Genomic DNA, 144,179 nt, shown 5'->3' on the forward strand with positions numbered 1-144,179 from the left:
TTAGGCATACAACATAATGATTCAGTTATTGTTGTAGATTGTATTCCATTTAAACTTAGAGCATTTTGGCTATTTTCCCTATGCTGTACAATATATCCTCGTATCTGATTTATTTTATACATAAACGTACATATTTTGTATCTCTTACTCCTCTTTCCCTGTCTTGCCTTTCCTCTCTTCCCTCTCCCTACTGCTAACCACTAGTCTCTTCTCTGTAGAATTTTTGTCGACTTTTTGATGATAGCCATTCTGACAGTTGTAAGGTGCTATCTCATTGTAGGTTTTCATTTGCATTTCCCTGATAATTGGTGATGTTGAATGATTATTATGGTTTAATGCCTGCAGCACAATTATAATAACTTTCACATTTTTCCTGATTTCACAATTACTTTTTTTCAGACTTTGGATTTAAAAATAAATACTTTTTGGGGGGGGGGGCATGAGGAGAAACGCCGGGAAGGATTTCCCACACAGAAACACCACTCTTGCTGCTATAACTAACCCTTTTTCTCATCCACCAGTATAACTGCATGAAAAGAGTTGGAGGAACCCGTTGTATCAACACACTAGTGATGTTTTTGTCGTGTGTTCTGGCCACAGTGTGCTTATTGATTCACAGTGGAGTCACATGGTTACTCGATTATATTCTGTGGTAAACTGCATTTTAATAAAGTTCTAATGAGACAGGCATAGTTAGAGAATGCCAGCAGAAGGGGAGTGTACCTCCTGGGCAAGTGCTTCTCTGTAAGTCATTTGATACCAAGAACAGACTCACAAACCCAAAAGGATGAACATGAAAAGGGTGAGCAGGGCTTTGAAAGAAGTAGAAATTTGAAAGGAGCCGTGAAGATGCAGGAGATGCAAAGTGGAGGAAACCTAAAATAATTTTGTAAGTTCTGACTTCCACTTATGCTACCATGAGTCTACCTTGTTACCAGGGGCTGGGGGATGGGGGCGGGGTGTGTGGGGGAGGGGCACCATCATTTTCTCAAAGAAACATCATTGATTGACAAGTCAGTCCCATGATATGACTGACGATGCACTGATATTCCACTCAGTGTTCTAATTCCAGAATCTGGTATCTTCATGCAAAGACTCTTATTTTAAGGAAATAATTTATTAATAAGAAGAAGGAGCTCATGACATTCAGCTAAAATATACTCAGGAGGGCAACCGGGGGAACTCCATAATTCAGTGGAAAGGACTGATCAGCACTTCAGAGCCTTCTTCCCAACAGGGTAACGCTTCAACACTCTTCCCTTTGCGCAGCGCTCAGTCGTGTCTGACTCTTTCACAACCCCATGGACTGCAGCCCACCAGGCTCCTCTGTTCATGGGATTCTCCAGGCAAGGATACTGGAGTGGGTTGCCATTTCCTCCTCCAGGGGATCTTCCTGGCTCAGGGATCAAACCCTCGTCTCTTGTGTCCTCTGCATTGACATGTGGATTCTTTACCACTGAGCCACCAGGGTAGCCCCTTCCTTGGGAATTCCAGTTTAGTCTTCTCTATAATTTGTGACAGTGAGTACAAATGAAAGGAGGCAAGAAAATGCAGCTGCAAACTTTTGTTCGCATTCTCAGCAATGCCAAGTTCAGTATATACATTTAATTGATTCATTATATTCTGATGTGACTTGACCTGGGTTTGTTCATAAGCAACCTGCCCACCAGAGAGCTTTCTTTGTCTTCTTCAATGTTTAGTTGAAAGCAAAGGCATTTTTAATATTGTTAAATCTATAGCTGTTCCTGGAATAAGTAACACGTGTTTAGTTCTCCTTATCACCATGTGAAATTACATAAAACATTTTAAAGTATTAACTCTAGTTTTGAAGAGAGGATGTAACCAAAGCAAAAAGTGTTAATCTAGGAAAAACATTAAAAATTTAGGAAAAACACGAAAACATCATCACTGTGATGATGGAAAGTTTACTTGTCAAATAAATTTATAAGAGCCTCAGATTCCTCTTATAAATGACTATTTTCCCAATTATAAAAGTAACAGAATCTTATATTAAAAATCATGAAAAATGCGTAAATGGGTATAGAAGAAAAACATTATCCATAATTCTACAAATCACATATAACAACTGTTAACTGTTTGGTGTATTTCTATTCATCATTATGCATATGCATTTTTAAAAAATTGGGTTCCTATTGTAAATAAAGATTTGTACCTTGCTTTTTATCACTTATATGTGCCTTTATTATGAAATATTAAGTGTAATTCAAAGTACACTCTATTTTTGTATCCAATATTTGAAATTACATTTTAATAGCTTTTTAAAAATAAATTAAGAAACAGTTTTGTATTTTCATTTTTGTTTGACTCAGTTATCTGAGGTTGTACTTTGAGAATAAGAATTATTGAATCAAAGAATAGAAAGTTTTCTAGGCCTTTGGTGTACTTGGTCACACAGCATTCAGAAGGTATAGCTGACGACAGAGTTAAAAATCTAATAACTAACCTTCTCTTTTAACTCATGTGTTAAATCTGATAATGTACACATGCTGCTTTTTCCTGCTAACTATGCTGAAAGCTTCTTTCCTGTTTCGCTAGTTGTTCTTATCTTGAGTCACAGGTGCTTAGGACAAAGTGGTTGGCGGAAAAACTGTTGGAACATCTTGATCAAAGGCAGACAACCACAATGGCCATGAATCGTGGGAAAGTCAAAAATAGTGGCACCTGCTCAGTGGAGCCTTGGTCACATAGTCCTACCATCCCGACTGACCCTCATAATTCTCTTTAAATTGACCTACCCTCTTTCAGAGAGCAGGAGGGCAATTTTCAAGATGCTAGTCTGCTACCCTCTTCGTTTGCCAGCAAATTACTAAATTTCTCTTTCTTTGTCCTCACAACCTTGACCTCATTACTATTTCTTTGTTTTTTTTTTTTTTTAAATTACGAAAGTATTGATAGTACATTTACAGGAGACTTGGAAAATACAGAACAAATTTACATTTAGTTCCACTATATATTACAATTATCTTTTAAAGAAGATAAATTAAGATTTTTAGTTGGAGTTTCAATATCAAACAATCAAAAATTAATAAAATGGATACACAGAAAAGTAGAAGGGTATTGTTGATGTTTAGTTGGTCAGTTGCGTCTGACTCTTTGTGACCCCTTGGACTGTAGCCTGCCAGCCCTCTCTGTCCAAGGAATTCTCCAGGGAAGTATCCTGGAGTGGGTTGCCATTTCAGTAAAAGGATATAGTAGACATGAAAAGCACTGTGAACCAATTCAACATAATAAAGATTTATAAGACGTTCACACACAGTAGGATACAAATTCTATTTAAGTTCCCATAGACCACAAACTAGGAGACACTGGAACATAGCCAGGTTGCCCTCATTACTCACTCAGCACTGGGGGCAGGGACCTAATTTTCAGTTACAAAAGGTTATACCAATTTATTTTTTAAAATTAATTTTTAATTGGAGGGTGATGCCACATGTGCAATCTCATTATCAGACCAGCCCCCCACTGCCACTTTTGAAGAGCCACGAGCAAGCAGTGCACTGCAAGCAAGGGCCCCATTCCTCATTATCAGGCAGAAAGAGGAAGCCTTTCGTCTTGGACTCTGCTATTATGAGTACAGGTTGTGGACCTGGGCCAAATAGGGCAAAACGTCAAATCAATGGCACAGGGTGGGAAAGCATGAAAGTGCTCTCTTTGTCATGATGGCAATTGACAAACTCCCACCCCAGCCCCCTAAGCCTTCAAGTGTTGTCTGAGGCTGCTTTACTGACGAAGGCATTCTTCAGAGCGCCTTTGACATCCTTGTTGCGCAGAGTGTAAATCAGGGGGTTGAGTAAGGGGGTGACGAAAGTGTAGATCAGGGCGATTTGGCGGTCCTTGTCCTCCGAGGTGCTGGACCGCGGGCGCAGGTAGACCAGGCTGCAGCAGCCGTACTGCAGCAGGACCACGGCGAGGTGGGAGGAGCAGGTGGAGAAGGCCCGGCGGCGGCCCGCCGCAGAGCGGATGCGCAGGATGGCCGAGCGGATGAGCGCGTAGGAGACGGAGATGAGGAGGAAGGGCACAGTCAGCACGAGGCTGCCCACGGCATAGAGCACGGCCTGGTGCACGAGGATGTCCTCGCAGGCCAGCCGCAGGACCGGGGGCACGTCACACAGGAAGTGGTTGATTTCACGTCGGTGCCCGCAGAAGGGCAGGGTGAAGATTAGGATGGTGAGCTGCAGGGAGAGGAGGGAGGCCAGGCCCACGGCACAGCCCACCATCTGGACGCAGAGCTTCCGGGTCATGATGAGCGTGTAATGCAGCGGGTGGCGGATGGCCACGTAGCGGTCATAGGCCATGACCGCCAAGAGGAAGCAGTCAGTGCTGCTCAGGGTGACGAAGAAGAACATTTGGGCCCCACAGCCAGCCAGTGGGATGGGCTTCTGGGCCCCCAAAATGTTGGAAAGCATCAAGGGTACCACCACGGTGGTGTAGCAGATTTCCAAGAAGGACAGATTGCTCAGGAAGAAGTACATGGGGGTGTGGAGTGAGCTGTGTGTGCACACCACCCAGATGATGGCCGTGTTGCCGCAAAGGATCACCAAGTAGAGGACGAGGAAGAGGACGAAGAGGAGGACCTGGAGTTCTGGGACGGTGGTGAAGACCTGAAACACAAACTCCGTGGGGCCAGACTGGTTGAGGACAGGGCTCCTCGCACACATGTCTCCTGCGGAAGAGGACCAAAGATGCTGAGACTGCCTTTCCTGAATTATTCAATTGTGTGAGTAGAATCAAGGACTCTAAATTTTGCTTTTGATTTGGAATTGCCTATTTAGTATCCAGTTTCCAATCTCAGTGTTTGCAAATGAATTCACAATAGAGGGTATGGCACATTCTCCCTTGGCAGTCTTCATGAATGGGATAGAGTCTAATCTGCAGAAGTTTCTGATGACAGAGATGTCTTCTTTTTTTTTTCAACTCTGTTACTTAAAATCCAGTTGACAAGGGCTAATTCTTTGCTTGCATTTAGTTCGAGTTGCGTACAGTTGTACTTTGTTATCTGTGGGAGATTGATGCCAAAGTCCAGGAAGGCTTAAGTTCCTTTCATAAAACAGGATAGTGTTTGCCTATAAGCTACACACATCCTCCCATATACTTTATATCCTCTCTGCTGCTGCTAAGTCACTTCAGTCATGTCTGACTCTGTGCGACCCCAGAGACAGCAGCCTACCAGTCTCCTCTGTCCCTGGGATTCTCCAGGCAAGAACACTGGAGTGGGTTGCCATTTCCTTCTGATTACTTATAATACCTAATACAATGCAAATGCTTTGTAACTAGTTGCTGGTGCCCTGCAAATTCAGGTTTTGCTTTGGGTAATTTTCTGGAAATCAAAAAAATTCTCTATTGTTGATTGGTCAAACCCATGGGTGCAGATCCAGCATCTGCTGGATCATTGTAAAAGCCAGGGGGTGCCACAAAGACGCCTACTTCTGCTTCTCTGAGTGCGCCAGAGCCTTCAACTGTGTGCATGGCAGCAAACTGTGGAAAATCCTTAACGAAATGGGACTACCGGACCACCTGACCTGCCTCCCGAGAAATTTGTGTGCAGGTCAAGAAGCAGCGGTTAGAACTGGACATGAAACAACAGACTGATTGCAAATCAGGAAAGAAGTACATCGCAGCTGTATATTGTCATCCTGCTTATTTAACTTATATGCAGAGTTTAGTTCAGTTCAGTCACTCAGTCGTGTTCGACTCTTTGCGACCCCATGAATCGCAGCACGCCTGGCCTCCCTGTCCATCACTAACTCCTGGAGTTCATTCAGACTCACGTCCATCGAGTCAGTGATGCCATCCAGCCATCTCATCCTCTGTCATCCCCTTCTCCTCCTGCTCCCAATCCCTCCCAGCATCAAAGTCTTTTCCAATAAGTCAACTCTTCGCATGAAGTGGCCAAAGTACCGGAGTTTCAGCTTTAGCATCATTCCTTCCAAAGAACACCCAGGGCTGATCTCCTTCAGATCATCAAGGATGGCCTGGTTGGATCTCCTTGCAGTCCAAGGGACTCTCAAGAGTCTTCTCCAACACCACAGTTCAAAAGCATCAATTCTTCACCATGAGAAACGCTGGGCTGGATGAAGCACAAACTGGAATCAAGATTGCTGGGAGAAATAGCAATAACCTCAGATATGGAGATGACACCATCTTTATGGCAGAAAGTGAAGAAGAACTAAAGAGGCTCCTGATGAAAGTGAAAAAGGAGAATGAAAAAGTTGGCTTAAAACTCAGCATTCAGAAAACTAAGATCATGGCATCTGGTCCCATCACTTCATGGCAAATAGAAGGGGAAACAGTGGAAACTGTGACAGACTTTATTATTTTGGGCTCCAAAATCACTGGAGATAGTGATTGCAGCCATGAAATTAAAAGACGCTTGCTCCCTGGAAGAAAAGTTATGACCAACCTAGATAGCATATTTAAAAGCAGAGACATCACTTTGCCGGCAAATATCTGTCTGGTCAAGGCTATGGTTTTTCCGGTAGTCATGTATGGATGTGAGAGCTAGATTATAAAGAAAGCTGAGTGCCGAAGAATTGATGCTTTTAAACTGTGGTGTTGGAGAAGACTCTTGAGAGTCCCTTGGACTGCAAGGAGATCCAACCAGTCCATTCTAAAGGAGATCAGTCCTGAATATTCATTGGAAGGACTGATGCTGAAGCTGAAACTCCAAAACTTTGTCCACCTGATGCAAAGAACTGACTCATTTGAAAAGACCCTGTTGCTGGGAAAGATTGAAAACAGGAGGAGAAGGGAATGACAGAGGATGAGATAGTTGGATGGCATCACCGACTCGATGGACATTGAGTCGGCTCTGAGAGTGAGTTGGTGATGAACAGGGAAGCCTGGTGAGCTGCAGTCCATGGGATCACAAAGAGTCGGACATGACTGAGTGACTGAACTGAACTGAACTGATGGGTACAGACCATGTGGATAGGGAGGACTGACTCTATTAATAATTGTAGGTATTTTCAAAATCAGGTAAATCAATGTATTGTTTACATTTTTGGTAAACATTCTTTTTGAATTATAGCATACACAGAAAGAACTTCACACATTCTAAATGTACAGTTTGATCTGTTTTTTACACAGTAAATGTACCAGCATAAACTCTATCCAGATTAAGAAATAGAAAAATTCTAGTAACCTACAAACATTCTTTATATTGTCTCTCAGTCTTTATGCTTCACAAATATAACCACTCTTTAGGCCTTATCATTGAAGATTAGTGAAACTGTGCTTCAGTTTACATATGTAATAATAAAGTGTGTGCTTTATTGTACCTGGCTTCAACATTATGTCTGCAAAGTTAGTCTTGCTGTTTTGTGTAGCAAGACTTTGTTATTTCCACTGTGTTATAGTATCCCATTTTTTTATGGCTACACTATAATTTATTCATGAGTTTTTTGCTTTTCATCCAATTTTGACTCTATGTGAAACTAGGCAAACATCTTTTATTACAACCCTTTCTGATATATACTCGTTGTGTATTTCCTTTCATTTGAATATTAAAAAAAATTTTTCGACCATGAACCTAAACTTTTAAAATTGGACAAATTCAGATGAAAGGAACATGTAAAGGGAATCAGGTAATAAGGAAGTGGAGCTGCCTGAGGTAAGAAGAGAAAATAAGAAAACTAAAGATGCAATAGCAGAATTCAAATAGGCATTAAAACCATCAGGTGAGTAAGTTTTATGAGGGGAGGGGAAAATACCTGTCAACTAAGCACTTTTATATTAGAGTGGGCTACACTTTTATTTTCAATATAAAACCCCAAGAGACAATAGAGCAATGTCTACAGAGTTTAAAGAAAAACAATTTTTGTGAAAGAATGCTATACCCAGGCTTTACAGCTTTATGTTCAAAAGCAACAGAAAGACTTTCTCAAATTTACCAGGGCTTAGGAAACATGGGCATACCTTGGAGGTACTGTGAGTTCAGTTCAAGACCATAGAAATAAAGCAATTATCACGATACAGCAAGTCACAATTATTTTTTGGTTTCCCAGTGCATTTAAAAGTTATGTTTACACCATACTATAGTCTATTAAATGTGCAGTAATAGCATTATGTCTAAAAATATGAAAGTGAAAGTGAACGTCTTAGTCACTCAGTTGTGTCCGACTCTTAGTGACCCCATTGACTATAAAAATATAGAGACCTTAATTAAAAAGTGGTTTATTGCTAAAAAGTGCTAACGATCATTTGAGCTTCTGCCAGTCATAATCTTTTTGCAAGAATAATACAAAGATCACAGAAAACAAATCACCATAAAAAGTAGAACAATAATGACAATGTTTGAAATATTGCAAGAAATTACCAAAATGTGACAGAGAAAGAACAAATGAGCCGATCTATTGGAAAATGGCATCAATAGACTGGCTCGATGCAGGGCAAACCTTCAACTTGTCAAACAATGAAATATCTGTGAAGCACAGTAAAGTGAAGCGCGATAAAATGAGGCATGCTTGTGAGAAATGGAATATTTCCTGTGTTATCAGTAAATAAGGATGTCACCATCATCAGCGTTTCTAGCCCTCCAGTGTGAGCTGGTGAGCCCTGAAGGTCACAGGAAGGAGACTATCTGCCTTCTAGCAGCCAGCAGACCTATGGTCACTCCCTAAGGTGAGCCCCGAGGAAAGGAAGCTCAGGATGTGGAAACACAGGAAACTGGTCCCAGATAGCTGAGGTGCATGTCAAAGGAATGATTTCAGTGAACCCAGACTCTTGCATTTCCCCCTACATAGACAGGAGCTAAATTCCTTAGCTTGGATTACCTGGTTTTCTTTAATTAATAACAACCTTTAATTTTTGACATTCAGGCTACCTGCCCTTTGCTGTAAAACTTCTATATGACCTGGCTCCTCCCCTCACCTCCTTGGAGTAGTTCTCAGGGTCACTTGAGATGCTGTCTTGAAGTCCTAAAAATTCCCACCAAATAAAACATAACTCTCAACTGTTATGTTGTGAATATTTTTTAAGTTGACCCTTGCATGCCATTCAATTTAAATACAATTGAAATAATTCCTCAACAAACAATCTGGGTTGCTGCGTGATTGATATTACTCCAAGACAGCGGAATAGAAGGACGTGTGCTCATCGTCTCCTGCCAGAACTCCAAGATTAGAACTCACTGCTGAACAGCCATCAGCAGGAGAGTGTTGGGTCCTGCCAAAAATCGATACTCCACAGCCAAAGGAGAAGCTCCAGCAGGACGGTAGGAGGGGTGAAATTGCATTTAAAACCAAACCCCATACTGGCCAGAGATAAACATTGTGTGCACCAGGACCCAGAGATGCCACAGAGACGGAGCCAGACCTGTGTTTCCGTGTCTCCTGCGGAGGGCCGGGTCAGCAGTGGGCTGCCGCAGGGGCAGGGCTCTGGGTGCAGCAGATCTGGGTGTAGCACAGGCCCTCTTGGAGGAGGTCACCAGTAACCCCACCGTAGAGCTGCCAGAACTTACAGACTGCCAGAAACAGACTCTGGGAGGGCACACACAGAACCTCGTGTGCACAAGTACCCAGGAGAAAGGAGCAGTGACCCCACAAGAGACTGACCCAGACCGGCCTGTGAGTGTCCAGGAGTCTCTGGCGGAGGCAGCGGTGGGTCGGCGGTGGCCTGCTGCAGGGTTGGGGGCATTGAGTGTAGCAGTGCGTACATGGGTCCTTTTGAAGGAGGTGCCATTATCTTCATTACCTCCACCGAAGTTTGGCCTCAGGTCAAGTAATAGGGAGGGAACACAGCCCCGCCCATCAACAGGAAATGGATTAAAGATTTACTGAACATGGCCCCACCCATCGGACCAAGACCCAGTTTCCCCCTCAATCAGTCTCTCCCGTCATGAAGCTTCCATCAGCCTCTTATCCTTCTTTATCAGAGGGAAGACAGAATGGAAACCACAATCACAGAAAACTAACCAAACTGATCACATGGACCACAGCCTTGTCTAACTTAATGAAACTATGAGCCATGCCGTGTAGGGCCACCCAAGACAGATGGGTCATGGTGGAGAGTTCTGACAAAATGTGGTCCACTGGAGAAGGGAATGGCAAACCATTTAAGTATTCTTGCCTTGAGAACCCCATGAACTGTATGAAAAGGCAAAAAGATAGGACACTGAAAGATAAACTCCTCAGGTTGGTAGGTGCCCAATATGCTACTGGAGATCAGTGGAGAAATACCTCCAGAAAGAATGAAGAGATGGAGTCAAAGCAAAAACAACACCCAGTTGTGGACGTGAGTGGTGATGGAAGTAAAACTTGATGCTGTAAAAAGCAATATTGCATAGGAACCTGGAATGTTAGGTCCATTAATCAAGGCAAATTGGAAGTGATCCAGGCAGAGGAACCAGAGATCAAATTGCTAACATCCATTGGATCATTGAAAAAGCAAGAGAGTTCCATAAAAATATCTATTTCTGTTTTATTGACTATACCAAAGCCTTTGAGTGTATGGATCACAATAAACTGTGGAAAAGTCTGAAAGAGATGGGAATAACCAGACCACCTGACTGCCTCCTGAGAAACCTGTATGCAGGTCAGGAAGCAACAGTTAGAACTGGACATGGAACAACAGACTGGTTCCAAATAGGAAAAAGAGTACATCAAGGCTATATATCGTCACCCTCCTTATTTAACTTATATGAAGAGTACATCATGAGAAACGCTGGGCTGGAAGAAGCACAAGCTGAAATCAAGATTGCCGGGAGGAATATCAATAACCTCAGATATGCAGATCACACTACCCTTATGGGAGAAAGTGAAGAAGAACTAAAAAGCTTCTTGATGAAAGTGAAAGAAGAGAGTGAAAAAGTTGGTTTAAAGCTTAACATTCAGAAATCTAAGATTATGGCATCTGGTCCCATCACTTCATGGCAAAATAAGTGGGGAAACATTGGAAACAGTGATAGCCTTTATTTTGGGGGGCTCCAAAATCACTGCAGATGGTGACTGCAGTGATGAAATTAAAAGACGCTTGCTCCTTGGAAGGAAAGTTATGACCAACCTAGACAGTATATCGAAAAGTAGAGACATTACTTTGTTAACAAAGGTCCGTCTAGTCAAGGCTATGGTTTTTCCAGTGGTCATGTATGGATGTGAGAGTTGGACTATAAAGAAAGCTGAGTGCCGAAGAATTGATGCTTTTGAACTGTGGTGTTGGAGAAAACTCTTGAGAGTCCCTTGGACTTCAAGGAGATCCAACCAGTCCATCCTAAAGGAGATCAGTCCTGGGTGTTCATTGGAAGGACTGATGTTGAGGCTGAAACTCCAATACTTTGGCCACTGGATGTGAAGAGATGGCTCATTGGAAAGGACCCTGTTGCTGGGAAAGATTGAAGGTAGGAGGAGAAGGGGATGACAGAGGATGAGGTTGTTGGATGGCATTGCCAACTCAATGGACATGAGTTTGGGTAAACTCCAGGAGTTGGTGATGGACAGGAGTGTTGGTGATGGATGGTGTTCTGTGGTTCATGGGGTTGCAAAGAGTCAGACATGACTGAGCGACTGAACTGAACTGAAACAGGAGATGGCAAGAGTGAACGTCGACATTTTAGGAATCAGTCAACTGAAATGGACTGGAATGGGTGAATTTAACTCAGATGAACATTCTACTACTGTGGGCAGGAATCCCTTAAAAGAAAGGAAGTACCCATCATAGTCAGCAAGAGTCCAAAATGCAGTACTTGGATGCAATCTCAAAAACGACAGAATGATCTCTGTTCGTTTCCAAGGCAAACCACTCAATATCACAGTAATCCAAGTCTATGCCCCAACCAGTAATGCTGAAGAAGCTGAGGTTGAACGGTTCTATGAAGACCTACAAGACCTTCTAGAACTAATACCCCAAAAGATATCCTTTTCATTGTAGGGGACAGGAATGCAAAAGTAGGAGGTCAAGAGATCCCTGGAGTAACAGGCAGATTGGCCTTGGAGTACAGAACGAAGCAGGTCAAAGGCTAACAGAGTTTTGCCAAGAGAATGCACTGGTCATCACAAACACCCTCTTCCAACAACACAAGAGAAGACTACACATGAACATCACCAGATGGTCAACAATGAAACCAGGTTGATTATATTCTTTGAAGCTATAGATGGATAAACTCTATACAGTCAGCAAAAACAAGACAGGAGGCTGACTGTGGCTCAGATCATGAACTCCTTGTTGCCAAATTCAGAGTTAAATTGGAGAAACTAGTCCATGCAAGTCCATGGGGTTGCAAAGAGTCGGACATGAATGAGCGACTGAACTGACTGAACTGGGTAATTAACCAAATTCAAGATTGAGGGAGTTGCAATGTAAAAACTTGGTTTGAAAAATCAAAGAATAAGATATGTAGTTAACACTAAATGGTTAATGCAAATACTGTTAAGAGCAAAAAAATCTAAAGATAATTATTGAAAAAATGCATAATATAAAATACAAAAAGTTAGAATAGCTCTGCATATTTAAAACCACAAAGTGCACAATTGGGAAACTGGTAGTGAAGGATGGGAGAAATGTAAGTATACTAATTTTTTCAATCAATGGAAGCAAGAATTCAAGAGCTATTTCATGTAGATATGACTAATTAGAGGAATACCTATTCAAACATAACTTTTTGAATAATAATCTTCAGTAGAATAAACACACAGCATATCCACTCCAAACAATCTGATTTTAAAAGTAAATATAGTGCAGAGAGGCAAAGGAAACAAAGGAAAATGTGAGCAAGCATGTAAGATAAAAATAGCTTAATGTAAGCTGAGAAAAGTATTTTGCTTCTGGAAATAAGTTTAAGAGAGGTTTATGTCTTATTAAAGAGTATCTCACACTTACATGAGGAAAAAATTCAACCAAGTTTACATATAGTGACATTAAAAGGCTAGCATCACTTTTATTTAGCATTGTGTTTTAGGATGTAGCCTGTGAAAGAAGATAGAAAAAGGATGTAGAATATTTGATTGTTTAATTTAAGACACAACAGAACAAACTGAAAAACTGAGATGAATAAGACATTCATCACGGTGGCTGGTTCCAAATGTAATATAATAAGGAATCTCCTAACTAAGCTTAACTGACATGTCAGATTAACCAATGCGCCTCCTTCCCTCTGTACAGGTACTATATGAAGCCCGTGATACACTGAACACAAGAGACCTGCGGCTTATTCTCTGACATGTTTGAGCATTCCTACAACCACACGGAACTGTATGTTTAAAACTCAGCTGGGTTTCACCCAAACCTACTTTGGCCATTTGGATTCATTTTTGTAATGATGTAATTTTATTAAATTAAGATTCAAATTTTTAAACAGTGGAAGAAAGCTAGAAGATAGTGTAGATAAATATTTTTCAGATCTCAGAGCACAACCAAGTGACTCACAACCAAATAAGCAGAGTACATAAAAATATTGACACTTGGACAGAATAAACATTTAAAAGTTGTGTGTCAAAAATACAGTCAGCAAACTGAATAGAAAATCAAAATTTACCTCCCAGAAAAAAGTTCATCAGAAGAACAAGCAATTCAAAAAAGAAAACTTCAAAGACATATAAACATTCAATTTCACTATCATTCAAACAAATATAAACGTAAATAAAATTGGATATTATTTTCTGCTTAGAAACTGATTGTTTTGGAAAAATGATAATATCTAGTGTTGTGAAAGTTGCAAAGAGGGATATAGTCCCAAACATTGCTGAAAGTGAAAGTCCCTTAATTATGTCCGACTCTTTGTGACTCCATGGACTGTATAGTCCATGGAATTCTCCAGGCCGGAATACTGGAGTGGGTAGCCCTTCTCTTCTCCAGGGGCTCTTCCTGACCCAAGGACTGAACCTGGGTCTCCTGCATTGCAGGCAGATTCTTTACCATCCGAGCTATTTGGGAAGCTCTAGTTACTGGAAGTATAACAGTGCTATAAAGCTGTGTGGAGTGCAATCTGGTAATATGTCATAAAAGACTTGAAGAAATGCATTCACTTTGATTCAGCAATAATGTGTTAAGGAATTTATTTTTATAAATTAACCATGTGTATGTGCACAAAATTGTTGACAGGAATATTCATCACGGTTTCTGACATAATAGTGAAAATTGTACCAACCTAAATATCATTAATGAGAAAATGCTTAAATTTATTGGGGTCTAGCCATGCTATGGAAAAATGCAATCATAAAAATGCTTTATGCGATCAGGAGACCCATGAAAAAACAGATCATAAAAAAGTGTTAAATCAGGATTCCACTTAAGAGATAGTGATTTATATTCATAAAAAAGAATATATCTTAAAATATTAACAATGAGTATTACCAGGTTGGTGGGATTTTAGTTTATGCTTTCTATATTTACAGATTTGACAGTAAATGTACCCAGTTTTGCAATCATTTAATAAATTTTAAAAATTTCCTTTATCTTTTGGTATTTTAACATAATGTTGAGAAGGAAGAATGTTAGAGTGTTGATTGTATGAATTTTTGTAGTCAGATCTGAGTACAGGGACTTGTCTGATGGTCCAGTAGCTAAGACTCCAAGCAAGGGGCTTGAGTTCAATCCCTGCTCAAAGAACTAGATCCCATATGCTGCAACTAAGACCCAGCACAGCCAAACAAATAAATATTTAAAAAATTAGATCTGACTGTGAAAACTGCCCTGATTGACTAATTTAATTTTCACGTTGATCACATTACTTGATGAGCCTTGACTCTCTAATGCGTGATTGGAGATGTGAACGTGTGAAATTCATGAAGACTGAATGTTTCAGATATACAGTGTGGCTGGGACATGATGAGTGTCGAGCGAACGTCACTGATGCCTTTCTCTTTTCTCACGATGGTGAGTTTCCCTTGGCTAGTTACCCTTCAGTTCTTATCTTTTCCCCAGTGGACAGTGAGGTTCCTCTAGAGCTGTGTTTTCCCAGGTCTTGAGTTCCTCTACTAAACATTGAAAATAAAAAGAAGAGTAAAAGAGAAAAGGAAGAAGAATAAAATGGAAGAGAGATTTCAGTAAAATAATGTGATTACATATCTCCAAAAGCAAATAAGATAGATCTTAACTCAGGAAAACATTTAAAAACGAATCTATCTTAATGAGACTTGTGTGTGTGTGTGTGTGTGTGTGTGTGTGTGTTTTCAGTTGCTCAGTCGTATTCAACTCTTTGCGACCCCATGGACTGTAGTTCAACAGGCTCCTCTGTCCAGGGAATTTTCCATGGAAAGAATAGTGACGTGGGCTGCCATTTCCTACTCCAGGGGATCTTCCCAAACCAGGGATCAAACCCATGTCTCTCGTGCCTCTGGCATTGGCAGGTGGGTTCTTTACCACCAGCACCTCCTGAAAGTAATGTTGCTCAGTCCTGTCTGACTCTTTGTGACCCCATGGACTGTATATTCTCCAGCCCAGAATACTGGAGTGGGTAGCCTTTCCCTTCTGCAGATCTTCCCAACCCAGGGATCAAATCCAGGTCTCCCGCACTGGAGGCAGATTCTTTACCAGCTAAGCCACCAGGGAAGCCCAAGAATACTGGAGTGGGTAGCCTATCCCTTCTCCAGCAGATCTTCCCAACCCAGGAGATCAAACCCAGGTCTCCCACATTGCAGGTGGATTCTTTACCAGCTGAAGCACCAGGGAAGCCCCTATTAAGACATGAAAATCAAATAAGCAGCTTTTAACTTGGATGGGAACTGTCAAGATTTGGTGCAAAACATACTTAATGTATGGATAAAGCAAGACATATAGTGTTGGAGCTTGATGTCTGCTAGGACAAGTTATGTCAGGGCAATTTCATGGAAAAAACTGCCACATATATTCACAGTGAGTCTATACAATATAAAAAAAATATCAAACTTTGTACTTATGAATCAAGCATTTTCCCTTTCAATGGCCACTTTCAAAGGATTTGCGCTTGCTTTAATGGCGTTTCTTTCCAACTGTTTTTGGAATGCCACTGAGGGTTATTTTAAAAGAATGCACATTTTCTCTTACCTCATCAGTTGTGACATATGTTCACACTTGGAGCATACATTTGCTCATTTTCTTAATAGCAAATTATTTGAGGTACAGCAAAATAAAATAGAGTAAGTTAGGTGACCCCAATTTGCTATATAGAGTTTGAGCAAAACAGGAGTTGGTGAAGCTGATATTGTTGTATAGTAGAAACATACATTTTTCTTCAATTGTTTAAGAAATATAAGAATAAATATTATAATTGCTATTAAGTGTACCATTTGAGATGTGTGGCACAATCTTTGTGAACATTTTCCTCACGTTTTCAACTCAAGTTTTCAACTCTGAGTAATGGATTTTGTCATTCAAATTCATCTCTTTTGGCCACTGACCATGAAGTCATCTCTCCACTGACACAAATGAAAAATCTGACCACGTCATCGTTTTCATCTGGCTAATGTATGAGAGCTGGTGCCGACGGCAAAGAACCTGCCTGCCAGTGCAGGAGATCTAAGAGACACGGGTTCAGTCCTGCAGTCAAGAAGATCCCCTGGAGGAGGGCACTGCAGTCCACTCCAGTATTCTTGCCTGGAGAATCCCACAGACAGAGGAGCCTGGCAGATTAGAGTCCAAATTAGCATCACAAAGAGTTGGACACGACTGGAGCGATTTAGCATGCACGCACACAGTGTATGAGAGGCTGACTGCATCTAAAAAAGTTCTTAACAGACATTGTCCTTGTGCTAGCTCTCTATTTTTTCATGTCCAAAAGAGTGCTGTGCAAATAGCAACTCAGTTCTGTGTTCTAAGTCGTTATCATCTTATTGTATTTCATGAGGCGTTTCAGGAGGCGTTCAAAACTTCATCTCTTGATTACATGACAGTCCATGCCAATCCATAAGGTGGCATTTATTATTCTGTCTTCTACTATGCTTTCAAAAATCATTCAGAGTGTCTCCCAGGCCTGTACCATTGCTGCTTGCAGAATTCACTCTCTTTCCGGACGCCCACATTCCTTCCTGGGGAACACGCCACTCCTGGCAATGCCATTTTGGTAAACATTTCAATCAGGGCTATATTTAAGCTCCACAAAGACAAGAGTGTCTGTCTTGTTCATCAGAGTGTCTCATCACAATAAATTTGATTTGAACTAGATTGAATTATTTTGTATTGTAAAATAGTTTATAGTTAAATTATAGTTAAATCTCATGTCCTTTAAACTTCTTTCAAAGCCCATATCCAGTGGCACCTCTATAGCCCACTTACGTCGAAACTTCTTTAGCCCCACGTAGACGGGCCTTTCCTAGTCCAAAGGTTATTTTGTGTATATTTGTCTGCTGCTTGCAAAAAGGAAGGTTTGGGTGGGATGGATTCACTTGATTAGTGGCTAGTGGGAAGCACAGCAATTAAGCCATTGATGTGCTTATTGAATAAGTTTGATAATATTTGAAGCTCATCTAGTTAGCAGTTATTCCTAATGACTGATGAAGCAGTATTTCAAGGTGTAATATATGCTTCCTGCTAATCTGTAAACACTGTGCGTATAAAACCTAAACACTTGTGGAAACATCAGTGAGCCAGGAAACCATAGCAAAGCCCGCAGGTCAGATGTGTGCTCATTTATAAAGCGTATTTAAAGTTGGATCTCTGTGTCTGATAACTATAAGGGAACTTAAGAGGTACCTGGTCCCACGTATATCCTTCATGCAAAACTCACGGTCTGCTGAGATTAAGCCTTGTTCAGAGGCATAACGCTAGTGTTAAGCATATGTGGGGGCTGAATCTATTTTCTAGGTGATTAGTTACCAGAGTGTAAAGTGTATATATAGGCCTTGAGTGTATTTCACGTTTTATGTACAACAAAGGTGATATGAAAGCTAAGAGAGTGCAAATACCCAGCAGAAAGGACCCAGGATGGGTCTGGCAGAGCTGCTGGGAGACAGGCCCACACTCTGCTGCTATGCACACAGCTAAGCAGAGCAGCATCTTTCGTAGAACACTCTGAAAGCTCTTTAAAACTTCTTCTGTTCCAAACAATTTCCCCTAATGATGACCACGAAGCCATTCTCAAGTTGATTGTACCTTTTTTCAGTCCCTCCCACCACCAGTTTTATTGAGGAAACACTGACAAATGTAATTGAATATATGATGATTTGATATATGTATAAATGATTACCAAGACCACGATAATTAAGAGACATTTGATCTCTCAACAAGAGTGTGGGTTCTGGATCTGCCGTTTCATAGTTTCAGAATTGGACAAAGTTACCGAATCTCCACGAATCTCAGATTTTTAGCTACACAGGGTATATATGGTTACCCTATAGAGTGGTTGTGAGAATTAGCTCTCACAGTAAGTTAACAGACTTAGCAGTAAGGTGAACCAGCAGTAAGGTGAGTCAGCAGTAAGGTGAGTCAGCGGTAAGGTGAGTCAGCAGTAAGGTGAGTTAGCAGTAAGGTGAATCATGCGCTCTGCCTGACTTTGTTGCTGTTCTTTATTCGCTCCATCTTGTCTGACTCTGACCCCATGAACTGTGGCCGCCAGGCTCCTCTGTCCATGGGATCCCAGGCAGGAATACTGGAGTGGGTTGCCATTTCCTTCTCTGGGGGAGATCCTGGCCCGGGGATTGAACCCGGGTCTCTGGCTTGGCAGGCGGATTGTTTCCCACTGCGCCACCTGGAAAGACCTGCCTGACTTCCAGGAGGTGTGTTTCCCACCCTCCACCTTGTGCTTTGCGCCCCAGCTCTACTGGACCACCTTCAGTTCCTTCCCACGGCCCCTCTTGCTCTGGGGGTTTGGCATTATCTGCTCCTTTCACCTTGGACACTCCTCTTCCGCTCCCTAGCTGCACCTTCTCCTTCAGAGCTGTGTTCAGGTGCCATTTCTCCTGTAAAGCTTTCCTTCACTCTCTTCTTTCCCCAACTCTAATGACAGGTACTTCTCTGGGCTTCCCCCAAAGCCTCGTCACCTCAGCTCTGAGGCCACTGTGACTGATCAGTATAGAAATCAAGCAGACCAGCATGTATGGGGCATGTAAAGAGCTCAAGTCCTGGGCTCTAGCTATGTGGAGATGCATAAGAAAATTATAAGACATAATCGCTAGCTTCAGCCATATAACAGAACATGACATGGGAAAGAATGCAAACATCCTCCGAGGAACTAGTTCCTAAACTGTGTTTCTTAGAATAGACTTCTTCTTGACACCTCAGAAATGAAAATGTTCATGGTCAACTTGGGAAGCATTTTTCTCAAGAGTTACAGTGAAGTTATGGGAGGCCCTGTTGTAAAGCAAACAGTTTCATTTTACCTCAAGCATTTTCCAAATCTGTTTTACCACAGAATATATATATATATGTATATTCACATAGCACCAATAAGCATTTGTGATTTAATTCTACTTAAAGAAAAGTGAGGTCCATGCCATACCATTGAAAAAAGTCCTATGGACAGTATATTAAAAGGAGAGAGGAAAGATCCAAGTTTTACCCTAGCATCACAGTTCTTAGGGATAGGATGTGAGGTAATTCAACCCTTTTTGTATCTGTAAAAGTGCATAGTAGAACCTACTCTGGTAACTTATTCGTTTTGCACAATTTTATGTATATGGATATTCTTCCCCAATTGCAAAGCACTATAGATACTTGTGTTTTATTACTATTTTTAGAAATAGAGTCAAAATCAAATAAAAGAAATTGTCTCTTGAGATGCTCCCTTACCACTTTGAAATTTGCTTCAATCCATCAGGTTGACTTTTCTTGCCGAGATGTTAAAAGTTCTTGGCATGGAGGATAGAGGAGCTCTTCCAGGGAAGTCATCGACCCTATTTGTCCTCTTCTTAAAGCATGACTTGGAATGAGGATCCATGAACCTCATGCTGCGCAGCGTCTCTTAGGGAGGACAGGTGGACATTGTGTGATCCCTCCATAATGTCTAGGTGAGAATGGAGAAGAGTATCCTTTGCATGCTGATATTCATAAGAGACACCTCTCAGAGATTTGCGGCAAGGACAAAGCAAGATAAGAGGAACATCCCTTGGAAGGATGATCCTATGGAATCATCCCAAGTCCTGAGTGGGAAGACCTGCAGCTCCTCCTTAATGCAGGGTCCAGTCTAGCCTGATTCAGTCAGGTTACTTGATGTCCTCTGTGACACCTGCTTAAAGTTAATGAGTCCCCACGGAAGAGGAATGTCCCCTGTGGTTCCCCTTAACTGAAGCCAGCCAGAGAAAATATTTGAGAAAAAATTCCTGAGTTGGTCAACTAAGCAAGACTCATGGGCAGCTCCTCTGCGCGGTCGCCATCGACAGCCATTATCCGGGAATTCCAGACGGTGTTGTCATTCTTTTTCTATACCCAGCAGGGAACTTACTCACGTTGTATTCCAGACAATATCCCGGTGAGCCTTGCTGAAGACATTCCTTTCAGCTTGAGCTCACGGAACATGTATAATGCACTAATTCAGCCCTCGCCGAGGCATCTGGAGACCTGGAATCTAATTATGGACCTGCCATAAAGCCGTTGACCTCAGGCAAACAGTGGAGCTCTTATGTGGGCAGGTTTCCATACCTGTGATCTGAGGTGTCAGGTTAAACAGACTCCAAGGAATTCTCCAGCTCTAAAATTCTATGAACTGTGTTTTTTTTCTTGATAAGCAAAATTATGAAACATTTTCCCATAATGATTCCTTTTGATTGCTGGCTTCATTTTTTCTTATCTTACTTATTTCTATTTCTTGATCAAGTTTTCCCTATGATGATACTTTTCTAATCTTTCAAGATGTTTGTATATCTGTATCTATTTTTTTTGGTAATTATAGCCATATTTCCGCCTCTTTTTCAATTGGAGTATAGTTGCTTTATAATGTTGTGTCAGTTTCTGCTGTACAGCAAAGTGGATCAGCCACATGGACATACATACCCCCTCTTCCTCGAATTTTCTTCCGGTTTACGTTACTCCAGAGCGTGGAGTAGAGTTCCCTGTATATTCCCACCACTTAACCTACTCATTTACAAATTTGTTTCTCCTTTCCCACCTCCGTCCAACCTCATGGAATTAAAAACATATACTTTATCCTCACTGTTGCCTTTAATTTTCAATCAAGTTCCACATCCCTGTCTGATGTGAAAAGCAGTTGCTCAGTTGTGTCCGACTCTTTGCTACCCCACGGACTGCAGCCTGCCAGGCTCCTCTGTCCATGAAATTCTCCAGGCAAGAATCCTGGAGTGGGTAGCTATTCACTTCTCCAGAAGATCTTCCTGAGGGATCGAACCTGGGTCTCCTGCATTGCAAGTGGATTCTTTACTGTCTGAGCCACCAGGGAACTTGAACCTCCAGGGAAGCCCTCCCTGTCTTATACCCATTATTAATAATGTATCTTTATTTACTATGAAACAAATATTTATTGAATTCTTACTATGAGCCAGGTTCTATTTCCAACGTTTGGGATATATCAGTGTGCAAAATAGATGAGAATTTTGCCCTCATAGAGGCTGTGTTCTTGGAGGGGGGAGGAAAGGCAATGAGCAGAAAGTAAGGATAAGAGCATGTGAGGGAATCTAAACAGACGGTATTGATGATCCTCTATGCAGGACCGCAGTGGAGACGCAGACATGGAGAACAGACCAGTGGGCACAGTGGGGAAGGAGAGGGCGGGACGAGCTGAGAAGGGGCCCTGAGACACACACATTACCGTGAGTGAAGCAGCTAACCAGCGGGAATTCAGAGTATGCGGCAGGGACGTACAGACACCATACAGCACACGCCGGTGCTTTGGGACGAACCAGAGGGCTGAGATGCGGTGGGAGATGGGAGGGAGGCTCAGGCGGGAAGGGACACATGTATACCCAGAGCTGATTCATGCTGATGCATGGCAGAAGCCAGCCCAACATTGTAAAAGAAATTATCCTCTAATTAAAAATAAATAAATTTAAAAAAAGAACATGAAATAATGTGTCAGAAGGGGTGAGTGCTACAGACAAAAAGCAAACCAGGGCGAGGATGCTGGGGATTGAGCCTGAGAGTGATGTGGCGTGTGAGAGGTGCAGAGGCTACCTGAGCTCTGGGAAGGGCTCTCTTAGGCTCTAGGTACGTGGTGATCTGAGCAGACAGGCCCGCCGGGAAAAGAGAAGGGAAAGAGTCTTAGGGCAGAAGCCACAGTAGGCGGCGTGGCCTTTTCTGAAGCCCAGATAAGCACATCAAACTTGTCCATAAAGTCCCAAACACCCACAAATCCATGCGAGGAAAGACAGCTTGCTTTTATATTCATGGCAGTCATGAATTGAATAGCTCTGTGCTGGTTCTTAAAACTGGAGGATAGTTACATGCATACAGAGACTGTACTCAGATGATTTTCCTTTTTTTCTCACCCAGACATGTTTATTTGTTCAGATGAACTCATTCCTGCAAACATATTTTACACTCTTGCAATGACAGCATGTAGTACTTCCATCAAAAAGCAGGTTGTATTTTCAAATACAGTGTTCACAGTCACGTTTTTTGTGACAACTTAATATGACTAGTATTGATGTCCCACAATTTATTAAATGAATCCCTAATATTGAACAGTTAGGATTTTTTTTAATTTTCTTATGAGTTTAGATGAACATACAGTAATATAGAGGATTTGATTCAGTTAGTCATCCAAAATCGTGTTTTTGAAAATGTGCACTTTCTTATTGTTCTTTGTTAATTTACTTGGATATTTATGCATGATTTAGAAGGTAATTAGTATGTATTGTTTACTTAAAATTTGTTGAGAGGATAGATCTTATGTTAACTGTTCTTACCACAATAAAGTTTTAAAAAGTGCAACAAGAGTATTTTTAAAACATAAAGAAAAATTCTAAAGAAATCAACTTTAAAAAGTTTAGATTATATACTTGCCAACTATAGTATCTAATTAAGTCAGCTAATATACAGTATAAATGATCTTTACAAATTTATTTTTTATGGGGCCTCCTTGATGAGATATCCATAATCCCATGTTTGTTACAAGGTTATTCACAACAGCCTAGATATGGAAATGACCTAAGTGTCCATTGGGGAATGAGTGGATACAAAAAACGTGCTATATACATATAACGGAATATCAATCAATCTTTAAGGGTGAATCTTTAAGTGAAATCTTATTATATGTGACAACATTGATGAACTTTGAGGATACTATGCTAAGTAAAAAAAGCAAGTTACAGAAGAGTAAATACTGCATTTCACTTATCTGAAGTATCTAAAATAGTCAGATCCATAGCAACAGAGAGTGGAATCATGGCTTCTGGGGGGCTGGGTACAGGGAGAAATGGGAATTGCCATTCAATCGGTATAGATTTCAGTTACACGGGAAGAATGAGTTCTAAAGAACTGATTTACATTATGGCTGTAGTTAACAAAACTGTATTATGTACTTTAAGATTTGTTAAAAGGGTATACCTTATGTGGTCTTACCACAATTAAAAAAGAGGAAAATGAGAGGAGCAAAGCAATATGCAAGTCATCAACATGGCTGGTATGGATCATAGTTTAGGGGCAAGATTTTATAGCCAGCATCTTCTGGGTTTTGCGGATTTCTGATTCTGGCAGCAGCAGTGAAATGCTGGGACCAGAAATTGTCCCCAGGAGCTTCACATACGTACCTTTCTATCCATACCAGCAATTTTGGAAATCACAGAACATATAACAATAGTTAATACTTTTTGCTTAAACCAAAAAAACTAACCAGCCAGTCAAATAGAATCATTAAATGTAGCTTAAAATGAAAGAAAAGAAAGAAAAGGAGATTATATGCCCTAAGTTCTGCAAGTAGGGAACAGTCTGAGAAAACTGTCCAACTGCAGACACGTGCTGTGTGTGACGCTCAGTCACGTCTGCCTTGTGACCTCAGGGACTGCAGCCCACCAGGCTCCTCTGTCCACGGGATTTTCCAGGCAAGAGTACTGGAGTGGGCTGTCATCTCCTCCTCCAGGGGTTCTTCCCCACCCAGGGATGGAACCCGTGTCTCCTCCATTTTAAGTCATATTCTTTGCCGCTGAGCCACCTGGGAAACATGTGCTACCCTTCATGAGAAAGGAAGGGTGACTCTGGAGACAGCAGTGAGACCTTGGGCCACAGGGAGGGATTCCGCAGGCCCAGAGCTTGGAGTTGTGAGCCACAGAGGATTATTCCTGGGCCATGAAAACTAGTGGAATCTGCCTTGTTTGATTTCAGAATTGGTTGGAACCAAGAAATCCATTTTTTCCTTCCAGTCTCTCTCATTTTGAATGGAAATGTTTGTAACTGTTATGTTATGCCTGCCCCACTGTGTGTGTTGGGAACAGATACCTTGTTTTCTAGTTCTAGGTCTGGAGAAGGGGAAGAATTTTATCCTAGCATGTTTGTACTCTAAGTCTCATCTAGACCTTTATTTAGATAGTTTGGATGATGAGATTTGAGACTTTTGAACTAATGATATTTAGATAAGATTTTTGGACCTGAGTTAATGCTATAATCAGATGAGGGTTTGGGGGATTTGGAAGAGGGTGAACTTATTTTACATTTTAGGTGTGTTTTAAATACAGTTGTCAAAAGAAAATTTAGAGAACTTTACTTGATATGAATATTTTATCGAGCAAGAAATTCTAAGCAGAAAGGAAGACTTCAGACTGAAAGTGATTTGAAGCTCAGAGGCATGTTGTTACTAATACAAGATGGCTTATAAAGTGAGAATGGAGAAGTTGTTTAACTTATACAATGATTGGTTATTACAATGGGAATTTCCAGATGAAAGAGGACTTAGATAAAAGGTGTTATACCACTTTAGGAAGATGACTTCAATTTTGTTTATGATTATCAGAGACAGAAGGAATATCTAAGTAGAGTTTCACTTATATTCATGAAATAAGCTAGATTACGTTTTGCTTACGTGGCCTAACTGATTTTGTCTGCTCAGGGGATTTTCAAGTGTAGTCTCCATTTCATCTTATTTTAACATGATGAATTCCTTACTTTCCCCCCATCCCCCAGTCCTACCTGAACTTTAGATTCATTGTATTTTTATGCGGCTGGGAATCAAAGATAAAGAGGAAAAAAATGTACCTTTAGGTGGTAACCCCTGCCCTTCTCCACGAAACCACAAATGATTTTTCATCAGAGAAATGGGAGCCAAAGGGCAATGGGATGGCATCTTTAAAGAGATGGAAGAAAAATGGTCATTTCTAGAATTCTATATTCAGTGAAAATATTCTTAAAATTAAAATAAAAATGTAGAAAACTACTGTTAGAATACCTTTAAAAATGTTGACTATTTAAAACAAAATGAAAATGTATGATGGAATTTATAAGTAAGATGCTACAATAAGAGCACAAATATGGGGGCATAAAATGGGATTAAACTGTTCAAAGTTTCTTACACATTTACTTCAAAAGCATTATAACAATTCTTGGCAGGCCATGGTAAGAATGCAACTACAAAATATGAAACAAAAGACATATCTAAAAAGCTGTTGGAAAAAAATGTTTACAAATCCAAAAAGAGGCTGATAAGGAGAAACTAAAATTCAGAGAACAGATGAATAAAATACACATGGAAATATGGGACTCCATATTGTCCAGTCAGGATTAAGAAGAAAAAGTATAAACTATATGCTCTTGATAAGAGCCATACCTTATATATGAGGAAGTACAGGTAGAAGTCAAAAGGAAGAACAATATGTACCATGAAAATGTTAATCATAAAAAAGATAGTGTGGACAAATTAAGATTAGATGTAGATTTCTGGACCAGGGATATTACCAGCAATAGAAATGAACATTGCTTAATGATAAGACGGTTAAGCCATCAACAAGATATAATCATGCTGAATATATATACATTGAATAACAGAGCTTCAGAAAAAAAGGGAAATAAAAGAACTAGAACAAGACAAAAATTGCCAGAACTAAAGGGAGAGACTGACAATTGACAATCAACCTACCTCTGATAGGAATGGATAGCACAAGTAGACGAAGATATATAACTATAGAGATTAGAACCACACTATTAACTAACTTTATTCAATTGCCTGCACTCAGCAGCTACAGGATACACATTCTTTTCAAAGGCACCTGAGACATAATAAAACATGTGTCATAAGACAGTCAGAACAACAAAAATTATAACCCAGACTCAAAACCCTGAATCTCATAACTAGCATCCATTCCCAGTTGGATTTAAGGGTCTAGATATGATAGATAGAGTGCCTGATGAACTATGGAATGAGGTTCATGACATTGTACAGGAGACAGGGATCAAGAACATCCCCATGGAAAAGACATGCAAAAAAGCAAAATGGCTGTCTGGGGAGGCCTTACAAATACCTGTGAAAAGAAGAGAGGCGAAAAACAAAGGAGGAAAGGAAAGATATAAGCATCTGAATGCAGAGTTCCAAAGAACAGCAAGAAGAAATAAGAAAGCCTTCTTCAGCGATCAATGCAAAGAAATAGAGGAAAAGAACAGAATGGGAAAGACTAGAGATCTCTTCAAGAAAACTAGAGATACCAAGGGAATATTTCATGCAAAGATGGGCTTGCCAAAGGACAGAAATTGTCTGGACCTAACAGAAGCAGAAGATATTAAGAAGAGGTGGCAAGAATACACAGAAGAACTGTACGAAAAAGGTCTTTATCACCCATATAATCATGATGATGTGATCACTAATCTAGAGCCAGACATCTTGGAATGTGAAGTCAAGTGGGCCTTAGAAAGCATCACTACGAACAAAGCTAGTGGAGGTGATGGAATTCCAGTTGAGCTGTTTCAAATCCTGAAAGATGATGCTGTGAAAGTGCTGCACTCAAGATGCCATCAAATTTGGAAAACTCAGCAGTGGTCACAGGACTGGAAAAGATCAGTTTTCATTCCAATTCCAAAGAAAGGCAATGCCAAAGAATGCTCAAACTACCGCACAGTTGCACTCATCTCACATGCTAGTAAAGTAATGCTCAAAATTCTCCAAGCTAGGCCTCAGCAATACATGAACCGTGAACTTCCTGATGTTCCAGCTGGTTTTAGAAAAGGCAGAGGAACCAGAGATCAAATTGGCAACATCTGCTGGATCATGGAAAAAGCAAGAGAGTTCCAGAAAAACATCTATTTCTGCTTTATCGACTATGCCAAAGCCTTTGACTGTGTGGATCACAATAAACTGTGGAAAATTCTGAAAGACATGGGAATACCAGACCACCTGACCTGCCTCTTGAGAAATCTGTGTGCAGGTCAGGAAGAAACAGTTAGAACTGGACATGGAACAACAGACTGGTTCCAAATAGGAAAAGGAGTACGTCAAGGCTGTATATTGTCACCCTGCTTATTGAACTTCTATGCAGAGTACATCTTGAGAAACGCTGGAGTGGAAGAAACACAAGCTGGAATCAAGATTTCTGGGAGAAATATCAATAACGTCAGATATGCAGATGACACCACCCTTATGGCAGAAAGCGAAGAGGAACTAAAAAGCCTCTTGATGAAAGTGAAAGAGAAGAGTGAAAAAATTGGCTTAAAGCTCAACATTCAGAAAACGAAGATCTTGGCATCTGGTCCCATCACTTCATGGGAAATAGATGGGGAAACAGTAGAGACAGTGTCAGACTTTATTTTTTGGGGCTCCAAAATCACTGCAGATGGTGAATGCAGCCATGAAATTACAAGACGCTTACTCCTTGGAAGAAAAGTTATGACCAACCTAGATAGCATATTCAAAAGCAGAGACATTACTCTGCCGCCTAAGGTCCGTCTTGTCAAGGCTATGGTTTATCCTGTGGTCATGTATGGATGTGAGAGTTGGACTGTGAAGAAAGCTAAGTGCTGAAGAATTGATGCATTTGAACTGTGGTGTTGGAGAAGACTCTTGAGAGTCCCTTGGACTGCAAGGAGATCCAACCAGTCCATTCTGAAGGAGATCAACCCTGGGATTTCTTTGGAAAGAATGATGCTAAAGCTGAAGCTCCAGTACTTTGAACACCTCATGTGAAGAGTTGACTCATTGGAAAAGTCTCTGATGCTGGGAGAGATTAGGGGCAGGAGAAGAAGGGGATGACCCAGGATGAGATGGCTGGATGGCATTACAGACTCAATGGATGTGAGTCTGAGTGAACTGCGAGAGTTGGTGATGGACAGGGAGGCCTGGCGTGCTGCGATTCATGGGGTCGCAAAGAGTCAGACACGTCTGAGAGACTGAACTGAATTGAACTGAGACACTTTTCATTCAAAAGGCATGGAAGAGGCACAGAGTAGCCATGTGGTCGATCGAGTCTGACCCTTTGCAGCCCCGTGGACGGCCAGGCTCCTTGTCTATTCAATTTTCCAGGCAAGAATACTGGAGTGGGTTGCCATTCCCTACTTCAGGGGATCTTCCCAACTGAGGGATGAAACTCTTCTCTCTTGTGTCCCCTCCATTGGCTGGCAGATTCTTTCTAATGCCACCTGGCGGCAATCATAGACATGGAAGCCAAGAGGAAGCAGGCGGCTCTGCCCAGTCCCACGAAGAAGCCCGTCTGAGTGGCACAGCCCAGCAGGGTGGTGGTCTTCTCTGACCGTAGGATGTTGGCCAGGAGGTGGGCACCACCACAGCAGTGTAGCCGATTTCCACTCCCAGGCTGCCCAGGAGATAGTATATGGGCATGTGGAGGCGGGCTTCGGTCTGGATGGCCACCATGATGAGGACATTCCTGGTGATGACCCGTGTATAAACCAGACTGATCCCATGGAAGGACAAGACGTCCAGCTCTGACTGGGAGGGATAGGCCAGGAACACGAATTCCATCCACATTGAGCTGTTTCCCCAGGACACTGAGTTAACAGATTTTCTCTGTTGAGAGTTATCACTGCAAAGAAAGATGAGTCAGACTAACAATACATCTGAGCCATGAGGCAATCTAATTAAGACTGGAGTTAGAAACTTGAAGAATTAAGACTTATTCTCTATTTCCTCCCTTTTCAACAAGTTTCTTCACATAAATAGCCACAACTTCACTTCTAACTTCACTTCTAACGATGTCACTTCCCTGGTGGCTCAGACAGTAAAGCATCTGCCTACAATGAAGGAGCCCTGGGCTCAATCCCTGGGTTGGGAAGATTCCCCTGGAGACGAAATGGCAACCCACTCCAGCATTCTTGCCTGGAAAATCCCGTGGACAGAGGAGTCTAGTAGGCTACAGTCCATAGCGTCGCAGAGTCAGACACGACTGAACGATTTCACTTTCTCACTTCTAACTGCCAAAAGTTGGGCTAAATTGTGTAAGAATTTTTTGAGGAAATGTGGCAGAGAATTTTATGGAATTCAAAGCTATCTTCAGTAGATGTGGAATGAAAATTCAATTGTTTTAGTAAATTCACAAGAAAGTGTCAAGAAATTCTTGAGAGCCAGGGCTGTTGAGAACAGGAAGTATTTATTTATTCACAGATTTACACACAACGCCTCCTGAGGCATTGGCTTGGAGATACAAGAATATAACACTGAAAAACTAGTGATATGATAGAAAATGAAGGAAGAAAACCCAGTGTCCATGGGCAAAGGGCTGACATAGGCCTAATGTTGACAGTGTCAGGCATAACCCTCTGAAGCCAAAGTCCTCCTAACTCCTGGGTGTTCTAGCCATGTCCATCAGGGAGTTTTATCACAGGGCTCCTCCTGGCTTGTGGTTCTATGGGAAAACATGTGATCATAAGCTGTCAGAGAACTGAGCACCGTTCCTGTGAGTTTAGGGATGAATGGGCAAGACCAAGCCGTTTCCATTTGCATTTCCTCTCTTCTAAGAAGCTAAAGAAAAATCTAAGACAAGCCATCTAGCTTCCTTGAAAACTTTCTAATGTAGAGTCCTAACTCTCAAAGGGCATCCGTTCCATTACTTTTCCAAGATCAACTCATTCAAGAAGGTGGAAAAGGACTTCTTCGGTGGTCCAGTGGTGAAGAGTCCACTTGCCAGTGCAGGGCACGCAGGTTGGTCCCGACTCTGGGGATGTCCCACATACTGCTCTGGGGGTGTCCCACGTGCTGCTCTGGGGATGTCCCACGTGCTGCTCTGGGGATGTCCCACGTGCTGCTCTGGGGATGTCCCACGTGCTGCTCTGGGGGTGTCCCACGTGCTGCTCTGGGGATGTCCCACGTGCTGCTCTGGGGATGTCCCACATGCTGCGGGCCAGCTAAGTCTGGGCACCACAGCTACTGAATCCACACACTGCAGCCCTAGAAGCCCGTGCACCCTGGAGTCTGTGCTCTGCAACAGGAGAAGCCATCAGAGTGAACAGCCTGTGCCCCAGCTAGAGAGGAGCCCTCAGTCACCACAACTAGAGAAAGCCCACACCCAGCGACGACCCAGAGCAACCAAAATAAATAAATAAACAAATCTTAAAGAAAGACGGAAAGAGGCAGCATTCAACCTTAATTCAGATCTCCCTAGTTTAATATGTATTATTTACCATGAACTTTAAAGAGAACTCGTATCCAGAAGCACCACTCTGAAAAGTGCTATTCACATAAACCAGCTTGGGTGATTAGAGATTGTCAGGGATAAATGAAACGAACCCCTAGGGCATGAATGCCTCTGCTTTTCCAACAGTTAGCAAGCAGTGGCCATTTCATTCATTGTCTTTCTCTCTTCTGTACTTCATTAATGCTTTGAATGATTGCTAATGTTACATAGCATACCCAACATCATATATAACATGAGGAGGTGGAGGAGCAGTGTGTGAGTGTGAAATTAGTTTTGATTTTAAACGATGTGATTTGAGTGATTCCATCTCTGTAATATTAGGCTATGTATAATGTCTTTGAGTCTCAGTTTTTTTATTTGAAAAATGGGGATAATAATTATGCTTAGTTCTTGAGATCTTAATGTAAAGTGTCTACCACCAAGATCAGTCAGTAATAATAACAATCTCATAATGGATAACCATGATTATTATTTGTAAGTTCCAGGGCAGCCATTCTCCCTTATTTATAGTTTTATCTCCCACATAAGCCAAGCCTAATGTTGCACAAAGATTAGGCATTCAATAAATCTATGTTGTACGGATGACCATACTATGAAAACATGTCATTTACCCTTTTTCCCATTTTATCTTTTACTTTTAAGATTATTTCATGATCAGAACCTTTGTATAAGAAAACAACTTGGTATCCAACATTTGAGTTGCATTCTGGAGAAGATTATGTCACTCAGAAACATGTAAAAGACTTCAGCAAACATGTCTAAGGCTTGTCTACCATCTGTATTATGATACAGGGCTTTGGGATAATGATTTTACTATAGTCAGTTACACTCATGTCATCTTAATGGTGCTCTCCAGGATCTGTTACAAAATATTTATATGATAGAGTTCTCTACAGGTCATGAATTCTTAGTGCTGGAAAAGACCTCAGGATGTGTCTAGTTCAGTCATTTGTTAGACATTTCAATCTCCTATCTGTATCTGAACATCAGGTCACCTTCAAAGTTTAGAAAATCTCATTACCTCCTGGCTTGTCTGTTCCACTGTTGGATGACATCGTTCTCAAGCAAAAAGTTTGGTCTTGTAATGGCTGAAATCAGTGCTTAGCTGCTCGGTTGTGTCCAATTCTCTGCGACCCACTGGACTGTAGCCCGCCGGGCTCCTCCGTCCGCGGGATTCTCCAGGCAAGAATACTGGAGTGGGGTGCCATTTCCTTCTCCAGGGGATCTTCCTGACACACGGATCGAATCCGCATCTCCTCCGTCTCCTGCACGGCGGGCCGATTCTTCACCTGCTGAGTCATCAGCGAAGCCCAGCTGCAGCCCCTCTGCCTCTGTGCAGCTTCTACATATCCCTGCTCTTCTAGACAATGGGGCCATGTCCGCATGAAACTCTGGAGCCAGAGCTCCTATCGTGAAGTCCAGTAAGTTTTCTTCCTACTTTCCTTTTTTCTCTTCCTCACATGGGCATGGTTTTGGTGTGTCTCACAATTTTAGCTCTAGAATGCTCTCACTTTAAATACCTTGCTTAAAAGTGTACTGCGGGTGACAGATCACAGAAGTGGTCAACTATCGAAAGGTCTGGGTGCCACCGATCTAAGTGTACTGCGGGTGACAGATCTCAGACGTGGTCAACTATCAAAAGGTCTGGGTGCCACCGATCTGTTCACTGGCAGTCTATTTCTTTACTTTAATCAAAATTAGATTAATTCCTGTGTTTGATGGTTTTCATGGTATCATCAGACTTGGACTGATGTGTAGCTCTCTGGACACTAAAACTCTAAACATCCCCGCCCCCCCCCCCGCCCCGCCCCCGCTCTGGGAAGCAGAGCATCCTCCATTGTTCCTTAGCATTGGTCCATAGCTTTAATCTGTTGAGATCGAGATAAAAAAAAAACAAACAAAAACAACTTTGATCTGTGACTCCACATCTTAACTATCCTTCCTGCAGTCAGTCTCTCACATTTTAAAAAATAAATAAATTGGCAAGCCCACATACAAGAATGATCAAAATGGCACAGTGGTGTCCAAATGGTTATATATCTTAATGAGAGAGATAGGCACTGTAAAGAATCTGGCATATACTTGTATAAACATAGTATATGTTTATATATATTATGACATACAGGCTTCCCAGGTGGCTCAGTGGTAAATGAATGTGCCTGCCAGTGCAGGAGACACAAGAGACTTGGGTTTGAACCTTGGCTTGGGAAGATCCCCTGGAGAAGGAAATGGCAACCCACTCCAGTACTCTTGCCTGGAGAATCCCATGGAGAGAGGAGTCTGGTAGGCTACAGTCCATGGGGTTGCAAAGAGTCGGACATGACTAAGCAACTTCACTTTCACTTTGGGAAGATCCCCTGGAGAAAGGAATGGCAATCCATCCCAGTATTCTTACCTGGAAAATTCCATAGACAGAGGAGCCTAGTGGACTCTAGTCCATGAGGCTGGAAAGAGTCAGACAGGGCTGAGCAGACGTGCACTGCGTGACGTATGTGTGTATAGGAACTAAAACTGTGATTAGGTGTTGGAAAAAAAACAGTGTGTTAATAAGACTGTGAAACATGAGCCTCTGGCATAGTTGTGATTAAGAGTTTCTTCCAAGTCTTCCTAGAGGATGTAACATTTAATCTTAGATCCAAAAATATAGACATTAAGAGAGGCAGGTAAAGCAGTGAGGTTCATACTGTAGACTGATGAGATAGTGAATTTAATGGTTCAAAGAGAGTGAAATGTGTTATGTCAACATATCGTCAACTTGCTATTCCAGGTTGATACTAAATATATTGCATAAGACAGAGGCAAGATAAGAGCACCTGGCATCATCCCCAGAGATCTACCCCTGAGTGGCCTCTGTTCATTTAATCCACACCCATCTCAGTGCCTCCAAGGCACAACCCACGTTACACTCTTGTTTCCTTCTTACTCCTCCAGCAAGACCAGCCCTTGTCGGCAAAAGTGTCATGAAAAACCTTGTCCCTGTGCAGTCAGTAAATACAGGAACTGTATGCTGGAGTGGCTTTCCAATTCTCTAGTTAGCATCATGCGAAAGAAGTTGGTAGATTTAGCACAATTGCACTCATCTCACACGCTACTAAAGTAATGCTCAAAATTCTTCAAGCCAGGCCTCAGCAATATGAGAACCGTGAAATTCCAGATGTTCAAGCTGGTTTTAGAAAAGGCAGAGGAACCAGAGATCAAATTGCCAACATCAGCTGGATCATCGAAAATGCAAGAGTTCCAGAAAAACATCTATTTCTGCTTTATTGACTATGCCAAAGCCTTTGACTGTGTGGATCACAATAAACTGTGGAAAATTCTGAGAGAGATGGGAATACCAGACCACCTGACCTGCCTCTTGAGAAACCTATATGCAGGTCAGAAAACAACAGTTAGAACTGGACATGGAACAATAAACTGGTTCCAAATAGGAAAAGGAGTACGTCAAGGCTGTATATTGTCACCCTGCTTATTTAACTTATATGCAGAGTATATCATGAGAAATGCTGGGCTGGAAGAAGCACAAGCTGGATCAAGATTGCTGGGAGTAATATCAATAACCTCAGATATGCAGATGACACCACCCTTATGGCAGAAAGGGAAGAGGAACTCAAAAGCCTCTTGATGAACGTGAAAGAAGAGAGTGAAAAAATTGGCTTAAAGCTCAACATTCAGAAAACGAAGATCATGGCATCTGGTTCCATTACTTCATAAGAAATAGATAGGGAAACAGTGGAACAGTGTCAGACTTAATTTCTTTGGGCTCCAAAATCACTGCAGATGGTGATTGCAGTCATGAAATTAAAAGATGCTTACTCCTTGGAAGGAAAGTTATGACCAACCTAGATAGCATATTCAAAAGCAGAGACATTACTTTGCCAACAAAGGTCCATGTAGTCAAGGCTATGGTTTTTCCTGTGGTCATGTATGGATGTGAGAGTTGGACTGTGAAGAAAGCTGAGTACTGAAGAATTGATGCTTTTGAACTGTGGTGTTGGAGAAGACTCTTGAGAGTCCCTTGGACTGCAAGGAGATCCAAGCAGTCCATCCTGAAGGAGATCAGCCCTGGGTGTTCCTTGGAAGGACTGATGCTAAAGCTGAAACTCTAATACTTTGGCCACCTCATGCGAAGAGTTAACTCATTGGAAAAGACTGATGCTGGGAGGGATTGGGGTCAGGAGGAGAAGGGGACGACAGAGGATGAGATGGCTGGATGGCATTACCGACACAATGGACATGAGTTTGGGTGAACTCCATGAGTTGGTGATGGACAGGGAGGCCTGGCGTGCTGCGATTCATGGGGTCGCAAAGAGTCAGACACGACTGAGGGACTGAACTGAACTGAACTGAGATTTAGCAAAACCAGACTCACGGTAGAATCTCAATCTATTATTGTCACCTGGGCAGATCATCTTACATTAATTTCTCTTTCTGCCTATTTAAAAGATATAAATAATAATACTTACCTAATGGAGTTGTGATGAGATGATATGAGATAAAGTATTTAGAACACTTGGTTTGATGTATGAAACCTTTTAAATGGCATAATAAATGTTAATTCTTCTCTCCTTTGAATCTTTTAAGGGGATGATAATAATAACTTCTTGATAGCAGAGGATTAAATGAGGTACCTTATGAGGAAAATTTTTTTTTTAATCCTTAAACTTTATCCAGATTTATATTAGTCATTCCCATAATATTTCTTGGACTGAGATTAGTAATTATCATTTTAACCAGAAGAATAAGCCTTCCAAGTGAATTCAGAGAGCACTGCTAAGTCATGGGCTGAAATAGTTCTGAAATACTTGCAGAGCCATTACGTGCTTTCCTAGGCAGCGTCAGCAAGTGCCAAGTCTGTTGCAAATACACAAGGAGGTAGAAAAAGTTTCCTTTTACCTTTAGCATGAGAAGGGAGTGAGCCAGTGTTCCCAGGCACATTCATAAAAGACAGGACCTCGAAGGTGATATCTCACCTATGTGATGGCTGGAGGAAGGAGGACCAAGAGCCCAGAGAGGCTGCCCAGTGGGACTGAGACTCCAGGAGCCTTCCTAAAGTAGAAGCCACGGCAGCAGTGAATCACCTTTCTATCTAGGATCTTGTCTCATACATTCCATGTCCCAGAAGAAAGTGGTGTAGTGATTGCCTCGCTCCTCCCCTGTTACTGGATAAACAGTCCAATTAAAATGGTCTCTCCACTTGGGATACCCGGTCAACGGAAGATCTAGGGTATGTTTGTCATAGTAGGGACCACTGGTAAGCCCTTTATCAACATTCTCAGCGCTCCAGAAGAATTTTCTGAGAATTAGAAAGTTGCATAATCAAGGTCATTTGAAAGTCCTGTTCCAGGGAGTGTCCTCCCACCAGATGATCACAGCTGGGTTCAGCCCAAGTGTCAAATTATCACCCTGGAGAATTGACCATATTTTGTATCTTATCTAGATTTCACGAGACCTAGCATACTGCTCTATATTTAATAGGTCCTCAATGAATATTTACCTCAATGAATACTTACCATGGTATCTTTCTTTAACACCCAATGAGCAGAGACACTCCCTTAGGTCTTAGTAAAGTAGCTTATTCCTTGAAAAAATGTTGCTTGGTCGTATGTATACAAATGTTTAAATATCTGTGTGTGAATGTATGATTCCATGTGCCCCATTTATTCAAGGGAAAGTGCTCTACATGGGTCTGGAGTGACTAATGTAGTTCTTTGATGTGTGTGCATGTGTGTGCATGTGTGTGCATGTGTGTTTGTGTGCGTTTCTGTAGGACAGTCACATCTCAACAGCCATACAGGCTGAGCTACCTGAGTTGCTGAGCTACCCAGCGATTTTTGAGGTATCTTTTGTGCCAAGGATTGCAATAATTATAATAGCTAAGTCTTATGTTGTACTTACTATTAATAAATTTCACACAGTTTGCATGTATTAACTCACTTTATCCTCACAACAATTCTAAGAAGCAGGTACTATTGGTATCCATTTACATATTATGAAACGAAAGGACTCAATTGTGTCCGACTCTTTGTGACCCCATGGACTGTAGCCCACCAGGCTCCTCTGTCCATGGAATTCTCTAGGCAAGAATATTGGAGTGGATTGCCATTTCCTCCTCCAGGGGATCTTCCTGACACAGGGATCGAAGCTGGGTCTCCCACATTGCAGGTAGACTCTTTCCCAACTGAGCCACCAGGGAAGCCACTTACATATTATATTATTATACTATTTAATCCTTATAAGAACTCTGCAGAATGAGTGCTATCCTTATTTAATAGGTGAAAGTCAAACGTAAAAGACGGACAGAATTTGAATAATTTGTGAAAGGAGATGCAGCAAGCACCTGAGGTGAAGTTTGCTTAACCCTAAGGCATATTTTTTTTCCTTTTCATTAAGCTTCATCCAACCACATTGCTCTGTTATCTCTTAGTGAAAGTAAAACCTGGCTCTTGGGTTCAGGATGGGGGATGCGTGTGTGGCTGATTCATCTTGATGTATGGCGAAAGCTGCCAGGGTCCAGCCCCGGTGGATCCAGGGTGATTTGAAGGTGGGGGGACGGAGTCGGCGTCTTTGGAAATACATATTTAATCACAGATATAGAGAGATTAGAAATGGATAGTGTAGTAGGAAGATTAGTGGAGAAAAAGAGGCTGAATAACTTGGATTACGTGGAATAGCATCCATGCTCCAGATGGGAATTCAGCCAGAAAAACGGGAGTAAGAAAGAAGCGACATGGGGGAATCAGTCTTTCCGGAAACTGATCCGATTTCTTTATTTTTGGGTTTGCTTATATACCTTTTGTTACACATAGGGATGAATACAGAGTCGTGCGGGGGTCAGCAGTCCTGACCTTTATCAAAATCAGGTGCTTCACATAAATGTATAAAAAAAAGGTCTTAGGAATATTATTACATCTTCTGGCCATGAGTGAGACCTGCTGACATTTTATGATCCTTTCTTTCTGATAACCAAAAAACATTTTTTCCAAGGGTGTTTTTTCTTAAACCAGGCACTACCCTCCAAATAAAGTTACATTCCTATAAGGTGAGGGTGTAGTGAGTTACAATCAAGAAAGGAATTTATTTAACCCAAGGTTAACATGATTAGTCTCAAAGGTCAATACTTATTTCTCCTATATGCTTAAAGGTTAATACTTATTTCTCCTATATGTTAGTTATATTCATTATAAGTGTAGGGAACATGGAGATTTAGCAGCAGACATCAGCCCAACAAATGAAAATCCTTTCACCAATGCTCCCCTTAAGATCTATTTAGTCTTAAGATATGATAAAGCTACATTTTTACATAGCAAGGACACAGTGATATATAACAAAGTACAGTGATCTATTACAAAAGAGAAAATCCATTAACTCAAAAAGTCTAGTATTGCTAACATCAAAAACTACCATATTTCCTTTGCTATATTCCAAATACATTGATTAATATATTCCCAGGTGCCTAAGGATATAGAGGCCTGGTGGCAATTATTGACTCAAACAGAAGAAAAAGTCCTATGCTAATTAAGACTCTCAAAATACTCCAAAACTCTCTGTGCTGTTTATGGTTGAGAGGTAGTAAACAATCATGTGCCTAGTGGCGGCAGTAAGGATAATCCTGTCACACAAGCTAGTCTGTCAGCAGAGAGGTTTGACCTGAGACATCCTTGTCCCACCCAGAGCAGGGAATTAGCAGCAATTATTGACACAACAAATGAAGAGACCCTTCACCAATATAATTCCTAACCAACTATACTAATAATTTCTAACTCCCCAAAAGAATTTGCCTTTAGTAAGTCTAAAACATCTCGTGCCTCTCAGGTTAGGAGGCTGTAAACAATCACATGTGGCAGGACAAACCTATACAGGCGGGCTAGATAACCTTCAGAGGAGTCCGTAAGCTGAAACACTCTTGTCACGCCCAGGAATTTTTATTGCCTTGGAGCTGCACGTTTACTCCTCCGAGAGAAATGGTTATGGGGGAGAGCCCCCCGTAAAGTCAGAGGTGTAGGTGAGAGCGTAAAACAGACTCTGGTTTTGGGGTTAGATGCTCAGGAACAGGGGGTTTCCTGAGGCTTGATCACGCCTTTGCGTATGCCAAGCCTCCTTCCTCATGACCTTTGCCATGGGCGGAGTTCCTCACGCTGGCCCCCGGCAGAAAGCCACTACAATATTGTAAAGTAATTAGCCTCCAATTAAAATAAATTAATTAATTAAAAAAAATACTGGGGTGGGTAGCCTTTCCTTTCTCCAGGGGATCTTCCCATCCCAGGGATCAAACCCAGGTCTCCCACATTGCAGGGGGATTCTTTGCCAGCTGAGCCAGAAGGGAAGCCCAAGAATACAGGAGTGGGTAGCCTATCCCTTCTCCAGGGGATCTTCCCATCCCAGGAATCGAACCTGGGTCTCCTCATGGCAGGCGGATTCTTTACCAACTGAGCTATGAGGGAAGCCCAGTGAGAGTTACATTGTATAAACTCTGAGGACATGCGCTGTTTGGTAGTCTCTGTGCTCACTGTCTGCCCTGAGTGACTGTTATATAATAATCTTAGGTGCAGCTTTTTTCATGCATGGCAACTTTCCAAGTAAACTGTGGGTGCGTGAGGGGAAGGGCCGAATGCATTGTGAACTGTATGTACCCAGTGATGACGTGTTGTTTGGCATTGTGTTTTCTTGCTAGTTTACTTCCCACCTCTGCAAACACATTGCCTGAAAGCATCCACCTGGACTGTTCTTTCTCTGACTTCTGTGGTATTGTGATCAAGTTTTCTCTGTATATCACTGCCATTTGAATTGTCATTTTGTGACGGTAGTATATAAAATAAAATTAAGACTTCTGAAAAAAAAAAAAAACAAAAAAAAACAAACCCTGGCTCTTATGTCAAAGATGAACTGTAATGTTGCTTACATGGCCATATAATGGCTGCCCCTACTAACTGCTAGCTTCTTCCTGGTTCTGTGCTCCAGAGACCGTGTGTTTCTTGCAGTTCCTTCTCACCACACCTCTTCCCAGCCACGGGACCTCTGCACCTGCTGTCCACTCTGCCGGGGCTCCCTCTTCTCTTTTCTCTTTAATAAGTGAGCTCCTATTATCCTCTGTCCCAATTTCATGACAAGTTTCTCAGGAAAGGTTTCCCTGACCTTGGTAGTGTCAGGTCAAGAGCACTCTTTGGAAGATTCCTTTTTGGAATCTCCAGTATCCATCCATCCGTGCAACTATCACTGCTATACATTTATGGATTAGCTTCCGTTTCCACTGGGTGTGTGTAAGCTCAATGAGGGCAAAGGCTGAGTCTCCTTTTCTCCAACTTGTGTGCAAACCGTGTCTATAATGAAAGGCGCTTCCAGCCTCGGTGCTGCTGACAGCTTGGGCGGGACGCTTCTGCTGTGCGGGCTGTCTTGCTTGCTGTGGGATATTTCACGGTGTCCTGGATCCTTCTTGCTGGGTCACAGTGCAGTAGCTTCTGCTCTCTTTATGGTAACCAAACCTTCCTCCAGACGTTATAAATGTTTCTCTGGGAGCCTCAGTTGCCCTCAGTTGAGACCCTTTGGGCTAGGCACATGGAAGGTCCTCAAAACTATTTGTTGTTGGGGCTTCTCTGGCAGTCTCATGGTTAATACACCACACTTCCAATGCACGGGGCGTAAGTTCCATCCCTGGTCAGGGAACTAAGATCCCACAGGACACAGAGAGTGGCCCAAAACCCCTCAACTATTTGTTGAATATTTGAATAAATAGCTTAAGTCTCCCAGGACTGGGACTCTATGGGAATGGAATTTTCAATTCAAGGTAAAGATTGAGAGGTTAGTATAGGAACGCAGAATTGTAGCTAATTGAGCCATATGTGGAATATGTCTTTCTATCCACCTAAGATTGTCTGATGCATTTTCCTCACTGTTGTAAAGATACTTCAGATAAAATCAGAGCATCTTCTTCTCCATGCATTTCTAAGGAAGCATCAGTTCTTTCTTACAACTCTTCATTTTAAGTAACACAGATTAACTTCTGTCTGACAATTGTCTTCAGAAGGAAGGTAACGGACTCACAGACATAGAGAACAGATTTGAGGTTGCTGAGAGGGAGGAGAGGAGGAGAGGACTGGACCCTGGATCTGGGGCTGGTGGATGAAAGCGACTGCATTTAGAGTGGGTCAGCAACAAGGCCCTGATGAGCAGCACAGGGACTGTTTTCAGCATCCTGTGATCAACCACAATGGAAAAGAATATTAAAAAGAGAATAGGCAAAAATAGAAGTAAGTTGTCTGTGTGGATCCTTGTTTGGGGGGAATGAGGGGACAAGTGAATGGTTCTACAGCTAAGAGTTCAAGACACATCTAGGGTAAGGGGAGCTTGGACAGGGGACTCATGACAGTGAACACACACACACACACACACACACACACTCATTCACACCACATAGCTGACCACAGAAAGCTAGAAAGCGCCTAGACTTTGGGTTGGTCTTGACCCAGGTTTGCATCCTGATTCAAGCCCTTGGCTGCCTGTCAGAGCCTGGGTGCACTGTTGGAGCCATTGCCCCCAACCCCCAATCCCCATTCACTAACCCTCAGGGGAAAAACACCTGGAGTAGGTGAAGGAAACTCACATATTTGGTTACCTAAGAATGTGTTTCCCATGTCCCACATTTTATCAGGAAACTATTAGGAAACACTGTAATGATGGACCAAGCACTGCATGGAATGAGAAATTTGTTGCTGCAATAACTCTGCTTCTCTTCCCTGATTTTCAGGGACTGGATTTAATTAATCCCAAAGGGAATTTGGGTGAAGAAGTAAAGCTTACTGGTACACTTTCCTTCAAGAAAACTATTTTTAAAGAGCAACTTAAAAAAAATTAAAGAATGTGAGTGGGGATATAAATTATCAATGCAGAAAAATTCCTTGTGGAATTCCTACACATGCCATCTTTCAGGAACTTTCATGTCCTAGTTGAGACAAGCACAAAGCAAAAGTAAGGACTGCAGAGAAAGGCTTAGCAGAGGGTCACTGGGGATGCGACCTCAACAGCTGAACCCTCAGGACTGTCAATAATAATTGAGGAACATCAGTAAGAATGAAGATAAATAGGCTCTGCTATCTCAGTGTGGGCCAATATGAAAAGAAGATTGGTTTGCACATCTTTGATATGTAAACTTGAGTTTACACAGGGTCACTGGATATTTGTTTCAAAAGCATATTTCTCACTCTTTATAGACGTCTGATTGGGTGGCATTGGGTAAGGGATGTTGGGAACAACACTTTCCCCAATTACTGCTGCTGATTCCGATGCAGAAATCCAGCTGACAGCGCCCTTAGAGATACGTTGCTCTAGAGGAATTCAGGTTTGTACCAGAACCCTTGTCTGCTTATTTCATTATTCTGTATTAAGCATTTTTAAAGAGCTTTCTGATTGCCAAAGTGCCTGTCGGTGTTCAAGGAATTCTCTGTCCAAGACGCCTGACACAATGGGCACTTTACTGGGAAAAGGCGGGGCACATCCATCTTTGTACTCCAGGCTTATAAGGCTCAGCTTTGGGTGAGTCTGTGCAGACTAGACTGCCTGCTACCATCATTTTACTTCTCTTTTTAAAAAAGTTTTATTTTATATTGGCGAGACCTGGGTTTGACCCCTGGATTGGGAAGATCCCCCGGAGGAGCGCATGGCAGCCCACTCTAGTATTCTTGCCTGAAGAATCCCCATGGACGGAGGAGCCTGGCGGGCGACAGTCCATGGGGTTTCAGAGTCAGACACAACTGCGTGACTAAGCACAGCGCAGCACACGGCTGACTAACAACGCTGCGTTAGTTTCAGGTGCATAGCAAAGCGATTCAGGCTTACACATACACACACACGTATACACACACACATACACATACATGTATACACATGTGTACACACACACGTACACACATATACACATACATGTATACACACGTATACACACATATACACGTGTACACACACATATACACACACACGTATACACACACAGGTATCTGTTCTTTGTCAAATTCTTTTCCCATTTGGGTTATTATAGAATCTTGAGCAGAATTCCTTGTTGTATACAGTAGGTCCTTGTTGGTTATCCATGTTAAATAAAGCAGTGTCTATATGTCAACCCCAAACTCCCAGTTTGTCCCTCACCACCACCTTTCCCCTCATGCTGGGAGGGATTAGGGGCAGGAGGAGAAGGGGACGACAGAAGATGAGATGGCTGGATGGCCTCACTGACTCGAGGGACATGAGTTTGAATAAGCTCTGGGAGTTGGTGATGGACAGGGAGGCCTGGCGTGCTGCAGTCCATGGGGTCGCAGAGAGTCGGACATGACTGAGCGACTGAACTGAATATTCCATTGTGTATATGTGGCACATCTTCCTTACCCATTCGTCTGTTGATAGTCATTTAGGTTCCTTTCCTGACTTGGTTACCGTTAACAGTGCTGAAATAAGCATCGGCGTGCTTGTATACTTCTGAACCATGGTTTTCTCCAGATATATGCCCAGGAGTGGGATCATCACATTACTTCTATGTGCCATGCCAGGCACTGCCAGTGTATTTTAGATGTGCTTTCAAAATGATTAAATTAAAAGCATTTGTTTTGAAAAACAAACTTCAGTTTCTTGGAAAGGAGGCATGTGAATTACCAGGGGAAAAATACTTACGTCATCATTCTGATTTTGCCTGACTTTTACTGCATTTTAACGTGCATCCAACATTTGTCAAGTTCATCTCGCAGGCAGGACACTGGGCAACGTGAAGAATGGATGCCAACGTGATTGTGGCGTGCTGTCAGATGATCGCCTCTTAGTCATAAATAATGTGCTTGAGGCGTGCCAAGGATGAAGACATCAGTCCTGACTCCAAGCTGGCATCTGAACACTGGGGACTGAGGAATGTCCTGCAGCTAGCACTTCTTCAAGGAGGCATTCCTTTCTGGATTTCAGTATATTCGTTTGCCTTGCTTTGCAATCATTTAAATTGATTTTAAAAAAGAAGTCTGTTGATTCTAGATTCTCTAATGTCTGGAGGAGAAGAATTTGTTATTTTGGGAACTAGATGTTAGAGTATGTGCTTCCTTTTGACTTGATGAATACTCTCTATAAACTGGTAAATCTTCTAACTTATTTAAAAGTTATGTATGCTTTAATATCAAACTCTAAACTGGCTTCAAAATTGCATGCAGATACATCTCCTTCCACTTCCCAACCTCCACTACTCATCCACCCAGAGATTTTAAAAAGTATAATTATCTGTTATTCTAGGATATCCTTGATTAAATCCTCCTTTATAGACCCAAGCCTTCCCTCCCTCTCATTGCCCACCACATATTCCTGGATTTTCCCCCCTTTATTTCAGGAAATAATAGAGAAGCACATTGTTAGTGTTTTCTGCTTCAGTATGTCTCATCAAATCTGCATTCACTTTTGTCAAAATATTATTTGTAAGAAGTGTAATGCTTGCAGAAGTTCCGTGAGAAATCTGAACAGCAAATAGCTTATTAAATGTGGCCAAAATGAGCCAATGAGGTCATGATTGGGAGTTTTTTAATCATCACTTGTATCTGATGCAGGTGTTTTTATACATGGAGTACAAAGCTTCCCCTCTGTAAAGCAGACACCCAGTTATTGGCAAAATCCTTAATGTCTCCTTCCCCACAGAATGCATATCCAGTTCTGCTTAAAAATATGAAAGGGGATCACCTCACAGTTGACAGGTCACAACTATAAAGTTTTATCAGACTCTTCAAATAGAGAATAAAGCGTTAAGAAAACACTTTTTAAATCTGATATCCAAGTCCCTTGAAGGTTGGAAATTTCTGTTTCACTGATCAGTTTTAAAGAAAATGAAGTATCTCAGTTGTGCCTGACTCTTTGCAATCCCATGGACTGTAGCCTACCACGTTCCTCCGTCCATGGGATTTTCCAGGCAAGAGTACTGGAGTGGGTTGCCATTTCCTTCCCCAGGGGACCTTCCTGACCTATGGATCGAACCTGGGGCTCCCGCATTGCAGGCAGACGCTTTACCGTCTGAGCCACCAGGGAAGTCCTTATGAGTAGATGAGTAGATTAGTTTTAAGAAAGCAAAAATAATTTTAGCTTAGAGGAGGAGTCATTTTTGATTTAGGCAAGCACTTAAATCAGTAGCTAAAAAATTTCAGATGTAGTTTCTCTTGAGGTATCAGTTGATCTAGCAATGATGGAGAGAGGGGATTTCTAGTCAAAGAGTCTGAATGGGACGCTCTGACATATTTCTGCTTTCAGGCAACCTGCTTTCCTATTGCGAGCCTGGGATTTTGATAATTGTGCCTTTTCATACAAGTGTAGCATGTCTGTGTGACCAGCCCCAGATAAAACACCAGGGCTCTGAGTCTCTAGTGGGCTTCCCGGGCAGAAGCATCGCACACACGTTGCTGCCTTCAGCCTCTGTAGAAGGATGTGTTCTCTGCGTGACTCCGTCAGGAAGAACACAGGAGGCCCGCGCTGTTATGCCCTTGCCGCTTCTATTGTGTATGCTGTTGGCTCGAATGGATGTGAGCCACGAGTACAGTTATAAGCTAAATCTTATGAGTCCTTCTAGCAAAGCATCAAACAGCTGGCTAATCACTGGACCACTGACACATATGACCTCTAAGCAGTCAGTCTTTTTCTTTCTTGATTTTGGAGAACAGGAATGTTCTTTTCTCACATTCTACTTTAGAACTATAAAGGTTTTACCTCAGCCTTCTATCTGTATTTCCTTTCCAAGATTCCATGACACAAACGTAATCACTTCTTTGCTTTATTCCACAATGTACTTAATAGTCTCTAACAATACAGATTTTCAACTACTTTTCTTCCTTTTAGTCCCTCCCTGATTTTTGAAGCACCTGAGGGTTCCAATTACTGTGTTCATCCAGACTTTCTGCAATCAAGATTTCTTTTTATTGGGTTCTTTCCTTTCAAGCTGATAGGTGTTAATACTTTCTCTCTTCTACTAACTTGTTTACAAATTACCTGTTTGTCTTACATTTTCCAAAAAGCATATTTATTTGCTGCCTGCCCTCGTCTGTGCTCATTATCCCAAGGGCTTATGCCTGTTTTGTCCGTTTAATGTCTTTCTGTAGGGTTTCCGGGAGAAAGGATAGACAACCTTTTACCTGCTTACACAATGCAACACTGTTCAGCAAAACAAACCAGACGCAAAAGAGTATGTACTACATGGGGCAGCTGAACCAGACTAACACCGGGAACAGGGAAAACTTAATGTAAAAGGAATTTCTAGTCTGGTAATAGGGGGTTATCTAGTAAAAAGGGCAAAGTGAAAGTGAAGTCGCTCAGTCATGTACGACTCTTTGCGACCTGTGGACAGCAGCCCACCAAGCTCCTCCGTCCATGGGATTCTCCAGGCAAGAATACTGGAGTGGCTTGCCATTTCCTTCTCCAAAAAGGGCAAAGGGAACTTTAATACAGGAATTGAAGATAAAAGGAGTATCCTCGACTTCTAGAGCTGAGGCTAAAGAATCAAGAAATATATGCTTTTGTTATTGTTTTGTTGCTAAGTCATGTCCGACTCTTTTGCGACCCCATGAGCTGTAGTCCATCAGGCTCCTCTGTCCACGGGATTCTCCAGGCAAGAATTCTGGAGCGGGTTGTCATTTCCTTCTCCAGGGGACCTTCCTGGCCCAGGAACTGAACCTGTATCTCCTGCATTGCAGGTAGATTCTTTACCAACTGAGCCACTAGGGAAGCCCCAAGAAAGAGATATACATGTAAATATATATCCATATATGTGTGTGTGTGTATATATATATATATATAAATGATGTTCTATATATAGTAAAATGATGTTTACTTTGGTGCAGACTGGGCAGAGGGTGACAGGGGTCACTGTGTACATGGACATGTACTGCCTATTTACAGAAGGAAAAGAGAAAAGAAATCCCTACTTGTCGGGTGAAAAGAAAGGCACGTGATGACTCAGAAATCCCCCTGGGAATCGCCTGGCTAAGCGGCTGAGGGGTCTGTGCAGCCGATGCACTTTGCTGTCCAGCAGAAACTAGCACAACATTCTGCAGGAACTATTCTCCAGTAAAAATTTAAAAACTCCACACATTATGCTGCTGCTAAGTCGCTTCAATCGTGTCTGACTCTGTGTGACCCCATAGGCGGCAGCCCACCAGGCTCCCCCGTCCCTGGGATTCTCCAAGCAAGAACGATGGAGTGGGTTGCCATTTCCTTCTCCAATGCATGAAAGTGAAAAGTCAAAGTGAAGTCGCTCAGTCGTGTCCAACCCACCCAATTAAAATTCCCTTTATGTGGATACCAAAAGGCCCGCACCACTGGAACAAAAAGAATCAAAGAAGAAACAACTTTTAGGAAGGCATCCCCCTACCCCCAAGGCTGGGATTCTGACCTACCTGGAGTGTATGTGATTGTAGCCTTCTAGAAAGTTTGAGAAGTTTGCTGAAGTCACAGAAACATACTCCTTGAAATGCAGGTGAAACTCTTTGGGAAGCTGTCCACTGAGGCACTGGTGATACTTGCTAGGAAACCAGCTGGGATGTTGGAAAAAAACTCAGTGCAAAACCATCCTTTAGAATTCTAGCAAGAGCCACTGGACGTGTCTATGGCTGTCCCACACACCACTGGCCTTGACTTACAGGAATAGAACAGAAATGGCCTACCGGCGGGCTTCCCTGGAGGACTCAGTGGTAAAGAATCCACTTGCCAGTGCAGGAGACGCACCAGACACAGGCTCACTCCCTGGGTGGAGAAGATCCCCTGGAAGAGGATATGGCAGCCCACTCCAGTATTCTTGCTGGGAAAATCTCACGGAAAGAGAAGCCTAGTGGGTTACAGTCCAGGGGGTCACTCAGAGTCAGACACGGCTGAGCATCAGCAGAGCAGAGCCTACCAGAACCAGCCTACCAGAACCATGCTGCTCCCTCCCGATGTGTCCCTCTAATGAAACTCTCTACAGAGGACCCTACGCATTCTGCCAGTTAGCAAAGTAGCTGTGGTGCGTCATGAAGCAGAATAGAAAAGAGTGAATTGGGAGCTGAGAGGCAAGAGATTGATAACCGTTGCATTGTTTACTCCAAGTTATGAAGTTCAAGAATTGGTAAAACTATTCTATGAGAAGAATAATATACATAGTGGTTGCCTCTGAAGAGGAAAATTGACTAGAAAGAGGTACAAAGCAACTTTCTGTGTTACCTTGGGCTGAGCCGAGTTTACACAGCTGGATATACTTATCACAGTTCACTGAGCTCTGAAGTTTTAAATGTGTGCATTTTATGGCAAAGATGTTATATCCCAGTAAAGGACCAGTAACTCAAAATAATAGAAATGCAAGACTGCTTTCTGCAAAAGTATGTAACTTCATTGAAAGATAGTGGTTAAAATCTGAGCAAATGAAAACGCATGCCATGGTCATGGATCATAGTATACTATTTTTAAAGATATGACTTCTGATATTGACTTGTAGACACATCACAATCTGAATAAAAATTCCAGTAGGGGTGTGTGTAAGTATGTGTGTATGTGGGTGTGTGCATGTGTGTGTGTGTAAGAGAGAGAGAGAGGCAGGTACTTGACAAGTTGATCTTAAAATCTTAAGGATTTCTGAAGGACCAAGAATAGCTCATACATTCTTGAAGAAAAACATGATGAGTTGGCTTGATCTACTTTATATCTACTTTATATTACTGTGAATCCACAGTGATTAAGAGAATGCAATTTTGATGCAGAGATAGATGAAAAGTTTATTCTTTAGTTACCTCAAGGCACTGGCTATACTTCTCATTGAGTATTCCCTTCCAGACTAACGGGATTTGGGTGATAAAACTGCTGTGATTTGAGAGTTGAAACACAGAGGAAAGGAGGGACAGAACCACAGGTAAAGACCCACGGATAATCATTAAAGAGACAATTGAGGTAAAGCATCATCAAACCCAAGAGTAGTTTAGAAAGTCAATCCAAATAAGCTTCACATGCATGCGTGCTAAATCACCTGTCTTGTCCCACTCTGTGAGACCCTGTGGACCCTAGCCCACCAGGCTCCTCTGTCCGTGGGATTCTCCAGGTGAGAATCCTGGAGTGGGTTGCCAGGCCCTCCTCCAGGGGATCTTCCCGACCCAGGGATTGAACTCGTGTCTCTTACGTCTCCTGCATTGGCAGGAGGGTTCCTTACCACTAGTGCCACCTGGGAAGTTCCACAAGGTAGAGTAACTTAGGTGGGGGTCAATGATACACATCCCAGAGACTTGGGACAAGGAAAATATCAAGAAGCAGAATTCAGAGCCAGGAGACACTGATACGCAGTCAGAGAGCCTGTTAGTTATATGTTTATGGCCCCGTCTCTAGACAGAGGAAGTGCTTTTCAGGCATTTATGATCATAGGTGTCTAGTTTATCTAGTCAGAGAAAAAGAATCATAGGGCACTTATTATGATTGGTAAAATATAGCTTTATGAGGACCTAGTAAAAAAAAAATACCCCCAGGTAGACATAGGCATGCTTTCTTCCATGATTCTATTGTACTATGTACTTTTGATGGCTAATGATTCTATGAAAGGACTCTTGTTAACTAGACGCTAGACACATGAGTTTGCCAAATGGTTTTCGATAAGCAAGTAAACCTCATCCTTTATTATATGTCTGGATGATGGGGGACTGGAGCTACTCAGTAATTTGGAATCAATCCTTCAGCGACATTTCTCCACTGGCCTTATAATTCATCCTTTCTTTCTTGACTTACCTGTTTTGAGTTATAAGTTAATGAGAAATGTGATTCATGACATCAAATGTCACATTGAAATGAAATTGAAAACCTTACCTTGTCCTTCCTTCCCTGCTTTCCTCCCCCTACCTTTTTACATTCTTCTCAACGCCCAGAAAAATGTTGCAGATAAAATGATGCATGATGTCTTGAGAGGATAGGAGGAGAATGCCTTACAATTTACAAAATGTAAAGTCCTTCTCACTATTTCTATGTCAAACTAGATTAAAACAATTGTCCTCATTTTAAGAAATCATCAAGGGTTTGGAGAGAAAAAAGGAAACATTAAAGATAAAACTATCAATTCAGGGTTATATGAAAAGTAGAAGGGCATTCTTGTAGGAATAGAAGATTTAAGCTAAATAAATGCACTAACTTGCAACATGTGAGATCACTGTCTTGTAGGTCACAAGTGGTCAAACGGTAGTCATTTCACACGGTTCAAGCTAATGTATAAACATCAGATTCTTTATGAAAATGCTTTTCAACAGTTATTTTTTTCTGAATTAGAAATAATAGGTTTGTAATATAGAAAGTGTGGAAAAAGATAAAGATGGAGAGTGAATATAATGAAGATCATTCTTTGTCCCTCAAACTGGAGATGACCATAGTTAACATCTGGTACATTTGTGGCCACTTTTTCCTCAAATGTGCACACGGTGTATTTTCCAAATATTGGGTCATGCTGTAGAAGCAGTTTTACAACTTTCACCAGTTAAGTGTTAACATGGCCTCTGAAGTTGGAATCCGGGTGCAAATCCCAGCTCTGCCACTCGTGAGCTGTCTGACATCTACCAGTTATTCAATCTCTTTGATTCAGTTTTATCCTTGGAAAATAAGGAAAGACACTTAAATTCTACCCCAAATTAAGATGGTTCTTGAGGACACGAGTCCATCACCTCCTCCATCTGCTGACTTTTACGGATAGGTAGATAGACTGAGATGGAGAGGGGCAGGGAGAGGGAGAAGGGAAGGGAGAGAAAGCGAGTCCCCTAGCACGGATTCTGGCAGACAGAAGGCACTCAGTGTCAGCCATCACTAACAACTAGTGACTAGCAACCAACAACTAGCGTTTGAAACATATTTCAAGGCTATGTAATATTATCTCATAAGTAATTGTTTAACCAATCCTTTATTATGAGGAAACTTAACTCTTAATGTATCTTCATTGTTAGATCTAGTATGCTAACGACCAACTTCTGTTCTGATTATTATCTTCTTGCCCCAGTTCTCAAGGACCTTCTGTGCTCCAGTCTGTCCCCAAAGTCTCACTTCTGTGGACTGAATCACTCAGTCTCTCTGTCCTCTTGCTTCCAGATGAACTCAGCCAATGGGAGAAAACGCAAGAGATGGGAGGACACAGGCAGAGAGTGGGTTAAGTATTTATCTCCCTGATCTTTCCCTGCATGGCCCTTATTCTATAATAGGCTTTTCCCCTTGAGGCCAGAGTTCCACCAAGAGTCTCTTTTAGATAAATCTTGCTCTTATTGGTCTCAGATAATACTCTATCATCCTTTTGCCTTTTAGGTGTAGGGGTGACAATGGCTTCCCGCTATTGCTAGTACGTAAGTGTCTTGACTACGATTATTGGTTCCCTTACTCATATGTCTCCATATGATCAGAATTTTTTTTTCAATTAAAATCTATTGAATGGGTCATCTGCTTCCAACTGATACCTGGATATTGCCTTATAAGTACCACTCTATATTACTTTATGATGATTTGCTTATGTATTTCATTCATAGAAATTGATGAGTCAGGAATTCCCAGGTGGTCCAGTGGCTGGGACTCCTTGCTCGCAATGTAGGGGCCCCAGTTCCATCCCTGACCAGAGAACTAGATCACACATGCACAATGAAAACAAGGAAATTTTCTGCATGCTGCAAAAAAGATCCCACATACCCCAACAAAGGTCTAAGGTCCCATGCGCTGCAACTAAGACCCAGCACAGCCATATAAGCTTAAAAAAAAAAAAAAAGAAAGAAAAAGAAAAAGAAATCACTCAGTCAAATGGCAGAAAAATTTTAAAGGTCTCTAGTACACTTAGCTAAATAGTGTCCAAATAACTTGTACACTTTTGAAAGACAGTTTTAACATCAACTGAGAGAAATCTCTGTTGCATGGGAATTTGCATGAGCTGGAAACGAATCCTTGCCTGAGAGGTAAAATCCTCTCCTAGTTTTTCAGTTCAGTTAGTCGCTCAGTCGTGTCTGACTTCTTGTGACCCCATGGACTGCAGCCCACCAGGCCTCCCTGTCCATCACCAGCTCCCGCAGTTTACTCAAGCTCATGTCCATTGAGTCGGTGATGCCATCCAATCATCTTATCCTCTGTCGTCCCCTTCTCCTCCCGCGTTCAATTTTTCCCAGCATCAGAGTCTTTTCCAATTAGTTCTTTGCATCTGGTGGCCAAAGTATTGGAGTTCAGCTTCAGCATCAGTCCTTCCAATGAATATTCAGGACTGAGCTCCTTTAGGATGGACTCGCTTTCCTGGGGGAGGCGATTCCTGGTAAGAACTCTTGCTATGGCGCCTTTCATCTCACTGTTCCTCAGGGGGTAGACAAACGGGTTCAGCAATGGGGTCCCCAGAGTGTGCACTAGGGAGACGAACCGATCCTGCTCTGGGTGGTAGCTGGAGCTGGGCCGCAGGTACATGAAGGCGCAGCAGCCGTACTGCAGCCAGACCACCGCGAGGTGGGAGGAGCAGGCGGAAAAAGCCCGGCGGCGGCCCGCGGCCGAGTGGGCCCGGAGCACCGCGGCCACGATGGAGGCGTAGGAGGCGGCGATCAGGAGGAAAGGCACCGCGATGGCTAGTGTGGCCGCCACCAGCACTGACTCTTCATGCCTGTGGCTCTGGGCACAAACGAGACACCTCACTGGGGGCACGTCACAGTAAAAGTGCCGAACGCCCCGAGCTGGGCAGAAGGGCAGAGAGAAGACCAAGGCCGCCCGCTGGGAGGACAGGCAGAGGCCGAGGGCCACGGAGGCCGCCACCAAGCAGGCGCAAAGCGTCGGAGGCATGATGAGAGGGCACTGCAGGGGGTGGCAGACGGCAGCGTGGCGGTCGTAGGCCATGGAAGCCAAGAGGAAGCAGTTGGCACTGCCCCGTCCCACGAAGAAGCCCATCTGAGTGGCACAGCCCAGCAGGGTGATGGTCTTCTCCGACCGTAGGATGTTGGCCAGGATGTGGGGCACCACCACAGCAGTGTAGCCGGTTTCTACTCCCGAGAGGCTGCCCAGAAGATAGTACATGGGCCTGGGGAGGTGGGCTTCGGTCTGGATGGCCACCATGATGAGGACATTCCCGGTGATGACCCATGTATAAACCAGGCTGACCCCAAGGAAGGACAAGATGCACAGCTCTGACTGGGAGGGATAGGCCAGGAGCACGAATTCCATCCACACTGAGCGGTTTCCCCAGGACACTGAGTTAACAGATTTTCTCTGTCGAGAGTTATTAATACAAAGAAAGAATCAGACTAACAATACCTCAGTTCACACTCCCGTGATGCATGACGTAATCTGCATCACCGTGATGTAATCCAACAAGACTGAGTTAGAAACCACAAGAATTAAGACTTACCCTCCTTTCCTTCCCCCTTTAACAAGCTTCTTCACACAAATATCTACGATTATACTTCTAACTGCCAAAAGTTGGGCTAAACTGTGTAAGAATTTTTTGAGGAAAAGAGTCAGGGAAGTTTGTGGAATTTCAAACTATTTTCAGTAGAAGTGGAATGAAGATTATTTCGGTTAACTCCCAAGAAACTGTCAACAACTTTTAAAGTTCAGAGATTATGAAGGGGAGGGTGGAAGCTATTCATCACTTAATTCATTTGTATGTATACTCAGTACCTCCTAAGACATTCAGTTGGAGATATATGGGTACAATATTCAAAAGTTCATTATATGGTGTGAAATATACGTAACAAGATTGTAACAGAAAGTAGATAGAGTCATAAGAGATGTATAAATTAGATAATTAAGTTTTATAGATAGAATGCATTTTCAGTTTTGGGAGTCAGTCAAGACTTCATGGGAGAGAAAGCATGTAAGGATGACTAAGGAAAGGAAATTTATGGAAAATACAATTTAAAATTGTAACAGTGGGAGGGTCATGAGAAGCTGATTCATTCTGGATGGAGTGTAAGATGCTACAAAGGAGAATGGAAAGAGGAGATTGCCACAAGCTTTTACAAGGGTAAATACTTGATGTAGTATGGTAGGAGGGTGTGTACCATTTGGTAAGAGTAGCAGTGATGGGATGACATCATCAGAGCCCTGCTTAAGAAGGAGCAGTGCCGTGTGCTGCAGAGAACAGCCAGCAGAGTGAAATGCCAGCTGCTGGACTCAGATAAGATATCTACACACTGTCTGTCTGATAAAGGCTTAACATTCAGAATATGCAAAAAAACTTACCTAACTGAGCAACAAACGATGCAATTAAAAATGGGGAAAAGGCTTGAATACACAGTTCTTCAATGAAGACACATGCATGGCCAACAGGCATGTTAAAAGATGCTCAGCGTCACCAATCATCAGGTTTACAAAATCAGAATGAAATGTTACTTCACACCCATTAGGACGGCCATGATAAAAGAATAGAAAATGGCAAGTTTTGGCAAGTATGTGGAGGAATTAGAAATCTTTTGCATTTTTTGGTGGGAATGTAAATGGTGTAGCCACTATAGAAAACAGTATGGAAGTTCCTCAGAAAAATTAAACACAAAATTACCATATGATCCAGCAATTTCACTTCTTAGTATATTTCTAAAACAAATGAATATTGGTTCTTGAAGAAATATTTGCACACCTGTATTCATCGCAACACTGTTTATAATAGCCAGGAAGTAGAGGCAATGTAATTGTCTACCAATAAATGAATGGATAAAGCTAATGTGATATAAACATACAAAGGAATATTATTCAACCTTAAAAAAGTGAAATCTTGTCATATGTTGCAACATGCTTAAACTTTGAGGACATTGTGCTAAGTGAAACCAGCCAGTCACAAAAAGAAGACTGCAGCATGATTCCACCTATAGATAGTATCCGAAGTAGTCGAGCCCTTAGAAACTATAAATGGAATGTGTTTACTGGGGTAGGGGTGATGGGAAAAAGCAATGGATAGAAATATCAAACCATTCTATCAATGGATAGAACTTCAGTCCTGTAACGTGAAAATTTTGTGGAGATCTTTTGCACAACAATGGGTATGTGGTTAATTGTAGTATACTGTACGCTTGAAGATAATAAACTTTGTTATGTGTTTTTGACGACCCCAAAATGTAAAGATCCAACATTGGACCTCTAGTAGAACTTCCATTCATTGCGTCCTGGTTCTCTTGCTCCACGGCTGGGTCAATGCTCTGAAAGTCCTTTCTCATAATGAGCAGACACACTCTCCTATGCAGCCTCTACGTATTCATTCATTCTGTTCTGTGCAATGGGGCCGTTTCTACAGGAAACACTTCAGATACTGAATAGCCGTTATCATGCAGCCCTCCATTTTAATTCTGGTTTGTTTAGCTATTCATCATGTGACATAGTTTTGATGTGTTTCACAATTTTAGCTCTGGAAATCCCCTTATTTCAAATATCATCCTTAAAAGTGTGCTGGAAGGGGCAGATCACAGAAATGACCATCATTAAAAAGATACAGTAAGACAGATAACTGAAGGGAACCTACTCTATAGCCCAGGGAGCTCTGCTCAGTGCTCCGTGGTGGCCTAGGGGAAGGAAATCCAAAAGAGAGGATGTATGCAAACATATAGCTGATTCATTCTGCTGGAGAGCAGAGACTAACGTAATATCATAAAGCAGCTATACTCCAGTAAAATTAATTCAAAAATATGATAATAATCTAATAAAAATCAGGTTAATTTATAGCTTTGTGTTTGATGGTTTTGGTGGTCTGCTCACACTTTGACTGATATTAACTTCTTAGTGCTAAAATTCCTAATTATTTTTCTCATTTTCAGAGGATCAGGACGTCCTCTACCATTCCTGTAACACTGGCCCATTGTTCTAGCCTGCCAATATTGAGACTTTAAAAAATCCACTTCACATCTTAGCTACCTTTTTATGCAAAGGAGTGTATCAATGCTTCGCTAACAGACATTTTTCTAAAAAAGATGTTCAAATGGCCAAGAAGTACATGAAAACGAACTCAGCATCGCTAATCACTGCTGCTGCTGCTGCTGAGTTGCTTCAGTCATGTCCGACTCTGTGCAACCCCATAGACAGCAGCCCACCAGGCTCCCCATCCCTGGGATTCTCCAGGCAAGAACACTGGAGTGGGTTGCCATTTCCTTCTCCAATGCATGAAAGTGAAAAGTGGAAGTGAAGCTGCTCAGTCGTGTCCGACTCTTAGCGACCCCATGGACTGCGGCCCGCAAGGATCCTGTCCGTGGGATTTTCCGGGCAAGAGCACTGGAGTGGGTGCCACTGCCCTCCCCATCGCTCATCACTAGGGAGATGCAAATCAACCACAATGAGATATCACCCCACACCAGTCAGAATGGCTGCTGTCAGGAAAAGCAAACCAAAGCTAAAACAAGAGGAAAACAAATGCTGGCCAAAATGTGGAGAAAAGAAGCCCCCTGTGCACTGCTAGTGGGAATGCGAGACGGCACAGCCACCGTCGGGAATTTCTGCGGAGTTTCCGCAGAAAACTGAAACTATGGCCACCATATCATCTGGCAATTCCACTTTGGGTGTATATCCAAAATAACAAAATCACTGTCCCAAAGATGTCTGCCCCTCCACATTCACTGCAGCATTATTCACAACAGCCAAGACACGGAGACAGCCTGAGTCCACCGATGAAACCGTGAACAAGAAACTGTGAATACTCTCCATTCACAAAAGGTAAGAAGCTCTGCCATTTGTGGCAGCATAGACGGACCTTGAGAACATTATGCTAAGTGAAACAAATCAGACAGAGAGAGACAAAACATAAAAAAATACAACAATTAATGTAACAAAAGTGCCAAGCACCACATACAATGGTGATCAAAATGGGATGATTGCTTCTCAGCTGATAGTCTATCCTGATGAGAGGCAGACACAGTTGATAAAACAATCTGGCTTATCTATATATGTATGTATATATATATCATTACCTGCTATCCAGAAAAAATAGGGACTTCCTTGGTGGTCCAGTGGCTAAGACTCATGCTCCCAATGCACGGGGCTTGGGATTCACTTCGGGGCACTAGGTCCCACATCCTGCATGCATGCCATGACAAAGACTGAGGACCCCGAGTGCCACCACTGAGACCTGACTCAGTCAAGTAAATATTAAAAAAAGTAGTGTGTTATAAGACTGTACAACATGGGGCTCTGACATAGTTTTTGATTAAGCAATTCTGAAAAGTCTTCCTAGAGGGAATCATATTTAAGCTTAGATCTGAAAAATAGAAATTAACCAGGAGCAGAGGGACAGGATGAGTCATGGGGTCCATAGGAAATAGGGGGACAGATGAAATAGGGGTAGTTATGGTTCCCAGAAGTAAAACCTATTATATCAACATAGCATCAACTTGTTCATCCAAGTTGCTTTCAAGTATGTTGCATACAACCGAGGCAAGGTAACTTTAGCACCATCTCCGGAGATCTGCCCAGAGTGACACCTGTTCATGGTTCTGCCCCCATATCAGCAACTCCAAGTCACAGCCCACATCATACCCTCCTTCCTTCTTACTTCTCCAGCCAGCGCAGCCCCAGCAGGTAGGATGTTAGGAGAAAAGTTACCCTGTCCTTCGCTATCTCCCAGAGTTTGCTCAGATTCATGTCCATTGAATCAGTGATGCCATCCAACCATCTCATCCTCTGCCACCCCCTTCTCCTGCTTCAGTCTTGCCCAGCATCAGGGTCTTTTCCAATGAGCTGGCTCCTGATATCAGGTGGCCAAAGGATTGGAGCTTCAGCATCAGTCCTTCCAATGAATATTCAGGATTGATTTTGTTTAGGATTCACTGGTTTGATCTCCTTGTAGTCTAATTAGCATTATTTTAAAAGAGATAAGAGAATGTGGCAATAAACAGATCGGTGCTAAAATCTGTTTCCTATTAATAGCATTATCCTCTGGGGGATCACTTTGCATTACTTTGGTTTCCTTGTTTAAAAGATGCAAATAATAAATCTTACCATATCCAGAATTTGGTGAGATTAAATGAGATAAAGCTTTTAGAACACTTGGCTTGATATGTGTGTATGTGTGTGTGTGTGTGTGTTTGCTCCTCATCTCTGACTCTTTGTGACCCCATGGACTGTAACCCATCAAGCTCCTCTGTCCATGGGATTCTCCAGGCAAGAATACTGGAGTGGGTTGCCATTTCCTTCTCCCGGGGACCTTCCTGACCCAGGGATCAAAGTGGAGTCTCTTGAATCTCCTGCATTGGCAGGCGAACTATTTTACCACTGAGCAATCTGGAGAGTATGAAACCTATTAATTTGCATACAAAGCTAATTTTTCCCTTATCTCTTTGAATCTATAGAAAAGTTAATATTAACAGATAATATCTGCTTCATTTTCTGTCAAGATTAAATGACATACCATATCAGGAGAGGGTTTTTTATAATCTTAAGCTTTACCACAATTTATATTATTTACTCTCTCGCTGTTTCTTTGATTGAGATTAGCTATTGCCATTCTACTCAGATAAACTGGGCTTCCAAGTGCATTCAGAGACAATACCACAAGTCATGGTCTGTACTAGTTCTGAAATACTGGAGTCTTGACTTGTAAAGCCATGACTCACTTTTCTAACTTAATGTCAGCTGGCGCCCGGAACTTTGTAAATCAAGAAGGAGGTTGCCAAAGGCCTTGTAGCTCTTGGCTGTACCATCAGAAGAGAAAGGAGCACACCGAACCGGTCTTCTTACTTGTATTCATGAAAGACAGGGCCTGGCAGGTGATATCTGGCTGCTCTGGTGGGTAAAGAAGGGAGAAGCGTGAGCCTGGAGAGATTGCCTAGTGAGACCGAGACTTCAGCGCTCTCCCCAGATAAAAGCAGTGGGAGCAGAAAGTTGCTTTGCTATTCAGGATTTCGTCTCATAAATTCCATCTCCCAGAAGGCATTTTGGTGTTGGCTCATCTTCTCCCTTGTTACCAATAATCAGTCCAAATTAAATCTGTTCTCGTCAAAGTAAAGGCCAATATTAAACCTTTTATCAACATTCTCAGTCAAAATAATCTCCCCCCAAATATAAAGTGGGAGCTAATGCCCACCGGATTTGCCATAGCTGGGTTCAGCCAGGTCTTACAGGATTGTTGCTCAGGAGCACTGACACTGCGTCCCATGGTTCTTATGAAAAAGGGGCACCTGCAATCCTGGCCATGCATAACGGGACAAAGTGAGGGTGAGCTCAGGCAGAGAGTTAACTCTTCTCTGTTACTTAAAAAAAAAAACCAACCAACTTTTATTATAGTCTTCCAGAATGTGAAGAAAATAGAGATATTCACTCAATGTACCAAATAGATTTCATAGGCTTGACCATGTTCCTTTTCAACTACTGCTTTGCCATATTAAAATTGCTAATGAAAAGTTCTTTACCTGTCTGCTGATTATCAAGTGATAAAACCCATCAGCTCTTCAGGGTCACCAAGGAAGTGGGTGGACAATAAGTATCTATTTTTAAGAGAATATCATATGACTTCCAATAACTTGTTAGACCAAGGATTTACCTTTTTTTTTCCTGACAATTAAAACTAATTATGTACAAACTTGTTTGAAATCAAATATATTTCTAAGATGACTCAGTGGTAAAGGAATTCACCTGCCAATGCCGGAGATGCAGGAGGTGCAAGTTCGATCCCTGATTTTTGACAAAATAGTTGGGTACTGTGGTCAGCCAAGTTAACACAGAAAGCTGACCATCACAACCCAGGAAATAAGAAAAGATCTGATATAAAAGATCGATCCCTGGGTTGGGACGATCCCCCGGAGGAGGGCAAGGCAAGCACTCCAGTATTCTTGCCTGAAAAATCCCATGAACAGAGGAGCCCGATGGCTACAGTCCCTAGGGTTGCAGAGTCAGACATGACTGAGCATGCACGTACTTATTTCTAAGACTCAGAAGATGACTGCATGTTTTGAAGCAATACTTGTGTGATGAGTATCTGACAGAATAAAATATTGTCAAAAGCATTTCATCACAGTTTTTCTGAGATAGAAACATGAACACGATTGAGATTTAAAGTTACATCAGATCTCTTCTTATTTCCTGGGTTGTGATGTGTTGACTTGCCTGGCCACAGTACCCAAATATTTTGTCAAATACCAGTCTACATGTTACTGTGAAAGTATTTTTAACACAAGAGATTTACAATTACAAAAAAATTGGACTTTAGTAAAGCAAATTACCCTCAGTGATGTGGTGGGCCTTATCTAATCAGTTGAAAACTTTAAGGAGAAGAAGAAAGATTGAGGTTTCCTGAAGAAGAAGAAATTTTCTGCCTCCAGCCTGCCTTTGTGCTCAAGCTGCAGAATCAGTTCCTCTCTGAGTCTCCAGCCTGCTGGCTTACCCTGCACATTTTGAACTTGCCAGATTCTTCAACTAAAAAAGGAAAATCCTTAACATCAAATGTTCTTTCTTTCTCTCTAAATAAATCCTCTTGGTTCTGTTTCCTGGAGAACCCTGACTGATACAGCTTTTGACAGCAACACATGAGTGCGTGCCAAGTCACTTCAGTCGTGTCTGATTTCTTGTGATCCTGTGGACTATAGCCCACCAGGCTCCTCTGTCCATTGGGTTCTCCAGGCAAGAATACCGGAGTGGGTTGCCATTTCCTGCTCCAGGGGGCCTTCCCAACTCAGGGATCAAATCCTTGTCTCTTGTGTCTCCTGCGTTGGCTGGTGAGTTCTTTACCACTACCACCACCTGGGAAGCCCTTTGATAGCAATAACTGTTTCTAAATGGAAGAAATCTTAAGAGTGAGTTTTCTGAATTGGTTTTGGGTTTTGTGGAAATGGAGGTCTCTTATGATTAGATTTAAAGATACTAATACCTCTATTTCCAGTAGCAGAGCCCTGAGAGGGCATGGTAGGTAACGGGAATAGAGAGACGCAGAATGTGACGCTGGGCACAATGATCAGATACTTATAGCAGGAGAGAGGTGGGGTGAGCATGCATATGATACCTTCAAATGCTTTTGTCAAAGTGACTAACCTAATGAGATTGGTAGGTTGCTTCTAATTGCACAAGAGTAAGTAAGAAAGAAAAGGATGAGCTGGAGGATTCACGTTCTCAGCTCAACTGCTGAGTAAATGACCTGGAAACTTCTATGTCTGCCCTGAAAGAGACTAGTACATAGTAAGCCCTTCATATTCATTGGTTTCACATCTGCAGATACAACAAGCCACTTATCAAAAATATTCCAGAAAGTTTCAAAAGACAAAACTTGAATTTGTTACATGATGGCAACAATTTGCATAGCATTTATAAGTAGTAAGTATTATAAGTAGCCTAGAGATGAAATAATATATAAAATATATATTAAAAAGCAGAGACATTACTTTGCCAACAAAGGTCCATCTAGTCAAGGCTATGGTTTTTCTAGTGGTCATGTATAGATGTGAGAGTTGGACTATAAAGAAAGCTGAGCACAGAAGAATTGATGCTTTTGAACTGTGGTGCTGGAGAAGACTCTTGAGAGTCCCTTGGATTGCAAGGAGATCCAACCAGTCCATCCTAAAGGAGATCAGTCCTGGGTGTTCATTGGAAGGACTGATGTTGAGGCTGAAACTCCAATACTTTGGCCACCTGATGTGGAGAGCTGACTCATTTGAAAAGACCTTAATGCTGGGAAAGATTGAGGGCAGGAAGAGAAGGGGACAACAGAGGATGAGATGGCTGGATGGCATCACCGACTCAATGGACATGAGTTTGGGTGGACTCCGGGAGTTGGTGATGGACAGGGAGGCCTGGTGTGCTGTGATATATGGGGTCGCAGAGTCGGACACAGCTGAGTGACTAAACTGAACCAATGCCATTTTATATAAGGAGCTTCAGCACCCACAAATCTTGCTATCTGTAGGGAGTCTTGAACACAATCCCCTGTAGATTAGGGGATGACTTAACCATCCTATAGTTGCAGAGCTGAAAACCCAACCCAGAATTTCATCCTCTGAGTGGCTGATTTACAATGCAAATTCAATTCCTAACCTCACAGGGCTTCTTCTGTTAACTAAGGGCATTAATTGTAAAAGAATGGGATCCTGAAAATTGCAAGGGGCACCAATGCGATAATCCAAAAACCGGGGACATAGAATTCCTGATTCGGATGAATCTTCTTTGCTAGATGCAGCAGCTGCTTCACTCCCATCTGAGATCATTCTTGTTGTTGTTCAGTCGCTAAATTATGTCCAACCCTTTGTGACCCCATAAACTGTAACCCACTAAGCTCCTCTGTCCTCCACTCTCTCTAGGAGTTTGCTGAGATTCATGTCTGTTGAGTCGGTAATGTTGTCTAACCATCGTATCTTCTGGTGCTCTCTTCTCCTCCTGCCTTCAATCTTTCCCCGATTCAGGGTCTTTTCCAATGAGTCAGCTCTTTGCATCAGGTGGCCAAAGTACTGAAGCTTCAGCTTCAACATCCGTCCTTCCAATGAATAGTCAGGGCTGATTTCCTTTGGGATGGACAGGTTTGATTTCCTTGCTGTCCAAGGGACTCAAATTTTCTCCAGTACCACTCAAAACCCTCACAGGAGAGAGTGACCAAAACCATCCCGAATAAAAAGAAATGCAAGAAGGCAGAGTGGTGCCCTAGGAGACTTTACAAATAGGTGAGGAATAGAAGGGGAAAAGGGAAAGATACACCCAGCTGAATGTAGAGTTCCAGAGAATTGCAGGGAGAGATAAGAAGGCCTTTTTAAAATGAACAATGCAAAGAAATAGAGGAAAACAATAGAATGGGAAAGACTAGAGAGCTCTTCCAGAAAACTGGAAATATCAAGGAAACAGTGCAGAGAGATCAATCCTACTTTGCCTATAATAGCCTTTCTTGTGGTATTTGCCTTACAAAACCCCGGTAATTCTCCACGGGACCCACACCCATTACCCTTTTTACTTCTGGACCTAAAACTAGACTCCAGTCCCCATAGGCCCTGAAAGGTGAAGTGCAGAGTCTGACTGAGGAGGAGTTGCACAAAATTACAAGAGAATCACAATGCCCCCCATCCCCACCGTTTTACAGAAACAAAAGTGAGGAATATGCGCGGAAATGCATATTAAATATGTGGATTAATGATGAAAGAACACAGAGCTGAACTGGGCTGAATTTATTGAGATGAGCCCACTAAAAATCAAATTATGATACTGCTCTGCTTAATTTATTTGTTTTCTATCATTTTTTGGAATAAAGGCAAAGCATGGCACATGTATCTTTGCAATAACCTATTTAAGCCTAAATTTCCGAGCTTATTTTGATCACTGTTTACTCCCATGTTCAATATATTCCAGTCATGCATGCTCAGTTGCTCACTTGTGTCTGACTTTCCGACCCCATGGACTGTATCCCAGGCTCCTCTGTCCATGGAATTTTTCAAGCAAGAATACTGGAGTGTATTGCCATTTTCTACTCCAGGGGATCTTCCTGACCCAGGGATAGAACCTGAGTCTCTTGTGTCTCCTGTATTGGCAGCCAGACTCTTTACCACCTAGCTGCCTGGGAAGCCCTGGTGTGCTGCAGTCCACGAGGTCTCGAAGAGCCGGACACAGCTCAGCAACTGGACAACAGCAACACTAGGCACAGATTTTGAAATTGATTTTGCAGCTTCGAGTGTTACAAAGGACTTTAATCGTTTGCTTTTTTGGCTGGAACATGGGCCACAGGGTGGCTTACACCAGAGAAGGTAGAAATACCAGAGTGCCTTGGTAGCACATTGAGAGAGCAGTTCACACACTTTAGAACTTAGAGGATTTAAGACTTGCTCACCTACCCCAGGAGGGTCCAGAGGACACACTTTTCACTATAACCATGGGGAACAAATTCACAAGCAGAATTTCAGAGTCTCTGAAGAGTTCTGTGACTGCTCTTCTCAGAAATTACAGTGGGATCTTCTGCCACTGGCTTGAGAAGCTTAAATGTAATGGGGATAATTGGATTCTTGGTGACAAGGTCCAAGTGCAGTATTTAATTGCCAAAGGTAGGGTGATATGGTCGTCCTAATGCACACGAAGTCAAAGCAGCAATCAGGATGTTATGACTCAGACTTCTATGAATGACCTTGGCTAGTTGATCATAGTGCTCCTGAAAGTAAAACAGATGGGAAGTCTATTAAGTGGAAGAGCTTTAGGTCAAATGATCAAAAGTCTTAACTTAAATCATAAAACAGAGAATCAATTCTCAGACTTGAGCTAGTTTATAGACCCAGAACTCCTTGAATTAAGGGCAGGCTGGGTCCTCATAAAGAAGGAAATGTAAATGAGAGTCGCTCAGTCGTGTCCAGCTCTTTGCAACCCCATGGAATACAGTCCATGGAATTCTCCAGGCCAGAATGCTGGAGTGGGTAGCCTTTCCCTTCTTCAGGGGATCTTCCCAATGCAGAGATTGAACCCAAGTTTCCCACATTGCAGCGGATTCTTTACCAGCTGAGCCACCAGGGAAGACCAAGAATACTGGAGTGGGTCGCCTATCCCTTCTTCAGTGGATCTTCCAGACTCAGGAATGGAACCAGGGTCTCCTACATTGCAGGCAGACTCTTTACCAACTGAGCTGTCAGGGAAGCCCCCAATACTGCCAACCTCCCCCCTCCAATACTGCCAAATATTGTGGTACTTTCTGAGGACAAAGGGAATATGGATGGGTATTGGAAGAAGTGCTTTATAGATATCAATTTTGAGAACATGACCAGTTACAGAAATAAGAGCTGTAATTATTATGCATATCTCTTTTTTATTTTTTACTCCGTACGTTGGTGTGTTTGTCCTTCCATCTCTTAACCCTTTGCCGTGTAACAAAATGTATTGGCTTTGCACCATGGTGTGTAGTATTGCTAACTTTACAGCATAGCATTTAACACACAGACTACCAAGGAGAAGGATGACCATCACCCAAAGACTTTGCATCCCCCTCATGTGGAAACCGTTTGTGTATTTTCGGTTATATGCAGTATAATTGTATCAGATTAGGCAGAAGTATGCTTTTTACTATCTTTACTTGGAGATCAGGTATGGTTTAAGGAGATGAGTAGGGGTGCTGAGATGACAAGGGATGGATTGTGATGGTCATTTTACATGTGAACTTGGCTAGGCCACGGTGCCCAGCAGTTTGGTCAAACGCCAGTGGAGTTGCTGCACTAGGTTTTTTTTATGTGTGTGTGTTTGTTTTAAGATAAAATTCACATTTAAATCAGGAGGCCATCAGAGAGGCTGACATCAGCCATCTATGGAAGAAGGGATACAGCGCCTGGAGCAGGGCTGTCCATGATGGGGTGAATGACACAACCACCCTGGGAAAAATTCTGACAGCTTCTTCTAGAATGAAACATACACCCACTCTATGACCAGCAGCTCCACGCAGAGATGTTTACCCAATATAAACAAAAAATATGTTCACAAAAAAGACTCAAGATGTTTACAATGGCTTTCCTCATATAGCCAATAACTAGAAAGAGCCATAGTGTCTGTCAAGAGAAACACAGATAAGTACGTGATGGTGAACCATGGGTCCAGCAACACAAAAGGGCAAGTGACTGACACGTGAGAGGCAGTGGACAGAGCTCGCAGATATTATGAGGTTTGCACAAAAGAGTACGTATCATGTCATTTCACTGACACGATTCCAAAATATATAAAGCTAATCTACTGCGCAAAAAAATTAGAACAGGGGTTACCACTGGGACTTGGAGGAGGGACTCACTAGAAAGGGGAGTCAGGGAACTACCTGTATTCTGTGTCTTGGTGGGTTATACTTGTATATGTTTGTCAAATGCAGTGAATGTACTTTTAAGATGGTGCATTTCATTGCAAATTTTACATCAAAAGAAAAATGTCAGCAAATATTAAACTCTAATATTAATGATATGCCTCAGAAGAATTTGGGGGACGTGTACTGATGTCTTTGATTTACTTTGAAGCACATCACAAATAATAAGATATGTTAATGGATTTGTAGTTATATAATAAGGCAAGTATAATCAAATGTTAATAGCAGAATCTAGGTGCTGAGAATGTGGGTGTCCACGGTAAAATTCTAACAATGTTGCTACTTGTTTGAAAATTTTCATGACAAAATGTTAAAAAGCATGGAAAAAAATGAATTACAATAAAACTAAATCAGCAGACTATATGTAAAGCAGCCTACTCTTCTTAATGTGGGTGGGCCTCATCCAACTGACTAAAGATACTTAGAGGAAAGAAGGGGAATCTTGAGAAAGCAGCATTGACATATACACAGTACCATGTGTGAAATTCATAGTTGGTGGGAAGTTGCTGTGTAACACAGGGAACCCAGCCTGGCGCTCTGTGATAATCTAGAGGGGTGGGATGGGGGGGAGGCTCAAGAGGGAGGAGGTAAATGTATAATTATGACTGATTCATGTGTGTGTGGCAGAAACCAACACGACATTGTAAAATTAAAATTAAAAAGTAAAAAAGAAATTAAAAATTAAAAAGAAAGGGATTCTGCCTTCAAAATGCTTTCAGATTTTTTCTGTTCAGTCTCAGTAGTGTTTGGCCCTTTTGAGACCCCATGGACTGGAGCCTGCCAGGCTCCTCTGTACACGGGATTTTTCAGGCAAGAATACTGGAGTAGGTTGCCATTTCCTTCTCTAAGGGATCTTCCCGATTCAGGAATTGAACCCACGTCTCCTGCATATCCTGCATTGGCAGGCAGATTCTTTACCACTGGGTCTTCCAGGAAGCCCTCATTATTCTTGCATATAAAATCAAAAAGAATTTTTCTCAGATTTGCAAATGCTGTGGAATTCTATTGTTTACATCTATGCTGGAAACAGTAACTCAGTAACTAAAAAAAAATCTAGTTTGATAAATAATTAAAAATTAATTATGGGGAATTAAAAAATATGTCAAGAGAATTAAGACAGTAAAACGCAGTTGTGTCTAAATAATTGTTTCAAATATTCTATAAAAAATTCATCAAGAAAAACAATTTTAATTGCAATCTAGATCTAAAATTTCAAGGGATAAAAATATAAAAAATGGGTAAAAGAAAAAAGAAACAGGCAAAATTATATTAATTTCCTCAAACTGTATAAAGAGTGATTCAGTAAAAATCATGTTATTATTTAGATGTGGGTAACTGGAGGAAAGTTCATTCTTTTCATATTCTTCAGTTCAGTTCAGTTCAGTTCAGTCATTCAGTCAGGTCCGACTGTTTGTGATACCATGAACCGCAGCACGCCAGGCCTGCCTGTCCATCATCAACTCCCAGAGTCCATCCAAACCCATGTCCATTGAGTCGGTGATGACACCCAGCCATCTCATCCTCTGTCGTCCCCTTATCCTCCCACCTTCAATCTTTCCCAGCATCAGGGTCTTTTCAAATGAATCAGCTCTTTGCAATCAGGTGGCCAAAGTATTGGAGTTTCAGCTTCAGCATCATTCCTTCCAATGAACACCCAGGACTGATCTCCTTTAGGATGGACTGGCTGGATCTCCTTGCAGTCCAAGTGGCTCTCAAGAGTCTTCTCCAATACCACAGTTCAAAAACATCAATTCTTCTGTGCTCAGCTTTCCTTATAGTCCAACTCTCACATCCGTACATGACTACTGGAAAAACCATAGCTGTTTTTTTTCATATTCTTAATAGTACTTAATACAAGCAAAATGTATTTTTCCAATTGTATGAAAAATATTTTTCCAAAATTAAAGAAAAATCAATCACTAAAGCTTTTATTAGAGTTTTATGGGAAAACTCTATGCTTTAAAACATCTATCTTCAAAGTAATGTATATAGTTGGTGTGAATCTGATAGAACCTCAAGAGAAGTAGGATGTATTTATGTGTTTTTCTGTGTGGGCATGTACACGTGCTTCATGATGTGATTTTAAAATTTATTTGGAAGAAAAACCAAGTGAAAATAAATAGACGTCCAAAGAAAGAACAAGAGTGAGGTTTACATTAAATACTAAACTGTAGTATATTATTATCATATGTCAGAAATATATAATACTTTAAATTATATCAATTCAAAAATAAGTGTGGGATAGGGAGATATTTCAATAAAACAGAAAATACCCATGAACATATGAGTCTTCAAAACGTGATAAAGGCAAGGCGGCATAGCAGAGGGGTGAAGAGCCTGCTTTCTGCCAGTAGCCTTCTTGGATTCAAAGTAATATTGGACAGAGACAAAAACCTCTACGCCTCGATTTCCTCATTTATGTTTAAATGGATGTGATCACAAGTGTGCTTGCCCAGTAGGGTTTCTGTGACGATAAAGTGAAAATAAATGAGAGGCACTTGATACACTGCCAGTCCCCGTAAGCAGTCAGTAAAGGCTCACTCGATTGGTTTTGAAATGGCCACGGTATGGAATAATGGAGTAATGCTCATCTTGCCGCGAACTCCCTAAGTTACCATATACTGAAACTTATTTCAGACCACCCAGAATTTACATTCTTAGGGAGCAAAATCACAAAGGGATTAGAAGATGTCTTGCGTGCATGCCCAGTCATGTCTGACTCTGTGCGGCCCCAGGGACTGCAGCCCACCAGGCTCCTCTGTCCTTGGGGTTCTCCAGGCAAGAACACTGGAGTGGGTTGCCATGCCCTCCTCCAGGGGGTCTTCCCCACCCAGGGATCGAGCCTGCATCTCTTGTGTCTCCTGCACTGGCAGGCGGGTTCTTTACCACTAGTGCCTCCTGGGAAGCCCAGAAGATGACATAGTTAAATGCAAAAGTGAGACCTCAATCCAACAGGATTGGTTATTAGAAGACAGAGTCTACTCATACTCTTTGGTTCTTTAACTCCGTTTCTTATTCTACACCAATTGCTTTGCAACTTATTCAAGACAGACCTGCACAGAAAAGACAGATTAACTGGTCTGAGATTAAACAGCCAGCCCACAGTGGAATCAAGATTCAAGTTTATGCATTTTGGGTCCAGAAAACACAGACCTGAGTCTGAACCTTGGTTTCACTACTTCCGGTTATATGGGGTTGGACAAGTCACATTCTAAGCCTTGTTTTCCGCATCTGGGAAGTATGGGTATTTATCCAGTCCATTACATAATTTGACTGCTTCAGCTCTTCTTGCATGTACTAGCAAATTATCTTTACTCTCTAAAGGAAACTGGCAAACATTCATATAAAGGACCAAATAGTAGGCAGTTTAGGCACTGCAGGTCACCGTAGGGTTTTTATTATTATTATTTTAAAATTCTTTTCTTCCTCCCTCTTCATTCCTCACTTCCTTCCTCTCAGTCTTTATTTTCACGCCTATCTCTCTCATCTCCTTCATTTCTTTTTTACATTCTTTTCTCTTTAAAGATAATACGCATGCGTAGCTCAAGGGCCATACCAAATTAAAAAAAATAAGACTAAATGTGATCTGTACATCTAGTTTGTCTGCCCTTGCTCTAAATTATTATACACGGTAAATTAAGATCAATTAGGAAAAAGGATAGCCAATTACTCTTTAAAAGTTTCTGAAGATGTTTCCTTACCTTTTTGAAATTCACTTAATTTCATCAGCCGCCAAAATATTCATACAAGCAAACTTTTTTTTTTTTTCTGAAATGCCAAGAGTTTTTGCCATAGATGATTAAGAGAGCTCTCTTGGAATGCTTTTGACCCTATGTATCCTGTCTTTAATGATGAAGTAAAATAGGAATACATGGGCTCCAGATGTATGCAATTCCCTAGAAATGGAAAGTGACCTACAGGTGATGTCCTAGAAATATTTAGGTATAGATGGGAAGGCGTCTGATGGTGTTCAGGAGAAGCATCAGGTTTTGGAAAGCCATCTTTGGAACAGGGCAAGATAAAGTAGAATAGCACAAAAGTAGGGGTACTAAGGGGTTATCCGAAGCCAGTCCTGCTCAGGAAGACCAATGTCCTGCACTCTCATCTTTACTAAGACGCCATTCTCACCTGATTTAACCAGAGAACTTAGTGCCCTAATGGATGAGGGAAAATCATGGGTCCCAGAGAGGAGAAATTTCCCCAGTGGCCTTTCATACAACAAATCCAACTAAATAATATTTGGGAACGTTTTCTTGGGTTGATCAACTGTCATAAAGGGAGTGGGCAGCTTTTCGCCTGATAGTCACAGGTGACTGCTGTCCGGGGCCCACAGGATGGGGTCCCCCTTCCTGCCCGTACCCGGCAGGGACCTGTGGGGTTGTGCTTTGGTAAATCCACACAGTGGGAAATGCTCATGTCAGGCACAGAGAGCATTAAAACGACACTTGCAGAGAATGTTGGAGGCGCGAATTCTAGGAATGGCTTTGCCACTCAGATGCTGAATTATCTCAGGGAAACCGTGAAACTGTAAAATTTGAGTTTCCTCGTCTATGTTGTAAATGGTTGGGCTAGATGGCATTCACGGTCCTTTTGATTTCTAGAAAATATATTCACTTATTTATTTGGCTGTGCCAGGGCTCAGCTGTGGCACGCAGGGTCTTTAGTTGCTGCATGTGGGATCCTGTTCCCTGATGAGGATCAGACCCAGGCTCCCTGCATTGCAAGTGTGCAGTCTTAGCCACTGGACCTCAAGAGAAGTCCCTCTAACCTCAAAATTCTACAGTTTCTACTTCTTTCAAAAGACACCGAACACATCGAAGAATTGCTGTCCATCCGTCACTTTTGGCTTTCTCATTTCCCCTGTCAGTCATGTTCATATTTCTCTCTGCTGAACCCTGCCCCGTTCCTACTCATTTCTGTGATGATAGCTATCATTTTAATTCTCATTCAACCAAGTTGCGCCATGGCTTCTCCTTAGAGGCCTCTCTTTAATTTCATGTACCGTTTCCACCCTGATTCTGCTAACAGAATTTCCACCTTTCAACCTCTCCATCTAATTCTGTAACTCTTTGCAAACCTTCCATTTAAGTCAGGATTATCAGAGATTTTTCTGTGTTAGATACATATTTTTAAAAACCAACATATGGACTTGAATGCTGTTTGTTATGATGGTCAATCAAGAGAGTCTGCCTTTGAGGAATAACATAGATGACTCACACATGAATCAAGGGCTTAGAGAGGTTAAATTAAAAACACTTTCTTCTTATTACTCATAAAATCACACTTTTTTCAATATGCTAGATGTATTACAACATCCATAATATTTTAAAAACAACTTAATTATGCTCTTAAAAATTGATTATGTTTTATAAAAGCAATTGACTATTATAAGGTTCAAATTGTCTTGTTTGGTGCTGTGGAACCTGTCTGTGATCAGTGATTCATATAAAGATTGCCCAGAATGGGTAGTATTCACAAATCAGACATTCACTGGAAGGCCTCTGGATACATTGTGAGTCATGAACCTGGGTGAAATCTAGGTGACAGAGCAGAGGACAGAGGTCCAAGCATTGAGCTGCGGGCCCCACCGACATTAAGGTTCAGGAAGATACTGAGGGTGAGGCAAGCAGACTGAGAGGAGCCAGCACCCTTCAGGACGGACGAAAAGCAAGAGTGTTGGTGTGAACGCTGGTGCGTGCTCACAGTTCACAGAACTGCGGCTTTGTCTCAAACCTGCCTCGCGAACTTTGGAAAGCGCATACGTTGTCTCTTCTCTACATCAAACTTTAACTTGACGTCTCTAAGTTAGCCTCTGATTTTTCTCACTAACCTGCTCCTCTTCCACTTCTGCCTTTGTGAGGGAAACGACAATTCTTTCTAAGAGTCATTTCTTTCTTTCGCCCCTGCATGTCCGACCTGCTCCACATTTTAGCTCCAGACTCCCCGTGATTCAAAATGTGATTGCTTCTCCTACATCATCTCTGCAGGCTGGCCCCAGTGCAGCATCATCTATCGCTTGAATTTCTGCATCTTTTTTTATAGTTGGTCTCCTGGCTTCCACCCTTTGATCTTAGAGTATATTTTCCTTCTTTAAAAAAAATGCACATAATTAAAATTAAATTGAGATATAATTAATTTGAAAAATGTACATATTTTATTATTTAAATTTATAAGGGTAAACTCACTGGCAACCCACTCCAGTGTTCTTGCCTGGAGAATCCCAGGGATGGGGAGCCTGGTGGGCTGCCGTCTATGGGGTTGCACAGTCAGACATGACTGAAGCGACTTAGCAGCAAACTCACTTTATTCATTTATATTGTGTTGGAATACACATAATACTTACTATCTCAACCATTCTACGTGTTCGGCTCCGCAGTGTTAATTAAGTACATGCGTATTGTGTAACCATACCTCCGCCCGTCTTCAGAACTCTTTCTATTTCGCAAACCCGAAACTGCGTATCCGCTAAACAATAAGCTTTCCCTGGTCCCCTCCCCCTACCTACTGACAACCCCAATTCTACACTCTCTCTTCTTTTAAAAAATTGTTTCTTTTCCCCCACATCTCGGTCTCTGGTGATCCACACTCTGTTATCTGGAGTCTGGATTTTTAAAAAAGCCTTCCCATGCAAGTGTGATCCTATGATATTCGTCTTTGTGTGGGTTACTTGACTTAGCATAATATCCTCCTGGATTATCTATGTTGTCACAGATGAAAGGATTTCCTCTTTTTTTAAAAGACTGAATAATATGCTATTGTGTGTACATCACAGACACTTTGATTGTTCCCATTTTTGGCTGTTGAGACTAATGCAACAATAAGCATTGGAGCGCAGACATCTCATCAATATACTGACTTCATTTCCTCCGGATTTATACCCAGAAATGAGATTGCTGGATCACATGGCAGTTCTAATTTTAATTTTTTGAGGAAACTTCCATCCTGTTCACGATAATGTTGCATCAATTTATATTCCCACCAACAATGTACATTCAGTTCAGGTCAGTTCAGTTCATTTGCTCGGTCATGTCTGACTCTGCGACACCATGGACTGCAGCACGCCAGGCCTCCCTGTCCATCACCAATTTCCAGAGCTTACTCTAACTCACGTCCATTGAGTCGCTGATGCCATCCAACCATCTCATCCTCTGCCACCCCCTTCTCCTCCCGCCTTCAATCTTTCCCAGCATCAGGGTCTTTTCAAATGAGTCAGTTCTTTGCATCAGGTGGCCAAAGTATTGGAGTTTCAGCTTCAAGATCAGACCTTCCAATGAATATTCAGGGCTGATCTCCTTTAGGATGGACTGGTTGGATGTCCTTGCAGTCCAAGGGACTCTCAAGAGTCTTTTCCAACACCACAGTTCAAAAGCATCAATTCTTCCCTGCTCAGCTTTCTTTATAGTCCAACTCTCACATCCATACATGACCACTGGAAAACCATAGCTTTAACTAGATGGATCTTTGTTGGCAAAGTAATGTCTCTGCTTTTGAATACACTATCTAGGTTGGTCATAACTTTTCTTCCAAGGAGTTCAAGGATTCCAACAGTGTACAAGTGTTTTCTTATCTCCACATCTTTGCCAACACTTGTTGTCTTATGTTTTTGATGATAGCCATTTTGAGTAGTGACAGTTAATATCTTACTGTGGTTTTGATTTGCATTTCCCTGATGATTAGTGATGTGGCACGTCTTTTCATGCCAAAATACCTATTGGCCATTTGTATGACAAGCCTATGGCTATCTTCATATTCAGTGGTGGCAATGTTTTCCTTTAAGATCAGGAATAAGACAAGGATGCTCATTCTCACCACTACAGTTTTACATAGTAATGGGAGTCCTAGACAGAACAATTGGGAAAGAAAAAGAAATAAAAAGCAATTCATATTGGAAAGGAATACAGTTGTCTCTGCAGATTACATGATCTTATATAGTACTGTCACGGGAAAGCTGCTGATAAAATGCACACACGCTGTTGCAAAGCACATCTGACTCTCTCTCACCAGGACATTGGAGAGAGCCAAGTTTGTGAAGTAACGTACAGAGCCTTGAGAATGCGCATATGTTTTGGGTACTTGTGACACAAGAATATCACTAATCTCATCCTTATTTTAAAATGTTTGAGCATTAGTACTGCTGATGAGAAGGCACTAACTTCTTCCATTCTCAGTGCATTTCCTGGACACAAAAGAGAGAGAAGAATTATACAATTCTGTGGCTGAGCTCACAATATTAAACATGTCTTGATTGTTTGGGTTAAACAAAGCCAGACAGAGAAATTGGTCTTTGTTATGGTTTCCCCATAGGTCCTTGGCCTCAGGAAGATGTCCTCAGATGGAGAGAGTATAAGAACATAGATCTGGTTCATTAAGTCCAAGAACATGAAAGAGAGAAGAAATAAAATTAGGTGGTCCCGAAATTAGAGAAAGGCAGAGAGATATAATTCTGATTCTTTCTCTTCTATTTTTGCTAAAGATAAAATAAAAAATACTTAATATTTCTTCTTTATAATACACCAAGCACCATACTAAGTATGTAAAATGTATTATACCTTTAAACCATTGTTGTTGTTCAGTTGCTAAGTTGTGTTTGACCGTGACCCCATGGACTACAGTACACCAGGCTCCTCTGTCCTCCACTATCTCCAGCATTATAGGCAGATTCTTTACCAACTGAGCTATCAGGGATGCCCAATGTCTTGTGGAGTTTGCTAAAACTCATCTCCATCCAGTCGGTGATGCCATCCAACCATCTCATCCACTGCCACCTCCTTCTCCTCCCACCTTCAGTCTTTCCCAGCATCAGGGTCTTTTCCAGTGAGTCGGGTCTTCGCATTAGGTGGACAAAGTATTGGAGCTTTAGCCTCAACATCAGTCCTTCCAATGACTATTCAGGACTGATCTCCTTTAGGATGGACTCATTTGATCTTCTTTCTGTCCAAGGGAGTCTCAAGAGTCTTCTCCAACACCACAGTTCAAAAGCATCGATTCTTCAGTGCTCATTATGGTCCAACTCTCACATCCATACATGACTACTGGAGACCATAGCTTTGACTAGATGAATCTTTGTCAGCAAAGTGATTAAACCATATCCCACTCTAGCTGGGCTTAGTTAGTGAAAAGGAGCGTGGTTTGTACCTCTGTGGGATGATGGAAGAGACAACTCCATGGGATGATCTGAGAGATGCCCTCTCTTTGGGCACAGAAAGAGCAGATCTGGAATCCTGTAGCCGGCCATTAGGTGCCCAGCCTGGTGCTGACTCGTTTATTCAACCTCAGTTCACTCACTTGCTCGTTTACTAATGCCCGCTATCATACAGGCACACGTATCCTCATCCATCCATTTATCATTTTTTTCATTGAATAAACATTTGATTACTCATAAGAACCCAAGCCTGGTAGAGAATGAGAGGGCTGATGTATGAGTTCATCCCGGTCTCAGGAGTGTAAAATTCCCATTAGATGCCAGCTTCAGAGAGAATTTAAAAACTAGAATAAATTCCATTTTAGCTTGATCGAACTCCTCTGAATGAAGAATAAGGAAATTATTTAATTCCTCTGCAGTCTGCCTAAAAGCCTTTCCCCTCATTGCTTATCCCGAGTTCCATGTCTTATTAGAATCAAAATCATCATAGTTTGGGGAAGGTTTGATCTCATTCTGCTGCTGCTAAGGCTTCCGTCTTGGTTTGTCTATGCTTCAAAATACCACAGGCTGGGTGGCTTATTAACAATGAAGATGTATTTCTCACAGTTCTGGAGGCTTGGAGGTCCAGGATCAAGGCACCGGTTTATAGACTGACGACTCTTTGCTGTGTCCACACAGGGCGCAAGGAACAAAAGAGCTCGCTGGGCCCCTTTCAGGGGAGCACTGAGCCCACCCATGGAGTCTCCCCAGACACTGGAGCTGCCTCCCCTTTCAGGGGAGCACTGAGCCCACCCATGGAGGCTCCCCAGACACCGGAGCTGCCTCCCCTTTCAGGGGAGCACTGAGCCCACCCATGGAGGCTCCCCAGACACCAGAGCTGCCTCCCCTTTCAGGGGAGCACTGAGCCCACCCATGGAGTCTCCCCAGACACCGGAGCTGCCTCCCCTTTCAGGGGAGCACTGAGCCCACCCATGGAGGCTCCCCAGACACCGGAGCTGCCTCCCCTCAGACCCTGCCTCCTACTGCTCTGGGCATTAGGATGTAACATAGGAATTTTGGTGACACACAGATATTCAGTCTACAGCAACCTCTGTTCTCAGAAATAATCCAGACAGAAGCTTTCAATTGTGTTAATATGTGCTCATTTCTCGTATCTAGAAAGCTACAGCAGCGTGTTAGACTGGAGATGGATGCACCGTGACAGTACCCCATTGTGGTCCACGCTGAAGGTCCAGCGTGCTCAGGTTGCTGTCTGAACTTGTCTGCTGCGTGCGCTGCCCTAGCGTGACTAACACCACACACCGACGCATTGAGACTGCAAAGGTCAGGCGTGGAGGCATCCGGTCATGCCTCTGTCTTTCACTGCTCTTGCCTGTGTCTTCTCAGTGAGGCAATGGCACCTGTGGGAATTGATGCCGATGAGCACATCATGTTATGAGGACTGTGGTCTTCAGTCCTAAACGTGGATGTTTACTGGAGCATGCACATTTTCTAGCTTAACTTTAAAAATATATACATAATTTATTTATTTTAATTGGAGGTTAATTACTTTACAATATTGTATTGGTTTTGCCATACATCAACACGAATCCGCCACAGGTATACATGTGTTCCCCATCCTGAACCCCCCTCCCTCCTCGCTCCCCGTACCATCCCTCTGGGTAATCAAGAAATCTTCCAGCAAACAAAAGCCCAGGATACTAGCTTAACTTTTTATCCAAGTGAAGCTTCGAAATATGCAGTTCAAAACTTCTAGAAAACAGGGACGACAAGTCTTCTCAGTTAACAAGGGCTTTACTGTAAGAACATAGCAACACGTGGACAGGGCACACGGGCTTCAGTCCCCTTTATATTCCTCTGATGACCTCAAAAACCATGTTGTTTAATGCTCTCCTACTTAGACCTGTGATCAAGTGATGGGGATTCAGGCAGTCTTCAGAATATCAGCAAGGAAGGAGATTTAAACAGATTCAAGAAAGATGCTAAATTAATAATATTCCGACTTTCTCTTTCCGTCCTTCTAATGTCTTAGTAATAAAGATAATCATGCTATCTAAATCACTTTGCCATACAGAAGAAATTGCCACAGCATTGCAAACCAGCTATACTTCAATAAAAAAAAGATAGCTTTGTTATACTGAGAAGACTAGTGTTCTTGGATAAAAATATTTTTTTGTCTTAATACACTTTACGTGTCCTACAGTCTGCCCTAGTATCAAACAATTGTTAGCTGAACTAAGGTGGAAAGGATTTGCTTTGGGATTCCACAGACTTAAAATTCTCACTTTGCCTCCATCTACCCACATCCTCCCAGGTGGCTGAGTGGTAAAAATCTGCCTCCAATGCAGGAGATGCCAGAGATGCCGGTTCAGTCTCTGGGTCGGGAAGATCCTTTGGGGGAGGAAATGGCAACCCACTCCAGTATTCTTGCCTGCAGAATCCAATGGACAGAGGAGCCTGAGGGGCTGCAGTCCATGGCATTGCAGAGTCAGACACGACTGAGCAACTGAGTACCTATTACCCACACACCCGTATCTGAGACGCCATTCCTCCTCCTACCTGGTCAACTCTCTCAGAGTTAGTGTGAGACCTTAATGAGATAGCATACGCAATACTTGGAAAGGCACTAGATTCTAAATGAATAGTACCTCTTTTCTGGTCCTAATCTTTTCTATATATCAGGCTCCAGGGAAGTGACTGCATCTTACAATCTCCTGGTGTGCAGGTCTTATCCCAGATCAAATTTTGCTAAATCATATTATTATATCATACTCTCTGGAAGTGGGATCCAGCCAATAGTACTTAAAAAAATCCCCCCCAGGTTATTGTAATGTGCAGCTGAATTTGAGAACCACTGCTGCAGCTGCTGCTAAGTCGCTTCAGTCGTGTCTGACTCTGTGCGACCCCATAGACGGCAGCCCACCAGGCTCCGCCCTCCCTGGGATTCTCCAGCCAAGAACACTGGAGTGGGTTGCCATTTCCTTCTCCAATGCATGAAAGTGAAAAGTGAAAATGAAGTCGCTCAGTCATGTCCGACTCTTATTAGAGACTGCATGGACTGCAGCTGTAGGCTAAATGTTTCTTGGTTGCTTGAATGCATTGGTTTTCAAACCTAAGCCTGCTTCAGAATCACCAGGAGGGCTTGTTAAAAAACACAGATAGCTTGGTTGTACTCCTGGAGTTTCAGTTCTGTGGGTCTGGGATGAGGGTTCCTGTAATTGGCATTTCTAAAAAATTCCAGGTCATGCTGATGCTGCTGGCTTGGTAATGATGCTTTTGAACCACTGTTCCAGGGAAACAGTTTTCAAAGTGTGATCTGCACCCCAACCTCATCTGAAATACAGGGGAAGTTTGTTAATAATGCAGGCAGTTCTCCCTAGCCAGACTCTTACATGAATTTTATCTATTAGAACTCAGGTAAGGAATAGGTATGGATATATTTCAGCCTTTTGAAGCATGTTTTTCTCTCTGAGATTCAAGGATAAAATAGATCTAGCTTATATACTATCCCTCATTATCCAGATTTACAACTGGCCTTCTCACTAAGTTCAGGATCTATGTATATGTGGATGCTGCTGCTGCTGCTAAGTCGCTTCAGTCGTGTCTGACTCTGTGCAACCCCATAGACGGCAGCCCGCCAGGCTCCCGCATCCCTGGGATTCTCCAGGGAAAAACACTGGAGCAGGTTGCCATTTCCTTTTCCAATGCACGAAAGTGAAAAATGAAAGTAAAGTCCCTCAGTCATGTCCGACTCTTAGCGACCCCATGGACTGCAGCCCACCAGGCTCCTTCGCCCATGGGAGCAGGGCATAATTCTAAAGATTTCTGAGCTCTACCAGAAATATGCTAAGTTATATTATCTGGACTAGATCCCTTAATTCTATTATTTCGGTAGTCTTTCAAGGTAACTCTTAGGAGTATAAATGTCTAAGAAACATGCCCCTGGGCTGTGTGGAAGATTCTTAGGGTTCTCTTAATTTTAGAAAATGAAAATGGGACTCTACTGTCAAACACCTATGAGATTTACCTGCAAAGCACCTTAAACCAACAGACTGATGTAATGTGGGATCCTATAGTATCAAGGATTATAATCTTTATCTTAAGAGAGAAGCAATGTTATATTTCTGGCGGGGGACATCCGGAACTTCTTCCACCCAGTTACAGTCATGAAGAGTGAATAGAATCAGTTTTGTCTGGGAAGGAACAGCTCAAAGAAATAAAAGACAAGAAAGAATTAACCTTCAAACAACATTCTTGGCCATTGAAGTCCAATAGAAGATTCACATGGTTTGCATGCGATTTCCAATTAGTAAGCTAAGCCTAGCGAAGCCTGCTTTTCCAACCACCCTTTTAAAGGCACTCTTGACCTCCTTGATCCTCAGGCCGTAGGCCAGTGGGTTCAGCATGGGGATGACCGTGGCGTAGAACACGGACGCCACTTCGTCTGAGCCCAGGGAGTGGCTGGAGCTGGGCTGTAAGCACACGAAGATGCCGGTCCCGTGGAAGATGGCGACAGCGGTGAGGTGGGGAGCGCAGGTAGAGAAGGCCTCCTGGCGTCCTTGAGAAGAGCGCATCCTCAGGATAGCAATAAAAATGAAGAGGTAGGAGCCCAGGATAACCAGAAGAGCGAAGAAGGTGTCGCACGCTGCCAGTGTGAAGAGCACAATCTCATTTGTGTAGATATCAGAGCAAGAGAGAGCCAGCCGTGGGGGAATGTCACAGAAAAAGCGATTCACCACACTGGAACGGCAGAAGGAGAAGGGGAAAGTGAGGGCAACGTGGACGGAAGATTGCAAGAGTCCACAGACATAGCAGCTGGTGGCCAGCAAGGCGCACACGGCTCTCGCCACGGTGGTGGTGTAATGCGGGGGTTTGCACATGGCCGCCTGGCGGTCAAAGGCCATCGAGGCCAGGAGAAAACTTTCAACAGTGGCAAAGGCTGCAAAGAAGAACATCTGGGTAGCACATGCATCGTAGGATATAATCTTATCTCCTGTGAGAATCCCTGCCATTACTTTAGGAGTAACAGAGGAGGCGTAAACACAGTCCACTAGGGAGAGGTTACCGAGGAGAAAGTCCATGGGCGTGCGAAGTCGAGAGTCCAGCAGAACCAACACGATCATCCCGAGGTTCCCAACCAGAGTAGTGAGGTAGATGAGAGTGAAGGTTGTAAACGGGGACCTGCATCTCTAGAGCATCTGTTAACCCCACAAGAAGGAATTCAGTCACCTCTGAAAGGTTCTCCATCAGCTGGGGAGTCAACGTGAGTGGCATCTATGACAAGCTAAGCAAATCCAAGATGATGCTGTTTGGTCATCTTCATGGGAAGTAAACTGTAAATGGGGTCTCTAGTTCATGTGTGAGCTTCTTATGGAGGGAACGAGCTCATGGGTGAGAAGCTGAACCAGATGGGTAGTGGTGGGTTGAGTGAGACTGTTCATCTAGAAGTGGTATGGAAAATGCTAGAATGCCCTTACTGACTGTGGCTGCGAAGAGCGGATCACGTTATGACTCTGGGTCACATTTCAGCTTGCTTGCTTGCTGTTGTTATACCCCCTTCTTTTAAACCATGTAGGACTCTTTTTATTTCCATCTCTTACAAGCACACTTGCCTAAGGTATACATCAAAGGCTTAAATCAACAGAAAGTAAGATACAGGAAACATTTTGTCAGTCATTGGTGTATAACACTGACAAGCCCTCCTCATTCGCCTCCTCCGTCTCTGAGGGAACCCTCATTCACCTCACTGGAGATGTACAGTGATTCCAACCTTCTTTTTCCTTCTAGTTCATGGGGCCCTCAGCTGAGTGGCCCTCAGTTTCTGTCCTCCGCTGTCATCTACACCTTTGCCTTATTTATGGGTGAAGAGAATAGGGGAGATGGAAGGATTAGCTTTGTCCTCACCTAGAAACTCTGTACCGTCAACCAGACCACAGACCTCCTGCCATTTCAGGTAGTATATCTGGTTGCTCTCACCTCCAGTGGTAACTCCGCGGATAGCTTATTGTAGCTGCTGTAGTTACAGTATGAGAGACTGTCTTGAGCCAAGAGACACTTCTGACTCTGGGATACTAGGTCCCATTCATTCCTCTTGGATTGACTATTATTAAATATTCAGGGGAGGGCATGATATAGCCCTTGTCTTTAAGGATTCCTTAGTGGGAGAGACCTACATCCAAAAGAAACATTAGTCATAATGTATTTCTGAAGTGGAGGGACACCCGTGGCCTTTGGAATTAGAAAGGATGTTTGGTTTGCCCAACACAAGGACTCAGGAAGCATTTCTGGAGATCAGGACTCCTCAGTTGTGGCTTGGAAACTAAAGAAATAATAATAATATATTAGTTATTAAAATAGCAAACACATAACATTTACTTTGGGTCAGGAAACTGTTATAAGCTGGTCACATGTATTAACTCATTTACTTCAGTTAGCAATTCTGTTGCTGCTGCTGCTACTAAGTCACTTCAGTCGTGTCCAACTCTATGCAACCCCATAGACGGCAGCCCACCAGGCTCCTCCATCCCTGGGATTCTCCAGGCAAGAATACTGGAGTGGGTTGCCATTTCCTTCTCCAATGCATGAAAGTGAAAAGTAAAAGTGAAATTGCTCAGTCGTGTCCGACTCTTCCCGACCCCATGGACTGCAGCCCACCAGGCTCCTCTGCCCATTGGATTCTCCAGGCAAGAGTACTAGGGTGGGGTGCCATTGCAATTCTGTTAGGCAGGTACTATTATCACCTCCATTTTGCTTCAAATGGAACCAAAATTTAAAGGGGTAAATTACTTGCTCAAGTAGCATATTCGATGGTAGAACTGGGATTGGAATCCAGGCAGCATGATCTAAAATCTGTAATACTAAGCATCCTTCTCGAAACAGTAGGTCAAGTTCATTAATCTTCCTATATTTCAGTTTCTTCATCTTCCAAGTGGGAAATTCAGTTTTCAACTTTTAAGGTAGATGAGTAGGATAACTTAGATCATGTAGAACATTTAAAACAATGTTCATTGCATAGCAAGTGCTCCAAAAGTTTAAGATGTCACTGCTACTATTACTGGCAGGCAGAAGAAGCATCACAGATAAGGGATGAACTGGCAAACACCACTGTATAAATAGACACTTATAAGTATATGAAGTGAAGTGAAGTCGCTCAGTCGTGTCCGACTCTTTGTGACCCCATGGACTGTAGCCTACCAGGCTCCTCCCTCCATGGGATTCTCCAGGCAAGAGTACTGGAGTGGGGTGCCATTCTGTTCTCCAGGGGATCTTCCCGACCCAGGGATCGAACCCGGGTCTCCTGCATTCCAGGCAGACGCTTTAACCTCTGAGCCACCAGGGAAACCTGGGTATATAAGTATTACTAAATCAAATCTCAATTAAGAGTGACGTACGAAAGTAATTGGTAGACATGCAAACTAGGATTGAGACCTAAAAGAGAAAAAATGTGTCAGATTATAGATAATACAACTATTTAGAAGAGTCTAAAGTGACTATTAGATCAAATATAACAAGAATATGCTTTTTCCAGGCATCCCTCCTTCAGTGTTGGTGGGGCTGTACGTTGGGCCACTCTGGGGGTTCCTCAGAAAACTAAAAATAGAGTCACCACATGGGCGTGCAGTCCCACTCCTGGGTGTACAGCCAAAGGAGGAAAACCCGCTCGCTTGCAAGGACGCATGCGCCTCAGTGTTCACAGCAGCACCGCTTAAACCAGCCCCAAGTGTCCGTGGACTGATCAGTGATGAAAGGGAACGCAGTACACACGTACAATGGAATATTACTCAGCCCCAAGGAGGATGAAATAACACCATCTGCAGCAGCATGGGTGGGTAGAGATCACCATTACCAAGTGAAGTAAGTCAGAGAAAGATCAATATGATACAATAGCATTTATATGTGGAATCTTAGAAAAATGACAGAAATGAACTTGTTTACAAAACAGGAACAGACTCACAGACAAAGAAGATGAACTTCTGGTTACCAAAAGGGAAAGGGGTGATAAATTAACAGCTTGGGATTAACAGACACATGCTCTATACATAAAACAGATAAGCATCAGGGACCTACTGTATACCACAGGGAAATATATTCCGTATCTTTTAATACCTATAATGTGAAAGAATCTGAAAAAGCATACACACCTGTATTATATGTAAAATGGAATCACTTTGCTGTACACCTTAAACTAACGCAGCCCTGAAAATCAACTGTATTTCAATAAAAGAGCAAGCAAAACCACAACTTCAAAAAATGTTTACTGTTTTCAATAAGTGCCACTAATTACGGAGAAGGCAATGGCACCCCACTCCAGTACTCTTGCCTGGAAAATCCCATGGAGGGAGGAGCCTGGTGGGCTGCAGTCCATGGGGTCGCCAAGAGTAGGACACGACTGAGCAGCTTCACTTCCACTTTTCACTTTTATGCACTGGAGAAGGAAATGGCAACCCACTCCAGTGTTCTTGCCTGGAGAATCCCTCGTGGGCTGCCGTCTATGCAGTCGCACAGAGTCGGACACCACTGAAGCGACTTAGCAGAAGCAGCAACCACTAATTAGTAACTTGGATAGGATGTGGCTATGGGAATTTTACTTACACTCTGTGAATCTCAGTCTGATTGTCTGTGGAATACCCAATTCTTGTAATACCCAGTGTGCTTACTTTAGCGATCTGAGAAGTTGAGGTTGAACGGCATACAGAGCCCTGCTAACATGACGCCAGTGCGTGGACTGTGTTCAGCGCCAGTCCTCTCTCTGTCTGCTTGTCTTCCCAGTTGGTTTGCACATAAACCAGCTCTGTGCCAGGGGCTAGTGTCATGAGATGAAGAACACAACCCCTGATTTTTTAAGGAGGTAGAGACAACCAGATCCACAATTACCTCCCCAACGTGATAAGTGATATGATAAAAGTGTGTATAAGTCTAGTGAAATGATCAGGAAAGTAACTGGAGTATGCCAGAATGCCCTGCTTACCATGAATTACTTTCTCCTGAGGCTTATTCATCAGTTCTTATGTCTGTGCTTACTAGAGTTGCCAGATTTGCCCCAAATTCGCAAACATGCAAATCTGATTAAATCTATTTTTGAAAAAAAAAAAAAGTTAATTTTTGTATTCCACTAATGGATATTCACTGGAAGGACTGATGCTGAGGCTGAAACTCCAATGCTTTGGCCATCTCATGCAAAGAGTTGACTCACTGGAAAAGACCCTGATGCTGGGAGGGACTGGGGGAAGGAGGAGAAGGGGACGACAGAGGATGAGATGGCTGGATGGCATCACCGACTTGATGCACATGAGTTTGGGTGAACTCAGGGAGTTGGTGATGGACAGGGAGGCCTGGCGTGCTGCGATTCATGGGGTCACAAAGAGTCGGACACGACTGAGCGACTGAACTGAACTGAATGTGATAAGAATGGCCAAATACATTTGTATTGACCAAATACATTATTTATACTACTTACAGTTACAAACGGACACAAAATATCTCCTTTTGATCCAGAAATTCAGAGGTGTGGGAGTGTGGATAGGATTGTACCACAAACACAAGACCAATTCTAATCCTAGTTCTATCAATAACCAGCTGGGTGTAGGCTTGCCACTGGCCAGATCTTATTTCACAAGATGAAAAACGTTCTTTATCTCTCTTGTAAGCTGTTATCCTGCTCTGATGTGACAATAGACATAAAATTTCTTTAGAAACCACAAAGGTACTAACATTTTAAAATCAGACAATTTGAGACAAGTTGCTTTCTGTAGTGTATCACGCATTTTCTTGGTTACTGCAGGGTACTCAGTCAATAATAATGAATGTCCAAACTTTGATGTTTCTAAGGAAAATGGCTTTATATTTGAGATCACAAACAGATGTTAAAAGTTTCCTACAAGCCCTGATGTTCAGAAAGGGAGCTGTGATGTTTCTACCTAGTCCTGCAGTATATTCTAAACAAACAAACAAACAAAAATTAGGGGACGCAGTCTTCCTTTTTGAGTCTAACCATCACTCCACCATTTATTTAAGACACCTGATTATAATGAGCACGGAAATAAGGACGCTGGAGGCTGGCACAGCAGAGTGGAAAGAGTTGGTGAACTGGGAGTGAGATGATGCCTAGCTCTAACTTTAAACTCTCTGGGCCTTTCCCATCCTCATTTGCAAGAATTAAAACAGCTGAAACTTCTAGAGGTCCTTCCCGTTCTAATCAGCTGTGATGATGTGGTTTCTTGATACTTGCTTTTGTCCTAGGCTCGACGGATGAAGGTACGAGGCAGACAGTAAGGACAAGCTTCCTGCTCAGGCTGCTGACTAGAAGTCCCCATCCAGAAAGGCTTCATGCTGAGAAGGTCCTTCCCCAGCCTCAGAGCTCTGTATGGCGGAACATAACTTGGGTTTGTGCTCTTCCAAATATCAAGGCAGAGAAAACGACCTTGTCACACAATCAATCTCAGGGGAAACATTTAGTATCAAGTGAGTGGATATCTCATGAGGCTCCGGGTCCCAGACGGGTCCTCCTAACCTGAACCTGACGGGGAGAAGCAGAGGATAATGTTTGTATGCATTTTAGCCGAGAGTGTTTACAAAGGCAAGGCAGGATGGAAACTTAGAAGGAGGAGCAACTAGCCAGCAAGTCAGCAGCGCCCCAGCCAAGTTGCGTGTGTGCGTGCTACATCACTTCAGTCGTGTCCGACTCTTTGTGACCCCGTGGGCTGTAGTCCACCAGGCTCCTCTGCCCTTGGGATTCTCCAGGTAGGAATACTGGAGTGCGTTGGCCACGCCTTCTCCAGGGGATCTGCTCCACCCAGGTTTCAAACGAGGGTCTCCTGCGGCTCCTGCATGGCAGACAGATTCTTTACTGCCAAGCCATCAGGGAAGCCTCACAGACAAATCAGGCAATGCAGGTTAAAACTTCCTTAAAATCTCTGGCTTATGTGGTGTCAGAACCTTATGCAAGCTTTCTCTATCTCTTTCATAAAAACCTGGAAATCTGTCTTCTCCTCAATTCTTTTAAACAAAATACCCATTTGTTTTACCACTACACGGCTGGACTGGGCATATGTTGGGAAACCTTTATTCTTACTTTTTAGAACTAAGAAGACAGATTCATTCTTTCCGCTGCATAGTCCTCTCTGTCCCTAACACCCAGGTAGAGTTCTCTCTGTTTTATCAGCGCTGTCAGGTAGGTACAGTTTTTATAAATCTGGGCTCTGCAGTAGCATGGTCTCCCTTCCAATCCTAGTTCCATCATCTGTTGCAGGGTGACCCTGGTCAAGTTATTCAGCCTCTCCAAAAATCAGTATATCACCTATAAAAAGAAGAGCAATAATATTGAAATCCCTCATATGAGAGTAGGGGCTTCCCAGGTGGCACTAGAGATAAAGAACCTATCTACCAATGCAGGAGGCATAAGAGACGCAGGCTTGATCCCTGGGTTGGGAAGATTCCCTGGAGGAGGGCATGGCAACCCTCTCCAGCATTCCTGCCTGGAGAATCAGGCAGAGGAGCCTGGTGGGCTACAGTCCATAGGTCACAAAGAACTGGACACAACTGAGGTGACTTAGCACATACGCATATGTGAGTGCTAAAGATGACATTAGATGTTGGTGTTCAGTAGCTAGGTCCTGCCCGACTCTTTGCGACCCCACGAACTGCAGCACGCCAGGCTGCCCTGTCCTTCATGATCTCCCGGAGTTTGCTCAAAATTTTGTCCGTTGAGTCAGTGATGCCATCCAACCATCTCATCCTCTGTTATTCCCTTCTCCTCCTGTTGTCAGTCTTTTCCAGCATCAGGCTCTTTTCAGATGAGTCAGCTCTTTGCATCAGGTGGCCAAAGTATTGGAGCTTCAGCTTCAACATCAGTCCTTCCAATGAATATTCAGGATTTCCTGAATATTTCCTTTAGGACTGACTGGTTTGATTTCCTTGCTGTCCAAGGGACTCAGGAGTCTTCTCTAGCACTACAATTCAAAAACATCAATTCTTTGGTGCTCAGCCTTCTTTACGGTCCAAGTCTCACTTATGTACCTGACTACTGGAAAAACCATAGTTATGAATCTTTGTCAGCAAAGTGATGTCTGTGCTTTTTAAGACACTGTGTTGGTTTGTCATAGCTTTTCTTCCAAGGGGCAAGCATTTTTTAATTTCATGGCTGCAGTCACCATCTGCAGTGATTTTGGAGTCCAAGAAAATGAAATCTATCACTGTTTCCATTTTTTACCCTAACCTCCTGATGTTCAAGCTGGTTTTAGAAAAGGAAGAGGAACCAGAGATGTGAGAGTTGGACTGTGAAGAAGGTTGAGCGCCGAAGAATTGATGCTTTTGAACTGTGGTGTTGGAGAAGACTCTTGAGAGTCCCTTGGGCTGCAAGGAGATCCAACCAGTCCATTCTGAAGGAGATCAGCCCTGGGATTTCTTTGGAAGGACTGATGCTGAAGCTGAAACTCCAGTACTTTGGCCACCTCATGCGAAGAGTTGACTCATTGGAAAAAACTCTGATGCTGGGAGGGATTGAGGGCAGGAGGAGAAGGGGACGACAGAGGATGAGATGGCCGGATGGCATCACAGACTTGATGGACGTGAGTCTGAGTGAACTCCAGGAGTTGGTGATGGACAGGGAGGCCTGGTGTGCAATTCATGGGGTCGCAAAGAGTCGGACACGACTCAGCGACTGAACTGAACTGAACTGAACTGAACTGATTTGCCACTAAGTGATGAGACTAGATGCCATGATCTTAGTTTTCTGACTGTTGAGTTTTAAACTTGCGTTTTCACTCTCCTATGAATAACATAGAATTCACCATTTTAAAGTGTACAATCAATGTTTTTTTGTATTTACAATGTTATGCAATCATCACAAGAATCTTATTCCTGAATATTTCCATAGCCACAAAAATAAAGCCCATATATATTAGTAAGTCCCATTCTTTCTATTCCTAAATTCCCTGTCACCAAGTAATCAAAACTTTGTTTTTATTTGTATTCCTAGTCTAGATATTTTATTAAAGTGGGCACATATAATTTTTGTCATTTTATGTCATTTACTTTCACTTAGCATAATGCTTTTGAAGATCTTCCATGTGATAACATTTTTTTCTTCATTTCATTTTATGGCTGAATAATATTCCGTTGTATAGATATACCACAGTGGGTTCATTATCTGATGAATATTTGGGGTATTTTAACCTTTGGGCAATTGTTAATAATGTTTCTATGAATATTCATATACAAATTTTTGCTGAGCATACATCTTCAGTTCTCTTGGGTATATTTTCAGAAGTGAAATTGCTGGGTTATATGATGACTTTGTGTTTGACTTTCTGAGACCTACCAAATGGTTTTCAACAGCAGCTACATCATTTTTCATTCCCACCAGCAAGGTATTAGAGCTATTCTTCCACAACTATTGCTTTGACATTTTTGGATTTTTTTGCAATTCCATATGAATTTTAGGATTGGCATTTTAGTTTTTGCAAAAAAAAAAAAAAAAGCTAATGGGATTTTGAAAGAAATTATATTGGTCCTCTCAAACAAAGTGGAGGTGATGGAATTCCAGTTGGGCTATTTCATATCCTAAAAGATGGTACTGTTAAAGTGCTGCACTCAATATGCCAGCAAATTTGGAAAACTCAGCAGTGGCCACAGGACTAGAAAAGGTCCGTTTTCATTCCAATTCCAAAGAAAAGCAATGCCAAAAATGTTTAAACTACAGCACAATTGCACTCATCTCATACACTAGCAACGTAATGCTCAAAATTCTCCAAGAAGGCTTCAACAGTACATGAACCATGAACTTCCAGATGTTCAAGATGGACTTAGAAAAGGCAGAGGAACCAGAGATCAAATTGGCAACATCTAGTGGATCATCAAAAAAGCAAGAAAGTTCCAGAAAAACATCTACTTTTGTTGACTACACCAAAGCCTTTGAGTGTGTGGATCACAACAAACTATGGAAAATTCTGGAAGAGATGGGAATACCAGACCATCTTACCTGCCTCCTGAGAAATCTGTATGCAGGTCAAGAAGCAACAGTGAAAACCAGACATGGAACATCGGACTGGTTCCAAACTGGGAAAGGAGTATGTCAAGGCTGTGTACTGTCACCCTGCTTATATAATTTATATGCAGAGTACATCATGAGAAACGCTGGGCTGAAGGAAGCACAAACTGGAATCAAGACTGCTGAAAGAAATATCAATAACCTCAGATATGCAGATGACACCACCCTTATGGCAGAAAGCAAAGAGGAGCTAAAGAGCCTCTTGATGAAAGTGAAAGAAGAGAGTGAACAAGTTGGCTTAAAGCTCAGCATTCAGAAAACAAAGATCACGGTATCTGGTTCCATCACTTCTTGGCAAATAGATGGGGAAACAATGGAATCAGTGACAGACTTTATTTTCTTGGGCTCCAAAACCACTGCTTATGGTGACTGCAGCCATGAAATTAAAAGACGCTAGCTCCTTGGAGGAAAACTATGACAAACTAGACAACATATTAAAAATCAGAGACATTACTTTGCCAACAAAGGTCCCTCTAGTCAAAGCTATGGCTTTTCCAGTAGTCACGTATGGATATGAAAGTTGGACCATAAAAGCTGAGTGCTAAAGAATTGGTGCTTTTGAATCATGGTGTTGGAGAAGACTCTGTGAGTCCCTTGGACTGGAAGGAGATCCAACCAGTCCATCCTACAGGAGATCAGTCTTGAATATTCATAGGAAGGACTGAGGCTGAAGCTGAAGCTACAATACTTTGGCCACCTGATGTGAAGAGCTGACTGATTGGAAAAGTCCCTGATGCTGGGAAAGATGCTGGCAAGAAGAGAAGGGGATGACAGAGGATGAGATGTTTGAATGGCTTTACTGACTTGATGGACATGAGTTTGAGCAGGCTGTAGGAGCTGATGGTGGACAGGGAAACCTGGGGTGCTGCAGTCCATGGGGTCACAAATAGTCGGACGCCACTGAATGGCTGAACTGAACTGAACTGAGATCACTTTGGGTAGTGTTAACATCTTAATAATATTGTTTTCCTTCCCATGAACATCAGATGCCTTTCAACTTATTCAGGTCTTTAATTTCTTTCCACTTATTTTATGTTTATCATAACCGTACAGCCACTCCGTAAGTGCCCACACGCATGACACTGGTGCCAGCATTGCAGGAGGAATGCCCATGCGCTGGACCCGAGAGCAGCACTTGCTCCCTGCCTGGTCTTTGTCCAGACACTAGCTCTGCGGCTGCTCGACAAGCACCCACATCTGGAGCACCAGTGCCCACGCCTCACACCCTGGAGCCTCTGTGGCTTGGCCAGGGCCCCCACTCCATCAGTGCCAAGCTCAGGCCACGTAGTGAGGCAACTTCAAGCCAAGGATCTTCACAGTTTGCCATCAAACCACTACAGACTAAGAAGAACAAGGACACGTTTCCCTGCTGGTTTCATAAAGGATGTATTCTTATCATCTTTCTAAATTCCATATGTATGCATTAGTATACTGTATTATTGTTTTTCTTTCTGGCTTACTTCACTCTGTATAATCGGCTCCAGTTTCATCCGCCTCATTAGAACAGATTCAAATGGATTCTTTTTAATGGCTGAGTAATACTCCATTGTGTATATGTACCAGTGCTTTCTTATCCATTCATCTGCTGATGGACATCTAGGTTGCTTCCATGTCCTGGCTATTATAAACAGTGCTGCGATGAACATTGGGGTACATGTGTCTCTTTCAATTCTGGTTTCCTCAGTGTGTATGCCCAGCAGTGGGATTGCTGGGTCATAAGGCAGTTCAATTCCAGTTTTTTAAGGAATCTCCACACTGTTCTCCATAGTGGCTGTACTAGTTTGCACCAACAGTGTAAAAGGGTTCCCACCAACAGTGTAAGAGGGTTCCCTTTTCTCCATACCCTCTCCAGCATTTATTGCTTGTAGACTTTTGGATCGCAGCTATTCTGACTGGTGTGAAATGGTATCTCATTGTGGTCTTGATTTGCATTTCTCTGATAATGAGTGATGTTGAGCATCTTTTCATGTGTTTGTTAGCCATCTGTATGGAGAGGGTGGGATGATTTGGGAGAATGGCATTGAAACGTGTATAATATCATCTAAGAAATGTTTCACCAGTCTAGGTTCGATACAGGATACAGGATGCTTGGGGCTGGTGCACTGGGATGACCCAGAGACATGATATGGGGAGAGAGGTAGGAGGGGGGATTCAGGATTGGGAACTCATGTACAGCTGTGGCGGATTCATGTCAATGTATGGCAAAACCATTACAGTATTGTAAAGTAAAATTAAAAAAAAAAAGTATTCTTGCTGACATCTTGATTTCAGACACGTAGACCTGTGTGATAGATGAAATTTCTGTTGTTTTAAACTAGAGAGTTTGTGGTACTTTGTACAGCAGCCCTAGATAACTGATACAGTGACTTTGAGTTTGGCAGTTGCTTCTTACATACAACAGCAGAAACTTAGGTAATAAAAGAAAAAGTAAATCAGACTTAATCGACAGTAAAAACATTTGTGTTTCAAATTATACCATCACTAAAGTAAGTATATAACCCAAGGATGGGAGAATATATTTGCAAATCATGTATCTGGTAAGAAATATTATAACTGTATAGTCAGAAGACAAGTATGTGTGTATATATGTATAGATATATTTTTTCATGGATTGGAAGACTTTAATATATCAGCTTCTTCATATTTATTTACAGATTCAATCTGACCTCAACAAAAATTCAAGCAAGAATTTTGGAAACAATCTTTCAAGCTGAAAGATTTATATGAAGAGGTAGCGCTACTAGAATACTTCAAGTAATTCTTAAAAAGAAGGACAAAGTTGAAATATGCTCCTTAACTGATTCCACGACTTACTCTAAAGTTACATTAATCAAGAAAGTGTATATTGGTGAAAGAATAGACACATAAATCGTTTGAACAGAATAGAGATTTCATCAATAGAAACATACAATATAGCAAACTAGTTTCTGCCACAGCAATTAAATGGGAAAGTGACATTCCTTTTAGTGCAGCAACAGTTGATGTCTATATACAAAAGCAAATGAGCCTCAAAGTGTACCTTATATCTAAAACAACAATTAATTCAAGATGGATACCACTGAAATGTGGAACATAAAATTATAAAAGTTTTAAAAGAAAATATGGAAAAAAATCAGAAATGTCTGAGCTTGGCATTGAATTTGTTGGTGCTGTGCTGTGTGCTTAGTCATTCAGTCGTGTCCGACTCTTTGCTACCCCATGGGCCCCAGGCTCCTCTGTCCATGGGGATTCTCCGGGCAAGAACACTGCAGTGGGTTGCCATGGCTTCCTCCAGGGGATCTTCCCAACCAACGGATGGAACCCAAGTCTCCCGCATGGCAGGGGGATTCTTTACCGTCGAAAGGATGGTCTAGGAAAGAACAAAGTGACAAAGTTTACTTATCAAAATTAGAATTTTTGTTGTATGAAAGAAAGCATAGGCTAGGAGAAAATATTGGCAAATCACATGTCTTTGCATATAATATTTTCAATTTACATATAAATGGTTCTTTACATTTTTTCCAGCTTTATTGAGGATGAAAGGTAAAAATTCAGTATATTTTAGAGGTACTATGTAATGTTTCAGTTATATATGTGTAAAATTGTGAAATTATTACCATAACAAGATAATTAGCATATCCATTACCTCACATAGTTACCATTGATTTCTTTGCATGAGATCACTTGAGGTCTACTCGCTGAGGGTTGTGCCCAGAGCTCTACATGACTGGGGACATTCCCGTTGCAGAGATGTTTCTAAGCGTCTTTGATGTGGGCACTCCATAAGTGGCTGTGTACTTGGGGTCTGGGGTGCAGGCATGTGCAGAGCTCATAGTCCTGAAGTCCTGGGTACAGGTTAGTCTGCACTGACAGTGGTCCTGGTGACTGAATGTGGCTGTGTGCAGAGCAGCTTCGGAGCCAGAATCTTGAGTGCAGACACAAGGAGAATTGCCCCAGAACCAGTGTTCCGAGTAGGGTTGGCTCCAAGGTCCACGGCAAGTAGAAGGTTGGATGGGGCAGTGAGCTCAGGGCCCAGAGAAGTCCAGCCGTGGCTCTTTCTTTGGGTGAGGGGTCCAGGGGTGGGGCCAGTGTCTCCCTCTCCAGAGCCTGCAGCTGCAGGGGCTGTTGGTTACCTCAGTGGCTTAAGTGGCAGGAGTCTTCGGAATCTACATTAATGAACACTGTGGGGTTCACGGGGCTCCTCCATTGCAAAAGCTGTGGGGAGTGGTAGCATCTCTGCTGAGACCACCAGTGGCAGAGGTTGCGTGGGGTCCTCATAGTGGGCACTGCCCCCCAGTGGTCCTCAGCCTGTGCCTGACCCTGATATCAACACTCCCTTTGTTCCCAGCCAGACGCTTCATCTCTGCCAGTCTCCCCCTATGACCTTTTCTCTGCAGTTATTCTCTAATTTTTTTCCTCCACTGTGTTACTGCAGATTCTTAATTGGACTCCTGAGCCTTCCCAGAGCTATTTCTGTCTGCGGTTCTTCATCTAATTGTTGTTTTACTTGGGAGGATAAAGATACTTTCTTCTCTTGTTGATGTCACTGTATAAAGGATTTGTTTTATAGAATATATAGAAAGTCCTTTAAAGGCAAAATAAAAAAAAAAAAACCGCTCAACTGAATTAAAAATGCACAAAGGATCTGAACCTTTACAAGAGAAGATATACGGATGAGAAATACACACTATTGTGCTCAATAGAATTTTTCATGAAGAAAATAAATATTGAAAGTACAAAGATATATTACTCTGCATTTGTTAAAATGGAAAAAAAATCCTTATATTCTTAAATACTAGTAAAGATTTGAACCTCAGTCATTGATTTGTTATGGTAATGCAAAAAGGTACAATCACTTCTGATGACAGTTTGGCCATTTCTTATAACATTATGTATGGACTTCTCGTATGATCCAGTGTTTGCACTCTTCAGTATTTACCATAGTGAACTGAAAACATATGTTTCACAAAATCCTGTTTGTCGATGTTTATTGCAGTTTTACCGAGATTCACGCAAACTAGAAGCGAACAGACATACTCCTAAAGGTGAATGGCTAAACAAACGGTGGTATTAATAGATGTAAATGGAATACTATCAAATAATAAAAAAGAGGTGAGCTATTGATTTCCACAAAACATAAATGAATTTAAAGTGTATTTTTTGTGGCCAAGCTGGTAAAGAATCTGCCTGCAATGTGGGAGACCTAGGTTTGATCCCTGGGTTGGGAAAATCCCCAGGAGAAGGGAAAGGCTACCCACTCCAGTATTCGGTCGGAAAGAGTCGGACACGACTGAGCGACTTCCACTTTCACTTTTGATAAAAAGAGACGAAAACAGTACACATCATTGGATTCTATTCATATGACATAAGGAAAAACGGTAGAGATGGAAGATAATTCAGTGGCAATCAGGGGCTAGGGGAACAGGGAGCTACTGTCTATAAAAGGGACACCATAGGGATTTTTTGAATGATGAAATTATTCTGTATGTTTTCGAGGTGGCAGATACATGAATGTATGCGTTCATCAAGGCCCACAGAACTGCTCGTCATGAAGAGTGACCTGTTAACGTCACAAACAAACAAATGGAATCAATTTGGAGGTTGGACAACCCCAGGATAGAATGAAGACTATTACAAAAGAATCTAAGTCACTGAAAGGGGAGAAGCAAAAAGAGCTGATTTAACTAATGTTAAAAAATATATATTGACTGGAAATTGTCAACCCCATAGTCTAAAAGTAAAAGGAACTCTACAACAAGACTGAATTGCAGTGTTAAAATTGTTGCTCACGGGGTACCAGCTGACAGTGCTGGAATGGCTTTATCTGATATTAGAGTTGAACAAATACATAAAAAAGAGTTGGTCAGACAAATAAGGGGGAAGGCTGAAACAAAACGGTTATATCAGAGACTTCAGTATGAAGTTATCTTTAGTGTGTGCTCGCTGGTTTTCTTGCCTTTGAAAATTATCATGTGACCATACTTTTTCAACCAAATGACTTACTGAAGGCAGAAATATGAACTCCTTTATGATGCTGTACTAGCATAGCTCTGGAAAAATGCTGATCACTGTGCTGTACACCTGAGTTAATAAAGTATAATATTGTAAATCAACTCTACTTCAGTTAAGAAAAAAACATGAGACAACAAAAAAGAGCCAAAATGTATACCTTTATTAAAAAAAAAAATCCATGTCATATTTTTCTTCATCTTAGAATTTCTCTAGCTTTTTAAGCCACAGAAATGAAAAATGTTAAACTTATATTCTGATAGCATAGTTATTTTTAACTTTTAAATTAAAAACTAGCTATAGTCCATTTGACTCCTTTAACAAATTTCTCACCCTTGTATGTGCACACACAAGACCCATGTGCTTCTATTGATGAGTTTTAGCCCTGTCATAAATACACTTGAACAGAACATGGTAGAGAAAATATAAGCATACGAATATATCAAGGATAATAAATAAAATTTATGACAAATGAGATCTAAAAAAGTCCATCATCTCCTTTGGCCATCCTCATTCAGATATTACTTATCTGGACATATTATTTTCTTTTTTCCAAGTGACAGGTTTTGGGAAGAAAGGTTATCTCAGTAATTTTAATGCAGTGTGAGCAGTAAAATATGATTTAATGCATGGAGATGATCTGACAGAAAAGATGGAGGTTATTGTCAATTCTATACCTTTAAGAGATGAAACTTGGAGACAATTTTGCCTTCTCAGTAGCTTTCTTGAAAGCACTCTTGACTTTGTCCCTCAGGCTGCAGGCCACAGGACTCGGGGCGGGGATGGCCACCGTAGAGAACATGGACGCCATTTTGTCTCCGTCGATGGAATGACTGGAGCTGGGCTGGGAGTACCTGAAGATGACGGTCCCGTAGAAGATGGAGGCTGTGGTGAGGCGAGCCGCGCAGGTGGGTAAAGCCTTCAGGTATCCCTCAGCCGAGTGCATCTTCAGGATGGTGACACAAATGAACAGGTAGGAAATCAAGATAACTAGGCGGGCCAAAAGGGATATTGAAACTTGCCACAGCGCTAAGAACCAGCTCACTAATGTGTCTGTCAGAACAGGAGAGAGTCATGACTGTTGGGGGATCACAGAAAAAGTGATGGGTTAGTTTGGACGTACGGAAAGAGAAACTGAGTGTGTCCCTGACACGGATGGAGGCGTTCAGGAAACCATGAACGCAGGGGCCTACGGCAAGGCGCGCCACAGGCTTGCCGCCATCATGGCGGTGTAATGCAGGGGTTTACGCGCTGCTGTGCAGCGGCCCTAGGCCGTGGGAGCCAAGAGTACATTTTCCACGGTGGCAAAGGCTGAAAGGAAGAACATCCGAGCAGCACACACGCTGCAGGAGATGACCTTGTCTCCCGCAAGGAATCCAGCCGTGACTTTATGACTGACGGCTGTAGAGCAGCCGAAGCCCACCAGAGACAGGTCACTGAGGGAAAAGTACGCGCGAGTGCGGAGACGACAACCCAAGGGAATCAACTGGATCGTTCCCAGGTTTCCAGCCACACTGATGAGATAAACGAGAGTGAATGTTATCAAGAGGGGGCCCTGCAGCTGTGGGGCGTTGCTTAGTTCCCGCAGGATGAACTCAGCCACTTCTGTATTGTTTTCCAAGGATGCTGTTAACTGAATTGAACTTAATTCAATTTGCATTTCCACAGCCCTACCACTCACTACCTGGAAATCACTGAGCCTGACCCACAGATTCTTCATCTACAATAATGAGACAGAACTCAAGGTATATTGTAAGAATTAAACAAGATAAAATGTATAAGAAACTGTGAGTAAAATGCCAGATATTGGGCAGAGTCTGGTTATCTTAGGTTTAATATTAGAATTAAAGTGAAATGATTGCCTCCATGTTTGCTTGGGGCTTCCCTGGTGGCTCAGCCAGTAAAAAATCTGCCTGCAATGTGGGAGACCTGGGTTTGATCCCTGGGTTGGGAAGACCCCCTGGAGGAGGGCATGGCAACCCACTCCAGTATTCCTGCCTGGGGAATTCCACAGACAGAGAAGCCTGGACGGCTACAGTCCGTGGGGTCGCAAACAGCTGGACACGACTGTGTGACTCAGCACACAGCACATGTTTGTTTGAGAAACATGGATGGTGAAAAGCAAGACTCAACTATAGATGAGTTCTTTAGTCTTTTCATTCCAATCCCAAAGAAAGGCAATGCCAAAGAATGCTCAAACTGCCACACAGTTGCACTCATCTCACATGCTAGCAAAGTGATGCTCAAAATTCTCCAAGCCAGGCTTCAACAGTCTGTGAACTGAGAACTTCCAGACGTTCAAGCTGGATTTAGAAAAGGCAGAGGAACCAGAGATCAAATTGCCAACATCCATTGGATCATTGAAAAAGCAAGAGAGTTCCAGAAAAACATTTACTTCTGCTTCAGGGACTTCCCTGGTTGCTTAGATGGTAAAGCATCTGTCTACAATGCAGGAGACCTGGGTCCAATCCCTGGGTTGGGAAGATCGCCTGGAGAAGGAAATGGCAGTCTACGCCAGTACTATTGCCTGGAAAATCCCATGGACAGAGGAGCCTAGAAGGCTACAGTCCACGGGGTCGCAAAGAGTCAGACATGACTGAGTGACTTCGCTTATTAACTATGCCAAAGCCTTTGACTGCAGATCACCACAAACTGTGGAAAATTCTTTAAGAGATGGGAATACCAGACCATCTGACCTGCCTCCTGAGAAATCTGTATGAAAATCAAGAAGCAACAGTTACAACTTGACATGGAACAACAGACTGGTTCCAAATAGAAAAAGGAATATGTCAAGGCTGTATATTGTTACTCTGCTTATTTAACCTCTATGCAGAGTATTCATATGAAGTGCCAGCCTGGATGAAGCACAAGCTGTAATCAAGATTGCCAGGAGAAATATCAATAACCTCAGATATGCAGATGACACCACCCTTATGGCAGAAAGTGAAGAACTAAAGAGCCTCTTGATGAAAGTGAAAGAGGAGAGTGAAAAAGCTGGCTTAAAACTCAACATTTAAAAAATGAAGATCATGGCACCTGGTCCCATCACTTCATGGGCACTAGATGGGGAAACAGTGGAAAGAGACTTTATTTTCTTGGGCTCCAAAACCATTGCAAATGGTGACTGCAGCCATGAAATTAAGACACTTGCTCCTTGGAAGAAAGGCTATGACCAACCTAGACAGCACATTAAAAAGGAGAGACATTACTTTTCCAACAGATGCCCATCTAGTCAAATCTATGGCTTTTCCAGTAGTCATGTATGGATATGACAGTTGGACCATAGAGAAAGCTGAGTGCTGAAGAATGGTTGTTTTTGAACTGTGGTGCTGGAGAAGACTCTTGAGAGTCCCTTGGACTTCAAGGATATCCAACCAGTCCATCCTAAAGGAAATCAATCCTGAATATTCATTGGAAGGACTGATGCTGAAGCTGAGGCTCCAATATTTTGGCCTCCTGATGCAAAGAACAAACTCCTTGGAAAATACCTTGATGCTGGGAAAGATTGAAGGAGGGAGGAGAAGGGGACAGCAGAAGATGAGGTGGTTGGATGGCATCACTGACTCAATGGACAGAGTTTGAGTAAACTTTGGGACTTGGTGATGGACAGGGAGGCCTGGCATGCTGCAGTCCTTGGGATCGCAAAGAGTCGGACATGACTGAGTGACTGAACTGCACTGATCAGAGCATTACCTATCCACTTTTTTCCCCCCACTAATCTCTTTGAGGAGAGCAGCATGATAATGTTTCAGAAGTATATTTTGAAATTTGTTTTGTCACTGCTTTGGAAAATATCCAAAAAATATATTTCTGTTCTTAAATAACTCACAGTAGGTATAGCTGTCCCATTGCTTTTGCATGAATTACCCTTGTTACTAAAAGTGTATATGGAATATAAAAACTTACCTTGTTGTTGGAAAAGAAGGGACAGCCATTCTTGAACAGTGAGTCTGAAATCAGAAATTCAGCTGTGGAATAATGCATACATACTCTTAAACATGTTTTCTATCGGTTAATGGTCAAAAATTTCCAAGGCTCTAAGGCAAGTAGGCATGAGGGGAAAACATGACTTGGAGCCGGGAACCTAAAATTGCCAGGCATTCCTTGAGTACCCATGGAGTCTCTTATCTTCTTATCTGCAAAACAGAATACAATGACCTCTCTCACATCGTTCAAGGATTAGTGTCTGTAAGCAGCAAACTTGGGAAGCTCTATAAAGCATCTTACTGAGGAGTGATCATTTAAAGGTCTACCAGTATATTTTCGTTTTGAAATGTTTTCCTGGCCATGATTGGAGACGCATAGCAAATCTTAAGGTCAGGATTTGGGGGAAGGAGAAAAAGAGCTGCGTATACTAACAGCTATTAACACTCAAATGAATGTGTGCTGACCAGAGGGTCTCAGCACACAGTCCAGTCCCTCTAAAATGATACCACATTGAGTCATGTTGGGGTTTTAGAGGTTAATTCCTAGCAATCAGGAGAAAGTTACAGAGATGTGGAGCTCTTTGGGGACTGCCCCCTGTCCCCCAAAGAGGATATCTACAGCTCTCATCCCTCTTTCCTAGCAGGAAACCAATTACATCACCTGTGGGGATCTAGCTGGATAGGCTGAAAGTGCACACATGCTTTCGTATTACTTGCTGTTTGCTTTTCTCCTACTTTTAGATTAAATTATAATTCATAAACAGCAATGTGCACAGATTCTCAGCTTGGTCAGTTTATAAGATCATGCAACCACTGACATAACCATGATATAGAAGAGGCCTATCATCTAAGCACGCCACTGTTTCTACCCAGTGTCTGTGGTGACCTCTATTTTCTCTCCATATGGTTTTGCCTCTGCAAGAATGTCATGTCATTGAAACAGAACCTTAGTGTAGGTTGACTTTGACTGTGGCTTTGTTCAGTTAGCATGGTGTGTTTGAGACTTATCCATATTGTATCCATATCCATATGGTTGCCTGTATGAATTTCCTCTCTCTTTTTGTTTTAGTTGCTACATCGTGTCCAACTCTTTGCAACCTCAGGGACTGTAGCCCACCAGGCTCCTCTGTCCATGGGATTCTCCAGGCAAGAATACTGGAGTGGGTTGCCATTTGTGTCTCCAGGGGATCTTCCCAACCCAGGAATCGAACCCTGGTTTCCTGCATCGCAGGCGGATCTTTACTGAGTGAGCTATGAGGGAAGCCCATGAATTCCCTAAAGATGTCATTTAAAAAGTACCAGAACCTGGATGGCACGAGTAACAGAAATCGCTTGCGTCACATTTCTGGAGCCTAGAAATCTGAAACTGAGGTTCCAGCAGAGTTGGTTCTGTTGTTCCTTCTGAAGGCTGAAAGAGAAAAGATGCTTTTATGTTTTTCTCTTGGTGACTGGGCAGCATTTGGTGTTCCTTGACTTTTGCTGCCTCATCCTGACCCCCATCTTCGTTTTCACATGTGTTCTCTGTGTGTGTGAGTCTCTGTGTTCTCTGTGTGCTGTATCAGTCTATATGTGTGTGTGTCCAGATTTTCTCTTCTGGTAAGCATACCAGTCACACTGATCTAGGAGCACACTTTGCTTTGGTATGACCTTATCTTAACTAATTATATCTCTAATGACCCATTTTCAACAAGATCAATTTCTCAGGTCCTGGGGATTAGGTCTTCAACATATAAATTTTAGGCACACAGTTCAACCCATAATATATCAATCAAGAAATATTTCTTATTGCTAGATGATATTCTATTATATGGAAACAGGATTGTTACTCCTTTCTCATTTGAACTGGCATTTGGGTTGGTTCTAGTGTCTGGAAATTAAAAAAGAAAAAGCATCTAAACATTTGACTAGCTTTTTTTGTATGTGCATAGGTGTTAATTTCATTGGGGTAAATATATGTGAGTTAGATTTGTTGGTTAGATAATGTGTTAAGTTAGTCAGTCATGTCCTACTCTTTATGGCCCCATGGACTGTATCCCACCAGGATTCTCTGCCCATGGGACTTTCCAGGCAAGAATACTGGAGTGGATTGCCATTTCCTACTTCACAGGATCTTTCTGATGCAGGGATCAAACCTTGTGTCTCCTGCATTGGCAAGTGGATTTTTTACCACTAGTGTCCGGGTAGACAATAAGTGTACATTTAACTGAGTGGAAACTGTCAAACTGTTTTCTAAGGTTGCACTAACATTTTGCATTCCCTCCCAGCAGTGCATTACAATTGCTTAACTTCTTTGCCAGCACTTGATACTAAACTGGTTTCAAGATTTGTATTTTGGTTTTATTTCATGTTCATTTCTAGCTGTTTCTCAAGAGAGACTCATGAGAACAACCATTGGGACGTCCCTGACAGGCCAGTGATTGCGATATCACTTTCCAGCCCAAGAGGTGTGATTTCAATCTCTGCTCTGAGTCCGCCTGCCTCTCAGCCAGAAAATCGAAACATAACACAGAAGCAATATTGTAACAAATTCAATAAAGGAAACCAGAATGGAAAGAGACACATGCACCCCAATGTTCATCACAGCACTGTTTATAATAGCCAGGACATGGAAACAACCTAGATGTCCATCAGCAGATGAATGGATAAGAAAGCTGTGGTACAAATACACAATGGAGTATTACTCAGCCATTAAAAAGAATTCATTTGAATCAGTTCTGATGAGATGGATGAAACTGGAGCCGATTATATGGAGTGAAGTAAGCCAGAAAGAAAAACACCAATACAGTATACTAACACATATATATGGAATTTAGGAAGATGGCAATGACAACCCTGTATGCAAGACAGGAAAAAAGACACAGATGTGTATAACGGACTTTTGGACTCAGAGGGAGAGGGAGAGGGTGGGATGATTTGGGAGAATGGCATTCTAACATGTATACTATCATGTAAGAATCGAATTGCCAGGCTATGTCTGACGCAGGATACAGCATGCTTGGGGCTGGTGCATGGGGATGACCCAGAGAGATGTTATGGGGAGGGAGGTGGGAGGGGGGTTCATGTTTGGGAATGCATGTAAGAATTAAAGATTTTAAAATATAAAAAATAAAAAACTAAAAAAAAAAAAACAAAAAAAAAAACTTTAAAAACTGTCCACATCAAAAAAATCTCAAAAAAGAGTACAATCATTTGATCCATACAGCCGCAGTTTCTTTTTCTTTCTTTCTGTTTTTATTATTTTTTTTTATTACTCCCTCTCTGGCTCCCTCCTTCCGCGTGAGTCTCAGGAGAAGCCGCAGCCTAAGGCCTCACTGCTGCCGCCTGAGGCCGGATAAGTGAGCCTCACCCGACCCCGGCCGGCTTGGCCCCGGCTTTCGTCGCCCCCTGCCAGGCTCCGGGCCTGCGCTGCGCGAGGCCAGGGCGTCGGGGCTGCGCTTGACCAAGAAAGGCCGAGAACCTAGTTGGGCCCACTTGGAGAGGCAGCGAGAATGGGCCGGGGCGGGGGCTGGGGGAACCAAGCCTGGCTTAGGGGGTGGGGCCTCGGAGCCGGGACAGGTCCGGGTGCTGCGAAAATTGGGCCACTGGGGTGGCTGGGGTCGGGCTGGAGAGTCTGATTGGGGAAGTGTAAGCACTGGCGGCTGCGACCCGGTGCAGTAAGCGCGGCCGAGAGGAGCTACCCTACGTCCGAGGTCAGGGGCAGCGGCCCAGAGTGCCAGGCTGCGATGGCACAGGAACAGCCAAGAGGAGCTACCGAAGTCCGAGGTCAGGGGCGGCCGGGAGGAACTACCCTGCGTCTGAGATAAGTGGCGGCCGGGAGGAGACACCTTGTGCCCAAAGCCAGGGGCGGTGACCCTGAGGAGCCACCCCGCCCCGAGGCCAGGGGCGGCGGCCGGGAGGAGCAACCCGAAGAGCCGCGGCTGCGTGGCCACAGGAGGGCCAAAAGAGCTATCCCACCTTGAAGGTCAGGAAGGGCGGCAGTAAGGAGATACCCCTCGTCCAAGGTAAGGAGCAGCGGCTGTGCTTTGCTGGAGCAGCCCTGAAGAGATACCCCACACCCAAGGTAAGAGAAACCCAAGTAAGATGGTAGATGTTGCAAGAGGGCATCAGAGGGCAGACACAGTGAAACCATACTCATAGAAAACTAGTCAATCTAATCACACCAGGACCACAGCCTTGTCTAACTCAATGAAACCAAGCCATGCCCACAGGGCAACCCAAGACGGGCGGGTCATGGTGGAGAGATCTGACAGAATGTGGTCCACTGGAGAAGGGAATGGCAAGCCACTTCAGTATTCTTGCCTTGAGAACCCCATGAACAGTATGAAAAGGCAAAATGATAGGATACTGAAAGAGGACCTCCCCAGGTCAGTAGGCGCCCAATATGCTACTGGAGATCAGTGGAGAAATAACTCCAGAAAGAAGGAAGGGATGGAGCAAAAGCAGAAACAATACCCAGCTGTGGATGTGACTTGTGATAGAAGCAAGGTCCGATGCTGTAAAGAGCAATATTGCATCAGTTCAATTCAATTCAGTCGCTCAGTCATGTCCAACTCTTTGCATAGGAACCTGGAATGTCAGGTCCATGAATCAAGGCAAATTGGAAGTGGTCAAACAGGAGATGGCAAGAGTGAACATCGACATTCTAGGAATCAGCGAACTAAAATGGACTGCAATGGGTGAATTTAACTCAGATGACCATTATATCTACTACTGCGGGCAGGGATCCCTCAGAAGAAATGCAGTAGCCACAATGGTCAACAAAAGAGTCCAAAATGCAGTACTTGGATGCAATCTCAAAAACGACAGAATGATCTCTGTTTGTCTTCAAACCATTCAATATCACAGTTTTCCAAGTCTATGGCCCAACCTATAATGCTGAAGAAGCTGAAGTTGAACGGTTTTATGAAGACCTACAAGACCTTTTAGAACTAACACCCGAAAAAGATGTCCTTTTCATTATAGGGGACTGGAATGCAAAAGTAGGAAGTCAAGAAACACCCAGAGTAACAGGCAAATTTGGCCTTGGAATGCAGAATGAAGCAGGGCAAAGGCTAATAGAGTTTTGCCAAGAAAATGCACTGGTCATAGCAAACACCCTCTTCCAACAACACAAGAGAAGACTCTACATATGGATATCACCAGATGGTCAACACCGAAATCAGACTGATTATATTCTTTGCAGCCAAAGATGGAGAAGCTCTATACAGTCAACAAAAACAAGACCAGGAGCTGACTGTGGCTCAGATCATGAACTCCTTATTGCCAAATTCATACTTAAATTGAAGAAAGTAGGGAAAACCGCTAGACCATTCAGGTATGACCTAAATCAAATCCCTTCTGATTATACAGTGGAAGTGAGAAATAGATTTAAGGGCCTAGATCTGATGATAGAGTGCCTGATGAACTATGGAATGAGGTTCATGACATTGTACAGGAGACAGGCATCAAGACCATCCCCATGGAAAAGAAATGCAAAAAAGCCAAATGGCTGTCTGGGGACGCCTTACAAATAGCTGTGAAAAGAAGAGAAGTGAAAAGCAAAGGAGAAAAGGAAAGATATAAGCATCTGAATGCACAGTTCCAAAAAATAGCTAGAAGAGATAAGAAAGCCTTCTTCAGCGATCAATGCAAAGAAATAGAGGAAAAGAACAGAATGGGAGAGACTAGAGATCTCTTCAAGAAAACTAGAGATACCAAGGGAACATTTCATGCAAAGATGGGCTCGATAAAGGACAGAAATGGTATGGACCTAACAGAAGCAAAGATATTAAGAAGAGGTGGCAAGAATACACAGAAGAACTGTACAAAAAAAGATCTTTATGACCCAGATAATCATGATGATGTGATCTCTAATCTAGAGCCAGACATCCTGGAATGTGAAGTCAAATGGGCCTTCGAAAGCATCACTAATAACAAAGCTAGTGGAGGTGATGGAATTCCGGTTAGAGCTATTTCAAATCCTGAAAGATGATGCTGTGAAAGTGCTGCACTCAAGATGCCATCAAATTTGGAAAACTCAGCAGTGGCCACAGGACTGGAAAAGGTCAGTTTTCAACCCAATCCCAAAGAAAGGCAATGCCAAAGAATGCTTAAACTATCGCACGATTGCACTCATCTCACATCCTAGTAAAGTAACGCTCAAAATTCTCCAAGCCAGGCTTCAGCAATACGTGAACCGTGAACTCCCTGATGTTCCAGCTGGTTTTAGAAAAGGCAGAGGAACCAGAGATCAAATTGCCAACATCTGCTGGATCATGGAAAAAGCAAGAGAGTTCCAGAAAAACATCTATTTCTGCTTTACTCACTATGCCAAAGCCTTTGACTGTGTGGATCACAATAAACTGTGGAAAATTCTGAAAGACATGGGAATACCAGACCACCTGACCTGCCTCTTGAGAAATCTGTATGCAGGTCAGGAAGCAACAGTTAGAACTGGACATGGAACAACAGACTGTTTCCAAATAGGAAAAGGAGTCTGTCAAGGCTGTATATTGTCACCCTGCTTATTTAACTTCTATGCAGAGTCCATCATGAGAAATGCTGGACTGGAAGAAACACAAGCTGGAATCAAGATTGCCGGGAGAAATATCAATTACCTCAGATATGCAGATGACACCACTCTTATGGCAGAAAGTGAAGAGGAACTAAGAAGCCTCCTGATGAAAGTGAAAGAGAAGAGTGAAAAAGTGGGCTTAAAGCTCAACATTCAGAAAATGAAGATCATGGCATCTGGTCCCATCACTTCATGGGAAATAGATGGGGAAACAGTGGAAACAGTGTCAGACTTTATCTCTTTGGGCTCCAAAATCACTGCAGATGTTGATTGCAGCCATGAAATTAAAAGACACTTACTCCTTTGAAGAAAAGTTATGATCAACCTAGATAGTATATTCAAAGTAGAGACATTACTTTGCCGCCTAAGGTCCATCTAGTCAAGGCTATGGTTTTCCCTGTGGTCATGTATGGATGTGAGAGTTGGGCTGTGAAGAAGGCTGAGTGCTGAAGAATTGATGCTTTTGAACTGTGGTGTTGGAGAAGACTCTTGAGGGTCCCTTGGACTGCAAGGAGATCCAACCAGCCCATTCTGAAGGAGATCAGCTCTGGGATTTCTTTGGAAGGACTGATGCTAAAGCTGAAACTCCAGTACTTTGGCCACCTCATGCAAAGAGTTGACTCACTGGAAAAGACTCTGATGCTGGGAGGGATTGAGGGCAGGATGAGAAGGGGATGACAGAGGATGAGATGGCTGGATGGCATCATTGACTCGATGGATGTGAGTCTGAGTGAACTCCGGGAGTTGGTGATGGACAGGGAGACCTGGTGTGCTGCGATTCATGGGGTCACAAAGAGTCGGACAGGACTGAGCGACTGAACTGAATTGAAGGGGAGAAACCTAGTGTGACTACAAAAGCAGGGATGGCATCGATACAGATGCATGTCAAGGCATGCTTGCAAGTACCTGGAGATGCAACCTAGGAGGACAGATTCTTCCCTGGAACCTCTGCAGACATACCGTAATTCACCCCAATGAAACTGACCTTTGACATTTGGCCTCCAGAACTGTCAGAAATAAATCCATGGGGTTTTTTGGCCGTGCCACACAGCTTGTGGAGTAAAATGAATAAATACAAGTCAGTGTATGAATACAAGCGTTTTATTAAGATATGGTTTTTAGAATTGGGAGAGGTCTTCAGGTACATTTGTCAGTGATTGGTTGGCTGCTAGTGAGTAAGCAGTTTGAAGAATTTCAAAAGAACAGGGATTATTAAATGTTATCGGGTGCAAGAAATCAGGGTCGTTGTCAAGTGGATGCTGGTGAATTCTCCCCTTAAAGTTTTTGCAGCTTGCTTTAAAAAAAAATATAATTTGGAATTTCTGAAGTTGTCATCATGCTCAATAAAATAATTTAAAAATAAAGTTTCAAAGCTTTAATTCCAGTGCAATAACCAGGTTAAGCTACTGCTCAAGAGATTTTCCATTCAAGTTGAGAAAAAGGGAAGAACAGGTGAGTAAATAAATATAAGAGCTGCATGATGCTAGTGACTATGGAGACGAGAGAGCAGGCTTCGGAAAAAAAAGTCCATGGGTGGGAAGTGACCATTTTATCAGGTAACTCATGGCAAACCTCTGTGATCTCCTGGGTGGGTAAAATTTAACTGGGAATCTGAAATGAGTGGAAGTATATTCCATGCAGGGGAAGCATCAGTGCAAAGAAGCTGAGACAAGGGCAAGTTTGGAGTGGCCCAGATTCGGTAGAGATCAGTGTGAATGAGGCAGAGTGAATGAATTGAATACTGATGAGATATGAGATAGCTGACTAGAACATAAACAACAGAGTGGCATTAACAATTTCAAAACATGTATTGCCAAAAATGGGTAGTAGTAGTATTATTTTCAGTGAATTTTTAAAAACAAAATGTGAAGAATTAGTGCCCATAAGATTAAGGATGTATGGCAAAACCAATACAATATTGTAAAGTAATTAACCTTCAATTAAAAAAAATAAATAAAGGTTAAAAAAAGATTAAGGTAAAAATGAGGGAATCATGTGCATCCTTTTATTCTAACAGGGCTATTTACCTTTGGTAAATTTCACATGAATGTGCTTTTTCTTTCCAAATCACTCGGTAATAACTGAAGCATTGGTTTATTAAGCTGCTATAATTATTTAGCTCTAGATAAAATATGACAACAAAAGCACATACTTCATTAAAAGCTATTATTATACTTTGTCTGCGTTTTAAGTGGTTGGAACTATTCCTCAACTAAGTTCAGTTCAGTTCAGTTCAGTCTCTCAGTTGTGTCCGACTCTTTGCGACCCCATGAATCGCAGCACGCCAGGCCTCCCTGTCCATCACCAACTCCCGGAGTTCACTCAGACTCGCGTCCATCGAGTCCGTGATGCCATCCAGCCATCTCATCCTCGGTCGTCCCCTTCTCCTCCTGCCCTCAATCCCTCCCAGCATCAGAGTCTTTTCCAGTGAGTCAACTCTTTGCCTGAGCTGGCCAAAGTACTGGAGTTTCAGCTTTAGCATCCTTCCTTCCAAAGAAATCCCAGGGCTGATCTACTTCAGAATGGCCTGGTTGGATCTCCTTGCAGTCCAAGGGACTCTCAAGAGTTTTCTCCAACACCACAGTTCAAAAGCATCAATTCTTCTGTGCTCAGCCTTCTCAGCCTAGTCCATTCCTCAACTAAAGAGAGAAAAAATATGAGACAAAATCTATATCCTACCATCCCAAATGGCCATTGTTGTTTGAGTCACTGCATGGGGCAGATTCAAAAGGGGTAAAAGAGCTGTAGTAGCTTCTACATCAAGAAAAAATCTAGAGAACTTTCGCCTTCTCAGCAGCTTTGTTAAATGCACTCTTGACTTCTCTGTTCCTCAGGCTGTAGACCACAAGGTTCAGCATGGGGATGAGCATCGTATAGAACACAGATGTGATTTTGTCTGTGTCCATGGAGTGGCTGGAGCTGGGCTGTATGTACATGACGATGACGGTCCCATAAAATATGGAGACAGTAATGAGGTGAGAAGCGCAGGTAGACAGAGCCTTCTGGTATCCCTCTTATGAGTGAACCTTCAAAATTGTCCAAAGTATGAACAGGTAGGAAATCAAGATTATGAAAAGTGCAAACAAGACATTGAAGCTTGAGACAAGAACAAGAATCATTTCACTGATGCGTTTCTCAGAGCAAGAGAGAGTCATGCCTGCTGGAACATCACAGAAAAAGTAATGGACCACCTTGGACCCACAGAAAGAGAGACTGAACGTGTCTCCAGTGTCGACAGAGGCATTCAGAACACCACACGCGTAAGAGCCAACGACGAGTCAAGCACACCTCTTTGTGGTCATGGAGGTGGTGTAATCGGAGAAGGCGATGGTACCCCACTCCAGTACTCTTGCCTGGAAAATCCCATGGACAGAGGAGCCTGGTGGGCTGCGGTCCATGGGGTCGCTAGGAGTTGGACATGACTGAGCGACTTCACTTTCACTTTTCACTTTCATGCATTGGAGAAGGAGATGGCAACCCACTCCAGTGTTCTTGCCTGGAGAATCCCAGGGACGGGGGAGCCTGGTGGGCTGCCGTCGATGGGGTCGTACGGACATGACTGAAGTGGCTTAGCAGTAGCAGCAGTAGCAGGTGGTGTGATGCAGGGGCTTGCACACTGCTGCGTGGCGGTCACAGGCCATTGAGGCTAAGATATAACTTTCTGCAGTGGAAAGACTGTGGAAAGGACATCTGAGCGGCACATGCATGGTGGGAGACGCCTTTGTCTGCTTTCGGGAGCCCAGCCGTCACTTTTGGATTGACAGTGGAGTAACAGAAGTCCACCAGCGGCAGGTTACAGAGGAAAAATACACAGGCGTGTGGAGGCTAGAATCCAGCAGGATCAACATGATCACCCCCAGGTTCCCAATCAGAGTGGTGAGGTAGACGAAGCTGAAGATTGTGAAGACAGGAACCTGCAGCTGCGGGTCATCTGTGAGTCCAAGCAGGATGAAATCGGTTACCTCTGTGCTGTTCTTCATGGATTTAAGAATCACAAGATGCTCTCGTAATGAAAATAAGGGAGAGAGTAATGCAGAAAGAAGAGCTGCACAGAAATAGAAACGCACAAGCATTATATTATTATAATAGAATTCACAGAGAAGATTCTTCATGGACACCTTTCCAACAGGTGTAAATTTCCAACATGGACACCTTTCCAACAGGTAAATTTCCTATATGAAAAATCTGAGTTACAGGAAGGGACAATGAGCTTGGAAGCTTATATGCCTGGAATGGATTGATCTCTAAATCAGGTTTTTGAGTCTTCCAAGAGGTGGGGCTACTGGTACAGAGCCTGCCTACCAGTGCAGAAGAGGTAAGAAATGCGGGTTGGGTCTCTGGGGGCAGAAGATCCCCTGGAGAAGAGCATGGCAACCACTCCAGCATTCTTGCCTGGAGGATTCCTTTAATGGGGAGCCTGGTGGGCCACGGTCCATAGGGTTGCAAAGAGTCAGACATGACTGAAGCGAATTAGCAGCCCAAGAGCTTATGCTTTTATAGTGCCTACATGTATTTATTTAATACTCTCATTATTCTTATTAAATTGATAGTTGTTATAACTATTCATATATAAGTAACATGGCAACAGAGAGATTGAGTAATTTATTCAAGCTTACATGGCTATTAAGAGACAGAGCAATGCTTTAGAGTCAGCAGAATGGTTTCCAAAGTAAACGACATTAATGAATTTGAATTGGTTTTAATTTTATTCAATTTATGTTTGATTATGGTATCCATTCTACCAAGTTTTATGCTTGGGATGACACAGTAGAGTGAGTCACAAATATGTGTATAGATGCAGTAAGATACATAGAGCATTAGAGACAAATACACCCAGCAAAATCAGGTCTAAAGAGAAGGTATGGGATTTGGTGTAAGATATTGGGTTCTGAGGAGACAGGCACACGCATTCCCATATAAACCCTACCATTGACTGCCTGGGAGACCTTTGTCCTAAACTAAGTTTCCTGAATCTCCTTTCATCTATCAATAGAATGAAGGTGATATTGGAACCTACTTCAGAGTTCTTGTGAGAGTTGAATAGAATAATCATGACAAGCAGTTCACACAATGTGGGTGTTCAGTGCAATCTTGATGAGTACCATCTATAATCTTATAATTAAGCTAGAATGATGGAGCCTATTGGTTTAGAAAAGGTTGGTGACAACATGCAGGGCTTTAAGGTGTGGATGGGTTTTTAACTACTGTAGTTTTATTTTTGATTTCTACTTTTTTCATATACTATGTCCACTTGGACCTTTCTTTTATTTAATTAATTTACAGTGTTTCCCAGTCTGTATTCCTGTCTTGTATTACTGGCTTTCTCAACGACTCTACGCAAGAACCCAGGGATCTGCAAGACTTCTTTTGTTTAAGTAGTTTTTTTAGTTTGATACCCATTTTAGCTTGTGTTGACTGGCTCCTATCTTAGACTCATTCTTAGAGTCATCACTGTCAACTTTTAGCTGGATTGCAGATACTGAGGGTTGAAAATTCGTGTCTGTGGTGTTGACTTTAACCTCGCAGATTGCTCAAGAGCCAGACAAATGTTTTAAGTCAATTAATTTGTACATTAAGTCTTTGAGAGGGCATGCATTTTCTGGTAACTACTCTGCTGCTGATGCTGCTAAGTCGCTCCAGTCATGTCCGACTCTGTGTGACCCCAGAGACGGCAGCCCACCAGGCTCCCCCATCCCTGGGGTTCTCCAGGCAATAACACTGGAGTGGGTTGCCATTTCCTTCTCCAATGCATGAAAGTGAAAAGTGAAAGTGAAGTCGCTCAGTCATGTCCAACTCCTAGCGACCCCATGGACCGCAGCCCACCAGGCTCCTCTGTCCATGGGATTTTCCAGGCAAGAGTACTGGAGTGGGGAGCCATTGCCTTATCTGCTGGTAACTACTACTTGTTACCATTTTCTTCCTGGCCCTTCCGCACATTCCTTCATGTGTCTGAATTGATTGTATTTGTGTATAAACACATCACTCAAATCATAGTATAAGCTATAATTTCTTGTTTAGCTTTGCTGTGTTTTACGATGACAGGTAAATTCTTATTGGGCCCAAATGGACAATCCAGTAAAATAATGGCTTCTTAAAATTAATAATTTAGTCACATGCACACAATTCTTGTCACCACATTAGAGAACATAAGCACACATTCTAGTATTAGAATGTGGGCATATTTGAGAGCCATTATTTAGACTGCTACAATGGGAATGAAAAAAGTATATAATAGATAAATTATCTATAGAATTAGAGATTATTGTATCTGAGGTGTCTTCATAGATCATGTGGCCAAATTCCTAGTTGTGTCTATTAATAAACAGATGTACAGAAAGGAGCATTAACTTGTCCAAAGTCATATATGTAGAATGAATCCATTCGCAAATCACGTTTATGGGGATCAGTGACAGCTCTGACATAATGCTTATGTGCTAGTTTCTCTCTCAGCTAGACAGAAACCAGACAAGACAGACAAGTGGGCAGGCAGATAGATAGAAATATAGAGGACAGATGGGTGGATGACTGGGTGATGGATGGATGGATGGATAGATAGGAGATTAGACAGGAGAAGGAGAGTTTGTGCATACATACTCCTATCCATATACGTATGAGCTCCTAAGATCCCCTGGAGGAGGGCATGGCATAGAAAAGCAACATGCGTTTATGACCCATTCAAACAGAGCATCATTTAATCTAGGTTTTTGCTCGGTCTCTGAGGGAAAGCAGCTTGACATATCCTAAATTTTACTGTACTACATCCTGACTGAAATATTTTTACATTCAAATACTAGATCCATATGATGACTTTGGAAAAGTATTCAAAGAGCCAGAGATGAGCTCAGAAACTCATAAAATATGTGCCTGCTTCTACATGAATTGCATTTTTCACTAAGAATGAATATTGAATATAGGCGCTTGCCATGTTCTTTGAGAAAAGGAAAAGGCAATCTTGAAATATGAATCTGAAGTCAGAAATCACCCTCAAAATTATTTGGGGAGATTGTCACGATCTGCTTCAAAAGTTCCAATGTCCCTGAATCATAAAGAAATGAAGAAAAGATAATTAATATGGAGCTAGGAAGCTTGAGTTCAAGTCTCACATCTAGTGGGTTTTTCTGAGTATTTGGAAGAATTATTTACCTTCTGCCAAGTTCAGCCTTTTTATTTAAGACATTAAAAAAAGAAATAATAAAGTTGTCACTCCCACATACTTTGCAGTATTTTGCCTATAAAGAGCAAACGAGAGTTGGTCTATAAAAGACCTTAGACCTCTTCCTTTCAACAATAATGAATACAGTTTTTTACCATAGGGCTTTTCCCCTGCTGTCTTTAAAGACTCTCTATAAGTAGCTGAAGGAAAGGCCAATGTGTTGACTAAAATGTATTAGCTTTCACTGATGAACAAATGGCCTCTGCTCAGAGTCTAGCCCTTAAAAACCAATGCCATGTGGTGCCATCATAAGATTTGAGACTAATAAATGGGAGCCAGGAGAAAATTATAAAGGTACATTGCTCTTGGGGGAGCAGGTGTCCTATGAGAGCAGTCAATTTTTCTTTCCTCACTTATCTGGGGAAGAAACAATTCAACTGCCCACAGGGACATAGCTTGGTATGTTGAGGAGCACATGGATGCATTTTTCAGCAACTCATGTCACCCTCCTCCCAATATTTTACTAAGATGTAATTTATGTACATGAACAGCAGATTCAATCCATTTAATCTATTGTGACTGTTGAGACTTGAACTATCAGTTCAGTTCAGTTCAGTCGCTCAGTCGTGTCTGACTCTTTGTGATCCCATGAGTTGCAGCACGCCAGGCCTCCCTGTCCATCACCAACTCCCATGTCCATCGAGTCGGTGGTGCCATCCAGCCATCTCATCCTCTGTCGTCCCCTTCTCCTCCTGCCCCCAATCCCTCCCAGCATCAGAGTCTTTTCCAATGAGTCAACTCTTTGCATGAGGTGCCAAAGTATTGGAGTTTCAGCTTTAGCATCAGTCCTTCCAATAAACACCCAGGGCTGATCTCCTTCAGAATGGACTGGTTGGATCTCCTTGCAGTCCAAGGGACCCTCAAGAGTCTTCTCCAACACCACAGTTCAAAAGCATCAATTCTTCGGCACTCAGCCTTCTTCACAGTCCTACTCTCACATCCATACATGACCACAGGAAAAACCATAGCCTTGACTAGACGGACCTTAGTCGGCAAAGTAATGTCTCTGCTTTTGAATATGCTATCTAGGTTGGTCATAACTTTTCTTCCAAAGAGTAAGCGTCTTTTAATTTCATGGCTGCAGTCACCATCTGCAGTGATTTTGGAGGCCAGAAATATAAAGTCTGACATTGTTTCCACTATTTCCCATGAAGTGATGGGACCAGATGCCAAGATCTTCGTTTTCTGAATGTTGAGCTTTAAGCCAACTTTTTCACTCTCCACTTTGACTTTCATCAAGAGGCTTTTTAGTTCCTCTTCACTTTCTGCCTTAAGGGTGGTGTCATCTGCATATCTGAGGTTATTGATATTTCTCCCGGCAATCTTGATTCCAGCTTGTGTTTCTTCTAGCCCAGCGTTTCTCATGATGTACTCTGCATATAAGTTAAATAAGCAGGGTGACAATATACAGCCTTGACGGACTCCTTTTCCTATTCGGAACCAGTCTGTTGTTCCCTGTCCAGTTCTAACTGTTGCTTCCTGACCTGCATACAGGTTTCTCAAGAGGCAGGTCAGGTGGTCTGGTATTCCCATCTCTCTCAGAATTTTCCACACTTTATTGTGATCCACAGAGTCAAAGGCTTTGGCATAGTGAGTAAAGCAGAAATAGATGTTTTTCTGGAACTCTCTTGCTTTTTCCATGATCCAGCGGATGTTGGCAATTTGATCTCTGGTTCCTCTGCTCAGTTGTGTCCAATTCTTTGTGACCCCATGGACTGCAGCACACCAGGCTTCCCTGTCCATCACTGGCTCCTGGAGCTTGCTCAAACTCATGTCTATTGAGTCAGTTATACCATCCAACCATCTCTTCCTCTGTCGTCTCCTTCTCCTCCTGCCTTCAATCTTTCCCAGCATCAGAGTCTCTACTAAAATTTTATTTTGTTTTTATGGACAAAACATTTTCCTTTTTTAAAAATATTCTAGCCAAAGATTAGACTACTGCAAGTGTTAGGAGACTGACAAACAATATCTTGATTTCTTTTATGGGTTTGCAGTGAACACACAGATATGGCACAGGGATAAGAAAGATGGGAATTAAATCAACTTTAATACTGATAATTTAAAATTTTGGTTTAGGTCTCTAGGAAGATGGGCTTCTTCAGATCTGGAACTACCCTCTTGTATAGGCTAGTGGCACCCTGTCTACAAACCGATGGCAATCAGTTTGTCTGTGTAGAGTATCAGCTCTTACAATGAGGGCTTATTTTTTGATGCTAGAATATGTGAAGTCTATGTATGAACCATATAATTTCTCTGGTGGCAGGCATCAGTAGTTGGCAGATAGAGGCAGAATGATAAATCCCTCGGATTCTTCATCTTTCAGGTACTAAAGCTCTGAGGCATGTCTATACAGTCTTCAAGTGACCCCTGGTGTAACTGAGCCCTAGTTGTCCACACAGGTAACACACTCGCTCAAGATGCCTGTATTGGCCAAGTTTCTGTTCCTGATTCACTTGCTTGCTACCCAATCAGTGCTTTCTTCTGTTAACTGTAAAATACAACTATTTGAAATGAAATCCCCCCTCTCCTTTTTTTAGCCACATTACTCAGCTTGCGGGATCTTAGTTCCCCAACCAGGGGTTGAACCTGGGACCTCAGCAGTGAAAGTGCAGGGTCCTAACCGCTGGACCCTCAGGGAATTTCCTGAAATCAAATCCTTGACCCTGGGTCTGCTTATGGAAAATCTAACCCACTATTTATCCTAGGATTAGTGGTCTCTCCTTTGTTGGGCAGTTTCTCTCCCATTACTTTTTCTACATAAACAAAGCAGGATAGAAGATCAAAAGACGCCTTTGCTGCAGATAAGAATGAAGAAAAAGAAAGAACACATTAGGCTCTACTCCTCTTCCAAATTCCCCAGTCTGATGAACTGACCTCTTACCTCCTGCCGAAGCACTTTCACTGAACTTCTGCACCTGTGGATAGTATGTTGACTTTTGACCTTTGTATCTCTGATAATGTTTGATTTTGCCATCACATTCAAATAGTAGTTTATCTGGCTGTAGAAATCTAGATTGATATTTATTTTGTCCTATTTTTTTAAAAGCTATCAGGCCACTGAATAATCACTTCAATTTTTTTTGAAATAAGAAAACTGATTTAAGACAATTACTGTTATTACTATGCTGTGTCTCCCTCTGCAACGGGTGAATTTTTTGTGTCTCCTCTCAGTTCTTATGCCGAAGCCCTAATACGCAGTGCCATGGCATCTGGAGATGCAGCACCGAGAGGCATCGACAGTTAGATTTGATCGTGAAGGTGGGGAGTTAATAAGCTGGGGACTAAACGCCTTTATTTAGACAGCATATTCAAAAGCAGAGACATTACTTTGCCAACAAAGGTCCGTCTAGTCAAGGCTATGGTTTTTCCTGTGGTCATGTATGGATGTGAGAGTTGGACTGTGAAGAAGGCTGAGTGCTGAAGAATTGATGCTTTTGAACTGTGGTGTTGGAGAAGACTCTTGAGAGTCCCTTGGACTGCAAGGAGATCCAACCAGTCCATTCTGAAGGAGATCAGCCCTGGGATTTCTTTGGAAGGAATGATGCTAAAGCTGAAACTCCAGTACTTTGGCCACCTCATGCAAAGAGTTGACTCATTGGAAAAGACTCTGATGCTGGGAGGGATTGGGGGCAGGAGGAGAAGGGGACGACCGAGGATGAGATGGCTGGATGGCTTCACAGACTCGATGGACGTGAGTCTGAGTGAACTCCGGGAGTTGTTGATGGACAGGGATGCCTGGCGTGCTGCGATTCATGGGGTCACAAAGAGTCAGACACGACTGAGCAACTGAACTGAACTGAATTGAAATGCGCTTAAAAAGAAAGGAAGAGACATTAAGAGCTCTCTCTCTTCACCATGTGAGGATATAGCAAGAAGTTAGCCATCTGCAAGACTAAAAAGATGTTCTTGTCAGATATAAATTGACCAGCTACTCGATCTTGGACTTCTCAGCTTTTTGAAGCACAAGAGATAAGTGTTTATTGTGTAATCTTTGGTATTTTATTATAGTGGTCTTAACTAGGTATTTTCTCTAGCATCTAAAAAGTTTGATCTTTGTACTTATTTTTAATTTAATTTAAAAATAAAAATTATATAAATGTAAGGTATAAAACACAAAGATTTATTCTACATATAGTGAAATGATTATAGCAGTCAACATTACTAACACATCCTTATCCTACATTTATTGTAGGACTACATTTAACTGTCATTTATTATATTTTTCAACTCCAAATCTATTGGTTCCATTATAATGTCTTGTTGATATTCTCTATTTGTTGAAAAAGCATTCTCAATATTCCTTTAAACTTTTATTCTATATTTAATTAAATTCTTTAAGGATATTTAAGACAATTGATTTAAAATCTTTCACTAGTAAGTCCAACGTCTGTGCTTCTGTTAATTTCTATTTTTATGTACATGCAACATACTTTCGTGTTTTTTAAATGTCTTTTTTTTTTGGTTGAAAACTGGACTTTTGGAATATTATAGTGTGGTAACTCCAGAGATCAGAATCTTTCTCTTCCCAGGGTTGTTACGTTGTTGTCGCTGCTTGCTGTGGGTTGTAATCCTTTCACAGAGAGTTTTCTACACTATTTTTTTTAAGAGTGTATACTTTGTTATGTGAGGTTTCAGAAGCCTCTGTTCCTTTGCCTTGAGGTCAGTTATGGGTTTGACATATACAAATTTTATTTTTTGGGGGCTCCAAAATCACTGCAGATGGTGACTGCTGTCATGAAATTAAAAGACTGTTGCTTCTTGGAAGAAAAGCTATGACCAACCTAGACAGCATATTAAAAAAGCAGAGACATTACTTTGCCGAGAAAGGTGTATCTAGTCAAAGCTATGGTTTTTCCAGTGGTCATGTATGGATGTGAGAGTTGGACTATAAAGAAAGCTGAGCTCCGAAGAACTGATGTTTTTGAACTGTGGTGTTGGAGAAGACTCTTGAGAGTCCCTTGGAGATCCAAGGGAGATCCAACCAGTCCATCCGAAAGGAGATCAGTCCTGGGTGTTCATTGAAAGAACTGATGTTGAAGCTGAAACTCCAATACTTTGGCCACCAGGTGTGAAGAGCTGACTCATTGGAAAAGACCCTGATGCTGGGCAAGATTGAAAGTGGGAGGAGAAGGGGACGACAGAGGATGAGATTGGTTGGATGGCATCACCAACTAGATGGACATGAGTTTGAGCAAGCTCTGGGAGTTGGTGATGGACAGGGAAGCCTGGCATGCTGCAGTTCATGGGGTCGCAAAGAGCTGGACATGACTGAGTGAGTGAACTGACTGAAACTGCATGGTTAAGTCATGATTTTTATGATTTAGTGTTTGTTAATTGCTCTAAACGTTTGAACGTTTTTCAGAGTTAGGATGAAAATTTGATTCTGGAGATTTCTGCTTGCTCTCTTGGCATTTCTGTGGAATTCCTTAATCTGCCGTTTTCCTGCCTTATCTCTTTAAAGAACACTGGCTATTGCATTTAGGACCCACCGAATAATCTGGGTTAATTTCCCATGTCAATGCTGTTAACTTAATCACAACTGCAAAGTGTTTGTCACAGAAGATAGCTGTATTAGTCAGCGTGGACTTCCGTAACTGCATGCCACAGACTGGGTGACTTAACAACAGACACTGCCTTTCTTACATTACTGGAGGCTGGGAATTGCAAGATCAAAGTGCTGGGCAATTCAATTCCTGGTGAGGAATTGCTTTGTGGCTTGCAGATGCCAGTCTTTTCACTGCGCCCCCACATGGTAGAGAAAGAGAACTCTGATACTTTTCCCTCTACTTATAAGGCAGAAGTTCTATCGGATTAGCCAATTGTTATGACCTTATATAATTTCACTACCTCTTTGTCATCCCTGTCTCCAAAACAGTCACATTAAGGGCTATATCTTCACTATGTTAAATTTGGGGAGGATGGACATGATTCAGTCATAACAGTAGCCATATAAAGGTCCAAGATACTAGGGACTCATTTCTTTGGAGACATTATTCAGCCTCTCACAGATCTGCTTCTCAGTATGCTGCTATGTCCATTACAGTTTGCTTTGTGAAAAAGAGCGCTTCTGAATGTGGTCACTAAAAGACGTCTGTTAATGAAAGCGTCATCATCCACAGCAGCAAACTGAGCTAGAAAATTGAGCCTCCTCAGTCTGTCAGGAGAAGAGACAGCTAGTGTATCATACATACGCTTTCACCCACCCTGACATGATGCATTTTTCCAAAGTCCATTTTCTACAATTAGTAAATATCTCTGCTGAGTTGCAATGGAGCAGTCACATGTGAGGGAAAGCTAATCAGATGTTTGAGCACCAATATATTTGTGAAAATTCCTATACCGATTTTTGAGAATAAGTAAAGAGTAATATTTAACCTTAGGGAACACCTGATATTCCTGGAAATTGCACCCTCCTTGGTATAGATGCTATCTCATGATCTTCCTAACAATCCTTTGACATTTATATACTATTATCTCCCTCTTTACAGATGAGAAACTGGAGTTTGGAGGAGTTAAGTAAATTACTTAAATTTAGGGTGATGCCATCTCCATGCATAGAACAAATGCGTGACCACTAGATTTGCTGCACTAAAATCAGTGTGATGTCTTTTGGTGGAGTGTGAGATCAGAGGCAAGAGGACAGACGAAATCATGGATCTAATTCCTTTGTTGAAAAAAAATTCCTAAGACAGAGCTGTGGTGGTAAGGCAAATGTGGATTTTAAAGAGGATTTTCTGAGATTTCTTTGAGACATCTTTGTGAAAGAGCAAGAAAAGATATGAGACAAGAGTTAAATTTTAAAACACAATAAAACTTTGAGCCCTGGGAAAGATATGAAACTAGCGGAATGCATTGCAGGTGAGAACCAGCTGGTTGAACAAAGTCGGAAAACTATTTGACGTTCTTTTTAAATTATGCATATATTTACTGTATGGCCAAGCTATCTTTCTCACAGGTATTTACTTAAATGAAATAAAAACTTATATTTGTGGAAAAACTCTTTAGGGTATATGTGTTGCTGCTGCTGCTCCTAAGTCGCTTCAGTCGTGTCCGACTCTGCGACCCCAGAGACGGCAGCTCACCAGGCTCCCCCATCCCCGGGATTCTCCAGACAAGAACACTGGAGTGGACTGCCATTTCCCTCTCCAATGCATGAAAATGAAAAGCGAAAGCGAAGTCGCTCAGTCGTGTCCGACTCTCCGTGACCCCATGGACTGCAGCCTACCAGGCTCCTCTGTCCATAGGGCCTTTTATATGTGTAGATCAGCTTTATTCATAATCACCAAACACTAAACCAACATAACGCTCCTCAACTGAGTAACAAACAATCTGTAATGTCAAAAGAATGGGGTACTGCTAAAAAATTATACACAGAAAACAATTACGTAGTTTCCAGGGGCAGTGGCTAGGAGAAGGAGTGGACCGCAAAGAACCATGGGTTTCATTTACATGGTAGAAGTGTTCTATAAATGGTTAGATAGCTATACATATTTAAATTATTGGAATAATACACACAAATTTGTGGATTTTGCAGTTTTGCAATTATGCATTTAAAGAAAAAAAAAAAAGAACAGCAAATAATACCAAAATATGCATGCACGCTCATATGCAATTGGTCCCCACAGGGTGTTCAGTTACTTCTTCTCTGGGAAGTTGGGGTGAGGAGCAGTAGATGGTCCCATAGGGGCACCCGTGGAGAGCTCCATGTCTCTACAATTCACTCCTGGTTCCCTTACACCAGCCCCTGAAATACCAACACCACTCCAAGCAACCTCAATTTAGAGGGACTTGACTGCGTGCCAAGCTCCTTGGTCAGCGTACACTCACCGAATGTTAATCATTGTCCTTGCACACAGGTCTTCCTCCTACCTGAGGAATTGCTATAAGCCGACATTATTGCCAAGGAAATCACCTCAAGATAAAATTTATGTTGAATAACTTTAAAATGGTAACCCTCTCTACTGAGTTTTTCAGTACACTTTCCCTTATTTGCTATTTACAGACACAATTCTGTAAGCTACGGGAGGAGTAATTTCACAATGCTTATTTTACAAACTAGGAGAAAGTGATACCTTCAAGAGCACAGCAAGAACTAATGGTGGATTTGGGACTTGAATCTGGGTTCTTGGGGCCCTGTTAGTCCTGGTTCCTGGGTCCTTGTTAGTGTTTCATCCTTGATCTTTCACTGTCTTAAAGTACTTGGCATTTTTTGACCACTACCTACAGTTCAGCTTCTTTATCATTATTTAGGCATTATTTCATGGCTGAATTTCTGATTTCACACTCACTATTCAGGATTGACTGTCCCTTCTCTTCAAGGAGTGAGATAATTATTCCATAAACACCATTAGTGAAAAGTGTAATTCATGCAAAAACAATGGGAAGCGTATACATACTATGAGTTTTTTGAGCATAGAAATGATGTTTCGAACCTTTTTTCCAAGATAGTGATTTGAGATTGGAGTCTTAATATCAAAATTTCCACTGGTGAGAAATTTAGTGGTACTTATGTACCCTCCTGTTGCTTCCCTAAAGAAGATGAATAAAAAATAAGACAGATGGTGCTCTGATTGAGCAGGTAGTGATATTTTTTTCTTGTTCATTAACAGTTGGTCTCTTATTAAAGTTAAAAAAAGGATAAGTGTGAAGGGATTATTCTTTAAACTACACAGAGAACAAAAGGAAATAAATAAATTAGCATGATCTAACAGCAATTTAACCTTTTACCATCCTTATATTTATTGGTACTTTTATATGTGTTGACAGTGAGGTGACTAAAAGCTCCTGGATTTTGATTATTTGAAAATTAGGCTTCAGTCTTGAATCTTTTAGACTATCAATAGAATTGTAGAATATCATATAATCTCTCAAATCTCTAACTCCTTTAATAGCAAAATAAAATAATAGTACTACACATTGTACACACACACACACCCAGCAGCACACACGTACTCACACACACATTCACATGTAGAGTTCTGAATATTAGATCAGGATAATTTGGAAGTAGAAATTGTTAATGATAATGCATTTAAATTTCTTTGCAATTTCTTTTTTGTGTGTCACTTTCCCCCTTTATTTCTCACTGCTACAGTACCTCTCATAATTCCCAAACAGCATCGATGGAGACCAAGATGGAAGTGACACAGGCCCTCCTCCTTTGACTAAGAGTGCCCCAGAGCTGTAGAGCCTCCTGTTTATCATGCTTGCTATCATTTACCTCATCAGTGTGATTGAAACCTGGGAATGGTCACATTGCCTCTCTTGGACTCTTGTCTGCGCAATCCTGGGCACTTTTTCTTGTAACCTGTCTCTGGCGAACTCTGCTTCCTCCTCAGCTGTCACTCCCATAGTAAAGGCTGGATTACTCACTGGAGACAAGATCGTCTCCTACAACGCCCGTGCTGCTCAAATATTCTTCTCTGTAGCCTTTGCAAGTGTGGAGCCTTGCCTTCTGGCCTCAGCGGTTTATGACCGCTACTCAGCAGTAGGCAAGCCCTGGAATAACACACCGCCAGGACAACACCTGTGTGTGCACATCTGACCGTGGGACCCCATGTTTGCAGGTTTCCGAATGCCTCTTTCCATGCTGGGGACATAATCGGTCCTTCTTTATGCAAGTCCCACGTAGCCCATCAGGCTGTGACGTTCCAGGTGTCCTGGCGCTCTCTAGGTCTGATCAGCACATTAATGAAGCGGTTCTTGTTTCCATCATGAGCTTTAATGTCTCTTTTGCTCTTCTGATTATATTGATTTCCTATCTATTTATTTGTAAATATCTTGAAGAGGCACTCAGCTCAGGGGCATCAAAAGGCTTTGTCCACCTGCACTTCCCACCGCACTGCTGTCTCCATCTTCTACAGGACCGTCATCTTCACGGACTTACAGCTCAGCTCCAGGCACTCCACGGACCAAGACAAAGTGGCTTCTGTGTTCTGTTCTGTGCTCATCCCCATGCTGACCTCTGTGGGGTATAGTCTGGGGAACATGGAGGTCAAGGATGCGTTCAAGACAGTCACTGAGAAGGCAACATTTTCTACAGATTCTACCATTGCAGTGTGTCCAGTGTGTGCTCAGTTGCTCAGTCATGTCCAGCTCTTTGTGGTCCCATGGGCTGCAGCCCACCAGGCTCCTCTGCCCACAGAATTTTCCAGGCAAGAATACTGGAGTGGGTTGCCATTTCCTAAGACGGGATCTTCCTAACCCAGAGATGGAACTCACATCTATGTTTCTTGCATTGGCAGGTGGGTTCTTTATCACTAGTGCCACCTGGGAAGCCCAGTAAGTACAGTAACCTTTATTAATTCCTCTCAGATTTTCACCATGCAATGAGTTATTTTTTTAAGCACCACACTGCATTTAAATTCCTGAGATGACATCCTTATCTTTTCAAAAGTCTGATTTTGGTAAAAAGAAAACATATTCAGAAATTCAGTATCTGAATGAAGATAGCTAAGGAAAAGCATTAGAAAATTTGGGACCTGTTTGTCAAAACTTACTTCTGATATTTGATTCATTGTGTGGTAAAGTACTAATTATGTACTGATATATTTGATTTGTCATTATTATGGGCACGTACACACTGGAATGGGAAATTTGTCAGAGGTAAACGGAGCATGGCTAGTTTTTGATAAAAATAATTTAAATTGTTAGTTGAGATATTCAGTATAAAATTGTGTCTAATAGCAGTTATTTCTTTTGTGAAATAACTGTTTTAATATTCTGATTAGAAGGAAAAATTATAGTCTTTTAAATGAAAGCATCTATTCTTTCGGCACATTTTGCTGAGAGATACATAAATATCATATCTTAAATGAATCAGTATTTCTGTCTTGACTGAGTCATTTTTGTTAAATCAACATGTTGCCATCATAATTTTTAAAAAGATAAAATAATCATCCAAACTCTATAGCTTGGTTCTCTCTGCGTGTTCTACACGCTGTGGGTTTGGACATGCTGTTTGCTGTTTATTTGCTCAGTCGTGTCCGACTCTTGGCTACCCCATGGACTAAAACCCTCCAGTTCTCCTCTGTCCATAGGATTCTCCAGCAAGAATACTGGAGTGGGCTGCAATTTCTTTCTCTAGTGGATTTGGACATACTGCTACTGCTAAGTCACTTCAGTCGTGTCCGACTCTGTGTGACCCCATAGATGGCAGCCCACCAGGCTGCCCCGTCCCTGGGATTCTCCAGGCAAGAACACTGGAGTTGGTTGCCGTTTCCTTCTCCATATGCCTAGTCCAAATGAGAGCTTTCCAGGTGGCTCTAGTTCTAAAGAACCAGACTGCCAATGCAGGAGATATAAGAGACATGGGTTCGATCCCTGGATCAGGAAGATTCTCTGGAGAGGGCATGGCAGCCCAGTCCACTATTCTTGCCCGGAGAATCCCATGGACCGAGGAGCCTGGTAGGCTACAGTCCATGGGGTTGCAAAGAGCTGGGCAGGACTGAGCGACTTCACTTTCACTTTCACAATGCCTTAAGGGAGATAATGGAAGCCTGGTGTGTGCCTCACCCCAGAGCCTGTCCTCCACGCACAATGCTACGCCGTCCTCTCAGAGTCGCCTCTGCTGATGGACATGCCCTCGTTGATCCAGTTCCTCTACACATGTTCTGTGCACTTATCTTTTACTTCAATGTGAATCCTTGACAAGGTGAAGTTGAAAATTTTGTTAAATTAAATTTGATCTAAATATACTTAAAGCCAATCAACCCTGAATATTTATTGAAAGGACTGATGTTGAAGCTCCAATACATTGGCCACCTGATGCGGAGAGCTGACTCATTTGAAAAGACCCTGATGCTGGGAAAGATTATGGGCAGGGGGAGAAGGGGACGACAGAGGATGAGATGGTTGGATGGCATCACCGACTCAATGGACATGAGTTTGAGCAAGCTCTGGGAGACGGTGAAGGACAGGGAAGCCTGGTGTGTTGCAGTCAGACACGACTGAGAGCTGAACAGCAATGCAGATCAGTCTTAGGAACCACGCAATGTAGATTCAAGGGTTGTCTTGGGTCCAAGGCATGGCTTGGCTATTAATACTCTTTATTTTATTCATTTTCTTATTTTGCATTGAAGTACAGTTGATTTGCAATATTGTATTAGTTTGGGGTACACAACAGTGATTCAGTCGGTCTCCAGATCATACTCAATCTAAAGTTATAAAATATGGGCTCTGTTCCGTGCGCTCTGTGTTATATCCTAGTTCATGCTTCTTAATCTCCTTCCTCTCCCTTGCCCCTTTTCCTTGGCTTCTCCGCACTAGTAACCAATAGTTTGGTCTCGCATTTGTGAGTCTGTTTCAGTTTTGTTACATTCATTTATTTGTTTTACTGTTTTATTCCACTTGTAATTGAAAATGTGCAGCATTTGTCTTTCTTGTCTTTCTTTCTCTGACTTATTTTACTTAGCATAATACCCTCTAGGCCCATCCATGTTATAGTAAATGGCAAGTTTTAATTCTCTTTATGGCCGAACAAACCAAACCAAATAAAAGCAAATACACAAGTAGAACAATAGAATAGTGGCTTCTAGAGGTGAAGAGGGCTAGGGGCTGGGTGAAGTGGTTAAAGGAAGTAAGCTGTATGGTGATGAGTAGAAACTAGACTTTCAGGGATGAATGCACTGTACTGTATACAGAAGTGGAAATATAACATTGTACACATGAGACTTGGGATTTCCCTGGTGGTTCCAGTGGTAAAGAATCCATCTGCCAGTGCACGAGATATGGGTGCAATCCCTGGGTCAAGAAGAGCCCCTGGAGAAGGAAATAGCAACCAACTCTAGTATCTTGCCTGGGAAATCCCATGTACAGAGGAGCCTGGTGGGCCATATAGTCCATGGGGTTGCAAGAGCTGGACATGACCTAGCAACTAAACAGTAACAACAATGATATGAAACTTAGATAATGCTATAAACCACTTAAAGGGAATTAGTAAGCAGCATTAGCTTATTTTAAAGCAACTGCAAACAGAAAAATATACAATGTTATTGCTGTCTCAGTGCATTTTTTAAAAAAGATGAATGTTGCTAGTCATGGATGAAAAAATTTAAAAATTATTATATTATTTTTTCCTCCATTTTTCTTGTACTGTGGCTATTGTATCCTTTTGAAAACTGTGATGTGAAAATTCAGCTTAATAAAATGACTCAATCAAGACAATTATTAATTCACTTAAGATGGTATGTTTATACATCTGTCAGTAAACTACACCAACAAAATAAGCACATAGTTTCATCAAAAGTTCATTATTTTTTTCTCAGACTAAGACTTTTAGAACAGATATTCAGCTAAAGAAAGTAATATTAGATATAAATTTATATTTTAATCCACTAAGTCACTATTCACATTATTTTTAATAAAAACAAGCCCTCTCCATCTGTCTCCTGCCATTTTCTTCTCCTGCGTGCATGTGGGTCTACAGGGCACAGGCATGCATGTCTATTCACGGGCTGCTTGTTTTCCGGCTTTACCTGTATGCTGGAGCGCATGCGGGACATGGAAAGGTCCTTAACAAGCCTTTTGACAAGCAGAACCAAAATATTTTATGCTTCTCTTTGGCCATCTTCATTTAGTTGTTGCATTTCTGAACACAATGTTTCCTTATTCTAGACAATATACTTTAGAAAAAAATAAGGGTGTTATCCAGGACTTAATTTCTGCATGTGACTCAGTGCATGGGAAAAATCTGAGCAGAGTAAACTGGATCATTATGTATTCTGAAATGTTAAAATGACAATCTTAGAGACAATCTTGCCTTCGCAATCCTCTTCTTGAAAGCACTCTTGACCTCCTTGTTGCTCAGACTATAGACCAAAGGGTTCAGCATGGGGATGATCACAGTATAGAACACGGACGCAATTTTGTCAGTGTCCATGGAATGACTGTAGCTGGGCTGTGAGTACATCGTGATGACTGCACCATAGAGGATGGAGACTGCTGCGAGGTGGGAGGCACAGGTGGATAAAGCCTTCTGGTATCCTGCAGAGGAGTGCCTCTCCAGACCGGTGATAAATATGAATACGTAGGATATTAAGATAACCAGGAGAGCAAAGAAGATGTTGAAACTGCCGACATAAACAAGAGCCATCTCACCAACATGCCTATCTGAGCAAGAGAGAACCATGCCTGCTGGAACATCACAGAAAAAGTGGTGGGCCACCTTGGCCCTACAGAAAGAGAGACTGAAGGGGATTCCAACATGGATGCAGGCATTCAGGAAGCCACAGACACAGGGGCCTGCAGACAGACCAGCACACACGCTTGTCGTTATAGTTGCAGCTTCAGGCATTGGCTGAGATGTTGATTCTCCTGAGAAAATGTTCTGACCATTCAATTCACAGTAGATTTTTACTATTCACTGTCGTATGGAGACCCTTTTCTATTTATAACTATATTCTTATTTGTGTGTTTCTTTCATGTTTGTCTTCTCCACTCAACTTAGGCACAGTAGACTAGTAAGACTAATATTGGAGTTTTGAATGAATATGTCTTCCTAGACTCCAGACTGTGGCTGATACTCACTTGGCATCAAGAAATAGTTGAATGAATGGATAATTCTTAACAGTGGTGTAAAGATTTAAGGAATGAAGGGTTGGAGTAAGTCTGGGATCCATTTTGCTTGTTTAATGTTGCAGCCTGTGTCTCTATACTCCCATGTTTATGTCCAATATGTGCCCTAGATGTAATGATGTAACTTGATTTTTACCAATGTGTTGTTAAGTCGCTAAGCTGCATCTGACTCTTGCAACCCCATGGACTGTAGCCGGCTACGCTCCTCTATCTATGAAATTTCCCAGGCAAAAACAGTGGAGTAGGTTGCCATTTCCTTCTTGAGGGGGTTTTCCTGACCCAGGGATTGAACCTGCTTCTTCTGCTTTGCAGTTGAATTCTTTACCGCTGAGCCAACAGGGAAGCCCTTTTAGCAATGTACCAATAGCTTAATTTTTTTATAGATGTTTTACAGAATAGTTTTAGGTTCAGAGCTGTATTTAGCAGGAGGTAGAGAGATTTCCTGGAGAAGGCAATGGCATCCCACTCCAGTGCTCTTGCCTGGAAAATCCCATGGACAGAGGAGCCTGGAAGGCTGCAGACCATGGGGTCGCTGAGGGTCGGACATGACTTTCACTTTCACTTTTCACTTTCATGCATTGGAGAAGGAAATGGCAACCCACTCCAGTGTTCTTGCCTGGAGAATCCCAGGGACAGCAGAGCCTGGTGGGCTGCTGTCTATGGGGTTACACAGAGTTGGACACGACTGAAGCGACTTAGCAGCGGAGAGATTTCCTATCACGCCCGGCTCACACAGTAGAGAGCACTAATACCATCATTAAAACCACTTGCTATAATTTTTTGACATGATGGATATTCTTTAATGCACAGTGATGGCTTTCCTCCCAATGATACAGATTTCCAAGTTAGTGAGAACAAATAGTTTCCAATTTTCAAGCTAATTGTGAATCCCAAAGTTCATTGCTTCTGGCAGGATGATATTAGTGCTTTCCTTTTAACCCATCTATTACAGTACAGTGATGCAGACCAATAATCCTGATGACAGTTTCGATTTAGGGAATGGGTGTTTTTATTTTCTCTTATTAGGGTTTTATTCTGGGAGGATGTGAAAATGTAAAGTGCTGAGGAAGAGGCCTTGCGACCTATGCTGAAGCCACATCGCCTTCTTTTAGATTCTAGCAATTTACTTGAAATTTGGAACTGTGATCCCGTGTTTTTTGTTTTCTATGGGATGATTTTTCCCACACTGTTTCTTTGTCATTTTTAGGCCGGGGTGATGTGTTAACTTTCCCTTAGAAAGCATTCTGTCCAGTCAGATATCTTCTTGTCTCTCTTATTTTTCCATGTACAATTGCTTGTTTATCTTATACATAATGTTACATATATATGCATATACACAAAATTATCAGTTCAGTTCAGTCGCTCAGTCGTGTCCGACTCTTTGCAACCCCATGAATCGCAGCACGCCAGGCCTCCTGGTTCATCACCATCTCCCGGAGTTCCCTTAGACTCACGTCCATCGAGTCCATGATGCCATCCAGCCATCTCATCCTTGGTCATCCCCTTCTCCTCCTGCCCTCAATCACTCCCAGCATCAGAGTCTTTTCCAATGAGTCAACTCTTTGCATGAGGTGGCCAAAGTACTGGAGCTTCAGCTTTAGCATCATTCCTTCCAAAGAAATCTCAGGGTTGATTTCCTTCAGAATGGACTGGTTGGATCTCCTTGCAGTTCAAGGGACTCTCAAGAGTCTCCAACACCACAGTTCAAAAGCATCAATTCTTCAGCACTCAGCCTTCTTCACAGCCCAACTCTCACATCCATACATGACCACAGGAAAAACCATAGCCTTGACTAGACGGACCTTAGTCGGCAAAGTAATGTCTCTGCTTTTGAATATGCTATCTAGGTTGGTCATAACTTTTCTTCCAAAGAGTAAGCGTCTTTTAATTTCATGGCTGCAATCAACATCTGCAATGATTTTGGAGCCCCCCAAAATAAAGTCTGACACTGTTTCCACTGTTTCCCCATCTATTTCCCATGAAGTGATGGGACCAGATGCCATGATCTTTGTCTTCTGAATGTTGAGCTTTAAGCCAACTTTTTCACTCTCCTCTTTCACTTTTATCAAGAGGCTTTTTAGCTCCTCTTCACTTTCTGCCACAAGGGTGGTGTCATCTGCATATCTGAGGTGATTGATATTTCTCCTGGCAATCTTGATTCCAGCTTGTGTTTCTTCCAGTCCAGCGTTTCTCATGATGTACTCTGCATAGAAGTTAAATAAGCAGGGTGACAATATACAGCCTTGACGTACTCCTTTTCCTATTTGGAACCAGTCTGTTGTTCCATGTCCAGTTCTAACTGTTGCTTCCTTACCTGCATACAGATTTCTCAAGAGGCAGGTTAGGTGGTCTGGTATTCTCATCTCTTTCAGAATTTTCCACTGTTTATTGTGATCCACACAGTCAAAGGCTTTGGCATAGTCAATAAAGCAGAAATAGATGTTTTTCTGGAACTCTCTTGCTTTTTCCATGATCCAGCAGATGTTGGCAATTTGATCTCTGGTTCCTCTGCCTTTTCTAAAACCAGCTTGAACATCAGGAAGTTCATGGTTCACGTATTGCTGAAGCCTGGCTTGGAGAATTTTGAGCATTACTTTACTAGCATGTGAGATGAGTGCAATTGTGAGGTAGTTTGAGCATTCTTTGGCATTACCTTTCTTTGGGATTGGAATGAAAACTGACCTTTTCCAGTCCTGTGGCCACTGCTGAGTTTTCCAAATTTGATGGCATCTTGAGTGCAGGACTTTCACAGCATCATCTTTCAGGATTTGAAACAGCTCAACTGGAAATCCATCACCTCCACTAGCTTTTTTCGTAGTGATGCTTTCTAAGGCCCACTTGACTTCACATTCCAAGATGTCTGGCTCTAGATGAGTGATCACATCATCATGATTATATGGGTCATGAAGATCTTTTTTTGTACAGTTCTTCCGTGTATTCTTGCCACCTCTTCTTAATATCTTCTGCTTCTGTTAGGTCCATACCATTTCTGTCCTTTATCAAGCCCATCTTTGCATGAACTATTCCCTTGGTATCTCTAATTTTCTTGAAGAGATCTCTAGTCTTTCCCATTCTGTTGTTTTCCTCTATTTCTTTGCATTGATCGCTGAAGAAGGCTTTCTTATCTCTTCTTGCTATTCTTTGGAACTCTGCATTCAGATGCTTATATATATATATATAGCTATATAAATATATGTTTTTCTATATATATTCATAGGCTTAGGTTATTTCCTTGTTTGCTGCCTATCTTCTTCACTAAGCTTAAGCATTGCTTAAGCCTGTGCAAGAATGGTTTAATTTTGCATGGGTATAGAGTCCCATGTCTCACAGTTATAGTTTATATCCATCTGGGATTAATGAGCTGATATTTCTTCTCATTGTACAAATACTTAAGGTGAATTAAGTGAACTGTTAAGTCCATGGGTCCACTGTGTCTTGTTTAATGACAGAACCTGTGTCTCTGTCCCCCAGTATTTATGTCAAATTGCAGCTCTGGAGGTCATGCTATGATTGAATTAGTGCAACTTCAGGAAGAATTGAGGGCAGGAGGAGAAGGGGACGCCAGAGGATGAGATGGTTGGATGGCATCACCGACTCAATAGACATGAGTCTGAGCAAACTCCGGAAAGCCTGGCATTCTGCAGCCATGGGGTCATAAAGTGTCAGACACGGCTTTGCAACTAATAAACAACAACAAAGAGAATTATTGCAAATAGTGAACACACGCTCACGATCTCCCTCAACAGGCAGAGCTGGACCCTCGCAGACAGGTCAGTCACCTGTTCCCTAGTTAGGTGAGATAATGAGGTCTGTAGCCCTCATAGGGTATTTGTCCTCTGAGAATTCCATGTCTACACAACTCCCTCCTGGTTCCCACATCACTCTAATTGTCCTCATATTAGAAAGTGCAGCCCAAGAATCAGAGTTCCTTTGGCCATTTATTTTTCTTTTGATTTGTTAATGGTTGTCCAGTAGCAACAATGGCCTTCCCCCCAACTGTGGTATTGCTAAGAGCAGTAACAATGTCCAGGGAAAAACAATCTTAAATAACTTGATTGTGATGACCACCCCTTACCAAGTATGAAGTATTGTAGGGATTTTCTTATCATAGCAGTAGTCTTCAGGCAAGATGTTGTTGGGACTGCCTTTTTATTATTTCTATTTTATAGATAAAGATACGGAAGCTCAAAGAGGTTAAGTGACTTATTTAGGAAGAGTAAGGACCAGACCCAGGAGTAGAACTCTTGTTCACTGCTTCCAAGGCTAAAACCACTTTTTTCCCTCCAATTTCTTCCTGCAGCTAGGGAACTTTAAACCTTTTGGTCAAACACTAAAGAAAAGCATCACAACAGAATGTTTACTTGCTTTCATTAGCTGAGTTTCTGATTTGAGGTCAACTCACGTATGAAGGTGCTGGATTTGCATGTTGTATTGTTCAGGCAGTCAGGTAAGCCTACAAATCAACTGGATGAAATCTCCTGTGTGCATAAATTTGCATAAATAGATATAGTCAGGAAAATGTATTAAGGAAGCCATTTATCCCTTGATTTATTCAGAGCTGGGGCTTAAGTTCTCTGAATATTTCTTTTATCTGTTTTATACAATTGAAAGTTTTTGCCTAAACACTATAGAGGTCGTATTAGAACTTCTATATATTTATGTTGTATATTTCATATATTTATATCTGTATATTTACAAAGTATATTTATCATGGGACACTGAAAAAAGCACAGGAAGACCGTGAGTTTCTGCTTGGCTGAGTATAAGTTTGCTTGACTTTGAACAAGTTATTTAAACTGTTCCAATCTCAATTTTCCCTTTTAGGGAATGTGATCATAGTAGTTATCTTGACTAACAAGCTTTAGCTTTATTTTTCCTCCAGGAGAGTGTTGTACTAAAACCTAAGACTTCCCATGTGGAGGAGAAACTGGGTGGGGAGTTTTATATTGATTCCTAGAACAAATTTTGTTTCCAGGATTTGGGAAGTTTGTATCTACACTATTACTTAAGTGAGCAGTATTTAAGGAATCAACAGGAAATCCTAGTCATCCTGCTCTGTGTAAATGACTCTCATACCACCAGCTGCAGGAGTGACCTTTGCCCAGAAATCTTCGTGCTCCGGTCATGACCCTCGCCTGTTTAATCACCTTCCAACCCCTATTTTCACCTTGAGACCGGAGGACTCACCTCATTGTTACATTCATTGCCGTCACTCAGCACGAAGCTCAGGGTTGCCATACCAGCCCTCAGCTCCTACGAAATCATGCCCACACACCTCTGTGTCTCTCCTTTACTGATCCCAGCTCCACTCCTGCCCAACTTCTGATATCATTCCACTCTGGAATTTACAGTCAGCCATCAGCATAACCCGATACACACTTAACTTTTCCTTCAAAAGTTCTCTACCTCCCTTGTGTAACCAAAATCTCTCTGTGTCCTGGGACAGGTCAGCTATCTATCTCAGGAGGCAGTAACCTCCTCTCCCATATTCCTTTGCTACTAAATCTCTTTATTTTTTAGACCTTAAAGCAATCTAATATTAGTCTGTCTAAATGCTTTCTTTGATACTTTTAAGAACTTTTATGTATCTATTTATCTTTGGCTGTGCTGGGTCTTCCTTGCTGTGTGGCTTTCTCCAGCTGTGGTGAGCAGGGGCTACTCCAGTTGCAGTTCAAGGGTATCTTGTTGAGGAGGTGTCTCTTGCTGCAGAGCATGTGCTCTAGGGGGCTCTGGCTTCAGTACTGTGGCACTTGGGCTCGGTACTGTGGCTCCTAGGTTCTAGAGCACAGGCTCTGCAGTTGGGGTACTTGGGCTTAGTTGCTCAGCAACATGTGGGATCTTTCTGGATCAGGGGTTAAACTCGTGTCTCCTGCATTGACAGGCAGGTTTTTTTTGTTGTTGTTGTTGTTACCACTGACTCACCAGGGAAGCACCCTTTGGTGTTTTAATGTGTTGGATTTAATATTACATATGTATGCTGAGCCATCAGAAATTTCCAAGAGATTTCATGGTGGTGGTTTAGCTGCTAAGTTGTGTCTGACTCTTGTAACACTGTGGTTTGTAGCCCACCAGGTTCCTCTGTCCAAGGGATTTCCCAGGCAAGAATACTGGAGTTGGGTTGCCATTTCCTTCTCCAGGGTATTTTCCTGACCCAGGGATCAAACCCAGGTCTTTGGCATTGCAGGAGATTTCCTGCATTGCAGGTGGATTCTTTACCAACTGAGCCACTAGGGAAGCCTGCTGCTACTGCTGCTAAGTCGCTTCAGTCGTGTCCGACTCTGTGCGACCCCATAGATGGCAGCCCACAAGGCTCCCCTGTCCCTGGGATTTTCCAGGCAAGAACACTGGAGTGGGTTGCCATTTCCTTCTCCAATGCATGAAAGTGAAAAGTGAAAGTGAAGTCGCTCAGTCGTGTCTGACTCTGTGACCCCATGGACTGCAGCCTACCAGGCTCCTCCATCCATGGGATTTTCCAGGCAAGAGTACTGGAGTGGTTTGCCATTGCCTTCTCCAGGGAAGCCTAAGAAAGTTAAAATTAATCTAATTTGAGACATCCTCTCTCTAGGAGGAGAAGGGGATGACAGAGGATGAGATTATTGGATGGCATCACCGACTTAATGGATATGAGCTTGAGCAGACTCCAGGAGTTGGTGGTGGACAGGGAAGCTTGGCGTGCTGCAGTCCATGGAGTCACAAAGAGTCAGACACAACTGAGTGACTGAACTGAACTGAACTGAACTGAGGTATCTGGCCATCTGTTCTGAGCTCCAGACTTCTGTATCAGAGCTGTTGATATAATACTTTTACTTGGATGGCCAAAAGGAATCTCAAACTTAATAAGATTTCCTTTTCTCTTTTTCCCAAGTAACTGCTCCTTTCCCATCATTCTTTTAAAAACAGCAGTCAGCACTGATCCCTCTCTCTACTGTCAATATGCAATGTATCAGTAAATCCAGTCAGCTCTACTTTTGAAATATATCCAAAATTGAACAACTTTTTATTATCTCTCTCACTACGACCTTGGTCTAAGCCATCATCTTCTCTTACCTGGAATAATATAATAGCCTATAATTTCTTTTGCAACTTTCATCTTTATCTTGCTAAATACAAGTACCTACAGACCTACCAGAGTGATTCTGTTCAAAGAATTCAGATTAGGTCATGTTGGGTTCAAATCCTATCATGCTTTCCAATCTCTTTCAGAATAAAAGTTTAACAACTTAAAGTAGTGTGTGAAAGCACTTTAGCTTCACACTGCTGCACTTCTCTCACCTTCCAACTACAGCCTTATTGATTTTCTTGCCGTTCCTGGAACAGTCTTGAATGCAGAAGATCCCAGAGCCATGTATTTTCTGTTTCCTCTGCCTGGGTTACAGGCTCCCTTTGTGGCTCAGAGGATAAAGAATCTGCCTGCAGTGCAGGAGACCTGGGTTTGATCCCTGGGTTGGGAAGATCCGCTGGAGAAGGGAAAGGCTACCTACTCCAGTATTCTTGGGCTTCCCTTTTGGCTCAGCTGGTAAAGAATCTGCCTGCAATGCAGGAGACCTGCGTTTGATCCCTGGGTTGGGAAAATCCCCTGGAAAAGGGATGGCACCCACTCCAGGACTCTTGCCTGGAGAATTCCAGGGACAGAGGAGCCTGACAGACTGCAGTCCATGGGGTTGCAAAGACAGGGACAGGACTGAGTGACATTTTCATTTTCATTGCCTGGGCTGTGCCCTTCCCCCTAGTATACTCAAGTCCTGCTCCCCTACTCCGTTCAGGCATTTGCTAAAAACTCTCATTTTTGTGAATGAGTCTATCCCAGACCACCATATTTAAAATTATATAGTAGAAGGAATTTGTAGGGAAAACAAATGTCATGAATGATGTTATCAGTCCTTTGATTTCACCCTTATTGGCAAGTCATATTATAGGTCATCCACCTCTCCAATACAGATAGATCAAACCTGTTGTTTGAATTATAATATCTAACAACTTACATAGTTTGAGTTTGCATTACCAACCTAGTTGGCTGCTGGGAAAAATTGATGGGATAATTGATAGCCAAGTGATCTTGCATGCCACCAGAAAAGAAATTAATCAGTTCTGTACATGGTGATGCTGGAAGCTGCATCTTTTAATATGGCTATAACATGAGTCCAGATCAGGAACATTTGAATGCAGAAGTTAAAAGCTGCATAAATTTAGTAAAAATTAAAAGCTTTGTTTTATAGATGTCTTTATTCCATGGGCACAAATTTCTATTGTTTTCCACTATGGGGTAAATTATATACCCTATTTACTGTACAGTGTAGTGAGAACATTTTAGGACAACACTGTTCTTGACACAATGGAAAGCCAAAAAAAGTAAGCTGAAGTAAAATTAATCCAATTTCATATGTATTTTACTAAGTTTAGTTTAAATAATAATTTTTGTTTTTGTTTTGGAAACTTTGAATTGGGAGCCAGAGCTGTTCTAGTTAGCAACCAACGTGATGAAATAGCATAAATTCTTTCTTTTCTTGTCTTTGCCTTAATTTAGTCTTCTAGAAAGTTAAGATGGAGAAGGAAATGGCAACCCATTCCAGTATTCTTGCCTGGAGAATCCCATGGACAGAGGAGCCTGTGGGCTAATGTTGATGGGGTCACAAAGAGTTGGACACAACTGAGTGACAAATGAAGTTAGGAGGTTGGGATGCATTATCCCCAAATCCTTTTAACTGGGATACTGTATGACCTTTAAATAACTTATAATTTTAGCTGTTGTGGTCAGGCTTTAAATCTAAACACTCCTGGAAACAAGTTATTTTAATACTGAAATAAAGCACAGTGATCATGCAAATTGATTTCAATGGAGCCTTCCTTTCATTTATTATTTTTATTCTATTTTCCCATTGCTACAGCGCAGCCACACAGTTCCCAGCTGATCTCCATGGAAAACACTACGGAGGTGACTGAGTTCGTCCTGGCGGGGTTACCCGATGACCCGGAAGTGCAGACCCTGCTCTTCACCACTTTCTCTCTCGTCTACCTCCTCACCCTGGTTGGGAACCTGGGGGTGGCCGAGCCGATCCTGCTGGCCTCTCGTCTCCACACGCCCATGGACTTCTCTCTCAGCCAGCTCTCGCTGGTGGGCGTTGGTTCCTCCTCAGCGGTCACTCCCAAAGCGACGGCTGGACTCCTCACAGGAGACAAAACCGGTTCCTACGAGGCGTGTGCCTCCCGGTTCTTCTTCTTCGTGGCCTTCATCACCGCAGGAAGTCTCCTCTCGGCCGCCACGGCTCGTGCCCGCCTCGCAGCCGCGTGCAAAGCCCTGCCCTGCGCCCCCGCCGCGCCGACCGACCGGGGCGTGCGCGCGTGCTCGCCGGCTGCCTGCGCGGCGGCTCCCCGGCCGCCTCCGTGCGCACCGGGGCGTCTCAGGCTCTCCTTCCCGAGGCCAGCGCGGCCAGGCGCTTCTTCTGAGACGCTCCTCCCCTGCCGGCTCGCTCGTGCTCAGACAGCTACGCCAGTGAGATGGTTCCTTTCTTTGCGGTGGGTTTCAGCGGCCTCTTTTCTGTTCTGGTCATCTTCGTCTCCTGCCTGTTTATATTTGTCACCATTCTGAGGATGCGCTCTTCTCAAGGGCGCCGGGAGGCCTCTCCGCCTGCGCTGCCCACCTCACCGCCGTCGCCACCTTCCGCGGGACCGGCATCTTCGTGTGCTTACAGCCCAGCTCCAGCCACTCCCTGGGCTCAGACCAAGTGGCGTCCGTGTTCCACGCCACGGTCATCCCCGTGCTGAACCCACTGGTCTACGGCCTGAGGATCAAGGTCAAGAGTGCCTTCAAGACGGCTGTGGGGAAGGCAAAGTCTTCTATGGGATTCATACTTGAAAAACCTTGAATGTACAGTAAGGCACTGTCCATCCACTTTGGATTCATCTGAGAAAAATCTTTAACTGTTTATTTCCAATTTTCTAATTTCTTATAGTAGTTTCTCCAACTGTTAAGTCTACAAAGCAAAATCTTAAAAAAAAAATAAGACCTAGGAGTAATAGGTTAAAGAAAATCACTCATGAACATGGAGTTCATATTACAGAAATTCTTAATAAGCATGTTCACCCACACTCTTACAAAAACATGTACGTTTACATGCATGTTAGCATATGCACACATGCATGTCATTCATGAGAAACTCATGAAACCCAAACAACTACAGATGGAAAAACTTAAGACAGACATGAGATAGATCTACCGTTATAGTATGTAGAACCATATTTTGGTGTCTGAGAATATAGTGTTAGTATAAATTTTTTGACTTATGGAAATAGACTATGTTAGTGTATATAATATATATAAATATTATGTATTTAGTTTTTTAAAATTATATTTCACCTTGTCCTTTCACTTATGCATCAGGTTTTATATTTTAAAAAATTAACTTTTATGAAAATAGTTCCAAAGATCTGAGTATTGATTTCTTATTGCCTTTTTGTTCTTGTGTTTAATAAAATTACATTTCTTTTTAATTTATATTTTTATTGAAGGATAATTGCTTTACAGAATTTTTTGGTTTTCTGTCAAACCTCAATGTGAATCAGCCATAGGTATATATATGTATCCCCTCCCTTTTGAACCTCCCTCCCATCTCTCTCCCCATTCCACCCCTCTAGGTTGATACAGAGCCCCTGTTTGAGTTTCCTGAGCCATACAGCAAATTCTCATTGCCTATCTATTTTACATATGGTAATATAAGTTTCCATGTTGCTCTTTCCATACATCTCACTCTCTCCTCCCCTCTTCCCATGTCCATAAGTCTATTCTCTATGTCTGTTTCTCCATTGCTGGCCTGTAAATAATTTCTTCAGAACCATTTTCCTAGATTCCATATATGTGCATTGTAATGTGGTATTTATCTTTCTCTTTCTGACTCAATTCACTCTGTATAATAGGTTCTAGGCTCACCCACCTCATCAGAACTGACTCACATGTATTCCTTTTTATGGCTGAGTAATATTTCATTGTGTATATGTATCATAACATCTTTATCAATTCATGTGTTGATGGACATCTAGGTTGCTTCCATATTCTAGCTATTGTAAATAGTGCTGCAGTGAACAGTGGAATACATGTGTCTTTTTCAACCCTGGTTCCTTCAGGGTATATGACTAGGAGTAGGATTGCTGGGTGATGTGGTGGTGTTATTCCTAGTTTTTAAAGGAATCTCCATACCATCTTCCATAGTGGCTGTATCAGTTTACATTCCCACTAACAGTGCAAGAGTGTTCCCTTTTCTCCACACCCTCTCCAGAATTTATTGTTTGTAGACTTTTTGATGATGGCCATTCTGACTGGTCTGAGGTGATATCTCATTGTGGTTTTGATTTGCATTTCTCTAATAATGAGCAATGTTGAGCATTTTTTCAAGTGTTTGTTAGCCATCTGTATGTCTTCTTTGGAGAAATGCCTGTTTAGGTTTTTTCCCCACTTTTTGATTGGGTTGTTTGTTTTTCTGGTATTGAGTTGTATGAGCTGCTTGTATATTTTGGAAATTAATCCTTTGTCATTAGCTGTCATTTTCTCCCATTCAGAGGGTTGTCTTTTCACCTTGCTTGTAGTTTCCTTTACTGTGCAAAAGTTTTTAAATTTAATCACGTCCCACTTGTTTACTTTTGTTTTCATTTCCATTACTCTAGGAGGTGGGTCACAGAGGATCTTGCTTTGATTTATGTCATTGAGAATTCTGCTTATGTTTTTCTCTAAGGATTTTATAGTTTCTGGTCTTCCATTTAGGTCTTTAATCCATTTTGAGTTTATCTTTGTGTATGGTGTTAGGAAGTGTTCTAATTTCATTCTTTTACATGTAGCTGTCCAGTTTTCCCAGCACCTTTTATTGAAGAGGTTATCTTTGCCCCATTGTATATTCTTGTCTCCTTTGTCAAAAATAAGGTACCCATGGGTGCATGGGTTTATTTCTGGACTTTCTATGTTGTTCTATTTCTGTTTTTGTGCCAGTACCATGCAGTCTTGATGACTGTAGCTTTGTAGTGTAATCTGAAGTCAGGAAGGTTGATTTCTTCAGTTCCATTCTTCTTTCTCAAGACTGCTTTGCCTATTTGTTGTCTTTTACGTTTCCATATGAGACTTCCCTGGTGGCTCAGACTTTAAAGCGTCTGCTTGCAATGCAGGAGACCCAGGTTTGATCCCTGGGTTAGGAAGATCCCCTGGAGAAGGAAATGTTTCCATATAAATTGTGAACTTTTTTGTTTTAGATCTGTGAAAAATGCCATTGGTAATTTGATAGGGATCACATTGAATCTATAGATTGCATTTGGTAGTATAGTCATTTTCACAATATTGATTCTTCCTACCCAGGAACATGGAATATCTCTCCAGCTGTTTATGTCATCTTTGATTTCTTTCATCAGTGTCATAATTTTCTGTGTACAGTTCTTTTGTCTCCTTAGGTGAGTTTATTCCAAGATATTTAATTCTTTTTGTTGCAATGGTGAATGGGATTGATTCCTTAATTTCTTTTTCTGATTTTTTATTGTTAGTATATAGAAATGCAAGTGATTTCTGTATCCTGCAACTTTGCTAAATTCACTGATTAGCTCTAGTAATTTTCTGATAGTATCTTTAGGAATTTCTGTGTACAATATCATGTCATCTGCAAACAGTGAGAGCTTTACTTCTTCTTTTCCAATCTGGATTCCTTTTATTTCTTTTTCTTCTCTGATTGCTGTAGCTAGGACTTCCAGAACTATGTTGAATAATAGTGGTGAAAGTGGATGCTCTTGTCTTGTTCCTGATCTTAGGGGGAATGCTTTCAGTTTTTCACCATTGAGAATAATGTTTGCTGTAGGCTTATCATATATGGCCTTTACTGTGTTGAGGTAGGTTCCTTCTATGCCCATTTTTTGAAGAGTTTTAGTCATAAATGGGTTCTGAGTTTTGTCAAAGGCTTTTTCTGCATCTATTGAGATGATCATATGGTTTTTTTCTTTCAAATTGTTGATATGGTGTATCACATTGATTGATTTCTGTATATTGAAGAATCCTTGCATTCCTGGAATAAACCCAACTTGATCATGGTGTATGAGCTTTTGGCTGTGTTGCTGAATTCTGTTTGCTAAAATTTTGTTGAGGGTTTTTGCATCTATGTTCATCAGTGATATTGGCCTGTAGTTTTCTTTTTTAGTGTTGTCTTTGTCTGGTTTTAGTATCAGGGTGATGGTGGCCTCGTAGAATGAGTTTGGAAGTGTTCCTTCCTCTGCAATTTTTTGAAAGAGTTTTAGAAGGATAGGCATTAGCTCTTCTCTAAATGTTTGATAGAATTCTCCTGTGAAGTCATCTGGTTCTGGACTTTTGTATTTTGGGGAGATTTTTTATCACAGCTTCAATTTCAGTGCTTGTAATTGGGTTGTTCATAATTTCTATTTCTTCCTGGTTCAGTCTTGGAAGACTTAATTTTTTTAGAATCTGTCCATTTCTTCCAGATTATCCATTTTATCACCATAGAGTTGTTCATAATAGTCTCACATAATCCTTTGTATTTCTGCATTGTCTGTTGTAACCACTCCTTTTTCATTTCTAATTTTGTTGATTTGATTCTTCTGTCTTTTTCTCTTGATGAGTCTGACTAAAGGTTTGTCAATTTTGTTTACCTTCTCAAAGAACCAGCTTTTAGTTTTATTAATCTTTACTATTGTTTCTTTTGTTTCTTTTTCACTTATTTCTGCTCTGATCTTTATGGTTTCTTTCCTTATATTAATTTTTTTTTTTTGTTGTTGTTGTTGTTGTTCTTTTTCCAGTTGTTTTAGGTGTAATATTAGGCTGTCTGTTCGATGTGTTTCTTGTTTCTTGAGGTCGGATTGTATTGCTATAAACTTCCCTCTTAGGACTGCTTTTGCTGCATCCCATAAATTTTGAGTTGTAGTGTTTTCATTGTCATTTGTTTCTAGAAATTTTTTGATTTCCCTTTTGATTTCAGTAAGCTGTTGGTTAGTTAGAAGTGTGTTGCTTAATCTCCATGTGTTTGTGTTTCTTACAGTTTTTTTTTTTTTTTTTGTAATTGATATCTAGTCTCATAGCTTTGTGGTTGGAGAAGATGCTTGATATGATTTCAATTTTCTTAAATTTACTTAGGTTTGATTTGTGACCCTAGATGTGGTCTATCCTGGAGAATGTTCCATGTGCACTTGAGAAGAAGGTTTATTCTTCTGCATTTGGATGGAATGTCCTAAAGATATCAGTGAGATCCATCTCATCTAATGTATTATTTAGGACTTGTGTTTCCCTATTAATTTTCTGTTTTGATGATCTGTCCATGGTGTGAGTGGGGCGTTAAAGTCTCCTACTATTATTGCGTTACTGTCAGTTTCTCCTTTTATGTCTATTAGTGTTTGTCTTATGTATTGACGTATTCCTATGTTGGGTGCATAGATATTTACAATTGTTATGTCTTCCTCTTAGATTGATCCCTTGATTATTATGTAGTGTCCTTCCTTATCTCTTGTAGTCTTTATTTTAAGGTCTGATATGAGAATTGCTACTCCAGTTTTTTTTTTGGTTCCCATTTGCATGGAATATATTTTTCCATTCTCTCACTTTCAGTCTAAATGTGTCTTAAGGTCTGAGGTGGGTTTCTTGTAGACAGCATATATATGGGCCTTGTTTTTGTATCCATCAGCCAGTCTGTGTGTTTTGGTTGGGGCATTTAATCCAGTTACATTTAAAGTAGTTATTGATATATATGTTCTTATGCCATTTTCTTAATTGTTTGGGGTTAATTTTGTAGATCTCTTTACTTCTCTTGTATTTTTTGATTATATAAGTCCTTTTAACATTTATTGTAAAGCTGGTTTCGTGGTACTGAATTCTCTTAACTTTTGCTTGTCTGAAAATCTTTTTATTTCTCCATCAATTTTAAATGAGATCCTTGCCAGGTACAGTAATCTTGGTTGTAGATTTTTCCTTTTCAGTATTTTAAATATATCCTGCCATTCCCTTTTGGCCTGCAGAGCTTCTGCTGAAAGATCAGCTGTTAAGTGCATGGGGCTTCCCTTGTTTGTTACTTTTTGCTTCTCCCTTGCTGCTTTTAATATTCTTTCTTTCTGTCTAGTTTTTGTTAGTTTGATTATATATGTGTCTTGGTGTGTTTCTCCTTGGATTTATCCTGTGTGGGGCTCTTTGTGCCTCTTGGACTTGATTGACTATTTCCTTTTCCATGTTGGGGAAATTTTCAACTATAATCTCTTCAAAAATTTTCTTTTATCCTTTCTTTTTCTCTTCTACCACTGGGACCCCTATAATTCGAATGTTGGTGTGTTTGATATTGTCCTAGATGTCTCTGAGACCATCCTCAGTTCTTTTCATTCTTTTCACCTTATTCGGCTCTTCAGAAGTTATTTCCACCATTTTATCTTCCAGCTCACTGATTCATTCTATTGATCCCTTCTAGAGGACTTTCTAATTTCAGTAATTGTGTTGTTTCTCTGAATGTTTACTCTTTAGTTCTTCTAGGTCTTTGTTAATTAATTCTTGCATTTTCTCCATTTTGCTTTCAAGGTTTTTGATCATGTTTACTATCATTATTCTGAATTCTTTTTCAGGCAGTGTGCCTATTTCCTCATTTATCTGGACTTCTGTGTTTCTAGTTTATTCCTTCATTTGTGTAGCATTTCTCTGCCTTTTCTTATTTTTTAAATTATTGTATTTGAGGTCTCCTTCTCCCATGCTTCAAGGCTGAATTCTTTCTTCCTTTTGGTTTCTGCCCTCTCAAGTTGGTCCAGTGGTTTGTGTAAGCTTCTTATAGGGTGAGCTTTGTGCTGAGCTCTTGTTTGTTCATTTGTTTGTTTATCCTCTGATGGGCAAGGCTCAGTAAGGTAGTAATCCTGTCTGCTGATGATTGGGTTTGTATTTTTGTTTTGTTTGTTGTTTAGATGAGGTGTCCTGCACAGGCTGTTATTGGTGGTTGGGTGATGCTGGGTCTTGTAGTCCAGTGGTTTCCCTTGTGTGAGTTCTCACTATTTGATACACCCTAGGGTTAATTCTGTGGTAGTCTAGGGTCTTGGAGTCAGTGCTCCTCCTCCAAAGGTTCAAGGCTTGATCTCCAGTTTTGCGTGGGTCTATATATTCTTTTCTGTTGGTCAGGTCCTCCTGTCCGCTCTCAGCTGGTGTTCTGCGTGCACCTCTGTATCTGAAGGTATATTCCTGATGTATCTGTGGAGAGAGATATATTCCACGTCCACCTACTCCTCCGCCATCTTGTTCCTCTTAGAGCAGTTTTATTTTTAAAAGACAAAAGCCTAGTCCGTGTCACTGCAGGGCTCCCTATCAGCCAAGGCCTGGGTGCTGCAGTATGGCCAGACTGTGTGTGCCTGCTCCCACAGCACTGGGTAGGCAGGCCTAAAATTACATTTCTTTTCATGCTTTACATGTTTCCTCGATTAAAATTATCATGTAAAATACATTAATTTTAGATAATTTATTAAGATGGAAATTTAGTTAGGAAAATAAATGCCCATGTAAAGCAATGTAATCTTGTAAGAAGAAAAAAAAAAAAGAATTATTAACATGATAGGGAGAATTAAAGGCATACTTCAATGGACTTAAATATATAAAGTTTGATTTAAAACTTTTAAGCACCAAGAATTACAATGTGATGTGCTATGCTTAGTTGCTCAGTCGTGTCCAACTCTTTGCAACCCCCTGGACTGCAGCCCGCCAGGTTCCTCTGTCCATGGGGATTCTCCAGGCAAGAATACTGGAATGAGTCTCCATGCCCTCCTCCAGGGAATCTTCCCAACCCAGGAATCAACCCCAGGTCTCCCACATTGCAGGTGGGTTTTTTTATTAACTGAGCCACCAGGGAAGCCCATGAATACTGCAGTGGGCAGCCTGTCCCTTCTCCAGGGGATCATCCTGACCCAGAAAATGAACCGGGGTCTCCTGCATTGCAGGTAGATTCTTTACCAGCTGAGCCACCAGGGAAGCACAAGAATACTGCAGCCTATCCCTTCTCCAGGGGATCTTCCTGACCCAGAAAACGAACCGCATTGCAGGTGGATTCTTTAAGCAATAACAAATTATGTAATGTTATAAATATGTTAATAATTTTGTCATTAATATTTTAAGTCTCACTTTGCTAAAATATCTGAATCTATATATATTTCATTCTTTCCTCAGACTTGGGAACGTTTTGGGCATCATTTCTTCAAATATTCTTTTTGCGCTTTCTCTCTTCTTTTAAGATCCCAAATTATACATATAATGGGGGATCTTATAGCATCCTGTTTGTCTCTGAGACTGTTTAATTTTCTTCGTTACTTTTGAATTTTTGTTCCTCAGACTGGCTATCTTAAAACTCTTTTTTATTCTGTCAGCTTAAATTTGTTACTAATCAACTTTGGTAAATTTTATATTTAATTTATTTTCAACTTAAAATTTCTATTTGGTTTTTGAAATAATTTGTATATTTATATTGATGTTCTCTATTTGGTGAGAAATTGTTCTCATATTTTTCCTTTGAATTTTCAGACTTGGTATCCTTTAGTTCTTTGACCAGATTTGTGTTATCTAATTTAAATTTTTTTCTTGTTAGCGTGACATCTGGTTTTCCTCAGGGATAGCTTCTACTGTTAGGTTTTCTATCTCTTTATTGAGATTTCCATTTTGCTTTCTTGACTTTTTGCACATCTTCCTTCAGTTCTTTGAG

At 42.0% G+C, this 144,179-nt stretch overlaps 3 protein-coding genes, 1 non-coding gene and 5 pseudogenes across 4 annotated transcripts; 2 read left to right on the top strand and 7 right to left on the bottom strand.

Annotated features, from left to right (window-relative positions):
- Nucleotides 1–3,556: 3,556 nt before the first annotated feature.
- LOC138420600 (olfactory receptor 10Q1-like) lies at nucleotides 3,557–28,705 on the bottom strand. The gene is made up of 2 exons (XM_069553909.1): nucleotides 28,565–28,705; nucleotides 3,557–4,499 (listed from the first exon to the last, which is right to left on the bottom strand). The coding sequence occupies exons 1-2, from the start codon at nucleotides 28,703–28,705 to the stop codon at nucleotides 3,720–3,722; spliced, it is 921 nt and encodes a 306-aa protein (XP_069410010.1). The 3' UTR covers nucleotides 3,557–3,719.
- Nucleotides 28,706–29,786: 1,081 nt separating this feature from the next.
- Nucleotides 29,787–52,544, bottom strand: LOC138420251 (olfactory receptor 10W1-like). The gene is made up of 3 exons (XM_069553364.1): nucleotides 51,611–52,544; nucleotides 31,613–31,734; nucleotides 29,787–30,158 (listed from the first exon to the last, which is right to left on the bottom strand). The coding sequence occupies exons 1-3, from the start codon at nucleotides 52,521–52,523 to the stop codon at nucleotides 29,787–29,789; spliced, it is 1,407 nt and encodes a 468-aa protein (XP_069409465.1). The 5' UTR covers nucleotides 52,524–52,544.
- Nucleotides 52,545–78,480: 25,936 nt separating this feature from the next.
- LOC138420253 (olfactory receptor 5B12-like) lies at nucleotides 78,481–79,447 on the bottom strand (annotated as a pseudogene).
- A 2,020-nt stretch (nucleotides 79,448–81,467) lies between these two features.
- Nucleotides 81,468–81,539, bottom strand: TRNAS-GGA (transfer RNA serine (anticodon GGA)). Its single transcript has one exon. It is a non-coding gene; the product is annotated as a tRNA-Ser (tRNA).
- Nucleotides 81,540–94,914: 13,375 nt separating this feature from the next.
- On the bottom strand, nucleotides 94,915–95,895 carry LOC138420254 (olfactory receptor 5B2-like; annotated as a pseudogene).
- An 11,590-nt stretch (nucleotides 95,896–107,485) lies between these two features.
- LOC138420255 (olfactory receptor 5B3-like) lies at nucleotides 107,486–108,697 on the bottom strand (annotated as a pseudogene).
- A 1,146-nt stretch (nucleotides 108,698–109,843) lies between these two features.
- On the top strand, nucleotides 109,844–122,383 carry LOC138420256 (olfactory receptor 5B2-like; annotated as a pseudogene).
- Nucleotides 122,384–125,656: 3,273 nt separating this feature from the next.
- On the bottom strand, nucleotides 125,657–131,739 carry LOC138420257 (olfactory receptor 5B3-like). The gene is made up of 2 exons (XM_069553366.1): nucleotides 131,689–131,739; nucleotides 125,657–126,253 (listed from the first exon to the last, which is right to left on the bottom strand). Exons 1-2 carry the CDS (start codon nucleotides 131,737–131,739, stop codon nucleotides 125,657–125,659), a joined length of 648 nt encoding a protein of 215 aa, XP_069409467.1.
- A 3,642-nt stretch (nucleotides 131,740–135,381) lies between these two features.
- On the top strand, nucleotides 135,382–136,461 carry LOC138420909 (olfactory receptor 5B12-like; annotated as a pseudogene).
- The last annotated feature ends 7,718 nt before the right edge of the window (nucleotides 136,462–144,179 follow it).

Source organism: Ovis canadensis, chromosome 15 (assembly GCF_042477335.2).
Source record: "Ovis canadensis isolate MfBH-ARS-UI-01 breed Bighorn chromosome 15, ARS-UI_OviCan_v2, whole genome shotgun sequence".
Classification (NCBI taxonomy): Eukaryota; Metazoa; Chordata; class Mammalia; order Artiodactyla; family Bovidae; genus Ovis; species Ovis canadensis.

Bases quoted from the DNA above. Each gene is read 5' to 3' on its own strand.
- LOC138420257 (XM_069553366.1), bottom strand. From the start codon at position 131,739: ATGGCAACCCTGAGCTTCGTGCTGAGTGACGGCAATGAATGTAACAAT. The intron at 126,254-131,688 runs GTGAGTCCTCCG...TTGAATGGTCAG, and splicing joins GCAATGAATGTAACAATGAG to AACATTTTCTCAGGAGAATC.
- LOC138420600 (XM_069553909.1), bottom strand. From the start codon at position 28,705: ATGGAATTCGTGTTCCTGGCCTATCCCTCCCAGTCAGAGCTGGACGTC. The intron at 4,500-28,564 runs ATGCCCATATAC...AGCTCACTCCAC, and splicing joins AGACCGAAGCCCGCCTCCAC to ACCCCCATGTACTTCTTCCT.
- LOC138420251 (XM_069553364.1), bottom strand. From the start codon at position 52,523: ATGGAATTCGTGCTCCTGGCCTATCCCTCCCAGTCAGAGCTGTGCATC. The intron at 31,735-51,610 runs GCGAGTCCATCC...CCCATTGTCTAG, and splicing joins GAATCGCCTCCCCCAGGAAA to AAGAGCAGGGATATGTAGAA. The intron at 30,159-31,612 runs GTGTGTCAGGAA...CTCCTGTTGCAG, and splicing joins AGGAGATGCGGATTCGATCC to AGCACAGACTCCAGGGTGCA.